This window comes from Capricornis sumatraensis, chromosome 2 (assembly GCF_032405125.1).
Source record: "Capricornis sumatraensis isolate serow.1 chromosome 2, serow.2, whole genome shotgun sequence".
Classification (NCBI taxonomy): Eukaryota; Metazoa; Chordata; class Mammalia; order Artiodactyla; family Bovidae; genus Capricornis; species Capricornis sumatraensis.
Genome location: NC_091070.1, coordinates 68457361 through 68569627, shown reverse-complemented (window position 1 = coordinate 68569627; position 112267 = coordinate 68457361). Strand labels below are relative to the sequence as shown.

The following is a 112267-nucleotide window of genomic DNA, read 5'->3' as shown; positions in this document are numbered from 1 at the left end:
AGTCCTGGGTGTTCTTTGGAGAGACTGATGTTGAAGCTGAAACTCCTAAGGCTTGACTTAGGCTACCTGATGTGAAGAATTGACTCATTTGAAAAGACCCTGATGCTGGGAGATTGAAGGCCTGAGGAAAAGGGGATGAGAGAGGATGAGATGGTTGGATGGCATCACTAACTCAATGGACATGAGTATAAGTAAGCTCTGGGAGTTGGTGATGGACAGGGAAGCCTGGCATGCTGCAGTCCATGGGGTCGCAAGAGTTGGACACGACTGAGGGACTCAACTAAACTGAACTGATTGAATGCATTCCACTATGGAGTTTGAGTGACTAGAGTCCATCCCCCTGTTCCCCTTCTTTGGTCTAGTTAAACAAAAGTTGCCTGGGGATTAAGGAAAATTCATGGCTATCTTTAATTACTCTAAATGATCACTAATCATGAGCACAAATGAATTGCTCTGGGTGATCTGTACACTAGATTGAACAATCCTTTACCAGTTCCATCCACAGTTTCAAAGTTTCTCTTTTCTTGCTAGTTTTCTTAGAATTGTGGATTTAAAGATGAAAGCCATAGAGAAATGACCACCTCAGACTTGTCTCCTTCATGTTAAGTATTTATAGACTTAATATTTGGGGATCATATTTGGAGATCACTGTCATAATGGAATAAGGTGGGAAATGATTGAATATTTCTATATGTTACTAGTTCATGTTACATATTTAGAAAAATGTATACTGAGTAATTAGTTGCTTTGCTTTTCCTTTCAGGATGCCTGGTTTGGTTAATAGAATTAGGGAGTGGTCTCAGCTGTTGATTATAGTAAAAATTCAGATGAAGCATCTACATGTTTATGAACTAGAAGAAACACAGGACATCTTTGTTGTAGGGAGTCTACTGTCTTTTATCATATAAATATTACACAAAACTTATATTAGGTATCAAAAAAAAACCACCTTTACAATCTGTACATTTGGTTTTTTTCCTTGCAGTTCTTTTACATTATACATCTTTAAACGGAAATTCACAAGTGCCCAGTAAAACAGCAAATCAATTACCAAAGAAAAGAAGTGACACTGTTGTTAATGAAACAAGATTTGTCCCTGTTTTGACGGATAAATATATGCCCAAAGTTATTTCAAGTTGATACAAGATACACAAATTTGTACTGTAGGCTTGACAAAAAATTTGTTCCAGATTATTTCTGTAGATTCCACTAATCCCACACTGCTCAGAGCAAATAATACTGATTTATACACTATACTTCTTTGGCCCTTGCTGGACTGTAAAGACTTGTGGAGAAACTACTGCTTCCTGTTCATTTCAGTGATAAATTCTGGAAGGCCTGAGACCTTCTAGCCATGTTAATTAGACTGCCATGTTAATTAGACTAAGGAGACGGTGACCTTTTGAATTCCTCTAGATTACAAATTATTTACATACACTAACCTGGGCTCTGTATTTTGGATGGGATATAAGAGTGAAAAAAATTCAATGGTGTTTTATAACTCCGCATAAAGAAATTGAGCTATACTGTCTTTGGTTTGTATTAGAGGAAATGAATAAGTAAAGTATTTTAAGGATGACTGTAAACTCATTTGTTCGATATAAGGTAAGTAGCAAAAAGTACTTTATACACGATTATATACCAAGTAGTGGACCTAAACAGCCCTGCCATGGGGATTTCTGAGTTTGGATGTAGAAAAAGGTAAATTTGTGTGTACAGTGCTTTTTTAAAACACTAAACACTAAGTGAAAGCTAGTCATTTGCTTTTTCACTAAAGCTCAGTACAAGGGGGTATGCAAATGGGAACTGGTCTTTCATGAAAGAAACTTCTTAAATGGTCTGAATCCTCCCAGGAAACTATACTGCATATATAGTTTATTTCTGACTAAGACTTGGTGTTGCCAGTTTGGAACTTTTGGTTGTTGAGATTATATTCTTGGCAGTTGGTCAGCTTGTGTATGAATTTTAAGTTAGCTCGGCATCAGGCATCCAGGCATGGAAGGTAAGTTCATGGGCAAAAGAAAAGGATCATATGAATTTTTTTAGAGAGAAATAGAGGCTGACAGAGAAGTTTGTGAACAGTTGCCCAGATAATTAATTGAGCCCATTTATCATTAACCTTCATTAATAGAAAACTCACAGGACTCTTGTGATTTTGCCAAACAATATAATTTACATTATAAGTAATTTCTTATATTGTAACAAACTGAACTTTGTGAATTTGTGTACATGACCAAAAGTCTAAATCACTTCCACATCTGAAGGAGAAAACAGAATTCCAAGCCACATGCATGTCTGATGTTGTATATATACAATATGTACATATGTACATGCTGTCAGCTATTATTGAAACCTCTCATCCAGTTAGCTTATTCTAAATAGTATTAATAGTGAAGACAGTACAAGCACAAATTCAGTTCAGAAAAGTTACTTCAAAAGAAATGGCACATGTAAGTTAAACAGACTTTTTTTAAAAGTATAAATTCTTAATTATATCCATTGTAGATTATGTAAGGGGCAAATGTTTGTGTTATATTTATTTTAGCCAATTAGCCAGCCATGTATGAGGTGGTAATAGCCACGTTTCCAGGTACTTAATTTGGCTATTTTATCATGATTGTGAGACTAAAATTGAGTTGACTTGTAATTGGATGATGTCATGTTGTTTAATAGCTCCTTCCTGCCCCCCACCCCCAAATTTATGGCTACATCTCTAGAAGTTTTCTTCTAGATAGATATCCTTCTTTGTGTAAGAATATAGTGAGGAAGGAAGGGAAAAGGCAAATTGATTAGATCTGAGGTAGTGAAGTGGGAACCAGATTCGTAAAGAATGCTGAAATACAGAGGAAGTGATTTTCCTTTTGGAATGTGGGTATTTTTCCATCATAAGCAAGTTTTGGATGGAACAATGCCTCAGAAAAAGCCAGGGAAGGAAACATTCATTTTCCAGGGATTTTAGTTCTAAGGAAGAAGCAGCTGGACAGGTCATGTAGAAGAAGCTACCTTGTCAGAAAACTATAGTCATGTTTTTACCATGCTTTTGATATTAGTCCCAAGGGGAGAAAAAGTTTGTGGAATGAATGGCAAATATTTTGCATTCTTCAGCTTTCCTCACTTTGATTCAACTGACTGGAAGAGAAAACCTTACTGCACAGTAAGAATCTTTTAAGTAAAAAAGTAGCTCCTTTTCTTTAAAGTACCCTTTTTTAAAGCCAGTCAGTCTAAGGTTCTCCGGGTCTTTGTGTTGAGGTTTAGGAAATGAGATCTCTGATATACTCTACAGTTTGTGTTTCTTGAGTTTCTGAGCTAAGAACAGTCACCCTGCTCCATCTGAGCCAATACATGATTGTTTCTTGCAAGTTGGAGGGTTTCTATCTTCTTTTGTGCATATTTCAGTTGGATCTTTAGAGCATTATTATTTGCTTTCAGGGTATTTATTTCCTAAAAGAAAAGGAGAATGAGGTATGTTAATAAAGCAGCAATAAATGGCAGATTAGTTACATCAGGAGTACTACACTTGACTGGCATCTTTTCACTGTAGCTGCGAAACTGTTTTCAAGGTAGTTATTTTGCCCTGAATAAAAGCTCAGTTAAATACTTATCAAATGATCATGTGTATCAGTTTTATTATATCACATCTTTGTTATATCAAAGATGTGAGTGGCTAACAGGCAGAATAAACCATTCATGGGCAATAGATGGATAATAAGAAAATCTTTGAATATTGTGTAGCAGACCGAAATGTGGCAGAAAAAGCCTTGGTCAGGTTTGAGATATGAAAGCAATGACTTTGGAATATACTCTGTGCTACTACAGTTCACATAGGAGATTACATACATTATCACGTACTATATATTTTCTTCTCCAAATCATTGAAAACTAACAGACTTGATAAAGGTGAGAATTTTATCCCATCCCCTTAAACTGGGATTTAATTATCTAATTTGCAGTGATTTGGTTATAGAGGCAGCCATTGATTCCAATGTTACAAATAGAAATTCAATTTTTATATGGCTGAGTAATATTTCATTGTGCGTGCATATGTATTGATATATGTATATGCATTTACACACACATCTTTATCAGTTCATCTGTTGATGGACACACAGGTTGCTTCCATATCTTGACTATTTAATATTGCAGACACTGGGGTGCATGTATCTCTTTGAATTAGTGTTTTCATTTTCTTTGGATATATACCCAGGAGTGGAATTACTAATCAAATGGTAGTTCTTTTTTCAGTCTTTTGAGAAATCGCCATAGTGTTTTCCGTAGTGGCTATACCAATTTTCATTCCTACCAACTGTGTACAAGGATTCCTTATTTCTGCACATCTTCACCAGCACTTGTTATTTTCTTGATCACAGTCATTCTAACAGGTATGAGATTATATCTCATTGTGGTTTTGATTTTCGCTTCTCTGATTAGTGACATGGAACATCTTTTCATGTTCCTATCAGCCATTTGTATGTTTTGGGGAAAAAACCTATTTAGTTCTGGTGTTTAGATTTTGTTGTTGGTATTGAGTTGTATGAGTTATTTACATATTTTAAAGAACCCCTTATTGGATATATCATTTGCAAATATCTTCTCCCATGCAGTAGGTTACCTTTTCATTTTATTGATGGTTTCCTTACTATGCAAAAGCTTAGTTAATGTAGTCCCATTTGTTGATGTTTGGTTTTGTGTCATGTCCAAAAATTCACTGCCAAAGACCAATGAGAAAGAGCTGCTTCCCTACTTTTTTTTCACCTAGGAGTTTCATAGTATCAGGCCTCATGTTTGTCTGATCCATTCTGAGTTAATTTTTATGAGAGGTGTAAGATGGGGGTCGAATTTCATTGCTCTGCATGTGCTGATCCAGTTTTCCCAACACTATTTGTGAAGAGACTATCCTTTTTGCCTTGGGTGGTGCTCTGGGCTCTCTTGTCAAGTATTAGTTCACTGTATCAGTTCAGTTCAGTCGCTCAGTCGTGTCTGACTCTTTGCAACCCCATGAATCACAGCACGCCAGGCCTCCCTGTCCATCACCAACTCCCGGAGTTCACTCAGATTCACGTCCATCGATCGAGTCAGTGATGCCATCCAGCCATCTCATCCTCTGTCGTCCCCTTCTCCTGCCCCCAATCCCTCCCAGCATCAGAGTCTTTTCCAATGAGTCAACTCTTTGCATGAGGTGGCCAAAGTATTGGAGTTTCAGCTTTAGCATCATTCCTTCCAAAGAACACCCAGGGCTGATCTCCTTCAGAATGGACTGGTTGGATCTCCTTGCAGTCCAAGGGACTCTCAAGAGTCTTCTCCAACACCACAGTTCAAAAGCATCAATTCTTCGGTGCTCAGCCTTCTTCACAGTCCAACTCTCACATCCATACATGACCACTGGAAAAACCATAGCCTTGACTAGACGGACCTTAGTCGGCAAAGTAATGTCTCTGCTTTTGAATATGCTATCTAGGTTGCTCATAACTTTTCGTCCAAGGACTAAGCGTCTTTTAATTTCATGGCTACAGTCACCATCTGCAGTGATTTACACAGGTTTTAATTCTGGGCTGTTGTCAGTTCCACTGGTCTATGTGTCTGTTTTTGTGCCAGTACCATAGTGTTTTTACTACTGTAGCTTTGTAGTATATAACTTGAAATTAGGAAGTGTGGTACCTCCAGCTTCTTTCATCAGGATTACTTAGGTTATTCATAGTCTTCTGTTGTTCCATACAAATGTTAGGACTTTTTTTCTCTTTCTGTGAAGAATTCCATTGGTATTCTGATTCAATCTGTAGATTGCTTTGAGTAGTATGGGCATTTTAACAGTCCTTTTAAAAAATTGACTTTATTTACAATGTCATGTTAGTTTCTGCTATAAGCAAAGTGATTCGGTTATACACATATATATTCTTTTTTATATTCTTTTCCATTATGGTTTGTCACTGGATATTGACTATAATGCTCTGTGCTACACAGTAGGACCTTGTTGTTTAATCTATATGTAATAGTTTACACCTGTTAATAATTCCAAACTTCCATCCCATCCTTCCCCCACCCTCTCCCTTGGCAACCACAGGTCTGTTCTCTTACGTTTATAGGTCTTTTCTGTTTCATGGATAAATTCATTTAGGTCATATTTTAGACACCACTGCTGCTGCTAAGTCGCTTCAGTCGTGTCCAACTCTGCAACCCCATAGATGGCAGCCCACCAGGCTCCCCCGTCCCTGGAATTCTCTAGGCAAGAACACTGGAGTGGGTTGCCATTTCCTTCTCCAGTGCATGAAAGTGAAGTTGCTCAGTCGTGTCTGACTCTTCATGACCCCATGGACTGCAGCTTACCAGGCTCCTCGGCCCATGGGATTTTCCAGGCAAGAGTACTGGAGTGGGTTGCCATTGCCTTCTCCATTAGATGCCACATATAAGTGAAATTTTTTTTTGTTTTTCTGACTGACTTCATTTAGCTCTGATAATCTTTAGGTCCATCCAAATAGCATTACACACACACCCACACCCACCCACCCACGCCCACACACACACCCATCTTTATCCATTTATCTGTCAATGGATACTTAGGTTGCTTCCATGTCTAGTATAAGTAGTGCTGCTGTAAGGTGGTACTTCATTGCAGTTTTGATTTTCATGTCTCTAATAATTGTCTCATGATGATGAGCATCTTTTCATTTGCCTGTTGGGCATCTGTATGTCTTCCTTGAAAGAATTTAGGTCCTCTGCCAGACATTTCAACAGTCTTAATTCTTCTATCCATGAACACAGCATGTCTTTCCATTTGTGTCTTGGGTTTCTTTCTTCAAAGTCTTTTGTTTTCCTTGTATAAATCTTTCATTTCCTTGGTTAAACTTATTCCTAAATATTTTGTTTCTGATGCTATTGGAAACAGGGAAGTTCTTTTTCAGATGTTTCATCCTTAGTGTGTAGAAACACAACTGATTTCTGTAAGCTGGTTTTGTATCCTGCAGTTTAACTGAAAATGTTAGCTGCAACAGTTTTGTTTGTTGATGTTTAATCTTTGGGGTTTTTCTATATATGGACTCATCAACTGCAAGTAGTGACACTTTTGCTGTTACTTTTCTGATTTGGATGCTTTTTATTTTCTTGTCTTGCCTAATTGCTTTAGCTAAGACTTTCAGTACTTGAAAAAGTGAGAGTGGGCATCTTCGTCTTGTTCTTAATCTTGGTAGAAAAGCTTTGAAATTTTTTCCACTGAGTATAATGTTAGCTGTCAGTTATATATGGCCCTTATTATGTTGAGGTATATTCCTTTTATCCAGTCTGAGCAGGGTTTTTATCATGAAAGAATGTTGTATTCTGTCAAATGTTTTTTGCATCTGTTGAGATGACCACATGATTTTTCTTTCATTTTACTAATGTGATACAGTACATATATTGATTTGCATATGTTGAACTGTCTTTGCATCCTAAGAAATAAATCCCATTTTTCATACTGTATAGCATCTTTTTGATGTGTTCTTAAAAAAATCAGGTTGCTAATATTTTGTTGAGAATTTTTGCATGTATACTTGCAGTAACATAGGTCTATAGTTTGTGTTTCTTAGTGTTCTTATCTGACTTTCGTATTAGGGTAAAACTACCCTGATGGTTTGAAAGTATTCTATTTTTTAGGCAGCTTTTAAGAAGGACCAGTGTTAATTCTTTGAGTGTTGGGTAGAATTTGCCAGTGAAGCCGTCTGATCCTGGGTTCTCTGTGTTGGGAGGATTTTGACTACTGAGTCAATGCCTTTGCTTGTTATTGGTCTGTTTAGATTTTCTGTTTTTTTCTGGATTCAGTCTTGGTCATTTCTGGAAATTTATACATTTGTTCTAGAGTATCTAATATGTTGGCATATTCATAAGTTTCTTATGGGTCTGTGGATTTGTGCAGTAACAGCTGTAATGTTGCCTTTTGTTTTTTTAATTTTACATATTGAAGCTTCTCTCATTTTTTCTTAGTGTGAATAAAGGTTTGGCAGTTTCACCCTTGGTTAGTGGGCCTGAAGTTTTGGTTCATGATGGTGCAACTTTTTTTTTTAAGGCAAACAGTCTTGCTTAAATGATTATTCACAACTGTCAGTCAATTTTGTTCACCTTTTTTTTTTCTGGTCTCTTTTTCTTCCTGATAGCAGTGAATCAGCATGGAGTAGGCTAACCAACTCCCTTGGCTTCACAGCCCTCTCTGAGGTCCTGTGTAGTACTTTGTGAAGGCCAGGTGGGTAGAAGTCTACTGGGTGTTGTGGTATAAGATGCACAGTCACTTTTGTTTATGAATGACCAATATGGTTGTAAATAAAAGGGGAGATTTAAAAAGGAGTGACAAAAAATAATAAAAAATAAATAAATAAAAAGGAGTGACACACACTACCATGATGCCAGCGTCCCTGGGTTTTGAGACTTTGATTCTTGTGTTCTTACCTTGCTTATACTGTACTGATTACCCCCCAAAATATGGGGGTGATCTGAGATACATGAGTTACTTCTCAACGTAAATTACCTAGATAGCTGTCTGTTAGCTGCTACATAGTACTGAGTATTTGCTATGTGCAGGGTAACTGTGTTGTTTAGTCATGTCAGACTCTTTTGCAACCCCATGGGACTTCAGCCTGCCAGATTCTTCTTGCCTGAGAAAGCCCATTGACAGAGGAGTGGGGTGGACTGCAATTTCCTTCTCGAAGGGATCGTTCTGACCCACAGATCAAACCTTCATCTCCTGCATTGGCAGGCGGATTTTCACTGAGCCACCGGGGAAGCCCCAGGTACTGTGTTACATGATGATAGAGGTGGGTATAGTATCAGACTGGTGATTTGAATCTAAGAGGCATTGTATTTTCTGTTGTCCTCAGCTGGTTTAGAGGTACAAACATACTTATTGGCAGTCCACTCCAGTATTCTTGCCTAGGGAATCCTGTGGACAGAGGAGCCTGGTGGGCTGCTGTCCATAGGGTCGCATAGAGTCAGACACGACTGAAGCAACTTAGCAGCAGCAACAGCAGCATACTTACAATATTAATATGTATTGTACATTTTAATATTACATATTATTTTAAATACTCTAAGACAAGGATAAAAATAGAGTTTACATGCTCTGGTATTACTGGGTGGGAATTAGTTCTGGACCTAACTCACTTATCTGAAATCTTTCTACCACTCACTCCTTGCAGCAAGAAGTCATTGTTGCTACCTACATTACTCCTTTTCATGGGCATGTAAAATGTCAGGATCTGAAGCAAGCTGTAGAGAGCATGGACAGCTTCTGGCTCTCTGTATTTTAGAGAGGACCAAACAGGTCACAGAGTGTAATAGCAGCAGTAAGAAATAGTTTGGATTAGGAGCCCAGATGTTTGTCACCAAGACTGAGATTCTTTCTTTCTACTCTATCAAGTTCACTTTTCAAAGTTTCTTTCATTGTTCTTAAAAGTTGATTCTGGCCATTTTACCCCTAGGGAGAGCTCAGGGTAGCCCACATTGTGCCACCTTCTGTTTCTTAACGCATGTCCTAAATATTCTGAGTGAGAGTACTTTTCATCTGGAAAATCAAGTGCGTGCCTCCTAATATTATGTTCTTTGTTCTACGTACCAAACCAAGAGTTTCACAGACATCATCTAACTTGTTTCTTTGATTCAGTTCTTGGGGGTCTAACAGGGAAGGTGCAACACTGAGGACCAGGTAGGGGAGTCCTGAAACCCTAATGTTGGTTTTGTGTTTGTACTGATAGGCCTCCAAAAACACATTGCTGACCTTGATGTTCTGGGCGTAAAAAGCAGACAGGCCTTCTCCCCTTTAATAAGGTGAATGATAATGTTGGAGCTAATGTATCCTTGCAATCTCTAAAATGACTAAGTTACCTATCTTTGATAAGAAACTACCATCCCATTACAAGAGGTCTAACCAGCTCTCACTCTGAGCTTTGTATTCTACACAAAAAGAAGTACATTAGTGATGACCCTACAGAATTATTTGGACAATGACCTGCTGTCTCCAGTTGTCCTAGCTCCTACTTTCCTTTCCTTTCTTTTTTAACCTTATTGTGTCTTTTCCCATGCCTCTGTTACGTACATTATAATTAGGACATTATGAGCCTAATAGGAAAAAGAAAACTCTTGGCACCACAGCTGTTACCAGTTAATAGATTATATTGCTATATGTAATAATTAACTGTGCCTTTCCAGCTACTGTTGATTTAGCTATTCTAATGTATAAATATATAAATAGTACATCTCCTTAAGTTTTAGAGGAAAGCTCCCTCATTTTACATTAAGGAGAAGGCTTTCTGTGCAGTGAGCTAAATAGTCTTTTGATAGCATGATGTTCACCTCCCTTGTTTTAAGAAGATGCCCAGGTAACCTTCATGAAGTACTCCCCTCCACAAACATAACTCTGAATAATGTAACAAAGACTTCTAGGGAGGGAAGATTTAGGCAACTTGCTTTCAAGTCTAGAGAAAGGGTGTGGTGTTACCACAGTAAAGCTGATCAGTAGAAACTGGTTTTCCTCAAGGAGCCTGCTGTGAACAGAGCTTTGGACCTTGGTACCAGCACTTTGAGACTGTACCTTTATGGCAGCAGGGAGCCCTGTCTATCCTGTCCTAGATATGTAATGCAAACCAGGGCCCTCACTGGTTTCTTTGAGACAAAGCAGAATCCTTGTCTTACCTTTTTTCCTTTTCTTCCCCCTTATCTTTCTAATAATCAACCTGGTCAGAATCTTCAGTTTACATGTTCTTCCCTTGTTAGCCCCACTTTCTCAGAGTCTGAAAAAGAGAAAAAGGAAGGTACCTGTTCCAGCTCTTGGTATGTTGGGAGCTTGAGGTGACGGAGCTCCTCCTTTGATTTCATGAAGGATTCTTTGTTCTCCCACTTGACGAAAGCCCGCTTTCTGACCAAGACTGGGCTGGGGCACGGAGACGTAGGGCTGGGCAGCACATACAGAGTATCCTGGGCTGTCCTCCTTGGGGACGACAGTACAAAGTGACTGGAAGGGCCCTCACTGCCAGGCCAAGACAGTGCTTCAGTCTGGGTGGCCTTATGGGTGACAGTCCTCTTCAGCCGAACAGAAATCTTCTGTGAGGATACCCCCATGAGCATGATGGTCCGATCCTTACTCTCCTCACTGTGTTCTGCAGCCTCCCCGTTAGGGAATGTGAAAGGTCCTTCCTCAGGTGCTGTAGGAAGAAGACATGTTGGTACTTTAGCTTAGAAAAGCAGGCACTCGAAATTTACACATTAGTATCAATTGAGGCTTTTGCTACAGGAGTCCACGGGCCCAAAGTGGACTTACTTTCAGGCAGCCAGTTTAGGGAGTGAGGCAGCTGAAATCCAGAGGCCTTGCTGGCCAAGCTATGGCTGTTGGTGTCAGGCTTCATCCACCATGAGAAAAGGCCATCCTTAAAGGCTCCTTTCCTGTTGGTTGCTTTCTTTTGCTCCCCAAAAGGCAGAGTGCCTAAGATTCCATCCCAAGCTTTTTGTATGTCTAGGAATTTGATCTAAATCACAGAAGGGTTTACTGGGCATCACTGTTACCTACTAACTGGTGGTCAGTTTTTTCATTACAAGCAGACCTTGCCTTAGAGCACTTCTACATCAGTGTTCATTTGTTGCCCATAGTACACCCATGTTTAACTTACCCATTCTTCTTCCCGGAAGTTCTAGGAAAGTCTCAGAAGTCCTAGCATCACTACTGGACAAAGCTTTGGGGACAGGTGGCCTGCGGGTGCAGCCCCTTCCCAGGCTTCAGTCTGAGGCCTCAGACCTTCATGCTGTTCTCTGCCACCTTTCTCCTAACAACGTCTGCATTGTGTGTGACAGAACTGTTGCGCCCACAGGTGACAAAGAACACTTAATAACACAAGGTGCATAATATAGTTTCCATTACGAGTAGGAAGGATAGAGAGAATCTTTCCTTCCCAAAAACTATATTCTTCTGACTTCGTTTTCCAAGATAAATGTTCCCAGTGCCTGCTTACCATGGAGCAGATCTTTGGCTCCCAAGGAGCAAAGGTTGGACGTTGGCCCCACAGAGGTGCTGATCTCTGTGGGAGCTGTTGAGTTCTTGGCTCGCTTCTTGCACTCAAACACAACCAGGTCTTTGCACTGTTTGTGGCAGTTCATCCCACAGTCTGTGGACAAGACAGCCTGGTAAGGAAGTCCTTCACTTTCTCCTCCAGCATCTCAAAGCCACACCCAGGCACTGTTCCTGTCACATATGCCTTTCCTAAGTTCTGGAGCTTGGGCACCTAACATTTCTAATGAACTTAGCATTCTCCTTACTGGGTCACCCCTTGATCTCGGTCTTGTCACAGCACTTATGAGTCTGAGAATCAGAAGTGGCACCCGGTTATCTTGGGCAGAAGAAGGGTGTCTTTTTTGGTCATCCTGCACGTACTGCCCACTCTAAGGAGACCTCTAGAGACCTCTTTCTTCCTTTCAGTTAAATGTCTTTGCTCCTTTACTCTTGAACTTTTCTAGTCACAAGGACAACTATGGTAAAAGGAAAGCTGACAAGGGCCTTTGGTAATCACTTATCTTCTGTTTCAAAAGTGATTCTGTGCCTGTCTTTGGAGACCCATGACTACATGAGAACATAATCTAGCAGTCACCCCAATTTCCAGGGCAAGGCAGGCAAAGAGAGGATCTTGTAACAGAGGCTGCATAACTAGTCACCTAAGGGATTCCTCTCTTTATGGTGGCAGTCACTCTCAGGGGTGCTCTAGGGAAGCCAGTTAGGGGATGAGGCTGTGAGTCAAACATGCCTTACAGGAGAGCCCCTAGGACTAGGGAGGACAACATGCTGGACAGAGCTGCGCCTTACCTTTACACCGATACCCTTGTTTGATCACTCCCCAGAGCTGCGAGACAAAGAGGAGATGGTTAGAACATGCTGCGTGTCCATCATCCTGCCTGGTATGAACCTAGACACTGAGATCCATTCTTTTATTTCTCTGCATTCTTCTCTGCCTCAAGTGGGAGGGAAACCTCCTTTATCCCTCCTGGTCTTAACTCTGATTGGCACAAACTTTTCCTGTTTTCAGTTTAAGTGTTTAAGAAGCTTATTACTACAGTGGATTTATGACGCAGGTCTGAAGTGGATAGATCACAGGACAAATAGGATTCTTGAGACTCCAAACTAAAGGGCAAGAATATAGAATCCTTGGGTCAGGGAATAAGTTTAGGAGGAAACTGTCGGTCAGGGATGGGGCAGCCACCCAGGTGACTTCTTTTGAAGGGGGAAGGATGTCTCATATTTCTATTTTCTAACATCTAAAACAGCATATGGATATAATACTTAAAAACTATAGCCTCAGTTCAGCATTTCCTTACCATTTTATTTGAGGCCCCACCTACCAGAGGGAAAAATAAGTCAGGAAGAAATGGGAAAAGATGAGTGAAAAGTAAAACCCACGCATTTAAGGACAAGGTTACCGTAGGTGTTTCCTTAGACTCTAGGCTGGGACAAGTTGATAAAATGTGTGTGAGGTCTGTGCCTGGTTAATCTCTTAAACTATCTCATACTCCTCCCCAAGTTCAACCCCGAAGCACTCTTAAGAACAACTCACAAATCCAGCACAGTTGTCACAGAAAGTGGGCTTCAGGTAGGTGGTCTCTTGGAAGTTGTGAGGAAAACCCAGGCCCAACTTGGAGTAGATGGAGCTGGCCCTCATGAAGTAGGCCGTGATCTCGTCTCTGCTGATGAGGCCTTCCCTGCCAGCAAATGAGAGATGAGGTGTGAGTGGGGTTGGGTCACAAGGCTCCTTCTAGGCTTAGAAACTTACTTTCTCTGTATCCTTGAGGGGTAGTACACTATATATTACCTGATAGTTACTTCCAGCAGCCCTTAAGAAGGATGCGTAGGTTGCATGTAATAATTAGGTAAGATGACACTACTTATCTCCACAGTTACTCTTTGGCTAAACCAAAGAGCAGGTTTGGTTCTAATTTAACCACTATCCATTAAGACTTTAAAAAGAAGTGATGGAAATGTGAGTATAGGGAGACAAATACCTTATGCTGTAGTTTCTGGCTTTAGACAGTACATCTACACATAACGAACCCACCAATCAAACATTTGGTTTCACACAGAGAACCACCAACATAGAACTTATGTAATCTTGGGACAAGTAAATATGCAAAATATTAATAAATATTAGTTTTTCATGATCTGTAAGGAAAGCAAGAAGGGATTTAAACTTTTTAACTTTTTTTTTTCTTTGAGTTGACGGTTCCTAAACCGGCAGTTATGGAATCTTCAACTCAGCATTTTAAAAAAGCATGCATTTTCTCATGCTCCATTGTGGTCCAAACTGAAGCCAGACAGGCATTTGCTTGATGATGGCTCTCTTAGTTCCAAAATTCATTCAGTGACCACAGTAGCATATGTAAACCTATCTGAGTTTATAGATTCTTCTGGCAGAACATTCATGAGGCATTCTCATCACCAGGCTCATAGCCACGTATTCCCATGCACAAACTCTCACCTGTCTTTGTCCATCACACAGAAGGAAAATGGAAAACTTGCAGCAATCTTTTCAAATTCTTCCTGGGAAATGTATCCATCCTGGTCATGATCATAGTTCTTGAAGACAGACTGTGAAAAAAGGTGTTTCTTTGGTGATTACGAAGAGAGAAATCAATCATAGCCAAATGACGAAGGGGCTGGAACACCTGAAAAAGGCCTCTCCTCAGTCCTGAGTGACAGGAACAAGGAAACCTGCTCCTTAAGGTGCTGCAGAGACTTGGTGGGTAACATCCCAGGTCTTTGGCAGGCACCAGCATCTATAGGGTGGCTAGGTGCTTTCAATCCCATTAGCATGGCAATAGGCTGCTCCCCCAGGGCCCAACCCCCACCCCCCCACCCCACCCCCCTCACTGTGCCCTTAGTGCACCACACCGAGGGACGTTCCCCCCTCCACTCTGCCCTTCCTTCACTGCACAGCTCAGGCTGCAGTGTAGCTTCTACTAGCAGCCTAAAGTGCTCCCATTACTTGCTGGCTTGTACTTTTCTTGTTACACTGGAGTAGTCCACAGGATAAAGAGAGAAATATGAAGGCATGTAGCACAGTGAATTGAACCAAGCAGTGCCAAACTTTTTAGATTCTCCTTATCACCTTTAACTTAAAGCTTTTCTAACCCCTCTCTGCCTGCAAATCAACTGACAGCCTTTAAATGTATGCTCTCTTGCTAGGCTTTTAAGAGGTACACTTCCCTCCATGAGGCCCAAGTGTGTTGGCAAAATGTAACTTCTGAACTGTTCTGCAGCCACAATATGAGAAGTGGTTCCCTGTGCTCACATAGGAAAGTTCCAACTTTCTTACCCTTTTTGTTTCTACCACTGTACTCCCCAACCACCCCCCAACTCCAACCCCCAGAATTAAACCAGGCAGTACCTTGCTTTTTGCCTGCATGGAAACATGGCTGTACTTACATCTACCATCCTTTGGACGTGTTTGCTTATGGTCTTTGGATCAGGTTTGGGAGATACTCCAGAGGCCCAGTCCACTACTACTGGTGGCTTTGAAGGTGTTAGTGGCTAAAATGAAAATATTTAGAGAAATCCCAGTAACTATAATGCAGTCTTATAACCTACAGCTCGCTCTTTTCCCATTACCTGGTAGTTGCATCTGTGGATACCCCTCAACTATGCAGTGGCAGGGAGCAGAGGGCCCACATATAATCGAAATCTAGAATAGTTCTTTCTCCATTAAACTTTTTGTTGAAGCTATTAACAGAGTAAAGTAGTAGTTAATTTAGGTTTCCTCCCTGCAAAGCAACTAGAGAAAGAATGAAAAAATAAAATTGATAAACCTCTAACCTTTAGCCAGACTCATCAAGGAAAAAAGAGGAGAGGGCTCAAATCAATAAAGTTAGAAATGAAAAAGGAGAAGTTAAACTGACACCATAGAAATACAAAGGATCATAAGAGACTACTACTACAACAACTATATGTCAATAAAATGGACAGCCTAAAAGAAATGTACAAATTCTTTGATACAATCTTCCAAGACTGAACTAGGAAGAGATAGGAAATATGAGCAGACCAGTCACAAGTAGTAAAATTGAAATGGTGATTTAAAAAAACTTCCAACAGACAAAAGTACAGGACCAGATGTCTTCACAGGTGAATTCTATCAAACATTTAGAAAAGAGGTAACGCCTCTCCTGAGGCTCTTCCAAAAAACTGTAGAGGAAGGAAGACTCCCAGGCTCAATCTATGAGGCCACCATCACCCTGATACCAAAACCAGACAAAGATACCACACACACATATTACAGGTTCATATCAAATATAGATGCAAAAATCCTAGATGAAATACTGAGTTGGCCAAAAAGTTCATTCCCATAACATTTTATGGAAAAATACAAACTTTTTGGCCAATCCAAAACTAGCAAACCAAATCCAACAATATATTAAAAGGATCATACAGTAAGTAGGATTTACAGCAGCAATACAAGGATTCTTAAGTATCCACAAATCAATGTGATATATCACGTTAACAAACTGAAGAATAAAAACCATATGATCATCTCAATAGATGGAGAAAAGACTTTCAACAAAATTCAGCAGCCATTTCTCATAAACTCTCCAGAAAGTGGGCATAGGAACTTACCTCAACATAATAAAGGTCATATATGACAAATGCACAGCTAACATCACTTTCACTCACTGGTGAAAAGCTGAAAGCATTCCCTCTAAGATCAGGAACAAGACAAGGATGTTCACTGTCACCACATTTACTCAACATGGTTACGGAAGTCCTTGCCATGGCAATCAGAGAAGAAAAAGAGAAAAAAATCCAAATTGGAAAATCAGTGAAACTATCACTGCAGAGGACGATACCATACATAGAACATCCTAAAGATTCTACCAGAAAGCTAGAGGTTGTTAATGAATTTGGTAAAGTTTCAGACTACAAAAATCTCTTACATTCCTATACACTAATAATGAAAGATCAGAAAGAGAAATTAGGGAAACAATACCATTTACCATTGCATCAAAAAGAGGAAAATACCTAAGCATAGACCTACCTAAGGAGACAAAAGACCTGTATGCCAAAAAATGTAAGATGCTGATGAAAGAAACTGAAGATGAAACAAACAGATGGGAAGATATGCCATATTCTTAGATTGGAAGAATCAGTATTCTTCAATGACTACCCAAGGCAACCTACAGATTCAACACAATCCCTACCAAGTTACCCATGGCATTTTTCACAGAACTAGAACAAACAGCTTTAAAATTTTTATGAAAATACAAAAGATCCCAAATAGCCAAAGTGATCCTGAGAAAGAAAGAATGAACTGCAGGAATTGGACTCCTTGACTTTAGGGTATACCACAAAGCAACAGTAATCAAAACAGTATGGTACTGGTGCACAAACAGAAGTATAGATCAATGAAACAGAATAGAAAGCCCAGGAATAAACCCACACAATTATGGTCAATTAATCTATGACAAAGGAGGCAAGAATATACAATGGAGAAAAGAGTCTTTTCAGTAGGTAGTGCTGGGAAAACTGGATAGCTACATGTAAGAGAATGAAATTAGAACATTCTCTAACACCATACACAAAAATAAACTTAAAATGGATCAAAAACCTACATGTAAGTTTGTATAGAACTCCTAGAGGGAAGCACAGGCAGAATACTCAACATAAATCACAGCAATATCTTTTTTGATCCACCTCCAGCAGTAATGAAAATAAAAACAAATGAGACCTAATTAAACTTAAAAACTTCACAGCAAGAAAACCACAAACCCACCAAAGACAACTGAGAAAATGGAGGAAATATTTGCAAACAAAGTGACAAGGGATTAACCTCCAAATATACAAACAACTCATGCAGCTCTCCTTAACAAACCCTATATATATATATTATATAAAAGGCAGAAGATCTAAATAGATCTCCAAAGAAGACACAGAGATAGCCAAAAAGCACATGAAAAGATATTCAGCATCACTTATCAGAGAAGTTCGAATCAAAAGTACTTTGAGGTATCACCTCACCCTGGTCAGAATGGCCATCATCAAAAAGTCTACCAATGGTAAATGTTGAAGAAGGTGGGGGGAAAAGGGCACCCTCCTCCACTGCTGGTGGGAATGTAAATTGGTACAGCCATTATAGACAATAGTATAGATACTCCTTAAAAACTGTAAAGAGAACCACTATATGATCCAGCAATCCCACTCCTAGGCATATATCTGGAGAAAACCATACTTTGAAATGATGTATGCACCCCAGTGTTGATTGCAGCATTATTTACAAGACATGGAGGCAACCTAAATATCCACGAACAGATGAATGGATACAGAGAAACAACTGACGTGAGGATGCTTTATAATCAACAAGAGGGCAAGGTCACTCCAGCCCACCATGCTATATCCCTTCTCTAACTAGTAAACTACTGTCAGATTCTCCCACTTCTGACACTCATGGTATGTTGTTATTTACTGTTCACATATGAGTCTTAACCCCTTGAGTACTGTGCAGGCTCTTCAAGTTTTCCTTATTCATAGCACAATGTTAGGCACATAATAGAAACAATATGCTTCTTAAACTGAACTAAAGTCTGTTCCAAGATTAATGACCTTGATGAGCAACTTGTAAAGCACCTGTTACATATGGGAGGCTTAATATGAAAAACTCACTGGGGCTTTGTGATTCCTGGGTTCCCGGGCATAGGAAAGTTCATAGATTTCATCTTCAGTGTAGTAGAGATCTAGGGATAACTGCGAAGCAAAGCAGAACAGAGTTAATTGCTAGGATGCTGTTTGCCAGTGCTGCTTTTCTGGTGTTCCCTCTTCCAGGCTGTAAATTACTTGTTAAAAATTAACAAAGTTTTGGGGATATAACATCTACTGGAGTAGGGCAAGCATTAGTTCTTCAAAATGTTTTTAAATTTGGAGAAGTTTCTTTTAAACTATAGTTAAATAGCTAAGCTTCTATGTAGAGCTTAAACCAAAGGCCCTATCTGGTCAGATGGTCCACACCTCAGGTGTTCTCTCCCAAAGCAGACTGAAAGGACAGTTTTCATGGCCAGATACTATTAAAATTTGATTCCAGCAACAGAATTCCATCTAGGAGACATTATCAAATGATATTAAGAGTTTTATATATCTTAGAACTTTAAAATTTTAGAGGACAGCAGTCTTAGAAATAATCTTGTTCTTAACTTAATTCTATGGATGGACTTCAGGGGGTTAAGAACTCAAAAACATGAACATGTTTTTTGAGTGCGGTTTATGTATGTTTGGGGTAGAAGAATGTTCACTGCTTTCCTCACAAAATTTGTGATCCAAGAAAATTAAGATTGTGCCTGTTTTCTCAGATGTTACTGTCTTAAGGATGAGACCAGCCACAGTCACCTGGCCAATTAGTAAAAAGGCTGGGATTAGATACTAGCTGAATGCAAAGCCTGAGGAACTATCAGAATAGTCCCCTGAGGTAGGAAGAGGCTACAGTGACTATTCCATGCTGCAAAGAAAAAGGAAAAAGAAAAAGCACAGATTAAAAATTGTACAATTTTAGTACTGAAAGAGAAATGAGAAGTCATCACAGAGATGAACCCCTCTGATTTCACAGAGAAGGAAACAGAGTTCTGTGCCCACAGTCACACAGCTGGTGAACTACAAAACCACAGTCTGGAAGGGAGTTCATCTGCTTGCACGCCGCACCCAAAGGGCACATCCTGGCCTCCCGCACCATGACAGGCGCTCACCTGCCCTGGGCTTGAATGTCTCTGGAATCTAAGCCAGTGATGGCAGGACCCAAACAATGAACCTGTTTTTTTTTTAACTCACTGACATGTCCCCCCAACGCCCACCATTTTTTTTTTTTTTTTAATGAAAACCCACTGTCTCCATCTCTTACCAAGTCTTGTATCCTGATTTGCTATCAGCTCCTCCCAGACAGCTTAGGACTGGCTTTTCTGTGAGGAAGGAAATTCTCCTAGAAGTTAAAGGAGCACAGCCCTGGAGCCCCACCACCTGGGTCTAAGAGCAGGCTCTGCTGCTTAATAACGTGCAGCCTCTGCCAAGTTATGTATTTTTGCCTCAGAATCCCCATCTGTAAAATGGATGTAACGATAGTATCCACTTCACAGTTTTGTGAGGCTTCCCTGAGCTGATATGTGATAAGGAAGTGCTAGTAATCTGTCTCCCACGGAGCCTCACCGTCAGCAGGTGCACCAGGTCCTTGTTGGCCTCCAGGGGCGGGGCTACCTCCTGTAGTTGGACTAACTCATTGATGTGGTTGTACAGGGCCAGCAGCTTATGGACGTTCACCTTCCCCTCCTCCAGGTAGTCAGGCATGGCTTCGTACAGGGAGATGAGGTCCTTGAGGTGCACCCCCAGGATGGGGATCTTGAAGTGGGTGCACTCCCCATAAGCACGCCGGTAGTTGTCATAGTTTCTGCAGGAGGACAGCAGCTCAGTCATCTCACCTAGAACCTACAAAACAGAAAAGGAGAGCTGGTTACAGGTACCCTCCAGGCGGGCTCTGCTGTCTGCAGCAGCCACCTGTTTACTCTCAGCCCCTACCACGATCACACCTGGTCCCTGATGAGTCAGGCATGGGGCGATCCATCTCAAGGTGCAGGTTCTGACTCTCCAGTGACAACGCCAACTTAACGTTAAATGTCACGGAGCAGACTTACCAAGCGCAAGGTGTACTCTACTTCATAGCTGGAAAATTCTAAGTAAGGTTTTAATATTTTTATGTTAAAGTTGTTCTTTTAAAAAATAAGTGATACAAGCACATGATACATTTTTTTTAAGGTACAAGATTATACAGTGCATGGCAAGTGTCCCTCTGAACTCTGTCTGCAGTCCCCTTCCCTTGTGTCTTCCAGAGACAAGTGAAGTGTGCTGCCCACAGCTGGCATACATTAGTGTCTGTGATTCTCTCCCTGTGTCACCTCTGTGATTTGGAACAATATGTGCCTCTTCAGTTGTTCTGCCTGGTCTCAGCCAGCACGATCAAAAAGCTATAAGGTGATCAGACCACTGGAAGGTGTGGGTGGAGCGGCATCCTCCAACCCCAGTGTTGTGAGAGCAGGGATGGGTAATAAGAGACTTCCTGAAAGAAGGGTGAACACCTGGGAAAAACAGATGGGGCAATGAAGCTAAGATATCTCTTCCCTAAGAAGAGAGTCTCCTTCTGTATCAGCTCGGAGGTGGGGGCTGGGGTTTGAGTTTAGTAAGAAAGGCCAGATGAGATGAAATACTCAGAGCAGTCATCATCAAACCTATATGATATATAGCTGCATTTATATCTGCACTGTATCATAATGGTTTATATGTGTAATAATAGTCCTGTATCATAAAGGATTAAAGTCTCTATAAAATCTAATGTAGGAAAGTACATAGGACACTTAATAAATACCAATAAAATACCACCTATTACAAAATTGTACCTGAAAAGCGTATTTCCAACTATCTGGGAAAGTTCAACTTTCCAGAACTAGAAAGTTCAACTTTCTGGCTAGTTAGATTTCTAACGTGTCGCTATATAACCTCACTTGACGTGCAAACTGAACTATGGTCACTGAACCACCACTGTTCCTTGCTCAAGCAAGGGAGTCAGTACTAAAGATGGTGGCTCTGGACACTCAGTGGCCAATAAGCACGGAGAAGAGGCACATGCTGTTCCAAATTGCCAGCGGGAAGGGGGCGGTAACACTGTGGCCAGACTGACTCAGTCACCCGCAAATCTGTGACGTCCCCACCCTGTGGGTTTTCTTAAGGGCTTCTCTTCCTGGGTATTCTGCCTGGTTAAAAAAGGGATGGTGTGGCTTGGAAATGGTCTCTGGGTTGCCCCTTAAGGAGGAAACGCTGACACTGGTCCTAGGAATGCTGCTGAAGGGCCCTTGAGGAGACAGGAGCACTGACCTTATTGATTTCATGCGGGACATGTGAACTTGTCTCCTTGAGCCTGGAAATAGAGCTGTGACATAACCCTCCGATCACGGCCATCAACGTATTGAAGTTCTGCAGCTGATGGAGCTTCTGTGACACAGAAAACATGCTAGCAGAGTCACTGTACATGTCAGTTATGTGGGAGCTTGAGGGTGTCTCTTGTCTCTATGCTGTGAGTATTCCTAATTCTGGCCAAAGGCTAGGGATCAGGTATTTCAGTTTTCCAGACATTTCTTTTCTCAGGCTTAGTTCCAGACCAGCAGATCCCAAGTCTAGCAAAGTATCCCATCTTCTTCCTTTCATTTCAGCTGGTCTGCAGACCACTCTCTACATCAGTGGTTTCTAAGAAACACAGATTCTGGACCCAAGTCCTGATGTTTAGATTCCCTGGATTTGGGGCTGAGCTTTAGGGATCTATGATTTTAACATACCTTCAGTTAATATCAGAGCAAGTGGTCCATGTACCACACTTTAAGAAACACTGGTTTAAGAACATCTAAAGCTAGAAAAATAGATCATTCAGTGTAATCTTTTATATCCTTTACCCCAAGGTAACCAGACTGCTTTATTTTTGAGGGCAACACCATGGCTTAAAAAGGACTGTAACTAACTGGGATAGAGTGCTAGAATCTCTGTGAAATTTCAGATATGTATTCACAGTCTCTGCTTTTCTCTCATCAAATGCTTAAAACCTTCTCCTTAAACACTAAACCCAGCCATTCAACATAACTTGGGCTCACAGACCTAAATCAAGCTGGCCCAGCTATACTGAAATCTGAATTACCCTTTCCTTTGCTAAGTGGACCACGTTAGGTAAAACAAAGTTGGCTGGTAATCATCTTCTGAAACGTGTTAAAGATTTAAACAGAACTGAAGCTGAACCCTGACTCTGAAGATGGCCTACATGGCCCTCTCCATACTGATCTCATATGGGATGTAGAACAGTCCTCACATCAAGACCTGAGGACGGGTGAAAGTGCACAAACCCCACCAGGAGATTCGTGAGGGGAAGCAGCTCTCAGGGACAGGCCAGGCTGAGGGGGAGGGAGTAATTTACCCGGTAGCCCAGGCCTCAAGTCTTCATCCGGTCACTCACCTGAGCTACCTGGATGAACTTGATGAAGACTTCAGCTCGGAGCTGGGGGGTGGGGCGGCTGAGAACCATCAGCTGCACCCACTGGGAGATGCCGTTGCACAGAGCAATGGACCGCTCCATGGTGGGGTTCTCCTTCACGCAGCTGTTCACGAGGTAATTCTGATAATCAGAGAACTGGGGACAAAGAAACTCATCAGCATTGTGCTCCAGCATTCCTGGAGACCCGAGGGGCGTGCTACCTCTGCTGAGCTGATGACCAGAATCTGCTAAGGGACAGAGGAGCTCTTGGGCCTCCTCTCCTTTCCTGCTGACAAGGATGGCAGGAAGGACACCTTTCTTATTGCACCCACAGCATGCCCCTCTACATCAGAAGTCATTAGGCATACATGGATGTGTACACATACTGAAAGTGAAAGTGAAGTCGCTCAGTCGTGTCCGACTCTTTGCGACCCGTGGACTCTAGCCCACCAAGCTCCTCTGTCCATGGGATTCTCCAGGCAAGAATACTGGAGTGGGACATACTAGTTAACCCAAATATTACGCTGAGCAGATATGGATAGGATCTTGTTTAAACTCTAAAGAGTACAGTATAAAAGAAAAATCTCAGCACTAGTTCCAGCTCTGCTGCTGAAGGGGAAGAACAAAGACAGTCTCACAAAATCTATTATGTCACTCTCTGTCTCTCCAGCGAAGTTCTGTTGGCTTCAGCGGAAGCGAGTTCTCTTGCAGGGAGCTAGTGTTCTTTGGTATCACATATAGCGTTTCAAGGAGCAAGGCCTCGATCAGCAGAGTTTATGTCTAGGATCAGGGGTGACTGTGGGGCCATGTCAGCAGCCCTTCAAGAGTTTAGGTAAATTCTGAACTAGACCAGTAGCATCTGATTTATTTTGAAATTTCCCCCAGCCATCCAAAGCCTATTCTAGAATGAATTCAAACTCTTACAGGACTTATCCTCATTTTGGGGGAGGAAAATTTTAAAGAAAATTTCAGAAAGACTAGTGATTATCAGGGGAAGAGTGTGTGTGTGTGTGTGTGTGTGTGTGTGTGTGTGTGTGTACACATATGTTTTGTGTGTACACTCATGTGCACAGGGTATTGTGTGTGCATAGTACTACCACCTGAACAAGGCGTGGGGAGGCGGAGGTGGACTTGGAGGGTGAAGCGGGGAGCAGAGCAGGAGGAACACAGCCCAGCAGCGTGCCCTGACTTGCCCAACTACACACAGCCTGATGGGAAAGCCCACCAGCCCGGACAGGACTTCAGGGGGAGGAGGTGGGCGGCCTGTTGAATTCCTCTGCTTACTCTCAGAGCTGTCGCAGGGCAGCTTTTCTCCAGCCCTGTGGTTACATACCGATATCCTCCGGAAGGACTTGAACTCCAGGTAAGTGAGGTGCTCAGACAGTTCTTCTGGCTCCAGATGGTCAAAGAGCAGGGAGACTTTCCGCTTCTTGCTAGTATTCGATTTTATCCTTTGGGTCAGTTTTCTGGACCAGTCACGGGCATTGCTTTTGTAAGTAAAAGTGAAAAGGGAGAAGACGGGGGAAAATAATAAATCAAATTGCTTTTCTAATGCAAGTAAATCCGTGAACGTTTCTCACAAGAAGATGCAAAGCACCGTTAGCTAACTTTCCGGGGCCAAAACAATGCATTAACAGTGTCCTTTAATCAGCTTTTCCTGTGGTGACAGCTAGGGAGCCTTGATGGTTCCTATGAGCCTCCTGAATGTGCTGTGGGAACTGGGTAAAATGTGCTGATCTTAAGGAAGTGGGAACGACGCAGCCCTGGTCACGGTGCCCTGGCCTTCAAGTCCTGGCCCTGTCACATATGTTCTCTCCATGTCCACTGGGTGTTCCTTCATCTCATGAGGGTGATGGGGATTCTTATCTGGTTGGAAATCCCACAGATTGGGGGCAGTTTCCATGCCAGAAGAGCACAGAGAGAAGATGCCATGCTGGGGAATCATGTGTAGGAACACACGGTCCCTCTGGGCAGACTTGTGACATTTTCCTCAAATGTCCCCAGGAACTGAAATGACCAAGGAAGCCTCGCTAACTCTAGAGTTGGCCCCACACACATTTTCTTGTAATCGACCCACGTATTTCTTATTCAGTTTCCTTCACTAAGGAAGCAAAGAGAAAGGTAGCAGGTTGCAGACTGTGTTTCCCAAACGGGGATTGCTGAGAACCTTGTCTCCTGACAAAAGGGTTCTATGGTCAGACAAGTTTGGGAAATGCTACAAATTCTGCAGCCCTTTTAGCCAAAGAGACTATTGAGATGCATTGAGACTCTTGAGATGCATTGCAAAAGGAAGTTCAGTTCACTATTTCTCAAGTATATCTGGTCAGGCAACATCCCACTGACTAATTCTAATTCCTAAAGAACATACTGTGGAAAATATTGGTAGAGAAAAGTCAGCTAGGGGTGTACTGGGACAAGGAAGTCAGGGTTTCAAAACTGTCCCAGGCCCTGTGTGCTGCATTTTAAAAATGAAGATGTTGCTATTGCAAAACCTTTTATCTTTCACGTTGTTATAGTTCTAAGGAAAGAAGTTCAGAGAGTCCAACCTGCGAGGGAGATTTAAGTGGGACTCTGGTACGTGATTTGGAAATCATTTCTATGTGGCTGTGGCACAAGGCACTAGGGGCTCTCATAGTGCAGCTTCTGCTGTCATTAACTCAACTAGCTCTGTATCCCCAGACGAGCCAGTCTTGCTGAGCCTCACTTTCCCAAGATAAAAGCATCTTTAAAATATATTTCAGCACTAGAATTCTATATCCGAGGGATCTGTATTATTCTAAAATAAAGCAACCACATTATGAAAACCTTAGCAGAAAATGAGTGTACTCTCCTCCCCCCAGATTAGGACAGGCATTCATTTTTTTCAGTCTGAGACATCTCATAGATAAGAAATCCCTAGGAACAATATGATATATTCCTGAGTACTTTTCCACCTCTGCACAGATTGGCGTGTCTCTTGCAGATGTACCATGTATGTTATAAACCCTCTGTGGGATCCATTTTCTAGCAGTATCTTATGTATTTGTAAGTTCAGGCTGCCTCCAGGCATTGGCTGCTGAAGAAGCACCAATTTAGTCACTGCACTTTCAGTTTCTTTGGATTTGTATAAATTTTAATCAGCGTCTTGCTACCTGATTTCTTTTTCACTGAGACTTTTTTTTTCCTGCTCTGAAGATATAAGCCACATACAGCATTATCACCAAGGACTTCTCTGCTTTCCTGGTACATGGCAAGCTTTTTTCTTTGGTAAAGCCACTGAACCTGCCTGAAGGCTTCTTGGGTCACAGCAGGACACAGAGCCTTGCTGAGCAGCCTGGGTTATATTACAGGAGGGAGGTGGTTTTGAAAGATAGGATACTCACATTTGTGTTGTGTCAATCAGGCGGCAGTGGAGCTCCTCGCCATTTGCTTTCACCAGTTCCTGAAACTCCTCCATGGTGCTTGCCAAGCTGGTATCCATCTTAAACATGATCCAGAATTCTGTTATCCAGTACCTACATGGTGGGAGTCACAAAATAAGCCAAAACTGAAGCCAAGGACTCACATTTTGGTAGGTTCTTCCCACAAGGACTCAGAAAAAGACAGGGGCTGATTTGTCCTGTATTCCTGGAAATAAAGACTATATATTTCTCTCTACAGAATATAAGGAGCTGGAGCGGGGGTAGGGGGAAGAGAAGAAAACCACCCACTGACAATCAGCTGTGGGTCCCTGCACGTGCCCATATCAAATGCTGTGCTATGCTAAAGTGAATCATAACCTGGGAAGCCATGATAAAAGGTTTAGGCCCAACAGCATGTGGTTCTTTTGTTTCACCCCACCCCACAAAGTCCCAAATGTATGCAGAAATGTTACCTTACAAAATAGCAGATCTTCAGGCAAAGCCCTGGTGAATTCTTTGCCAAGGCATCCTTATAGGTAGGGCTGTGGTTAAGGGAAATGGAAGCCTCTGTTACAGAAACCAAGCAACTTCTTATCTTTGGAAGATTTGCTAAAACTGCCCTCCCCCAGCCCTCCTAAAATTTTCTTTTAATTATAATGTTTTCTTAGGTCTCTGAACCTAGGATAAAACCAACTTGATGTGTGTAGCTGTATGCTTATTATCACCTAGAAGGGTGAAAGTTGTGACTTTATCTAGCCCATGCTAAAGTGGCTTATGGAAGAATGCCACAGCATCTCCTCTACAGAAGGAGGAAGTCACCAGCACAGCAAGGCACGAACAAAAAGATCTGTCAGAAGTGAAGAGGGGCCTCTGCCCACAGCCAAGACTAGGAGTCTAGTCTGCCAGAGAAAACAAACTAAAAAGAAGAGCCCCTTCTTTCCTTTCCAGCAACTGATTTAAAACAAAAAACACCTTATTCAGTGAATTAGAAGAAAAAGAAGGAATAAATATTCAGATATATTATAATGAAAATTCAAGCAATAATAGGAAAATGATATGCATAGAGGGTGTCAGTAGACTGATCTTACAGGTTGTAATGGCAAGTCAGAAAAAGTCATGTGAATGACCCAAATACAGTTGGAGAGCATGTGAAGGATCAATATCATTGGGAATATTCCATGAGAATGATGCCATCCTAAGAACACAAAAGAACAGCAAAGGTCCACCAAGTTCACATGTCTCTAGCGATACAAGGAAAGAATATACATTTATTGCAAAGGTCAAAGAAATGCAAAATCCAATCCAGTGGTGAAGCTGTGTGGTTGTACTCTGTTCTATCAACATACTGAGGAATACTATGCAGGCTGTGTGCTATACAAGCCACTGCCCTCTTTCTCCTCTTAAGAACCACCAGAACTCTGTGAATTCCAGCAGGTCCCTGAGAGGACTCCACTGAGCAGCCAGCAGATGTCTCAGTTAAGCAGGGCTGAGCAGTCTTCATTCACTGGGTCTGCATGTTTTAACCCTTAGAAAACACAGATGTAGATATAGTAAAGTAAAAGACAGTCTAAAGCTTATTACTTTTTTTTAATTAGGAAGGAGTCTGTGTATTTTGAAATCGTACATACCTGTAGTATTTAAGAGCATATTAGAATGATAGCTGTGAAACTTCAATTTGGAATATATAATTTAGGCTTTAAATTTTAAATTCAAACCTTACTAAGTTTATGCATAGCTTTGAAACACCTAAGATGTCAGCTTTACTGTTTATAATTTTAATCTACTGAAGTTAAAAGCCTATTTAGAATTCAAAAAGGTCCTTGAAATAGTTTAAAAATCTAAAATATAAAATTCATAATTATATAAGTATATACCTATCAATAATTACTTTAAATGTAAATGGAATAAATGTTTCAAACAAAAGACACAGAGTGGCTGAATGAATACAAAAGCAAGATCCACATACATGCTGCCTACAAGAGATGCACTTCAGAATCAGACTGAAAGTGACGGGATGAAAAAAGGTATTCCATGCAAATGGAAATTAAAAGAAAGCCATGGCAGTGATACTTATATCAGACTTTAAAACAAAGACTGTAACAAGAGACAGGAGGACATTACAGAGTAACCAAGGGGTCAATCCAAGAAGAGGATATAATAATTGTAAACATATATGCACCAAACATAAAAGCACCTAAACATACACAGGAAATGTCAACAGACATAAAGCAAGAAATTGACAATAAAACAATAGTAACAGGGGATTTTAACCCCTTTATATCAGTGAACATCATCCAACAAAAAAATCAGTAGGGAAACACTGGCCTTAAATGAAACATTGGCCTAGGTGTGTTAATATATACAGAGAACATTCCATCCAAAAGCAGCAGGATACATACATTTTTCAAGTGCAAACAGAACATTCTCCAGGACAGATCACAAGCTAGGCCACAGAATGAACCTCAGTAAATTTAAGAAAATTGAAATCATACTCACCATTTTTTCTTACCACAATGCTGTAAGATTAGAAATAAGCTATAGAAAAAAAAAATCACAAATATGTGGAGACTAAATAATATGCTACTATACAACCAACAGATCACTGAAGAAATCAAGGAACAAATTAAAAAATACCTGGAGACAAATGGAAACAAACCCACAAAATCTATGGGGTGCAGCAAAAGCAGGTCTCAGAAGGAAGTTTACAGTGACACAAGCTCATCTTAGGAAACAAACAAAAATTTCAAATAAATTACCTAGCCTTAAACCTAAAGGAACAAGAGAAAAACAAACACAACCCAGTTAGTAGCAGGAAAGAAGTTATAAAGATCAGCAGAAATAAATGAAACAGAGGCTAAAAACAATAGGAAAGATCAATGAAACTAGGAGCTGTTTTTTTTTCAAAGATAAAACTGGTAAACCTTTCTAGACTCTTAAAAAAAATGGAGAGGGCCCAAATCCATAAAATCAGAGATGACAAAGTTAAAACGAGTACCAGAGAAATGCAAAAGATCATAAGGGATTACTACTATATGATGATAAATTTGACAACTTAGAAGAAATGTATAAATTCCTAGAAATGTACAATTTCCCAGGACAGAATCAAGAAGAAATAGAAAATATGAGCAGACTAATTACCCATAACAAAACTCAAATCAGTTAATTTAAAACAATACAATGAACAAAAGTTCAGAACCAGATGGTTTTACAGGTGAATTCTACCAAATATTTAGAAAAGAGTGAACACCTATCCTTCTCAAATATTCTAAAAAAATTCCAGAGGCAGGAATACTTCCTAACTCATTCTATGAGGCCAGCACCACCCTGATATCAAAATCAGACAAAAAGTTCACATAAAAAGAAAATTACAGGCCAACATCACTGATAAAAATATGATGAACACAGATGAAAAAATCCTCAACAAACATTAGAAAATCAAATTCAACAGTATATTAAAAGAATTATATATGACAATTAATTTGAATTTATCCAATGGGTGCAAGGAAAATTCAGTCTCCACAAATGAGTCAGTGGGATATACCCTACTGACAAATTGAAGAATAAAAATCATATGATCATCTCAATAGATGCAGAAAAAATATCTGAGAAAATGCCACATCCTTTTATGATAAAAACTCTCCACAGTATGAGTAATGAAGGAACATACCTCAACATATATGCCATATATGACAAGTCCATAGCTAACATCATACTCGATGGCTGAGGAGCTTAAAGCTTTTCCTCTAAGACCAGGAACAAGACAAAAGATGCTCACTCTTGCCACTTTTATTCAACATGGTATTAGAATCCAGCCACAGCAATCAGACAGTAAGAAGAAAGGAAGAATTTAAAACTGTCACTGTTTGAAGATGACATAATACTATACATAGGAAAGCCTAAAGATGCCACCAAAAACTACTAAAGCTCATCAATAAATTCGGTAAAGGTGCAGGGTACAAAATTAATGTATTGAAATCTGTTGAATTTCTATATACTAACAAGGAACTATCAGAAAGAGAAATTGAGAAAACAGCATCATTTACAATCACATCAAATAGAGGTAAAAGACTCATACTCAGAAAACTTTAAGACATGGATGAAAAAAATTGAAGATGACAGAACAGATGGAAAGGGATACTTATGTTCATGGATTAGAAGAATGTTGTTATGACGACCATAGTACCCAAGTCAGATTCAATATAATCCTTATCAAAATACAAATGGCATTTTTCACAGAATTAAATAATTTTAAAATTTCTATGGAAACACAAAAGACCCTGAACAGCCCAAACAATCTTGAGAAAGAATAACACAGGTGGAGTTATCATGCTCCCTGACTTCAGACAAACTACAAAGCTACAGTCATCAAAACGGTATAGGATCGGTTTAAAAACAAACGTATAGATCAATGGAACAGAAGAGAGGACCCAGAAAATAACTTTGAAACTTACAGTCAATTAATCTAAAACAAAGAAGGCAGGAATATACCATGGAGAAAAGACAGTCTCTTCAATAGATGTTACTGGGGAAACTGGACAGCTCCATGCAAAAGAATCAAAATGCACTATGCAGTCACACCATACACAAAAAAAAATTCAAAACTGATTAAGAACCTAAAGGCCCCAAACCATCAAACCTATAGAGGAAAACATAGGAAGTATGCTCTTTGGATATGTCTCCTCAGGCAAGGAAAACAAAAGCAAAAGTAAGTGGGATTATATCAAACTAAAAAGCTTTTGCAAAATGAAGGAAATGATCAACAAAAAAGAAAAGGCCACCTACTAAATGATGGAAATATTTGCAAACAATATGTCCAATACAGGGTTAATATCCAAACTATACAAATAACTCATACAACATTAAAAAAAAAACAAAACAGGATCTGAATAGACATTTTTCTAAGAAGACATACAAATGGCCAACAGGCACATGAAAAGATGCTCAACATCATTAATCATCAGGAAAATGCAAATCAAAACCACAAAGAGATCAACTCATACCTGTTAGAATGGCTATTATAAAAAAGACAACAAATGACAAGTGTTGGTCAAGATGTGGAGACACTGCTAGTAAGAATATAAACTGGTGCAGCCACTATGGAAAACAGTAAATAAGTTCCTTAAAAAATTAAAAATAGAACTCCTGGGTATTTATCTGAAGAGAACAGAAACATTAATGAGAAGAGATATATGGAGCCCTATGTTCAATGAAGCATTATTTACAATAGCGAAGGTATGGAAGTAAACTAAGTGTTCATCAAGAGATGAATGGATAAAGAATACTTGGTGTACACGAACACACAATGGAATATTACCCAGCCATAAAAAAGAACAGAGTTTTGCCATTTGCAACAACATGGATGGACCCAGAGGGTACACACTAAGTGAAAACAGTCAGAGAAAGAAAAATACTGTACTTCATTTATACATGGAATCTAAAAACACTAAACAAATGAATATAATGAAAACAGAGTTATGTGTACAGAGGACAAACAGGTGTTTGCCAGAGGGGAGGAAAGAAACAAGTGAAGGAGATTAAGAGTTACAAACTTTCATTTGTAAGAATAAATGAGTCATGGATATGAAACACATTGTATGGGGAATACAGTCAATAATTATGTAGTATCTTTGTATGATGACATGTCATAACGAGACTTATTGTGATCATTTTGAAATGTATGTGTGTGTTAGTTGCATTGTATCCGACTCTTTTAGACTCCAGGGACTATAGCCTGCAAGGCTCCTCCGTCCATGGAATTCTCAAGGCAAGAATACTGGAGTAGGTTGCCATTCTCTTCTCCAGGGGATCTTTCTGACCCAGGAATCGAACTCACATCTCCTGCATTGCAGGTGGGTGCTTTACTATCTGAGCCATATCAAATCACTGTTATGTGACACGAACTAACATAACGTCATAGGTCAGTGATACTTCAAAAACAAATAAAGAAAAAGAAATCAGATTTGTGGTTACCAGAGGTAGGCGGTGGGAAAAGGGGGGAATGTAGGAAGGCACTCAAAAGGTACAAACTTCCAATTATAAGACAAATAAGTACTAGAGATGTAATGTAAAACATGATAAATATAATTAACAATGCTCTATAGTATATGTGAAAGTTGCTAAGAGGATAAACTCTTAAGTAATCATCACAATAAAACTTTCATCTATTTTCAATTTTGTATCTATATGAGATGATAGATATTCACTACGAATCATGCTTTAAACCTTAAACTTTTATAGTGCTTTAAGTCAACTTTATCTCAAAAAAAGAAACCTGGAATAAAAAATAAAATCCAAGTTGCAGTTTAAAACCATTGTAAGTATTTAATTAATTGGCATTATTTTAATTAACCAAACATTTTTAAAGGTCCCTTACAAGTGCTTAGAGGGACACTCTAGCCCTATGGAAAGAACAAGATTAGCAAGATAAACTTGAACCCCTAAAGAAAAACTATGACTGTGAAATTTGTACTTTTCATAAAAGGAGTTTAACTTAAAAAACCTAACTTTTGATAGACTTACTGTTTATAAAATCGATCCTTAAGGGCATGAAAACCAAACAGAAACACAAAACATAAAACCACACACACATACACACATCAATAAAGATAATCAGTATAAAAAATAAGCCCAGGTAAATGTCCTGAAGTGAACGGTTCCGATCCTTGCCTTTCTTTGGGCACAAAAGGGAGGAAAGAGAATGAGATGATTTTATATTTCTTTATGACACGTGTTACTCATCCCTTCAGTGCAAAGAGAGTCAAGCATAAGGCATATTCAAGAGAAAAGTGTTCCAGAGTCTGTATTTTTATTATCTGATCTAGTAGTTGAAATTTTTAACTTCTTCCTTATGAATGAGGAAGGCACACAAAAAGAGCCACTTAACAATTGGGTGGACACATGAATCGACATGGTGCCTCTTACTGTGGAGTCTGTCTTCTTCCTGGTCGCTCCCCATCCCTCTCTTGACATGCCTGTTCCCCTGTGCACAGTGCCAGCTACACTGTGCGCAGCAGGGTCTGTGGACCCCGTTGGTCTTCGTCTGCAGGCCAAGCCTGTGGGCACCCAGAACGTCACTCAGGAGGGCAGAGCCCCCCAGGGTCACAAAGAGCGTGCCACAGTGGGGCCACCTGAGCGAGGCAGGCGCTGCTTCTCACTCGAGGAGATGAAGCAAGCAGCAGCACGTGCAGGCCACGACTGAGGCTCAGGCGTCTGCGGGGGCAACCATCATTGTTCGCTGGGAGCTTCAGGCGCCACATCTTCATAGGCAGTGCTGTGGCAACAAAGTACCAGGATAGTTCCAACTGTACCTTACAGGCATCCAAACTATGCAAAGCACATTGTTAAATTTTTCTCCCTCAACCATGGAAAAACAGGAAACAACAGGAAACGATCCAAGCTTTTTTAATGATCAATAAAAAGGACCCACTCCAGTCTGGTGTATTGAGAAGTCTGGCATGGAGGAGAGAGGGTTTCTGAGAGAGCTGAGGACGGAGCAGGCAGGGCACACAGGGTAAGCTGAGGGTCTACCATCCCCCTCTATCTGCAGAGGCTCTGAAGCAAGGTCTCATTTGCTTCTTAGGAAAGTAACTGCAGGGCTGGATAATAAAGGAGGAGGTGGCTGTGCAGATGAGCAGCCCCGCATGGGACAGAGGCCGAGGAGAGAGACTTGGGGCCCAAAGGAAGGCGGAGGCATGGGAATTGAGAGGAGAAAAGAGCTCAGAGTCATTTCTGAAGCAGGAACCCTGGGATTGGGTGACTGGCTCCGTGGGAAGTGAAAGGCAGAGAGGATCGTAAGGGCTTTGATGTTGCTGCTTCAGGCCATCAGAGGGGCAACGACATCATGGGCTGAAATTGAAAATGAAAATACAGGTGTCAAAGCAGAACTAATGGGGTAGTAGTAGTGGAGGTGGCAAGTTAAGTTTTGAGTATATTAAGACTGAAGTGTCTATAGGACAAAAGGGTCCCAACATTTTTTTTTTAAATGGTTTGAGTTAGAGAAATATGGACTTGAATGTCATCAGAGGAATGGTGGTGGAAATCTTGGTGATAAATCACCCAGGGAAAGTATAGGGCGAAGAAAACCAGAATGCTATCTCATTTTGAAGAGGTTCTCAAAGAAAAGGCTGGATGGAGAGCTGGAGGCGGGTGTCCCAGGAGAAGGGAGACCCAGGAAGGTGCAGTCCAGAGCCCTGGAAGGAGTTTGGAGAGGTGGGGTGCTCTCAACAATGTCTCTACCGGGAGGTCGCTATAAACAAGGATGGAAAGTAAACTACTGGGCTTGACAACCGGGAGGTCACTGGTGACATCAGAGGAAAGTCTGAGTACAGGGGTGGAGGCCACAGTTGGGTGAAGGAGTAAGTGGGAGTTGAGAGATGGGAGATAGTGAGCGTGGACTATTTTAAGAAGTTTGTGCATCACATTTCTAACCCTAACAATGGAATGAAGGGGAGGCAGGGTTGAGAGTTTATTTTTAGGTTAGGGAGATGTGAACGAGTTTTAGACTGAGGGGCAGGTGCCACTGAAGATGCAGGATTTAAAAGGACAGGAAAGAGGGGAGATAAACTATAGAGAAAGATTCTGCAAAAGTGGAAGGGAGGATAGCAGGGAGGAGGACTCTGGGTCCACAGTGAGGGCCACAAATTAATCCTTGGAGAACAGTTTTTTCTTTGAGTATTTAATTACTGACACTATTGAGAACTGCTGCTACATGGAGTTCTAGTATGGTTTTAGAACGCTCTGTAGATTAGACATCCATTTATTACCTGTACCTCTCATTACGTGGACTCCTCCAAAGGCCACTGAAATGCCACTGAAAACGGCTTCTCTGAGAGGTTTATAAGCAGGCTTAGGGAATGGATTCAGTCCTGATGGCTTTTATGCTATTGCTGAGTGCCATGAGATGAAAAGGGAGGGCTGGGGAGAGCGGTAAAGAATTAGAAGAGCTCTACAGCATGACTCAGTGCCCAGGACCTGGGCTTCAAGGTGCTAAACAGTCTCACCCCACCTATAGCCCACAGTGTCATCAGGCATCAGAAAGAGAGAAAGCAGTCGTTTTGCCCACCCCACTCAATTTACAGCCCAAAGAAGGTCAGAATCCAGCAGGGTTTGCTTGGCACAGCCAGTGCCTCAGTCTAAAGCAGAAAGGCACCAGCTGCCCTGGTGTCAGGAAACTCTCTTCAAAACCTGGGAAGGTTGAAGAATTAGACAGGAAAGCCAGAATGCAGCACCCGTGTCAATTTGCATGCGATGAATATGAATTTGGATTAATCTTTGGGAAAAGTATTTTTCACTAGCAAGAGCAAACGAAGAAGACCATGTCTGCATGTTAATCTCTTTGACCTCTTCCCAGAAAAATCAGCATCAGTAACACTGCCTTGTCCAACAGAAGACACATATGCACACACAACACATATCCCCAGACACGCATGCCATTCCCTAAAAGGACACACGAACCATTCACCACTCAGGGTCATGCCAAACCAACCAAAATGAAGGCATCATTCAAATTTCAAGATGCTTCTGAATCAATCCTATTTGCGGATTGCTGCCAGGCACTGAGCTAAAGGATATAGAGTGATAACTTTTTGGAGCAGTTCAGCAGAGGAAATGAGAATTCGGTGCATGGTCAGCATGACTTGCAGCAGGTGGTTACTTCGACACAGGTTTCCGTCTGCATCTGAAAACACAAAGAGCAGCATCTGAGGAATTAGTTACCCGACGGGACACCTGCCAACTCTCATCACTCGTGGGGGAGAGCAGAGAGCAGGCTCTGCAGGCACAGTGCCTCCTCCGTGGCCTTTGGCACGGCATATCCCTTGCTTCTTTGCTTTTCTTATCCTCCTGCTGCATACTCCCCTTCCCCAAATGCCTGTTTTGATGCTCATTAATCACCCCGCCAGAAGGTGGCAGGATCGTGGGGAAGTGGTACCATTTGCACAGGTACACGAGAGTCTGCTGAAAGCAGAAGCAGATCCAGGTTTGTGGCTCCCAAAGGGCATGTGGTAGGGGGAGGGAGAAGTTCCTTCTAGGATCCCAGTGAAACGAGTTATAGTCTTAATAGACCACAGTTAACATGCCTTGCTTTTGTAAACTGCACAAAAACATATGACCATATGAATGCATTTCTAGGGCTGGCCCATGATCTTGGAAGGGCTCGTGCTAGTGAGGGGACCTAAATTGCAAGTCTCCCTAGTTTCACGGGCAACACGTCTCTGGAAGGGCTTAAAGGAGGAAGACTATGGGCAAATGTGACTTTGGGAGATTATGGGTGGGCTTACAAGTACCTATGATGATCTGTATCAAAGAGCATGGGTAGCTTCTTAATTGGGCTTCCAAACCCCACTGGTATCAGACAATAAGATTTTTTCCATACACTGGCACTGGGTATAAAGATTCCCCCTAGAGTGGTTTTCAAAATCTTTTAACACTTGTGGGAGGAAGTGTTAGGGGCTGGTTGTTCACAGACATCTATTCTCTGTCCTCCACCATGGATTGCATCGCCAGTTCCCTTGCCAGTTAATCTATAGTTGGGTTCAGCCATTGGGAAGCATCAGCAAGAGATGGGAGGAGAGGGAAGTCAGGATATTTCTCTCCTTCCTTCTCTGCTTTGGTACCACTTTTCTGACAGCTGCTACAGGTCTCTTCGATAAATGATAAATACTGTTTGGCCCCTCTTTCAGGGCTCCAGCTCTCACTGGGATCTAAAACTATTCCTCTCCCTTGACTTTAGTCCTAAGGACCCTTTGGCTGTCAACAGTCTCTGGGTATCTGGGTCCAGTATCTCCACTCCACTCTCTGTAAGTAGTGCCCCTTCATTAAAGTGTCTTCACTTAAACCATGTGAATTCTGTTCCCTCTTGGGAACTTTAATGATTCAGTGGAAAATATCAAATAAAAGAATATACATGAATTGTGTTTTTTTTAAATCATTTTTTGCTCTTTAAAGCACATTATACAAAAGGGGTTGTCACTTTCATTCTTTCTAAGTGCACCAAATTGTAAATGAAGGACACAGTCCATCTGGGCTCAGAATTCAGACGTCTTGGCTCATCTTCAAATGATGATCTAAAGTCATAGTTCATTGACTACAATGACTACATAGTTCATTAACTACTTGTGAAAACATAAGGAACCCTGACGAGATCACTCCCCTTCTCCTCACCACACCCACCAGTTCACCTGCATTCTGTTACTCTTACTTCTCGCCTTCCTCTGTTACCATGGAAAGCACTTCAGAAGCCAATGCCTCCACTGAGCTTTTTCTTAAGGACAATGACACCATCTTTGTCCACTTTCTCTCTCCAATATCAACTTTTCTCTCTCCTGGTTTACTTCCATTGGCATTTAAATATGCACCAGAACCTCCTATTTGAAACAAAATGAAATAAAGCAAAACCTGAAACCCTTGTCCACTCTAGCCATCTCTCCATTTTGCTCCCCCTTTCAGTAAAACTTCACTGTCATCTATTTCTCATCTCCCACCCCCTTTCAACCATTCCATTTTTGACTTCTACTTCCATTATCCCACTAAATCTTTTATTTTCAGGGTCACTGATCAGGTCCATATTGCTATACCTAAGAGTTCATTCCTCTGTTCTCATCTTACTCCATGACTCAAGTTGCATTCAATCCAACCCAAGCCAAGCTGACAGCTCTGTCCTCCTTCCTGAACACTCTCTCCTCTTGGCTTCCTCAGCATCACACTCTCTCAGCTTCTCTCTGTGCCTCTTGTTCTGTCTCCTGTTCCTTTGCTGAGCTCTTAAATGTCACCATGCTGTGGCTTACTCCTCCCACTTCTTTTCCTTTTCTAACAATTTTTAAAAATTAAAACTTAAGTTTTAAATTTAAAAAATTAATTTAGTTCTTCTAGGCAGGGAAATTCATCTATAGTTCTTTGGGATAAAATACCACTGATATGCTTGTGACTGCCCAACAGACATCTTCAGCCTTACTTGGTGAATCCATATAGATGTCTAATTTCAGACTCAACTCATCCAAGCAAAATTCTTGACCTCTCCCTTCCCCAGTTCACTTCTCCTCCATTCTTCCTCATCTCAAGAAATGGCAGCACAACCATCCTTTCACTTATCCAAACAGAAAACCTAGGGGTCACCCTTTATTTCTCATTTTCCCTCATATCCAATCCATTAGTGAGCCTTGATTCTACTTTCAAAACAGGTCTCAAACCTCTCCGTGTTCCCGCATGCTTGCCACCATTCTAGTTGTGATCATCACCATGGAGACCTACTTGACCTCCCTGTTTTCACTGTTATCCACCTACCCACCATCTGTTTTCCACAAAGCAGCCAGGAGTGAGCTCCTAAAACCCACAAATCAGGTCATGTACTTAGTATGCTTCAATGGAGCCCATTACCCTTGCAATAAAGCACCGACTCCCGACTGCAGGCCACAGAGCTCTCCCCATTCTGGTTCCTTTCAGTCTTCCGTTTCATTTCATACCATATTACTCTTCTCCATACTCCTGTCTATACCTCAAACGCGCCAAGCTTATTCCTCCTTTGCATGTGTTCTTTCCTTCAATGTGGCCTTTCTTCCCTTGGACCATTCACGTCATTCACGTCTCAGTTTCAACGTCACATCCTCAGAATGGTGACCCTTAATCTACCTCTGTGCCCGTGACCCTGCCCGAGTTTCTTCAATGTCACATCCTCAGAATGGTGATCCTTAAACTACCTCTGTAGCCATGACCCTGCCCGAGTTTCTTCATAGCACTTACCAATGATCTGAAGTTGTCTTTTTTATGTGTTTAATTTTCATTTTCTGAGTCTCCACTAGAATACAAGCTTCATGAGATCTGACCTTGTCTGTTTTTTTCATAACCATATCTCTAGGGCCCAGAACAGTGCACATACATGCAGTTACTTACAGAGTAAATGAGTGAACTATACCAAATAGGAGACCCCTTAACTTTTCATGTTGCTTTGGATATTGTGTTTGCTTTTTTCATTAGCTATTTCATTAATGATATTTAATTGTTGTTGTTATTCAGTTGCTAAGTTGTGTTCAGCTCTTTTGCAACCCCAAGGACTGTAGTCCGCCAGGCTCCTCTGTCCATGGGATTTCCCAGGCAAGAATACTGGAGTGGGTTGCTATTTCCCTCTCCAGGGAATACACCCAACCCAGAGATCTAACCTGCTTCTCCTGCTTAGCAGGCAGAATTCTTTACCACTGAGCCACCTGGGAATGCCCAATGATATATAATATACACACTTATTTTCTTCTTGGCCACAGCTTATAAAGTTACAATTAACAAAGTTATAATTTGATAAATCATTTTTAAGAAGTATTTATCTAGTCTGTTACAGTTTTGTAAATCTTTCATTACTGGTTCTAAACTTACCCTCTGGTGAGAGAGGGTTAGTACGGCTAACTCTCTGTTTTCTGGCCCACATAATTTCCGTAATATATATCTCCTGCCACAAAAATTCTGTAAAACAAAACATCCCAAAATTCAGTGACAGAAAACAATGATCTTTTATTTTCTCAAGTGTCTGTAAGTTGGCTGGAGGCTGGCTGATATTGGCTGGGCTTTGCTGGGGCTCCTCCCCTACATGCCCCCAGCTTCCCTGGACCAGTGGGCTAGCCATGGTGTGTTTTCATGGTGATGGCAGGGTGCTGTAGGGTAACTGGAACTGTCCAAGGCCTCTATCCTAGCCTTGGAGCGGGCATGCTGTCACTTCCCCTTTATTCTGCTGGTCAAAGAAAGTCACTGCTGAACCTCCAGGCAAAGGGCAGGAACCTCAAAGTCACATGGACAAGATCACTGACATGGAGAAGGCAAAAAACTGGAGGAGGGGACAACAATCCACTCTGCCACAATTATGGGATGTAAGTGTTCAATTCGGCATCTGACAACATAGCTGTTATAATGCACCTCTCCTCACAGAAGCAGGAGTGCTCCTATCCCCATACATCGTGGCACAAAGCGGGAAGGTCTGAAACGTATTTGTAGGGCGTGCATCAGAATGTTCACAGGAGTCATGGACACAATCGCAGACGCACTCAGTATGGACAGAATCTAAAACCAGTTCTCTCAACTGTTCTTTGTGGTTGGCAAGCATCTTTCCAAGGACTCTCACGTCTTAGGAAAAGGGGCTTAGACGTGTCCTGAGTCAGATCAAAACATATAGAAAGATATAGAAAGATTCAGGGACCCAAATAGGTTTATTATGGAGAAGACTCAGGAGCGATATTAACGTTATCTTCAAATATTTGTAATGCTATGTGTAGGTGGTTTAGACTTCTTCTGTAGGGCCACAAACTGTGGAACCAGAGAGGATGAATAGGAAAAAGTGACAGGAAAGAGAACTGGGCATAACACAGGGTAGAAAAGTTCTAACCCTGAAGCCTGCCCAACAGTGGAGCCATTCCCCTCACAGATGCACTCAAGAGGAGGTGGGCCAGGACGTTTAACCACATCACTGTATCTGGCTTAGCAGCTGCTATTTACTGAAATGAAAGCAAAAGTGTTAGTCACTCACTTGTGTCCGACTCTCTGCGACACCATGGACTGGATGCACTGTAGCCGCCAGGCTTCTCTGTTCCTGGGATTCTCCAGGCAAGAATGCTGGAGTGAGTTGCTATTTCCTTCTCCAGGGGATCTTCCTGACCCAGAGATCGATCCTGGGTCTCCTGCATTACAGGCAGACGCTTTACTGTCTGAGCCCTGAAGTCCTACTCAATACCAGGGACTCTGCTAAGTACTTCAACAATTTTACTTCTAATTCACACAACACGTCTAATGGTGTCGGTCCTGCTTATAATTTATAGCTGAGAAAATCAACACACAGAGAGATGAGTTCCTTTGCTCTGTCTGGGTCAAAGGGACAACGGGTGGAGGAGCTAGGATCTGGCTGCTGGTTGGTTTGATTCCAGATCCCCAGCTCTCCATGACACTGCACAGCCATTTGTCAGAACAGGGAGTTCAAGTATGAAAAAGCGGAAACGGCTAAAGTAGATAAGCTCTATGATCTCTTCCAGTCCTGAGGGCTACAAGACTAAGAGATGCCGCTGGCATATTGGATTGGAACCAATTAATGCACATTTGAAAGGACAGCTTTTTGCATCTGACGATTTCTGAAAAACTCTCCTATATGCCTTGGTGGATGGACTCTGATCATTCAAGTTGCCTTTAAAATAAGAAGGGTGCTGTGCCTAAGACTCACAGTCATAGTCACTCTCCACTTTTACCTTGCACTCTCCTCTTCCCCAGGGTTCTGTGATGCGCCCGCCCCCCACACTTCGGGCATGTTAATCCTCACATGTTCTGTGGGAGGGCGGGCTGGCAAATGGTAAGGCCGGGAGGGAGTGACTCATCCAGCAAAGGGAGGCAGAGACGGAGGAGGGAAGGTGCGTCTCGGCATCTCAGCCGACACCCCGCTCCTCTGTGCCCCCTTCTCCACAGGAGAACGTCCTGGTGTGTGCATTTGCCCTCGTTCCCACCACTGCCTCTCCCTGATGCGACCCTCAACATCTGTATGACTGCATCAAGGAGGCACTCGCCTGCTGTCCTCATCTCAGAGAGCAGCGCTTCTTCCTTCTTGAGGGGAAGAGCCTCCCTCTGAAAGGCAGATCTCAAAGTGGGTGATCCAGGGGATCACCTCCCAGTCTTCTGGATTTTATTTTGATAGTTTGGTATAACTGCTGTAAGCTGATTTAAATATTTCAGTGAATAATTTAATTTTGTTTGCAGCCTTAGGCTTTTGAAAAACACAGGGTGTCATACTAAAAATTCTAATAAGTGAAATGTGCAATGCATAATAAAATGTGCATATTTTCTCATTTCCATCTGCTTCTCCTTCTACTTCAGAAGAAGCCTGCTCTAAAAGGTTAACCTCAGTGGGACATAAAATGTCAACCTTACGTACTCCATCACGCGACCTGAGGAGCAATGTGCGCTGCTAGTCAAAGACCCACCCGACCTGTGGTCCATCTGCTCCACAGAACAAACAGGAAAGCCATGTGGCTTCTAGAGACATCTCTCTGTGAGCCAAAAACAGGGTTTCCATCCTTCGATTCAGTGCTGGCAGCAGCCATGCTTCATGGGACCCAAGCCTCTCAGGGTGGAAATGACTCTAGCTACCTTCCACCTCAACCTTCTAACTGATGCACGACCCCGTCCCCTAAAGGCATCATAGGCAACAGGCCCTACCTGTACCCTTCCAATGACAGGACACAACTCTCTAACTACTCTACAGAGCAACTTTTCACTCTATTTCAATTAAAAACATTTTATCATTAACTGACTCGGTGCAAGGTATGGTCCTAGGTACCAAAGGAGGTATGAGGAGCCACAAGAAAACCCTTGTCCCCGAGGAGCCCAAAATCTATTGGGGAAATAAGACACACACTCAAGATACTTGAACATCATCTCAGGCGGTCTATGCTAGAGGTGAAACCCATGAGACCATGCTGAATTGGTGGTAAAGTTCTGGGGAAGAAGAAACCCTATCCATTCGTGGTAACTCGGGAAGCATCTGTCGATATCTGAAGTGAGGTGACCCAACATTTCAAGAGGCCATCTGGTCCAGCCCTCTGCCTCTCGGTTGGCCTGTGGACACTGTTCTTCCTTTCTGTGGTTTAATCTTAAATAAGCTGTTTGCCTCCCAGGGTGACTATCTTCTCCCTGGTGAGGAGACTCCTGTGAGAACAAAAAGCCTGCAAAGGGCTGCATTCTAGGCCCCACTTCTTGCTGACAAGGGGTGGGGGCGACTTTCCTACATGACGGCTTATCTGGGGGGTGAGGTGGGAATGACTCATTGCAAGACGGACATAGAACATCTCCACACCACAGAAACTCCAGAGCAGAGTCTCTTTTCCCCCTCTGTTTTGGTTACCATGGAAATCTCTTGAGTGTGAAAGGGTTTGGTAGCTCAGTTGGTAAAAAATCTGCCTGCAATGCAGGAAACCCTGGTTTGATTCCTGGGTGGAGAAGATCCCATGGAGAAGAGATAGGCTACCCACTCCAATATTCTTGGGCTTCCCTGGTGGCTCAGATGGTAAGAATCCGCCTGCAATGCAGGAGACCTGGGTTTCATCCCTGGGTTGGGAAGATCCCCTGGAGACAAGAACGGCTACCCATTCCAGTATTCTGGCCTGGAGAATTCCATCAACTGAGGAACTTGGCAGGCTACAGTTCAAGGGGTTGCAAAGAGTTGGACACGACTGAGCGACGTTCACTTTCAAAGGCAGAAAGTCAGAAATTGGTATCCTGAGGGTAAGAAAGCTGTCAACACTGGGTGGGGGCGGGGCACTGGGCTTAGTCCCTCAGTCATATCTGACTCTTTGCGACCCCATGGACTATATCCCACCAGTCTCCTCTGTCCATGGAGATTCTTCAGGCAAGAATATTGGAGTGGGCTGCCATGCCCTCCTCCAGGGCATCTTGCCAATCCAGGGATCGAACCCAGGTATCCCGCATTGCAGAAGGATTCTTTACCAGCTGAGCTACCAGGGAAGCCAACACCAAGTGTGCTGAAACCAGAGGCCAGAAGATGGTAACGGGAAAGTTTGCATCAGAAAGCTCGGGGGCAGGGTTAGATCTAGAGCCTAGAGCAGGACTGCCTCTGCTCATGCAGATCAGTAAGTCCAGAAACAGAAGAGGCTGCTCCACATGGAACCTGCCAGGCACACCCAGAGTTCTGAAGGGACTACAAGGCGATACATGTTCCAAAGAAATGAACCCTACTTGACAGCAAGACTGTTATACTCATCAAATCCTGTCTGGAGAGTGCAGAGAAACTGGCAAGCTGAGAGCAAGTTTACTGGTGTGTTGTTTGCTTGGTGGGTTGATGTAGAGCCTAGAGCTGCAGCTGGGGCAGGAAGTGCACGTGAAGAATGTGGTGGCACGCACATATGCTGAATTCTCAGAGCTCCTGCTACCTGAGCAGCTTACGACATGTGTCAGTGCCACCTTAATCTTTCTTTCTGGTCCTCAGCCCCTCCAGATTTGTGGGAAGACTACAATTAAGAGAAAGTAAGTGATTTGCTAAGAACGGAGTCTCACTTCACAGGGCAGGTGTGCTAACCAGCGTGGCTGCTGCTGGGGATGCGCTGTTTAAACAGCAGCTCTCCTTGGAGAGTGAGGGGGACTGCAGTGTTTGCAGATTTCTGTGGTGTTAATGCTCCCTCTATGGCCAACGCCAAGCCACCAGTATGAAGTCAGGGTGGGGAGCTGGGAGGAGAGGCTGGCAGTTGGCTCTCAGGCCGGGTGCAGCTGCTCCCAGATGCCATGGCTGCCACTCGCACCCATGGACCTGGGGTCAGCTTCCTTCCTACCTGGGCATCTCGTTCCCAGTGCTCCCAAATTCACTTTCCTCCTCAATCCTGATCTCGTGCCCTCTGGGCTTGCCTAGGATTAACTGACCAGTTAATCTCTATCACTGCAGGCCCTGGGAGGAGAGGAAGACATACGGGAGCACCCTTTTAGATGTCTTCATTGTAACAGTGACTTCTTGGAGTGCTTACAGCTCTCACCCAAGGATGAGCATTTCAATGTAGAGTGGGAATTTGGGACAAGGGAAGTGCCCAGCTGCCCATGCCTTGTTCTGGGTCCCTCTGGGGTAACTTGGTACATCATACCCAAACCTATAGTGAGTACCCAGACCACATGACTGAGAAAATGTAGGTCTAGTTGGAATATTTTCCATTCCTTGGCCCAATACACTGTCCAGGAGCTCTGAAGACCTTGGTTACAAGTAGGTTTTAATTTCTTATTTGCACTGACTGGAAGACACCATGATGCAGGACAATACAAGACCTCCATTTAACCATGACCTGCAATTTCACACTTTTGCAACAACCCTTCAAGCAGCATCCCACCCAAGTGGGAAAGGGCCGGCTGGGCTCATGTCTTCTCAGTGGGGCTGCTGACAGTCAAAGTCAGGGATACAGAGGACAGGAAAACCTGGCTCATTGATCCTTAATTTCATCTAATCAGGCTTCTCTCAACTACTGTCCCAGATAGGCCGACCTGGAGGCACGTTGTAAAGTAAAGGGACTGTATTTGCTTCCCATGAGTTTTTGGATTTATTCACTGTCAGGGCTGGGGAGCAGGAGGTGGAGAGGGCGTTCAAGTTGCCTAGCATCTAGCTATACACACCCATCCGTGTACATGCACAATACACGTACATGCATAACACGTGCACACACAGCTGCCCCTGACACCCCCAGAAGCTGGAGAACCCTTAAACCCGCCGCTTGTCCTGACAACACGAGGGCTATTATGGGCACCATTTGGCTAGGATGACCAGACCCTGGAGAGCCTGTGGCCAGTGGCTGCACAGGTGAAAATGCCCAGTCCCCTGAGAGTTCACAGCCCCCATGTGGCCCACCCCTCTCTCCTCTTGCAACAGACTCTCCACTCCCTCAGCCAAACCAGTCAGCCCCAGGGACGGTCCTCCCTGGGCATGGCTCTTCTTCGAAGCATGAAGCTCTATGTAAAGGATGACCTAGATTTCTTGGATGAGCGACTGCAATCTATAAATGTCTAACCATGCGCACAAAATCGCCTGAAGTGGAAAAGAGCTTTTAGCTCTATTGCCTTGACTGAGCCAGCCAATGGCCTTCCTTGGGGACTGCAGCCTCCATCCAGACCGTCAGGTCTCAAGAATGAGGGGTCTGAGAAAAGTGAGGGAAGCTGCCCTCTTTGCTTCTGCAAACTGGAGACAGTCTTGGGTGTGGGCGTGGGGAGGCTGCACCGGCACTAACAGGCAAGCGGTGGAAAGCTGCGTGACCGGCGCTGGGCGGGCCCATGTTGGGACTCTTGGACGAAGCTGTGACCGCACATTCTAAAAGCCGCTTTGGAAGACAGCGCCAACTGAATACCCTGGGTGGGTGGCTGTTCCTCCAGGGAACATCCAAGTCCCTGGGGAAAATCGGATTATCTGGCTAGGTAGAGACACTGGGATTTGAGTCCTTGGTGATCTGCTGTCAACGCAGCCTACTTGGCTCATGGCGTGACTGTCCCCCGACAGGAATGTGCCTGGTGGGGAGTGGACGGCAGTAGGGCCCCAGCTCAGTTTCCCAAGGAGGATACAGAGAGCTGCCCACAGAGAGGGGATGGACCCAAGACAAAGACACGACACAGAGGAATCTGGGGCAGGGCGCACTGTGCGCTCCTCTTGCTCACTGGAGCGTGCTCGTATTGCTGCAGTCTTGTCTGCTAAACCCTGGGCCTTTTGGGGGACATGTTTGTTGACAGGCTGAATAGGTATTAAGAAGCAACTTGGAATGTTCCAAACATTGACTCAGTGAAATAACACAAGGCCTGAGACTTAATGGATAGCCATGAACTCAGCCTTCTTCAGAAAGTTTTTCTCAATATTGACTTGATCCTAACAGCCACCTAGATAACCTCATTCCAGTGTACCACAACGGGGCTGACAACACAGTCTCACTGCAAACTCTGCTTTCACCATAGAAACTGTCCTTGGCTCATAATTCTCCGCAGTGAACAGTCCTGGACAAAAACCATCATCGCACCACCATGTAATCAAGAGAACTGAGCAAAGCCTTCTGTAATCAGATAGAAGTTATTCTGAAAGCCTCCTCACCCCTTCGTTGGTTGTAGTTAGGATTAAATTACCTTTGATTAAATATAGTAAAATGCTTAGTAATCCATTAACCACTGTAACGGTGGTGACTATCCTTACTTCTTTTGCTGGATTTGGAACAATATTTTGTTTTTCTCTTTGCTCTTGCTAGGCTTTGGTTATTCCAGAGTGGGACAATGATTTTTCATGAAATACTTCTTTATAACCAAAACTGAAAGAGGGATCCACAGCGGTTGGTCACACTGTCCGTGCCCATGAGATGGGGCATGGTTTCCTCTAAGCATGGTCCCCATCCATGGCTGAGGGAGCAGGGGCGTCCGAGTTTCTTTCCAGTTCTAGGTTCTAAATGCAACCTGTCCCTCAGGCCCTCAAGGTCTCAGAAGGGTTTCTCAGGGTTTACTGAGGTACTGGAGGGAAATCTGCGTGAGGACCCATGACTCTGAAACAGAGGACTTCACAGGTGGGTAAGGAACCTCTTACTACAAATGAAGCAAAGGAAAACAACAAACTGCCCTTCAGTCAGGTGCCAAGAGCCAAATAAGAAAACATTTCATACATCCCCCGTCAAGAAGTAGGGCTGTGCCACCGACTTACAGACAGCAAAAACGCAACACTGAAACTCTCAGGGCTGGTGTTAATTGGAACACGCAAGAGCCAGGAGTGGTGTTTGGTACTGCTGGAGGAAAAACATCTAATGGGAACAGATGAACTACATTCCAAGTCTCACCTGACTCTCTCTCCCTCGCTCACTGTCTCTCTGTTTCTCTTGTTGTTAAACACCCATGGAGTGTTTCCTGGGTACCAGCCACTGTCCCGAGAGTCTTCACATGTGTCAACTCTACGAGATAGGTGGTACTGTCATCTGATAGATGAAGAAACCGGGGTAAGGTAACTTGCTGGAGTTCAGCTCCTAAGCAGCAGTCCTGGGATCTGCACCCAGCTCCCGGCCCTGGGAGAGCTCTGTCATCTCCGAGCCTCCACGTGCTCACTTGCAGAGGAAGCGCTTGATAGCATCTTGCTTCCATCCCTCTCAGCAGAGAGATAATCAGGAGATCCGTCAAGATAAGGAAAGCGCTTTGATATCTTTTGGGGAAAAACAAGGTCCTGAACTAAGTCCAAACCACTGTGATATCTGGGTGACTGGAAGGTCACAAATGCCTACGCTGCCTGACAGTCGTCACGTAGTGCCCAAGCCTTCACCGCACTGTTGACGTCCTAACAGCGTACATTTATGAGCGCTTTCTCTCCTCACAGGTTAGCCCATCTCACACCAACTCTGCGGGATGAGTATTATCCTTATTATTTGATAGATAAAGAAACAGAGAAAGGTGAGGTGAGCTGCTTAAAGGCACACAGTGACTTACAAGTGGCGAAGGTCTTCGACTCAGCCCCACCCTTGCCGCTGTATCCTCCTGTCAGTCACTCTGGGTCGTGAAGATTAAAGGCACCTCCTTTCTGTCTCAGCTCTGGAGGGTTTCTGGTGCCAGTCTACCTGGGAAAGTAGCTGAGCATCCCCTACGCCTGTGGGTGGGCTAGGCTATTGCAGTGTAAGCTCTGATCGTTGGTTTTTTTTCCTTTTCTGTAGTACAAGTGCCTGACCTAAGCTTTGATTGCCGAGGCGTCCATTTCAAAGAGGCAACCTTGGAAGATGGCTATCTCGCAAATAAATGCACTGCCAGCCACAAGACTAGATAAAAAGCCAGGCTGCCGACTGGCTCTCCACCCCAGGCTCCTTGGTTTTAGAGACTGAGGTTGATTTCAATAACTGACCATTGAGCTACTTGTTTTTCCCTTTCATCATGCTTTAAACTCCAGCCCTATGTTTAAAGTTCAGCAACCAAGTGAGAGACCTGCCCCCACCCTCAATCCCAATAAATGCAGAACCCCTGGCCTCTTGCTCCTCTTTTTCTTTCCTTCCTTCCCTCTCTCTTCCCCTCCTCTCTCCCTCCCCCCCACCTTGCTGTGTGGACTGCCTCTGGCATGCTGTGTAATTTCCAGGTCTTGTAAGCAATAAACTTTTATTTTTTCAAAGTTTCCTGATGGCTATTACTGCACGGTATCTTGTACTCATAATAAGAACCACACACGCTGGTCCAGCCACAACACTGGTAGCTGACAGCCTGAGACACGCACAGAACAGCCGTGACATAAGCGTTCTAGTTTTCGCCACACTCACGCTGCTCCATTTCACGCGAAGAAACGGACTCGAGGGTGGCAAAAATGATCCATTGGTGGTCTCACAGTTAGGAAGGGGCAGGAAGGGGCGACAAATGATTGTTCTGGTTACTTTCTCCAGGAATACAATAGTACTATTATATTTATAACATAAAATATAACATTATATCAATATAAATATAGGACTCAGCCCTATGTTCTGAGTCCGGGGCCGTAGTCTCTGGCAGACCTGCACTGCCTTCTAAATGAGGATCCTCTGAGGATAAGGACAAGGGTTTCTTGACTTCCTGTCAGTTCCCTGGAGTCTCCAGTCTCCTGCTGTGCCTAGAACTGGGCCATTTCTTTCACCCAAATCACACGGCAGTAGTCTTATCTACATCCACGGTAGACATGTTCCAACACCCCAGTGGATGCCTGCAAGCAAAGATAGTACAAAACCCTAAATATACCACATGTGCTTTTTCCTATTCCAACAACCGGGTAGAGTCTACAGTGTGGATCTGCCGGATGATTCATGTCCTGGGCAGGACAAAGCAGGACCAAGTGTGAGATTTCATGACCATACTCGGAATGGCATGCAATTAAAGAACTAAAAATAGAGTTACATATGATCCTGCAATCCCACTCGTGGGCATATATCTGGAGAAAGCTCTAATTTGAAAAGATACATGCACCTCAGTGTTCAAAGCACTATTTACAACACCCAGCACATGCAAGCAACCTAGACGCTCACTGATGGATGAATGGATAAAGAAGATGTAGTGTGTACACACACACACACACACACACACACACACACACACACACACTGGAATATTGCTTGGCCATAAAAAGAATGAAATAACATCATCTACAACAACATAAATAAACCTTGAGATTATCATACTAAATGAAAGTTAAGTCAGAGAAAGACAAATATCCTATGATATCACTTATATATGAAATCTAAAAAATAGATACAAAATGAACTTACTTTTAAAACAGAAATAGTCTCACAGATAGGAAACAAATTTATGGTTACCAAAGGTGAAACAGGAGGAGGGATAAATTAGGAATTTGGGATTAAGATACATGCAGCTCAGATACACGCCACTGTATATAAATTAGGAATTTGGGATTAAGATACATGCAGCTCAGATACACGCCACTGTATATAAAATACATAAACACAAGAATTCACTGTGCAGCACAGGGAACTGTACTCAGTCTTTTGTAAGAACCTATAAGGGAAAGGAATGTGACAGAGAACATGCATATACTGGGTAACTGAAACTTCAAAAAGCAAAGTCTTGGATAAGGGGGGACTGCTCTGTGTAAGAACAGATGTTGACTAGTAGCCAATGATAAACAGGAACAGTAGCTGTGAACTTATCAGTTCAGTTCAGTTCAGTGGCTCAGTCGTGTCCGACTCTTTGCGACCCCATGAATCGCAGCACGCCAGGCCTCCCTGTCCATCACCATCTCCTGGAGTTCACGCAGACTCATGTCCATCGAGTCGGTGATGCCATCCAGCCATCTCATCCTTGGTCGTCCCCTTCTCCTCCTGCCCTCAATCCCTCCCAGCATCAGAATCTTTTCCAATGAGTCAACTCTTCGCGTGAGGTGGCCAAAGTACTGGAGTTTCTGCTTTAGCATCATTCCTTCCAAAGAAATCCCAGGGCTGACCTCCTTTAGAATGGACTGGTTGGATCTCCTTGTGTACTTATAGGAAGAGTTAAATGTCTTTGGAAGAAAGATGTAGTGAGGGTTTGTGTTTTGGAGATGTGAGAGAATGCAAGGAGGTGATGGTAAGGGAATGACCACAGGTTTTAGAAGAAAGTGTCAAAAGAAATCACGGAACTATAAGGACCAAGCAGGACCTAAGATTCAGGCTCTTTGTTCAACCTGTGTTAATGCCACTGGCACTTAACTCCATTTACAGATCTAAACACAGCAACCCCTAGACTTGGTGACAGTCAAGAGATTCCCAGGTATCTTTACGGGTTCTGAACTTTAAAGTCACTGTACAACAGAACAAGCCTCCTCAAGTGAGAAAAGCTTAGACTACAGTTTAAAAAGGCTTCCTGGGCTTGCAATCTTGAAAAGAATTCCCAAATCATCCACTGAGAAACTGACATTTTCAAGACTGAAATGGCAAAGGAAGATGCCTGAAGAAGCTGATATCCTAAGTGTTTGTGAGATCTAACAGGCTGATGCCAAGGTTTCGTTGGCTTGTGTCTGATCAGCAGCTTGTGGTCAGCTCTGAAGTCTGCTCTGAGCAGAACAGAGCAGGAGGGAATGCCAAGGGCAGGGTCACCAACCCCACATGGCACTGAAAACGCCATCAAACAGCCAAACACACACACACCTGAACTGAGCACTTTCCATCACACAATTCTTCCACATGCTCGGGGACATCTGACCATCACACCCACTGAGGTGGGCAGGGACACAGCCACTTGGCAGATGAGAAAGGCACAAGGACAGGGCTGATCCTCAGTCTGTCTAAGTGGTATCTGCGCAGACAGACGGGCCTGTGCTGTACCAGTTAGTAAGCATTTTGAATGTCACCCTGGATGAACAACTGGCCCGTGGATAACATCACCAGCAGTGACAGGGCTGGTGCTCCAAGCTCAGATGCTCTCATCACAAGTCCAGGATCTTTGTCCTAAGAGAGCTGTGCCTGGTACTGAGCGGGGAGCAGACAACCAAGGTCCTATTCTAGCAACTGTCCAGAAGCTTCCAGCTTTGACATGGTATGGAACACAAGGGCCTGGAGGAAGGTCGAACAAAACACCAAGGCAGTGTCGGGGAAGGGGAAGGCTCGATCTGACTAGGAGAAACGACTTAACTTTCATGGAGGGGTGGCATGTCAGGCAGGTCTTGAAGGAGGGGGTCAAACCTTGACAAACTAAGATGGAGGTAAAGACATTCTGGGTGAGGGAAGACATGGTTTCTACTCTTGGAGATGAGAGAGTTCAAAGTATATCCAGGAAAGGACTGTGAAGCCAGCTGGGTTGAATCAGAAAGCACCTGTAGATAGGAGGTATGGAAACATGGGTCAGGGTCAAAGTGTTGGGGACCTAATATACCAAAGTGGGGAGGGGCCCTTACTCTGATCTTTAAAATTCTGCAAAAGCAGATGGTCTATCCACACAAAGAAGAAGGCAGCAACCTCTCACCCAGTAATCTTTTAAAACTGCAGGTGGTCGTGTCTTACGACCTGAGCCCTAAAGGCTCGTTTCAAGGTGGATCATTTCTAAAGAGCCTAGAACTTTAATTTCTTTTTGCACCTTTTCCCTAATTGCATTGCTACCAAGGGAATGCTGGAGAATGTGTGAGTGGGTGTGTGAATGTGTACGTGGGCATGTATGCATGCTTGCTGCTACAGTGAGGTCATATCAGAGCACGAAATAAAGGCTGGTTTTGCCCAATTTTGCTGTAATTCAGGAAGCTCAGTTACTTGAAGTTAATTTTCCTGCCACACTTTGCCAGCATGAGCATCTTAACTCTCAATTTCCTTCCTCGTCATCAACCTTCCCAGACTACTTTAGAAGCCAAGGAACCATACGGAAGGCCATCTGATCACAAGAAAGCCATGACTCTAGGGCTTCCCAGATCCGTCACAGGGATGCTCGCTCATCCACTTTCAAACAAATTCAGACCCCCAAATGTACAAGACATCAGCAAAGACGGGACTGAACGTTGGCAAGGTTTGGCTTCAGATGCTTGATTAAGAGTTTGGTCACAGCAGGGTCAATATCATTATTTCATCTTTGTCCCCTCCTAGGCACCAGCTGGCAACTGTGACCCTGATTCATGCTCGTGAGTCACGTAAAATTACGATCCCATAGCCATTCTGGATAAGTCTAGAGCAGACGGAAAAGCAGGAAGCACTTCAAGGCTTTCCTCACTTAGTGTTCCCCTTTACCTCCCACCTTCCCACACACCTGGTCACCTGTGGAAACTATAGGAAAGATCTATCTGTGTTAAGGTAGTGAAGACTTCAATTTCCCTTCACTCGTATTTGCATAATAATGTGTCATTCTGAGAGAAGATAACATAATGAAAAAAATCCACACCAGGTCAAACTTTCAGCTTTAGTGGGTGACTTTGTTTTGTTTTTCTAGTGAGGTGGCCTTAATGGTAATGGAGAGTTTCAGGGCAAAAAAAAAACAAAAAAAAAAACACAAAGGTTTTCTATCCTAGGATGAGTATGTTCAGACTTATCCAGAAGCAAGTGAATATATTAAATCTGACTCACATTTCAAGTGAAAATAGCTTAAAAATAAGACAAAACAAAAAAATAAACCAAATGACCTCCCTCAAAATAAATCCCAAGGTCTTATCTCTTATCTATTCCATCAAAATATTCAGGGATGGACATACAATTTATATTTTTAAAAATCTCTCCAAAAGTATGATGGTCGCTCCAGTTTGCTTAGATTGCTTTAGATCACTTAGTTTATTCCTTGCTAAGGAAGGGGCAGGTCTGCAAGCTACTAAATAACCTTTGAAGACATTTCTAATTTCAGCAGTCAATGATGAGGTCTTCCAGTTGTCATCAGGACTCATGAGGAAGTGAAGTGAAAGTGAAGTCGCTCAGTTGTGCCCGACTGTTTGCGACCCCATGAGCAGTAGCCTGCACCAAGCTCCTCCATCCATGGGATTTTCCAGGCAAGAGTACTGGAGTGGGTTGCCATTGTCTTCTCCAGGGAATCTTCCCGACCCAGGGATCGAACCCAGGTCTCCCACATTGTAGACAGACGCTTTACCATCTGAGCCACCAGGGAAGTGCTTAACAAATAGGTGATCTGGTGCCAACATTTACAGACTCCTCAGTGAGGACTGGTTAGTTCTAATTCATAAAGCACAATCAGAACCAGATCAGAAATCAATCTGGGGGACTTCCCTCGTGAATCAGTGGTTAGGACTCTGTGCTGCCAATGCTGGGGACCTGGCTTTGATCCCTAGTGAAGGAACATGCCACATGTGGGATTCCACTAAAGATTCCACATGGTGCAACAAAAGATCAAAGACCCCATGTGACACAACTCAGCCTCGCCACAGCCAAATAAATAAATAAATAGATATATATAAATGAAAGAAATCAATCTGGGATAAACCAGAGGACCATGAACCTGTTCTGACCCAAGGGAGTTCCTACTGTTTAGCAAACCCCTCTCTTCCTCGGGCTTGCACAACCATAGTCTAAGGGGATATTTTATCTCTGAAGCCAGAGATCAGGGCCCTGCACACACTCCAACATAAAGATGCCCATTCTCCCAGGCCCTTCCACAGGCTTTGCTGATTAAGGGTCTTTGCCTATCTGGGACATCTTCTCTCTCCCCTCTGCCTTGGAACCCTGGGAATTGTCCACTCTTCTCGGGCATCAATGTAGGGATGACCCTGCTCTTTGGTGTTGAGTCAGGGGCATTTTATCCACAGTAGGAAAACATGTTTTTTTCTCCCTTTTCCACCATCCAATTCTTGGGCCTTTTACCACTCATAATATTTCTGCCAGAGAGAGGACCCATGAGGAATTGAACACCAGTCATTTTATACTATTTCAGCCACTCCAGTAAAACTGGAACAGATGCAAAATTATGATTAAAATGAAATGTGTGGGTTCTTGGTCAGTTTCAATGAACCTCTCTTCCGCACCAGCGTTGTTTCGCGAATTAACTTTCAAGGAGTTTGCCATTTCACCTCTTTGGTTCTTGTGGTGCTTCATAGAGCATTTCACTAGCACCAGATCACCTGATTAAACAAGGATGTTCTTGGTAGAGTCTTATTGATCTCCCCAACCCTGCCAGTATTTATCGGAAGGAGGGGCTCTGGTTTCTGAGTCACTAGACATTTTGTTCCTCAGATCTTGGCCCTCACTTATTTGATCAACACACAATCACAGAGGAACCCAAAGAATTAAACCAGAGGTGAAAGAGAAGTTAGTCATTGCTACCTGGTAGGCACTGAAAAGTCTTGGCTTTGCCTTCTAGCAAGCTCTACCACACGGGACTGTATGTGAAAAGATTTCCTCTCACTTCAAGTCCATACAGAAGGAACTTTTTATGCTAGCCAGTTTGCATGTTTTTTTTTTTAAATAACTTTTTCTATTTTATTGAGGTACAGTGAAAGGCATATGTTTTAACATATAGTTTGATGTCTTCTGACAAATACTTACATCCTGATAACCCAAACCCCTCTCAAGATTTAGCATATTTCTATGACCCAGTAAGTTCCCTTATCTTCTTGGTCAGTTCCTCCTACTCACCCAACCATAAAACCATTTTTCTTTTTTTCTTTAAATCACAAGTTAGTTTTACCTATTTTAGAACTTCATATATTGGAATCATACAGTATTTATTTTTGTGTGCAATGCTTCTTTCACAAAGCAAAACATTTTTGCAATTAACCAATGCTGACTCTTTCAGTGGCTCAATCCTTCTTATTGATGAGTAGGTATTCTGTTGTATACATGGCATATTGTTCATTCTTTATGATGTTGTGTGATATCTGGGTTGTTTCCAATTTTGGATTTTCATGGCAAAAGCAATTAATATAATGATTTAAAATTCACAGTCTGAAACCGTAACTACTTTTCCATCAACCTAATATTATCGACATTCTTGTATAAGTCATATCATATCTTGTATAAGTCATAAGTCCATGATATGACTCATACTTTTCCTTTCTCTTGCATGAATGCCTAGGGGTGGAATTGAAGGGTCAAAGGGTAGGTGTATATTTATTAGAAATGGCTAAACGGTTTTCCAAGCTGATTATATCATTTCCTAATCTCATTCATAATGTTCAAGGGTTCTAGATGCTCCACATCCTCACCAACAGTTGATGCCGTCAGTCTTCTGATTTTATTGTTTCCATTAATCTATTGAGTTACTCTTCTGTTTTCCTTACTTCAAATCCTTCAACACATTTATAACAGCTATTTTAAATTTGCTACTTATTAATTTCAACATTTGCATCATTTCTGAGTCTAGTTTTATTAATCTTTTTTTCTCTTTTGGTTATGGTTCACATTTTCCTGCTTTTTAAAATTTCCTGTAATTTTACATTATATGCTAGGCACTGTGGATACAATGTGGAGAATCTGTATCATGTTAATTTATAGCCACATTTAATCTACGGGGGCTTTAAAACTGACCCTGTCAAAGCTTGGATTTAGGCTTTGTTAGGGTGGCTCAAGAGCAGCACCTATCCCAGGGCTCTAGGACTCCTCCTCTGGTGGTGTGATCTTTTGGATGTCTCAACTGAATGCCTCAGGTGTTATCTCCTACATTCTGGCTGGTTCCAAACTGCAATATTTCACAGACTATAAGACCTCCTTTGACTTACAGAACCCCAGTAACTATTTGGTACTATGGAGTCTTACCACATTTGTACACAATTTAACACCTTGCAAAAGTCTAAAGGAGAGCCCTTTTTTTCCAGTACCCTATTCCAGAAATTCCAACCACCCCAGAAGCCCTGAACACAAACTCGACTTCCTCTGCCAGGCAAGATGCTGAGTTCCAGTCTTCTGTGTAATAATTTTTAAAGTGCTTCCAGGAGAATGTCAAGATGAGTTCTGAGGTTTCTGCATATCTTTCCATTTTATCCATAATCACAAGTCGGTCCTGTTTTCTAATACCTAAAAATAGTTGTTTCATATGTTATATCCAGTTTTATAGTTGTTCACAGCAGAAAAATACTTCTAATACTCAATAAACCTTTAGAGCCAGAACTGTTTTGATATTTAATACTTCTATAAATCGGAAGCCTCAGTTCTTTGGTGAAATTTTAGTTCATTGACTCTGTATCTGTTCTCCTGGAGGTAAACAACTCATACTATCTCTTCTATGCATAACATTATCAAGACAAACACATGCTTAACACTGTTAAGATTAAGAACTGAACTGAAAAAAACAGTAATTTGTTTTCTTTTCAGCTGCTGTCATCTTATATCCCCATATAATTTATTTCTATATCATTCATTAACTGTTTATATTCTCTGTACTCTTTCTAGCCTTCCATTCTTATCTTAAAACCCAGAGACTAAACCTAAATTTAATAATACCCTACACTCTATATTGTTTGGCCAGATCTTGCTGTAATAGACAGATACTGTTTTAATGTGCCCAGAACATCAGCAAACATGTAGCAAAATTTTTTTCCCCAAATTCAATCATGTTCTACTCTTAAATTACTCCACCCCTGTGGCCATAATTGATTGGTTTAGGTAGTAGCCATCTACCCCAATTTGAACTAATCAAAGTTCTTCACTGACAGTTTTCACTAACTTGAGGAAAAAAATATTAAATCTCTAATGGTTAAAGACACAGGATTTGAAGCTGTTAAGTGCCACATTCCCTGACTTGGGAGGACACAAATCTTCAGTGAAAGAAAATGATAAGCTGATAAGCAGAGAAGCAAGTCGGAGAAAGAAGAAAGAGACAGAAAATACCTTCTGGTATCTCATGATAGTGTTCTAGTCCCTAATTCTAGAGGTTTCCAAGGCCTACAGGTATCTTCTACTCCTGTTCTTCAGTTATATCAAATACCTGTATTCCTTCAATAAATTCCATAAGAGTCCATACTGGATTTATCACTCCCCTAATATTTGGAAAACAATGAGAAAATCACCTTTGGGGTCTTATTGACTAAATACCTATTAATATAGCTCATATCCATGTACAATGTAAACTTCTAGTACTACCTGCTAGGTCATGCTCACATGTTCATACTTGCATGTGTCCATTATGACAACATCTGGTCATTTTTTTGACCCAGCCATTCTGACCAGATAGCTCCATCTTGTATCTCCATGATGCAATTCTGGATCCTTTGATAGTCTGCATTATTAATCTCGGAAGATGATACACTAACATTCAAGTCTATAAACTAACCCTAAACCCTAACCCCAACATTTTGCTTATCTACTATTCTTGATTACCTACTATACCAACAGTGTTAACTGCTCAGTCATGTTTGACTCTTGACAACTCCGTGGGCTGTAGACCACCAGGCTCCACTGTCCATGGACTTCTCCAGGCAAGAGTACTGAAGGTTCCCTTCCCCAGGCGATCTTCCCAACCCAGGGATCGAACCCAGGTCTCCTGCATTGTGGGCACATTCTTTCCCGTCTGAGCCACCAGGGAAGCCCCGTCTACTATAATAGTTTCTGATAATATTTTACATAAATGATTTCTTTCTACTTAAGATACGCACTTCACAACAAAACAGAGGTTATGTATTAAATTTCATGTTGATAGAAACTGAGTCTCAGAAATGTTAAGAAACTTGCTAAGGGCAAAAATGTTCTTATGTGTGAGCATTAGGACTAGAACTCATAATTCAATCAAGGTATTAGTCCCTTAACCGGAAAAGTCTATTTCTATTAATGCAATTTCAGATTATGTTAACTTTTTGAGAAGTCACATGGCACTAATGGCTCATACTGAAGTAATAATCTACTAAAATCCTTTGATATTTTTCATAAGATGACAATCTATTTTTTTTCCATCCAGAATATATACAAAGCAACATTACTAAACGTAAGTGCGAGACATTTATTCTTATCGAAGTGTCATCCAAGTTCTTTGTTCTTCCTTAGTGATCTTCCCGAACTTTGATTTTTATCTAATCCATAAATCCATCTAATCCATAGTATTTCCATCAGTGTGTCTAACAAAAGCGCAGATTGTGTTTAAATTTGATGAAATGTCCAGAGCCACTCATAAGTGTTTACATCTGCAGAATGACATCCATCCATGCCCATGTTTGTATGTACACACTTTGATTTTAATTACTAACCAGTGCTGAATCTATCCAGATCTATCTGCAGCCTGTATCTGCCCATCCAACATTTACTGAGCACTTACTTTTGACTGCAGTAGAACCATCAGTGCCTCACCCATATACTCTTAGGCCTTCCCATTATAGTATATGCCCACCCAACTTCCACCTGCCTGAGGGCTTCCTTGGGAGGCTCCTTCCATCCTCACCTGTGTGCAAGGCAGCCCAGACATGGTGGAGAATTAACATTCCTTAGAAGCAGTCCTTAACCATGTAAGTACCCCAGTTCCTTTGCCTTAAGTATTAGTTCTGAAACCTCCTACCCTGACTCCAGAGTAATAACCCACTTGACAATGCACCCTTCATAAACTGCCTTCCCAGTTTTTTCCTAGAATTATCTTTGAAGTAAACTATTTGTATTCAAACTCTTGTCTCAGGATCTGCTTCTGAGAAAACCAAGCTAAGACATTTGATTTTCACCTAAACAAAAATGACCTTTAAAAGCCTTCACCGTTATTATCTGTTTTGCAGATGAGAAAACTGCAGTAAAGTAAGTTGCCTAAGGCCCGCAATTGGTCAACAGAAGAGTCAGGAATGGATTCCAAAGACCACGACGCAGAGTGGCTTCACGTGGCCTCTACTGTAATCCGTCCACTGCCTTCTAGGATCAAGTTCTACCATGACCACGGCATTCCCGTGATTAAGGCTGGTGTGTGTGTGTGTGTGGGGGTGTGTGTGTGTGTGGGTGTGTGTGGGTGTGTGGGTGTGTGTGTGGGGGGGTGTGTGGGGGTGTGGGTGTGGGTGTGGGAGTGTGTGTGTGTCTGTGTGTGTCTGTGTGTGGTGGGGGTGTTGTGGCATGGGGAGGAGTATGATACATTCTCTCAGTCACTCAACTTCAAGTCCTTCCTCTGCCTCTGACAGTAGGACTGAAGATTAAAGTTTGCAGTTCTGTTTTTGGTCTTTCTGGATACTAGGAAATCAGCATCTCAGTGTTGAACAGGGAATGGGCTGACTGTGGAATATCACATGCAGGACATGAATAAGTATTGGAAAATTGGAAATTTAGAATATGGAAAATTATAGGCATATATCACAGTAGGCAAAAATAACGTAAGGGACCTCTATGGACCTACCCATCTTCAACAATGATCAGTATATGGCTAATCCATCTATACCCCCACTCACGTCTCCCTCTCATGTTTTTCAAAAGCAATTCCCAAACATGATATGTCATTAGCAACTATTTCAGTATGTATTTTTAAAAAGAACTTCTAAGAAAAAAATGCATCATTAATCTGCCTAAAATAAAATCAATAGTAATTACTTAATATCATCAAAGATCTAGTCACTAGCATATAAATTTCCAAGTACATATAATTATAAAATAATTACGAATATATGTGTGTATATATTTAGAAAAATGGTTCACAGATTATGACTGGTTGACATATCCTTAAGTCTCATTTAGTCTAGAGAATCCTCCTCTGTCTTTCTTACAAGTTTCAGGGTACACTTTCTCAGTTAACTGAAGCGAGTCTATCTCAGGCAGACTTGGTGCTTGCTGGCCAGGAAACAGGACTCTGAGCCATGGGGACAGACAGGCTGGGGGAGTCATGGGCACAGTAGTTGCAGGGAGGGGGTCCTTCCAGGTTGATTTAAAGCAGTACCAGTCAGGTGATCCCCAGTCACCAAGCGCTCGGCTCATCCTTGGCAACAGCAGAGGACAAAGTCCAGCAGCCAGGACTGTGGGAACTACAGCTCTCTTCTGGGAGGCAACAGTCAGAAGCTAGAGTGACTCACGGTGGCCTCAACCACCCAGGAGTGAGGGTCAATGAGGAACCCACCAAAGCAGATTTGGATGGAGTAAATCTGGAGCCCAGGATGCTAGTGAGCTAGGGAGAATGAGGGAAGGGAGCATGAAAACATCCCTATGCGTCTGGCACTAAATAAGTGAATGCAGAATTAACCAAAATAATTAACTGCCCATCAGATTTAAGGATGCTCTGCAGGCTGTAACTACAATCTAACAAGTCAGTTCAGTCGCTCAGTCGTGTCCAACTCTGCGACCCTATGAATCGCAGCACGCCAGGCCTCCCTGTCCATCACCAACTCCCGGAGTTCACTCAGATTCATGTCCATCGAGTCAGTGATGCCATCCAGCCATCTCATCCTCTGTCATCCCCTTCTCCTCCTGCCCCCAATCCCTCCCAGCACCAGAGTCTTTTCCAATGAGTCAGTTCTTCACATGAGGTGGCCAATGTACTGGAGTTTCAGCTTTAGCATCATTCCTTCCAAAGAAATCCCAGGGCTGATCTCCTTCAGAATGGACTGGTTGGATCTCCTTGCAGTCCAAGGGACTCTCAAGAGTCTTCTCCAACACCACAGTTTAAAAGCATCAATTCTTCGGCGCTCAGCCTTCTTCACAGTCCAACTCTCACATCCATACATAACCACTGGAAAAACCATAGCCTTGACTAGACGGACCTTTGCTGGCAAAGTAATGTCTCTGCTTTTGAATATGCTATCTAGGTTGGTCATAACTTTTCTTCCAAGGAGTAAGCGTCTTTTAATTTCATGGCTGCAGTCACCATCTGCAGTGATTTTGGAGCCCCAAAAAATAAAGTCTGATGCTGTTTCCACTGTTTCCCCATCTATTTCCCATGAAGTGATGGGACCAGATGCCATGATCTTCATTTTCTGAATGTTGAGCTTTAAGCCAACTTTTTCACTCTCCTCTTTCACTTTCATCAAGAGGCTTTTGAGTTCCTCTTCACTTTCTGCCATAAGGGTGGTGTCATCTGCATATCTGAGGTGATTGATATTTCTCCCAGCAATCTTGATTCCAGCTTGTGTTTCTTCCAGTCCAGCATTTCTCATGATGTACTCTGCATATAAGTTAAATAAGCAGGGTGACAATATACAGCCTTGACGTACTCCTTTTCCTATTTGGAACCAGTCTGTTGTTCCATGTCCAGTTCTAACTGTTGCTTCCTGACCTGCATACAGATTTCTCAAGAGGCAGGTCAGGTGGTCTGGTATTCCCATCTAACAAGACAGACTCATAAATCATAATGCTGGGACATTTCCTGGCTTCTTAAATGTCGTGGCCCCACTTAAAATGGGGTTGTTCACAAGATTACAAAAACAAGTCCTAGAGGACAGAGGTTAAGAGACATCAGTGCAGGGAAGCCAGACATAGTGACCTTTGCTCCTTCACCCAAGAAATTCCCAAATGATTTCACCCCTGGCTGCCTTACTGCTCTGGTTATTCCACTCTCACCTTCATGCTAGAACTGCCAATCTCTGCTTCCTCTTCCTCCTGAAGAACAGTGCTTCTGGTCCCCATTCTCTGTTCATGTCAATTAACCACTGTCATCTCTACAATGGAAGCTCCATCCTGGCAGCATCTTCTGCCTGAAGACTTTGGTAAGAACCTCAGCAGTCTCCCTAGGGCCCTGCACCACTCTCTGGAAAAACCAAAGCAGACAACACGGCCTCCCCCACAACCACTGCCAACCATCTCTTCTAGTCTGCAGAAGATTCACAGATGTACCAAATTGTAGCATCTTTGAGTTTCTACTACGTATCTTTCCCAGTTGTTACTTCTTAAGAGTCAGCAAGTTAACAAGGCCCTAAGATTTTTCCTGGTTTCTGAAAGGAAAGCTTCCCTTTAGCAAAAGCAATCTGACTTTTCCTATTCATTACGGGGGAAAAAAAAAAGCTCACCTCAAGACTTTTAAGTTAATGGGAGCATTTGTTTCCTTCGTTTATTATAACTATAATCAGTCATAGTTATCATAACTTAATTAGCATTTAGCACTGAAAAGAAATGAGTAACTACTCTTCTTTTCTTGTAATGTCTTTAATTCCTCATTAGAATCATTTTAGTTGCCAAGCAACCTTCACTTTTATGTCTCATACATGAAGAGATTATGCCAGAATTATTTTTTAAGATCGATTTTAGGATGGAGTAGCAACTCTGTATGCTAGTACACCTCTTTATAAATATTGATTTCAAGATCATAATTGTTTACAATGTGAATTATGAAAGGCAAAGAGTTAATTATAGTCAACCTACCAGAAAAAGTTAATATGATTGCAGAACATAAATATGCATAGAATAGAATCTAGGAAGACACACCCAACTGTGTCAATAACGTTTATCTTGCTTTTGGTGGTAGAATGGATGAATGCAATTTTCTTCTTTTTGCAAGTCTGTGTTTTGTAAACTTTCTATAGTGAATATAATTTTAAAACCTATTAAAATTTTAAAAGTAAGACATAAGAACTGAGTTACAATTAGATCTTTGTAAATACAAGAAAATGGATGTTAGCTAGACTTACTGTGGTAATCATTTCACAGTATATATCAATCAAGCCATCATGCTGTACACCTTCACCTTACACAGTGATGTACGTCTATTTCTCGAAAAAGCTAGAAAAATGTAAGTATGTGAGTTAGTCAGATCTTTGTAAATACAAGAACTTATAAAGTGACAAATTTTATGTTACGTACACTTTACCACAATAAAAGCGCCTATGCAAGTACAACATAGATTCAGTCTAATAATTTAGGGGAAAATGGATTTAAATTTGGTTGGCCTTCTAATTTCTCACCCCAAGATACTGACTCTTCTAATAATCAAAAGTACTTTCTTTAAAAATATACAAGTTCCCAAAGGACTTTCAAGTTCACATTCAACACCATAATTGAAGCCTGATTATGGCATTTTCAGTCTCAGAAATCATTTCAGGAATATGACAACAGGGGAAACTGAGGCTCAGAGTTATAAAATGATAAGTCTAAGTGCTCTGGATTTAAGCCAATGCCAACCTCAAAAACAAAACTGAAAGTTTCTTATTTTTTCACTGAAAACCACCAATAAACTTTTACCAAACATCCACAACAGTGGAATATGAAATTACATCATAAAAAGTGAAGTGAAGTTGCTCAGTCGTGTCTGACTCTTTGTGACCCCATGGACTGTAGCCTACCAGGCTCCTCCATCCCTGGGATTCTCCAGACAAGAATACTAGAGTGGGTGGCCATTTCCTTCTCCAGGGGATCTTCCCGACCCAGGGATTGAACCTGGGTCTCCCGCATTGCAGACAGACGTTTTACCCTCTGACCCACCAGAAAGCCCTCATCATACAGCGGATTTAAGAAAACTTTGATTAAAATGACAATGGAGGGACTTCCCTGGTGGTCCAGTGGTTAGGAATCTGCTTGCAATGCAGGGGACAGGGTTTCAACCCCAGTAGGGGAACTAAGGTCCCACATGATGTGGAGCAGCTAAGCCCGTGCGCCACAACCACTTAGCCCTTGTGCCACACCTAGAGGGACCGCGCGTCTCGCCGCAGCAACAGGAAGATCCCACATGCTGCAACCAAGGCCACAGCAGCCAAATAAATGGACGAATAACAAAAACGACAATGGAACAATCACCAAAGCTTTGGAACAGGGACTTTTTGTTTTTTCAAGTTTAGAGTTAATACAGGAAAAGATAACAGATAAAAGAAAACATCAACAATTTAACTACATAAAAATGTAAAATTTCACTTCATTAATAACCCAAAAAAAACATAAAAATGGAAAGGAGTGAGGGAAAAAATGCCAGTAACAAATACCCATCAAGCAGTTAACAGGCTTAAAAAATAAAATAAAATAAAGCTTTTGCAAACCTCTAATAAGAAAATCATTAAGCAAATGATAACTAGGCAAAGGATATAAACAGTTCACAAAATTAGAAATATAGTAAGCAGTAAACTTATGAAAACACATTCAACAAAAGCTTGCTTTTATGTATCAATAGTACCTGTGACCACATGGAGAGATACGAAGGCAAATGATTAAGCAGATGGAATCAGAAACAAAGAGTGACAGCATATAACATATAAACACATGAAGAACAGATCCACAAAACTGAGGTTTAGTTGACCAGAAATAAGGGAAAATTTAATCACGGAGAATTTTTAGAGGAGGTAAATTAAGAGAACAAAAACACAGAGTGATAACTTTGACTCTAGAATGAGACTCTCTCAGTATTAAAGTTCCACTGTGACACCTTTTTAATGTTATATAGGTTTCAGGTATACAGCACTGTAATTCAGTGTTTGTATACACTACACAGTGACCACCTCCAAAAGTCTATCTACCACCTGTTACCATAACGTCCATCTAGTCAAGGCTATGGTTTTTCCAGTGGTCATGTATGGATGTGAGAGTTGGACTGTGAAGAAAGCTGAATGCTGAAGAATTGATGCTTTTGAACTGTGGTGTTGGAGAAGACTCTTGAGAGTCCCTTGGACTGCAAGGAGATCCAACCAGTCCATCCTAAAGGAGATCAGTCCTGGGTATTCTTTGGAAGGACTGATGCTAAAGCTGAAACTCCAATACTTTGGCCACCTCATGCGAAGAGTTGACTCATTGGAAAAGACTCTGGTGCTGGGAGGGATTGGGGGTGGGAGGAGAAGGGGACAACCGAGGATGAGATGGCTGGATGGCATCACCGACTCGATGGACATGAGTCTGAGTGAACTCCGGGAGTTGGTGATGGACAGGGAGGCCTGGCGTGCTGCGATTCATGGGGTCACAAAGAGTCGGACACGACTGAGCGACTGAACTGAACTGAACCATACAACTGACCCCCTCACCTCCTTCCTCCAACCCCCACTCCCCTTCTTCTCTCGTGACCACAGAACTGTCGCTTCTTTAAGAAAATATCTCAACTTCACTGATACATAACTCTATCTCTAAGGTATACTGTTCCTTTTCTTTGAAGAACACATGGAGAGTTGTTCTATAAGATACTTAGATGAAAGAAAGAAGTAAAACAAAGGCAAACAATAGTTCTCCTAACCAGGTAACACAAAGTAAGAGTTCCAGTTTTCAGCTTCCTACCTTGGCCCTTTGCCATGTAAGCATCCTCTGTAGCTGGGGAAAGTGCTAGTAAATGTTTAACAATGTCCTCTTCAGGGGTGGGTTGAGAAGAAGCCCTGATTAGTAGTGTTGGCCCATTTCCTTGGTGTAAATACTCCCAAAGCAGGCAACATCAAGCTCCTGGCATTTCTTCATGACCATGGAGCTGGGAAGAGATGCAGGTGTGTCTACCCACTATAAGTATTCATACATGTATGACATGTATGTGCTATGCATGAATACCATAGCGCTACAAAGCATTCCTGGGCTTCCCTGGTGGCTCAGACAGTAAAGAATCTGCCTGCAATGCCAGAGGCCTGGGTTTGATCCTTGGGTTGGGAAGATCCCCTGGAGAAGGGAACGGCTACCTACGCCAGTATTCCTGCTTGGCGGACTCCATGAACTGAGGAGCCTGGCAGGCTACGGTATGTGAGTCGCAAAGAGTCAGACGTGACTGATTAACTGAGCACAGCACACACACAGCATACAGCATTCGTCCCATACAGACACAATGAACATCATCTCAAGATAATGGATGACAGTAAAATGTGATGACATATTAGGAAATGATGAGTTTTGAGGGTTTATTTTTGATATAATTGTGTTTATATGATTTAATCTTTATTGATGGTTGCGTTTAGCAACTGGCTGGCCAAACTCCTGAAGATGTAACAGTAAGAGTAAGGCTTTCAAGATTGTGATAGCATCCACTCGAGTGTGGTGCCCTGCGTATCTGCAGAGGCTGTGTGAAGCTCACCTGCTTCCACTCTCGCTCTTTCCCCGCTGTCTTCCTCCTAACCACTTTAGGACAACCACATCCAGCTGGCAGCTCAAACTATCTGCAGACCAAGGCACTAAGTCCAGCAGCCGTAACCACTCCAGGAAGAAACAGGCGGGTCCTGCCCTCAGGAGCTGGGCCAGAGGTGGGGCCCGCACTTCAGATGATCTTCCTTGGTGGTCTCACCACCCATCACTGCTGGTTCAGCCAACAACTGAACATAACATATTGCTCTTTTTGGGGGGGCCATATTGTGTGACATGTAGCATCTTAGTTCCCTGACCCCGAATCCAAACCCGAGCCCCCTACATTGGAAGCACAGTCTTAACCACTGGACTATAAGCGAAGTCCCCTGAACATACTGCTTTTGCTTTCACAGTACTTCCTAATGTGTTTCCATCATGAATTTAATAACCTTCATGTCAACAGAGGGCCTTAAAAAGTCTGCTGGAAAAGCAGCATTCCTGGAGCAGTGCTCAGAGGCGGCACTGCTCCAGTTCCCCCAGCTAAGCCTCTACTTCCGAGTCTTGACCTGTGGGAAACTGGCACACTCTAAGAAGCCAGGCCCCCCAGCACCACAGTGAACTGGGCTGAGTGTGGCTGACAGGTGGAAATGCAGGTTGGGAATGCTGCCTTTGCGGGCCAGGAACCAAACTACAGTAATGGCAGACACCCACTTTCTGTTTATTCCATGGCAGAAAGACTGACAGGCGGGAGTTTTCAAGAGAGTTCCTACAGCTGAGAAGGGACAGACATGCAGGTAAATCTGAAGAAAGTGGGCACAGTGTTACAAACTCAGGGGCAGGGGCCTTTCTCTTGTTAGATCTGGACGGACTGCTTCAGACATCACCAGGAGGCTGGCTTCCACCTCACGACTGTCCGGTTCACAGAGCTGAAAAGCTATTTGCTCTATCGTTTTTCAGAGGATTTGTGTTCTTCAAGCTTTCCATGTTTCCTTAGAAAGCCTGAGAGAATGCTCTGGTATGTCCAAGAAGCAGGTATGTGTGCTGTAGGATGGTATTTCTCAAAATCAGTTTGTGGGTCACCTCCTCGAAGCCACAGTGACGGCAGGCTTAATGAAAAATCCTGGAGTTGACCCCCAGGAATCGGAACGCTGAGCACACCCCACAACGGTGACTGTTCCTGTTAAAGTTGGAGAACCTCCAGTAGAGTGGAGAGAACAGGAATCTGAGACCAGAGTCTAGCCCTCAGCAGCTCTCCCACTCATGAGGGAGGCCACTTTCCACAGGTTAATAATGTTCCTGAGCTTCAAATGCCCATTAATTTAATTAACCCTCACAGGGTTGTTGTGAACGTGGATGAGACCAGTTCGGGATGTGAACGTGGATGAGACCAGTCCGGGTGAAGGCCCAGCGCCCTGCTGAACAGGCACCAAATAAGTGTCCAGCCACCGTCAGTCTCCTGTCTACCTGTCTCTTTTCTCTCAGTAATCTCACTTCTCTGGCTGGAGTTTCTGAACTAAAATGCTCAGCCCTCCTGAACACTGTCAACCTTACGCATGTACACTGTGAGGACCACCTCTCTTCTCTGTTGCAGATGGAGGTCTGCTCTAAACACCATCACATAACACAGCACAGATGCGAGTGGAGGGGACTTCCCATCTCCTCCTTTCTCAGGCCTGGCAGTCACTGTGTCTCACACCCAGGAGAGGGCAGACACGCCAGCCTGGAAAAATCCAGCAAAGAGGCTCCTTGGAGTACACAGCATCCCCATCACACGAGTTCACTCCAGGGGGCTAAGAATGGTCATACCTGGGAGCTGCTCTAATGCCCAGAAGCTTCAGGACGTGGGTGCCTTAAGGACCATCCTCTACAGTGAAATCTTGTAGCTATGACTCCCAGAGATGGGACTTCCACTGAGAAGGCTATTGGTACCTCTGTGGTCTTCACAAAGGGCCTGTGCTCACGACGGCCAGTCTTCCTGACCGTACACTTGGTTTTGTTCCTTGGAGTTGCTGGTTCTTGGGTCTGAGTGCCCTTCAGTGTCATGGCCCTTGGCTTCTGGCATTGTGCCTCTGTTGCCTCTGGACACCTGGCTTTGGTGCAGACTAAAGCTGCAGACTGTGGAGGAACCCTGAACCTTGCCTCTGCCATGGCGGGAACTGTAGTCCCAACAGGAGTGTGTGTGCTTTTTTGGTTCTAGCTTTAAAAACAGATGTAGTGTTTTATCTTTAATTAGCTGAGGTCTATACAATGCTTTTAACAACCGATGTCTATACAAAGCTTTTAACGACCAACTGCAGGAAATATACCTGTTAGTGGTATGGGAAATAAATCTACCAGTCTCGGGGTTTTCTTCTTTGGGAGACACAATGCATACACTAATTTTAATTAACTCAGAATTTGTTTGAGAGAGAATTTCAGGCAGATACCTGGTATATAGATAGGGCTCAATAACTATTTCCTGCATTGAATGGAATTTAATTTCTAATCCGGGGGACACTAAGCCTGCAGATCGTGGGCACAGAGAGCAGATGTGTTCTGTGTGGCCTGAAGGGCTCCCCTGAGTGAGGGGAGCCCTGCCCTAGGAGAAGAACCCAAGCATGGCCCAGCTCAGGTTTCAAGAGGCTTCTGGGAGGGGAGACATGAAGGAAGTTTTTTTAATTCTCATAGGTTTTATTTTCTTGTTTGTCCATGGAGATAGTAATACCAGACCTATTTCACAGTTGCTTTTAGTTTAAAAGAAAATCAATACATATAGCCTTCAAACACACACATACACAATAAATAAGATACCACTGTGTTTCCTCTCTCATTGATATGTAAGACAAAGACGCTGAGGTTCTTCCCACACCCCACCTGGGAGCAGGAAGACTGCCTGCTGAGGGTCCCTTACTGGGACATGCCTGCAGTTTTCTTTCTGATGCTGTCACAGTTGTCTTACGTTCAGAAGGGGGCAGAATTGGGATATCTGAAACCTTCCATTTGGCTCTCAAAGCTGGCAGCCCTCTTACAAAGTGAAAACATTATAAAGAGCTCAGATGATCTCATAGGTCTTTCCTACCTCTGAAACAGATGGTGTGATTCACATACATTTGACATAAACGTACCAGGTTGTGATGATCTGCCTCATTATGCTCACTGGAAGAGTGGATTCACCAGCAATAATACGGTGAGGATATAAAAGCATGACCTCTGTTTAAAACAGAAGGTGGGAGTGGGTTGTTTCATGGTGAAAGCAACACACGATGACTCAAGGCTCTGAATTTCTAATCACAGATCTGTAACCTTGTGTGTGACACTGGGAGGCTTACTAGTAACTTCAAGAGTACCCTTAATTTGCACGTGCTGGTCATCCACCCTTAAAAGCCTTGTAATAAGTCCTTCCTCTGAGAACAGTGTGGGAGGTAATTAATGGTTAATAATTCTAAAGGAGAGGCCATCTGTGTAGACTGCCAAATGCCCAGGATGCTTTAGAGTCTAGTAGCTGGAGCTGCTAGAAGAATGTAAATCCTACACTGCTTTTCCCCTTTGAGTCAACCGTCCACCCAGGCTGGCAACATTGAACAGACTTTCTGCAAAGAAGGGAATATTTTCTATTTACTCTGTCCAGCAGCAGGTACCACTCATGACTCTTGAGCATTTGAAATATGGCTGCTGAGGCTCAGGAACTGAATTTTACATTTGATTTAATTTTAATTAAAATGTCTACATAAATAGTCACATGTGGGTAGCGGCTACCATATTGGATTGCAAAGCTATAGCCAATTCAAAGTATCTACACCAAGCTGAAGTTGAGAAAGTAGTAAAAAATAAATTAACTAATAAATTAACTAATCAGTCTTTATGTTCAGAAGAGTTTTTTTCCCTCTACCTTTTTTTCCAAGTTGGTGGGAGGAGTGGCTGAAACCTGAGTCTAAAGGGAGAGATTACCCGCCCCAAGAAAAACTTCCCCCACATTTCAGCAGTGCTATTTCCCTCATTTCATGGGTATTCAAATAAGAAGACTTCTAAACTCACGAAGAAAAACTAAGCCAGACTGTTTTATTCTAAAGCAAAACTCTTCTGTACTAATCAGAGAAAATAACCAGTAAGATGTCTCAAAAAAATTTAAAAAAATTAACCTCGCTCATTACTATTCTCTGATCATCTCCGAGGAGACCTACAAAGGCAGAAGTGACACGGCTGGCTGCCTGTCGCTGTCCTGCTTGAATCCCCAGCTCCACCCCCCTCCAGCTCCACACCCCTCCTCCACTGGACAACTCAACTGAAAACCAAAGTCAAAATCACAGACGAAAGTGCGGGCTCCCATTCCCTCCAGACATAGGGTGTCTTTTCTTTTCTGCCTCTTTCATGTAAATTCTGTGGCAGGAAGCCCTTCAGGACATCACATGCAAAGCCTTGCCTTGAGATGGCTCCTTCCTGCCTCCCGCAGCATTCTCACAGTCCTGATCAGAGATTTGAACAGAGAGTGGCTGCTCTCCCCAATATGTGTCCTCATCCCTAGAGTGAACTTACTCCAAGTCTTCATGGTTTATCGAGTTTATTCTTCCTACGTGCCTTAGCTTATCACTGCCCTGTCTTTTGCATATTCCCCACCCCCCCCTCCTTAATAGTGCATTTCTCAGGAATTCTAAGCTTGAATAATGGAAAAGGGGTTCGGTCACTGTAATTCCTCTCATGCAACAGCCAGTCAGGTGCAATTAGGGGCTTAATTAGGGACTATCTATGCTTCATGATAATGGTCAAAAGACCATTAGACTCAACGGGGTTTTTATACCTTTGGGATTTTAAGGTACTTTTCAGTTCAATATAACCCAGGAAACAAAGTATCTTTAGCCCTCTTAGGGTTCATTCATTGAGGGGATGGGTTAGGCTTGCTTATTCTGCAGGGGTTCAGAATCCCTCCTGTATTTTTCAGGTTGACGGCTGGACAATTTGAAGGTTAGAAAAACAGCCCTGAACCCAGAGGGCAACTGCATGACTGGCACAGGAGGAAGAAAGACGGCAGGATTGTTGGGTCCTATTTCCTCAACAGTGAAATGCAAAGAGGATAAAAATGCTTATTCATGAAATAGTCAGTGCCCTGCCAAAGACCGATAAATAAGACGACCATGACTGTGTGAGCAGCTTTGCAGCTTATGAGCTGGGAACCAGGTGAAAGTCAAGTGCCTGATGAACAATGGCTCATCACCGCCATGCTTCCCCCCACCCCGCTGGCTTCTAGTTTATGTCCTTGTATGGCTATTTTCCAAAGAGGTTAAATAGAAAACCATTTATTTTGCTCCTGAATTCATCTTTAGCTGAAAGACTAAAGTATAAATAAATAACAATTCAATTAAAATTTAATGCTGAATTAGTAAAAAAAAAAAAAAAATGCTCATTCTTTTCCAAGTTAAAAAGTCTAAAACAAAAAAGCAGTGATTCTCGAAGTGAGGTTCTTGGATCAACTGCAGCAGCATCACCTGGGAAACTGATAGAACAGCAAGTTCTTGGGCCCCACCTTGGACCTTTGCGAACAGCCAGTCTGGGGGTGGGGCCCAGCAATCTGGGTTACCACAAAAACCACCGCATGATTTCACAGGAATATTTGAGAACCGCTACTTTAAATCAATGTTGGAATCATGGAGACTATTCAATTAAAGGAGAATCCCCAAAACGCCCAGTTTTCCTAAGTCTACAAATAAGGTCTGACCGAGCACTACACAGATCCAGTGAAAGTCGCGGAGTCGTGCCTGACTCTTTGTGACCCCATGGACTATACAGTCCGTGGAATTCTCCAGGCCAGAATACTGGAGTGGGTAGCCTTTTCCTCCTCTAGGGGATCTTCCCAACCCAGGGATCGAACCCAGGTGTCCCACATTGCAGGTGGATTCTTTACCAGCTGAGCCACAAGGGAACACAGATCCAGCCAATGAATAAATCCTTCATTCTAACAATCCCGTAGTCATGCTACCTGGGATTCTATCAAGCGCCTGGAATCTGATCAAGTCTTCCAGAACACCTGGAAGGTGCCAGGGTGGGGTGGTCTGGGGCTTCTGAGCTGAGCCACACAAGCTCATCGGCTTCCCAGTGAGAGACAGGTCCCAAAGGAGCAGAGTGGGTACCAGTGATAATGGAACTCTATGAATTTTCCATCATTCCTTTATCAGGGAGGGGAACAAATGTTTAGTGCTTTTCCATCACTATTTCACATATACAATCAAAAGAGCGTGCCTACAATTTTTTTTTTTCAAATAGGGCATCTTTGCCGATAACCCTTGTCAGCTGCGCTAAGCTGCTCACCCCTCACGGTGTGTCGGGTGACGACAGAGGGCGGCATCCAGATAACTCCCTGCTAACACGTCTGACAGCTCCTTTCACAGATCCCCAGTCTTCGATCGCACTGCTCATTTGCCAGTAGCTTCCAGGCACAGTTTGGCCTTACTCAGTCCTTTCCTACTCCGCCACAACCACCCTTCGAGACTGTGAGGGGAATTATTCAGACTTTGCCATCCAATGATCCAAACTGCTGTCTGGTAACAGCGTTTGCTAGTCTTTGTGTGCCCCCAAGAACAGAAAAGTGCCAGATGCACCACTGCATTTTATGATATTTTTCATCACGAGAAAAACCTCCATCCTGAGAAGACTGGAAACACAAACTCTCCTCACTAACTTTTCTCGCTTTAAATCGCACCTCTCATCACGACCTATTACACCCACACAGTCATGTGCCACAGGCACTGTCTCCAACATTTCAGAGGCTCGAAAGCTATTTTTAAACCCCAAATGCAATGTAGGTTGCTATTCTATAAAACACTTTTTAAGGAAGAACAAAGTAAAAGAGCCCCATTTATGCATGTGGGCAGTTTGCCAACTCACCAAAAGATTGAACACAGCTGTCGATGAGATCGTCCAGGCTGGCTCCTTTGGCGAAATGTCCCAGAGGCACCATCATTCGGAACTGGGTGATCTGGGCCAGGCCGGGATGGGAGGGAAGGGGGCTGCTGGCGGGTTTCGCCTCTAGTCTCCCTTTAGGGGCTGCTCTGCAGCCATGAGATGGTTTCCTAGGGAAAGAGAAGAGGCAAGGAATGAGGGCAGAGCAGCCAGGGGACAGACCACACTGACAGCTCCGCACTCTGTAGGCAGACAGAGCAGAAAAGGAGATAAAACAATTAATCCCGGGAGTTGGGCTGATAAGACATACCCCTCCCACTTGGTAAAGGCACCAAGTGGACTGGTTGGCTGTTAAAGGGATATCTCCCAAGTAAATAGCAAGGTGAGATTTCAGGGCTGCAAGCAGGGCTCTTCAGCCTGAGACTGGGGTTGCGTTGGCCTGCTTTCTCCAGTTCTTGAAGGGGAGAGGCAGATGCAAGACAGTCCTGGCAGGTTTTAGCTCCGAGCAATAAATTTTCATTTTAGCCCAGAGACCACTGACTTGGGTCTTCAGAATTGTTTCAGTTTGGTCCCATCTTCAGCTAAATTCATCCATCTTGAGCAATACCAGTTATTGTCGAAAGTCAGGTGGCCTCAAAAACATGTTTAAGGATGTGGGGAGGAGAAGACAAAGACTGAGGACCTGTGTGCAGGGGGTGAGGGTTATGGAGGTGGTGTTTAGATAATAAGCTAAATCTTGGTGGGTTCTAAGATTCTGTTTTTCATTATTGATAGTCATTGAGTCATTTTTATCATTAAACATCATTCTATCAGTCCTTACTGATTATAAGAGCTTTATTCCAGATGTGAATGCAAAAGGACAAGTCTGAATCTGGAAACGGCTTAGTAGCCCAATAGGTCAGCTTCATCCACTTTCACTTAGCTTCATCTTTGGTCATGAGTTAAAGTCAAGTTGTTGCAAAATATCAATAGGTTAACTGAGCATTTATTTTTTCTTCCATTAAAAAATAAACATAACATACACAGAGACATATCTATCATCTCTAAAGGTTTACTAACGATAGGTATTGTTGCTCCTTTGAGCATATTCTCCCCTTCCTACTGTGCCTCTGGCTATCATGTTTATTACCAGAGAAATATACCTTAGATCCATAACTTCAATTACACATATTTGATAAACATATGATGGCATCAATTAATCAATAAGTACTTATTCTATGAGTAACACACATGTGACAGACCAGAGAGGACCCGTGAGACAGTCTGTGAAGGTACTCTGCAAACTATAAAACACACTCATTATATGTTAGTTGTTGTTGTAGTATGAAGGTCATCTGCAAGTTCCTTAATACAAAAATCTAGCTGGAGAATGAGAACCAGACCAAGAAAAGATAGCTCTACAAATCTTAAATAACTGGCCCGTGAATGTCAAGGGCAAGAAGTGTGATGTTCTCAGAGGAGGGAAACCAGTTCCAGGTGGAATGTTGGGGAAAGCTGTAACTGACAAGATGTAATGTCACCCAGAAGGGGCTGAAGAAGTACTTGGCTCAAAATAAAATATGGACATACACGTGGATTTGGTGAAGCCACCCTGTTAAAAGACAATGGGACCACTTACTGCACAGCCAGACTGTGGAGGGAACACCAGCCCCTTCGAGTTCCTTTTCAAAGTAGCTCCGGAACACTGGTCTGGCATTGGCTGCTGCCACCTGATATGACCTAGGATGGGCTCAGTGAAGTCCAGTCAGAAACTGGCTCTTAGGATCTGCTAGCCCAAGGCAGTGATTGCTGAAAGATCAAGTTGGTATTATAGGACTTGATCAAGTTTCTGGCCACTGCTGATTTTCACCCAGGCCCTGTGATGGCCCCAAGATCAGATCAGTATCTGAAAATGAAAGGAAACAGTAATGGCCACCGGAACGAGTACCTCTGATAGCAGCAGGCTCTGTGAGGGAGATTTACATAGTCTTCAAAGCTTACAGCCAAGATGTTATCTCCATTTCATGATTTGAAACTGAGTCTAAAAGAGGCTAAGTGACACAGACAAGGCTGTATAACTCATATGTACTAGATCTGGGACTTGTACTTGGCACCTCTCTGATTCTGTTTAATAAATATTTACTGTGCCTGGAACTGTGCATCTTTCACTATTTCAGAATTAGCAAAAAGCTGGATAGCCCCTCCGAGGTCATTCTCCCAGCCCTTCAACCATGCCTGTGGAAGTCCAGGCTTGGAAGGACAATGGGATGGGGCACCAGTGCCGAGCCAGGTAGAAGCTAGGCCTCCTCTGCCCATGTCATGCTCTCTTCCTACCGCAGAAGCAGTGATGATCGTAAACTTGGCACTGGTTATCCACTGTTGGGATGAGTCAGCTTTTAGCCTTAGCTGCTGTCTGTTCACCTTTAAGACCTCCTCCCAAGGCAGAGTTGGGAAAGATGAAAAGAAAGTCCTTCTGGTTAGAAGTCGTTTTTTTTTTTTTTAATCTCATACGCCTTCCACATTCTCTTAAGCTCAGAGAGATGAGGCCACGGCAATGAGGCTGTCTCCATATGCAGCTCTTCGCACTAGGACTGGGAGGTGGCTGTCCACCTCTGTCTCTCGACTGGCCAATCCAGGGAAAATTCCATTTTCTCCCTCAGTTGATAGCATCAACCATTCAGGACTCTGAAGACTGCCCTGACTCTAATCTGAGTAATGTTTCCCAGTGTCACCTGAAGGGGAAACCACTTTGGTCCAGGAGGTGATTCTCAAAGGTAGATGCTTTTACCAGAACTAGGAGGGGCTGGTAACATTTACCCAAAACGAAGGGAGTATTTAGGGAGGAGGAAGGAAAAAGGAAGGTGAGAGATGCAGATGGCAGAGAGGCTGCCGAGACTCAGAGGGCTTGGGCAGGAGAAACCAGGGAGAAGAGAAACTGCTAAAACCCAGGCAGCATTCAGAGAGGCCGGGAAGATGAGAAGTATGTGCACCATAAATTAGGAAACTGGGCAGTTTTGTTGTGCTGTCTCTTGACTGGCTGCTTTGTGACAGACCTTCAAATTGTTCTGTCTTTTCTCGTGAAATGGCTATACATAAGAATTTATAAACCACTTTCTTTTAGGCAGGTCTAAGGGTGTTTTTCCAATTCATAGAACCAACAGCCTCTAGTCTGTAAACGCTCATGTATTTTTAAAGGATGGTAGGCAAATGTTTCCTCACCAGCTTAACAACAAAAGGCCGGAGAGAAACAACTTGTAAGTGTTCCCTAAGGCTACAGCTGGTTAAGGCCCTATCTAGCTTGCGGAAGGGGATTTTCAAAACTCTGAACTGATTCAGGTGCAATCCTCTCCAGCCTCAGGTACCTCAGTGGAGGTCACAATTTAGGGCTGAACTTTTTATGAAATTCAGCCCAGAAGAGTGAGAGAAGAAACAGACACAGAGAACGAAGGGAAACTCCCACAGTTTTCTTTAGTGAAAGATGGCTTTTATTGGCTTCTAGTGAGGATGTCTTCCCGTCCTGTCCCCTCCCTCCTCCCATAATACAGGCTGAAGTTAATTGACCGGAGCCCCCTCCTCTCAATCCCAGGCAGAAACAGCGCTGGCCCTTCACGGGCAGGGCGGGGGAGGGCATAAGGGGCCGAGAGGTCCCCCTTTTAGTTCCAGGAGGTCCAGCAGGGCAACGCTTCCTGCTGGACGGGGCATGTCAGGTGCAACAGGGTCTGCGTGGATGGCGGTGGGAAGAGCCCAGCTCGCCCGGCCCTATGCTGAGCTCAGGCAGCCGTCCGGTTCTGGCCCTTTGGGGAACAAACTCAAAGTTGCCCGGCCCTTCCGGGCCTCTTTACCCTGCCAACAGATTTTGACTCACGGTCACTTTTCCGTCATTTTCTGTCACCCCAAGTCCCTCCTGAAACATGTCCCTAGGATCACGGTGGGTGAGGGGAGTGTAGGTTTCCCCCCAAACGGTTGCGTGCCTCGCCGACCCCTGCGCGCTGACGGCAAACGCAGTTGTCTTTCCAGACATCCGCGGAGCCGGACGGACCGCCAGGTGGCGCTGCCGGGGCCGCGGCAGGTGCGCGGGGCGCGGAAAGTCCGCGAGTGGGAGTCGCATGGGCGCAGCGCCGAGGGGCCCCGGATCCAGTCGCTTACCGCGATTCCAGGTCTCGCCGGATCAACTCAGGGCGCGCGTCCGCACAACCGGGCACCCTCCCCAGCCCGTCGGGCGAGATGCGCTGGGCCACCCGGGCGCGTCCGTCCCTCGAGCCCGTCGGCCCTGGACTAACCCGAGACCCCGGGAGGCCGCCGCCCTCCGCACCTCGGGCCCGCAGCTTCCTATAGGAGATGGCGCCGTGCCAGCCATCCGGCGAGGTCCCGGGGTCGTGCGCGCCGTGTCCCCCGCCCCAAGAAAGGAAACAGGCGCGCCTACTCACCGTGGAGCTTCTCTCGCTTTGCCCAGGGTGCCCATGGCCGCAGCCGCGCTCCCCGAGCCACCTCACCCAGCGCGGCCGGACTGGCTCGGCGGGGCGCGGCGCATCGCCGCAGTCACCGCCGCCGCCGCCGCCTGCCAAGCTCCTCCGCCCCGGGTCTTCTCGTCTGGGCCGCCCACCCGCCGCTCTCCCAGCTGGGCGAGCCCGACCGCGGCGCACCGCAGCACAAACTTTGTGTGAGCGCGCCCCCTCGCCCTCCTCCCTGCGCGCGCGCACACTCTGCCGCACCACCACCTGACAAGCGCTGATGGTTATCGCCGAGGAAATGCGTGGCGCTCTTCAGCTCTTCCCCGAAACCTGCCCTCACTACTCCGTAGTCCCCGGAGGCCTGCGCCTCCCTCCACTCTCGCCTTTTGCTCCCCGTGCCTGCATGGGCCCGGGGCTGAAGTCGGAAGCGGAGCTGGAGGGGCGAGGAGGCTCAGGTGCCCTGGCTCCCACCCGGCCCGCGCCAGGAGTTCGGGTGGGAGCCGGAGGAAATTGGCCTCGCGCGGTGGCTCTCAGGGCAATCCCCACCTCCTTCGCCTTCCCGAATTTCAGTCCAGGCTCCCGAAGACCCCGTATCCCCTTGCCAGCCTCTCTTGTATACATCGGAGCGCAGAGTCGAGGGTGGGGTAAGAAACGAAAACAAAGTTGTGGGTCCGCCTTAGCCTGTGCTTTTGAGTATCATCTTGTTAGTAATTAGCAACTGGGCTGGAGATACTTGTTCTGCACCCCGAGGTACACTCCAGATGCGATCCATATCAGGGGAGACTCAGCTGCGCGGCCTCTGTTGGGTATGGGACTGAAGGGCGCAGAGCTGCGGAGGAGTGGGAGAACTTTCTGACGGCAAATCTGATCACGAATGGTGAAAAGATAGTGATGACAACAGCAAATGTTGACTGAGTACCTTGTGCTTAACTGCTTTCATTTACACCGTGTCCCCCAAATACCCAGAGGTCACTGTTTTAAAGATGAAAAATATTAATATGCTTCCCATCATACAACTAGTACACACCAGAGAGAACCACGACCTGTATTGAGATCTGGCTGACTCCCTGTAGTGGCTGCGGGACTGTCCTAATAACATACCCATTATCACGGTCACATGCCTTAACTCCAGCCTCTTTAGTAAGTTCCTTCCCAGCCATGATGTTCTGGACCTTAAAGCCTCATATGTATATGCCACCTTATCCTAAAAAGGAAATTCAAGATAGCTTACAAAGTTGCGTAATTCACCAAAAGAAGTGTATGAAATGACATGAAATGTGAAATTAAAGTACATAAAATAGAGACAGAAATGAAAGGTTGCTGATCTTTTGTTTTTTAAAATGCAACTCATAGAACAAGTGGGACCAAAGACTTTTCTCCTGGATTTTGAGTAGTCATGCTCAAAAAGGAGGCCTTGTCTAAAGTTCAATTTCTGTCAAAAAACTGACAGAAATGCAAGACAAAAACAAAACAAAAACAACTGCTCATGAGACCAACTCTTCTGATGCTGAGACCAAAAAGAAGTTTGAGAATGCTCATGAACATTGGGTAACAGACCGAAGTTCTCAGTCACAGCTGTATACACAACTGAAGAATATTTGGATGCTTAATATTAAACTATGACACTCTTCCAGACTTACACTGAATATGCATATGTATATACACTAAGATGATAAACACACACCTTTATATGAATGCATAATTATATGAAAATATGTTTAAATAGACAGACTACTGGGTGTATGCACATAATACTGAGCACAATTTCAGGCAGTTGCATACAGCTACATGCCCGCAGTTCATTATGTAATAAGTACAGAAATGATTAGCTATTAGTTCACTCAAGAAACGAGTCTTGCTGAGTTTTCTAAAGAAAGAGGCCTGCATCTGCCTAGGAAGTTGCTTTTTCTCAGGCTTCCTAAGAGCTGTGCATTCTGCCTGCACCTGACTAGGTTTCTGGGCCCAGCTGAACTCTTTGAAGGGGCTTTCTGGTTGTTCCTACTTGAGCAATTTGTCTTTTCCAAACACCTTAAAAATCGGATGTTAGCTCTATCTCTTTATTCATCTTCAGCCATGTGGTTAGTCTCCCTGGTCCTGTCTGAGGTGCCTCTGACCTCAGGAACAAAGCACTCCTTCTTTACTTATGTTCTCTTATCCTTTTTTCTGCTTCTCTAAACAACCCTCTGATGGGCAGTAGTCAATGTCTCTGTAACAGCTGAGAAAGTTTGGGGCCCACTGTCATCTTCTGCTTACCCTTTGGGTAAGGTCATTGCTTGGGATCCTTTCTCTGATATTCTTTCTTCTCCCAACCAGAGGCTCTTCAATGATATCCCTGGACCTTTTGCTCAGCTTTTTGTATCTGAGAAGCCTCTGCCACTAAAAATGCCTGCTCTCGTCAGATTTTCTAAATGACCCACTACTCAAATTAGATTTTTTTTTTTTCCAAATTAGGTGTTTTCAATTTCTTCTGACTTCAGCAGGACCCAAATGACTCCTGAGTCTGGATATCTAACCTTGATATCTAACATCCCAAAACATGTTTCCAACTGGTCGCCTCCTTGAATCGTCCCTCAAGGTTTCCTCTCCATCTCCACCCCCACATGTCTTGGTCCCAGTTATCTCTAAACCTGAACATGTGTCCTAGCTTCATAAATGGCCTTCCTAGGCCATGGCACCGCACTCCAGTACTCTTGCCTGGAAAACCCCATGGACGGAGCAGCCTGGTGGGGTCGCGAAGAGTCGGACACGACTGAGCGAATTCACGTTCACTTTTCCCTTTCATGCACTGGAGAAGGAAATGGCAACCCACTCCAGTGTTCTTGTCTGGAGAATCCCAGGGACGGGAGAGCCTGGTGGGCTGCCGTCTCTGGGGTTGCAGAGAGTCGGACATGACTGAAGTGACTTAGCAGCAGTTCTCTAATCCTTTTTTCCTGTTTTCAGAACTACCTGATCATGTCATTTCTTTGTTTCCAAACTGCTGAGGAATTCTCCGGTTGCCTACAGAATAAAAGACAAAGTTCTTAACGTTGCTCACCTTCACAACTAACCAAACCTGTTCTGCCTGGCAGGTACCTGACCTCTTAGGTCATGACCTGGTCACTGCCGTCCTTGCAAGCCTCAGTGCTTTTGCTCCTGTTACTTGCTCCCACCTGTCATCTCTTTTCATCTAGATGCACAAAGGCACAGTTATACCAAACTCATATCAAACTGGCAATTCGACCTATAGAACACACACAGGGCTGCTTCCCAGGGGCAGAGGGATTAAAAACCCACCTTGCAGAATCTGCCTGATGACTGGTTAGGCTTGGAGAAGCTATTGTCTGCCAGAGCTTCCACTATGTGGTCTAACATTTTTTCCATCCGTTTGAGATACGTTCACTGGTTCCCTACTGAAGTGTCAATGCTTGGCATTGAGAATCTGAAGGAGACCAGGACAGACAAGACCCTTGTTCACATGATCTTACACGTCTAATAAATAGACAGTATCCAAGTCCAAGTATGCCATGATGTTACATCCTGATTTCCAGAAGCTGCCCCTGCAGTCGGGTTACCCCTGCCCTCATGGGACACCATGGGCAATTGAGGTGCCCACATGCATCAGTGAAGACAGAGCCGCCATTTACAGGTGGCTCAGACGGTAAAGCGTCTGTCTGCAATGCTGGAGACCCGGGTTCAATCCCTGGGTCGGGAAGATCCGCTGGAGAAGGAAATGGCACCCCACTCCAGTACTATTGCCTGGAAAATCCCATGGACAGAGGAGCCTGGTAGGCTACAGTCCATGGGGTTGCAAAGAGTCGGACACGACTGAGCGACTTTAGTCAAATCCATCAAGCACTACAGGAGAGTGAAGAGAGATGGAGACGGAAAAGGAGGGAGGGGATGTGGCACCACCATTTCCTCCTTTGCTGGGTTGCGCTTCTGTTTCTGAGTTGGGAAAATTGGCCTCAGTATTTTATTATTGCGACTGGCTGCCCTGCAGGGAACACTGCATTCCTGTCGCTGCTCACCTTGACTAAAGCTAGAGAAACTGTCCATGTGAGAAGGAGCTTCATGTGCTACGGGCCTGTAGTTTGGCGCCTTGCGGTTGGACTCCCGCATGATTCTTTGTCCTCAGCATCTTCTTGTGGGTGCAGCCCATGGTTTTCTGAAAGTCTCTCCATCCACGGGCCAGCTCTTCTGGAGAGCATTCTATCTTCCTCAGGTACCCCCAGGATTCTCCGTAGGGAGTTTGATGAATGTCATGTAAATGATATTTTCAGATAAATCACCCCATACCTAGACTCTGCGCATATCCACTTTTGTTTTCAGCTGAAGGATGCTGCTTGTCTTTGTTGAAGTCCCTTCCCAGAGGCCCAAGCTCCCTTACAAGTCATATTTCTTTACATCATGGAGCCCATATTTTTCATTTGATTTTGGAATTGTTTCAGGATATTAACAAACAAATAGAGATATATGTTGTCTCATGGATTTTGCTCTTAGGGGGATGGGGGTCCCTGGAAAACTTTGAACAGAGGAGGGAAGGGATCCAAATTGTGCTTTACTGGGTCTGGCTGCTGAATTCCAAAGTGACTCATGGGAAGTAAGGGCAGGAGGTTCTCTGTGGAAGGGACCTTCATAATTTTCAGCTTCTGGGTCTGCCCAGTTGGTGGCTGTCAAACAGTTTTTAGTATTACTCCGTGGTGAGAAGTGTAATATCACATTTTACACTCTGTGACTCAGATGTACATTTGTGCTATGCGTCAAACTGAAACACAAGTTGTGTGAAACACGATGCTTTCAAAAATTTTTTAAATGGTATTAAAAAACAAATGCAGATCAGGACCCCTAACATTGATCCATCAGTCGGATGGGATCATATTATACAAAATGCAGTTCCAAGGCTTCCTCTCATGATAATAATACATCTCAATAGTTATCTCTGGGAAAGGGGAACTAGGTGACTCTGAGTAGGGGGACTGTTGCTTTCCATTGTTTCCCCTTCTGTAACTTTTATTTTTGTATTGTGTGCAAGCATCTAATCCATCAATAAATCCTATTTTGAATCATTCTGGCATAGAATTTCTTGCTTTCTGATGCTGGCCCAAATGGCTAAAAAAAAAAAAAAAAAAAAATGCAGAGGCTGAGACCAGGAAAGGTAACTTGTCAGTGAAACTGATTTGTTCAAGTTAATATATATATATATCAAAGAGTATGTTTTCCACAAATACTTGGGAGGCAGAATAGCACAGCAGTTCAAAGTGTGAGCTCTGGAGTTAGACTGGTTTTGAATTTCAGTCCTCATGCTTCCTTTGCAAGTTAACTTTTCTAGCCTCAGTTTCCATACCTGTAAAAATGGGTACAAACAAGCCCTGCCTATGCAATTTTGCTAATGATTACATGACACGGTTCATGCCTGGCAAGGACTGACCACTGTGGACACATTGATGTTTTTAGTGCCTGGTTACAGGGACATGAGGTGAATGTTTCAGTAACCTAGTGTTTTGCCACATTGAAGGGATACCTGCCCTCGTCTCGGTTGATGGGGAGCCGACTTCTCAAAGGAAGTGAGGTGTGGGTTAAGATATAAAGGATGAGATGAATAGTGAACCAAAGAGAAGTGAGGAGCGAGAAGAGGTGAGGCGAGGCTGGTGTTTCAGAGACAAGGAAGATGCAGAGGTTAGGAAGAAGCAGAGCCTAGGGCTTTGCTCTAACTAAACACAGGAACTTACTCTGATTCTCTCCCACTCCCTGCCGATACATAAATAAGGCTCTCAAGTCTGACAATCTCACTGCCTTTGCAGAAATTGAGAGGTTTCTCATCTTGAAGAATCCCCTGTGAGCTCCTTGAATCCCTCGCTCCACTTTCGATGTGATTCAATTAAGGCTACTTCCCAAGTTTGCCTTTGGTTGCTTGAGCTGAGCACCACTGCAGAGGGCTGAGTTAATTACCATTCAACACTGAGCTTCTTTTCAAATGGCTGCCCTGCAATCAGAACAGCAACAGTTGAAAAGCTAAAACTAGTTTAGTAATGCAACTGCTATTTTTAAAATCCCTATTGTGCACCCAGCACCACCCTAGCACTAATACTACTTAATCACTTAACACCTACAAAGACACAGGTAAAAGCTTGAAAAAAAAAAAAAAGTTAATAGAAAGATTCGAATGGCCTGGACCAACCAAAGGATGTGGTTTTCTGAATACAAAAACTGTTTAATATGCATTCAAAAAAGTGCTGTGATAAGCATAGTATTGAAATGAAAACTCCTGAGTATTAATAAAGACACTTTGCATGTGAGCAATGGAGAAAATAATTGTAAATTAATATAGGTGGGTGCTTCTCATTCTCACACTGGGATCATCAGCAGACACGTGCTTAGTCCTTAAGGGTCTAGAAGACTTTTTTCCCTTTAAAAGGGGTCATATTTAAGAAATAGTAAAGTAGGCTGCTTCACACACCACTTACATTTTTACCAATTGATCTGACAGTGTTGGTTACCCCAGCACACTCCTCTATGCCAAAGCCTAGTTTTCCATCCCACATGGGGTGTTGTGTCTTTTTATTCAGTTGGAATCTTTGTTGTGGGAATAGAGAGTGAAACTCTCATAGGCAGATAACACGTCTAGGAAAGTATAAATTGGGATGGAATAGTCTGGCTTGCCTGACTCTGACATTACCTCTGGATGTAGAGTTATGAAGTGAGCCCAGCTAAAGAAGAGTGTGACTTCATCTTGTAGGCAGACTTAACCCCTGTATCCCCTGGCTAAAGAGATGGTGTTTCACAAATAATCAAGTCACACCCAAGAGAGCAACATAAAATTAGAAGTGCATTGGTTAAAAAACAAAGGTGAAGGCTTACATTTCCTCCAAGTATTGATCAAGATTGATCTGCCACCGTGTCTAATTGGCAACAGACTCAAACACTTTAGTTGAAGTAATTTCTTGGCATTCGTTCAACTGAAAGCCAAAATTTACTGTAAAAGGAAACTATCTTTTTATTTTGTGTTGTTTTGTTTCTGCACCTTACATCAAACTGAGAAAACTTCCCTCTGAACTGTGTGTGCAGCTGGGGGAGTCAGCCTGGTGGCTTCATAAGTATAAATAGAGACCTAACTGTCAACCAAGGCAGTCAACCAAGTGTTCAGCTTAATTGATTTCTAAACTAAATCAATCAGTGAAAAAGATTGCCATATGTTGTGATAAATCCAATCAGTGCCCATTTATGTGTGATTTTCAAGTCCCCAGAAATGAGGTTTTGCTTCCTGAGGAAGGTTACCTCATGCTGGCTCTCAATTTGGCTCATGCAGGTGTGTTCCCAAGGCAGTGTTATTGCTCTGACATTGCCTGTCTTTGGATGGAAGTGTGAAGAAGTCTGGGTTAGACTTGTTATGGAAATAGACAAGTTCTATATTATCAATTGTTTAAAAATTATAAAATATATGCAATTGTTTAAAAATTCCTCTTTTCTAAAAAACTGAAGTAAATTGATTTACAATGTTGTGTTAGTTTCAGATGTACAGCACAGCGATTCAGTTACACCCATACATATATATATATATATATATGTATCTGGTTTTCAGATTCTTTTCCCTTATAGGTTATTACAAAATACTGAGGATAGTTCCTTGTGCTATATAATAAAACCCTATTAAAAATCTAAATTGCTGTGAGTTTTGTTCTGTACCAGCCAGAGGAAGCACATGGGTCATGTAGGAGGTGGGGTCCAGGTGCATGAGTTTGCCCCAGGTTCTCCCCACCTTGGACCACTCTAAACTAAATAGGAGTGGCAGGGCCACCGTGTGATATCTGGGGGCTCCTTCCTCAATACAAATATATTTTAAAATAAATTCTATGATTGCATTGGCATAAAGATGAATAGAATCCAGATCAGATTCGTTATTATACATACATTCTTTGGTTTTTTAAAACTAATGAAAACCTTTCTGTGGGCGCCTCTAAGTATTGCAAGCTCTCAGCCCCATACCTCCTGGATGAGTTGGCCCTGGGAGTAAGCCTGGTTCCCTCCTGAAAGATAGAGTGCTCTTTCCTGGCTCTGAGAGAGTAGTGGTTTTTGGCTTTGGGGAGATGTTGGTATAAAATAAGGGGAAAAGCGAATTTCAAGGAGGGACTCCCTCTGTCCCATTTGAACATACAATAGGCAGGCATATGAAAGGTGACCTGTAGGGCAGTGAGGTGAGCAATGGCATGGAAAGTGGAGGTTTGCCTGGGGATGAGAAATAAAACTAGGGGCTTTGCAGGGTCATTCAAGGCCACAGGGCCTAGCTTGGAGGAACCAAAAACATAGTATTTACTGACCAAGTGGCTGCTGGTGTAGGGAAAAACAAATACTAGTTCTGTGCCAGAGAGTAAGTACCTACTGCTTCCATGTTAGACCTGGACTTGGTACTACAGTACTCAGAGACCCAGCCAGAAAGGATCTGGCAGTCCTTGGTCTATTGCAGAAAGCAGGTTAGACCACTGGGAACAATGGGTCAGCAGTGAAAACTACCAACAAACTAAACCGAAAGGGGTCAACTTACATCTTAAGCTACGCGGAGCTGGATTCTACGATCAAACAGAACGTTTTTTATTTTTTTCCATTTATCCTAGATTCCTCACGCTGATTCTATGAGCTGACATATTGAGCACTTCCTACATGTCAAGTACTGAGCCAAGAAATAAGTACACATTATTTCGCATCATCCTTGCAAAAAGACTTTATGATGATTTACCATAGTTGTTCTCACTTTATATAGATGGTGGGGTCGCGGGAGGTTTAAGGCTGAAAAAGGTTAAGTGACTCACCCAAAAACACACAACTAGTAAAATGTGAGGCTGGGTTTCAATTCAGTGTGATTTTGGAGCCCAAGCTTATCACCATTTAGTTACACCTCCCACTCATGATATATTAGATTTTACACTCCAAACAGTTGAATTCGTTGGCTATAACCTATTAGAAAATTCTGGGTGAGGTAAAGAGGATCAGTAACCAGAACTAACCATATTGTTCATGGCCTCAATGAAGTGTTGAGCTTTCAGCTGTCTTATCAACCACAAGTTATAAAACAGAGCATCAAAGGATCAAAATTTTGGTCGAGTGACACTGCTCCTTTAGAGCTCAAACTAGAACTGCCTCTAAAAAGATTTGGCCATTGGTTAGGGGAGGGAAAGCCAATGAATTAAGACTTCTTCAGGCTCATGTTTTCACTTTGAGCCATATGAAAAGTGAAAGCATAACTATTGTCAATGTGCTATTAACGCATTGGTCAGGGGCTTGTTACCTTATGTCACTTCTCAGATAACATGTACTACATCTCTTGTGTATGTGTGTCTCTGCATCTGTGAATGTTTCCTTAGCAGACTGGGCTAAAAATGCAGTTCCTACTATGATTTCTTCCCCATGATTCTTTGTCTAGAGATTTTGGTCTTCCCTTGGAAAAAAAAAAAAAAAAAAAACAACAACCAAGGAATTGTTGTATCAAGTGATTCAAGCATTATTCCTTCAGGCTTTCTTACTACAACCCGAGAGCTCTGATTTGTTTGCTTGTTTGTTCATTTGTGAAAATAGAGTTTTAGCTCATCATTATACTTCAAATAAAGATCTCATAACTGAGTTACTATTGGAACTGTACTCCAGTCTTAAAATTTACCCTCAACAGGTGTGGATATCTTTCTGAGGTGCTAATATGAGTTTAGTCATTTGGTCTAACCTGTCAAATTGGGAGTGAAGACTGATTCTGACTTCTGGTGTTTAGATTATTTTGTCTAGTTCCTCAGTTTCCCATCCTTTCCTGGAACATCCCAGAAAGCCAAGGTTCCCCGGATCCCCCCTCCTTGTTGTCCCACGTAGTATGCCTACAGCTTCTGATGCAGATTTGGACACGGAAGAAGAAGGGACTCTTGCCTACCTTGATCTCAACATAGAGCAATTGCATGCTGGGAAGTTCCTGACTCAGCGGCGCTGCTGCTTCTCCTGTTTCTCAGCCTCTCTGGGAGACTCACAGGTGACACATCAATTTCCCTTCCTTGCTATTTCCATCAGTGTCTCACCTTTCCTTTTACTCTTCCAAGACATCTGAGGACCACTTCTTATTTTACTCTTCTGTCCAATGTGATGTCTAGGATCTCTGCCAGCCCCAAGTGCACGTGTGCATGTTAAGTCGCTTCAGTCGTGTCTGACTCTGTGTGACCCTATGGACTGTGGCCTACCAGGCTCCTCTCCATGGAATTCTCCAAGCAAGAATACTGGAGTAGGTTGCCATGCCCTTCTCCAGGGAATCTTCCTGATCCAGAAACTGAACCCTGGTCTCCTGCTTTGCAGGTGGATTCTTTACCATCTGAGCCACCAGGGAAGACCACCAGCCCCAAGAGTCCATGCCAAATCCTGCCCTTACAAACACTGGAACCCACGCAGGAAGGGTTAGATGGCCAACCATCCAAGATGCCTGTAAAATGGGGGCTGGAGATAAGGAAGTATGAGGAGACACATCAAGTAGGAAGCCTTGCCTACTTTCCAGCTTCTGTTACAAAGAAGCATGACGGGTTCAGTCTCCTGAAAGCTTAGCTATGCCCCATCCTATTTCATCCTCCCGGGAAAGAGTTTTTCCTCTTGTGTTTTTTCTCTTGTCACTTGGAGGCAGGGGGTTGAGCTGCCTGAAGTTGACAGCAGTCTTAATATTTGTTACACCATGACTTTACTAAGGCTGGTAGGCATCTGAGAGTCAGGGCTTGGCTTTTGATTCAGACTCTCAAGACCCAGTGTTTTTAGCAGATGGAGCTCTTTCTGAACAGCAAGTCATTGTTGAGTGACATGGATAGGACCAGGGCTAAAGGAAATTAGGGTTTCAAAAGACTGTCTAAAACAAAAGACCTTTCTGTCCTTGGTATTCAGGATTTCATCCCTCTCTGAACCAAGGTTGCCCATTTTGCTGGGAGAAAGTACATGAAACTCTGCTGTCTGGAATCCAAGCACACTCTGATTTGCAGGTCAGCCACCATAGGAGAGGTGCCAAAAAGTTGCTTGCCATAAAGTTCATCAGGAAAAGGAAGAAATCAATAACCCTTTCGAGTCTTATCTGCACTTACTCTCACCTTGTATTTCATGAAGGGCATGGCTGTCACTACAGGTGCAAATCAAACAAAAAATAACATCATTCCAGTATCTTTGATGAATACAGATGCAAAAATTCTCAACAAAATATTAGCAAAGAGAATTCAACAACACATTAGAAAAATCACACACCACACCGGAGTTGGATTCATCCCAAGGACACAAGCATGGTTCAACATATGCAAATCAATTAGTGTGATATTCTACATCAATAAAAGATGAAAACCATGTGATCAACTCAACAGATGCAAGAAAAGCATTCAATAAAGTTCCAATACATTCATTATAAAAACTCTTACCAAAATGAGCACAGGGAAAACATATCTCAACATAATAAAAGCTGTTTATGGCAGTCTCACAGCCAATATAATACTCAATGATGAAAAGCTAAAAGCCTTCTGGCTAAAATCTGGAATGAGACAAGGATGTTCACTTCTCTTTAATATAGTGTTGGAAGTCCTAGTCACAGCAATCAGATAAGAAAAAGAAATAAAAGGTATTCGAATTGGTAGAAAAGCGGTAAAGTCATCATTTCATGCAGAGGACATGACACTATATATAAAAAACATGAAAATTACTAGAACTGATAAACTAATTCATCAAGGAAGCAAGATGCAAGATTAACATACAGAATTAGTTGCATTTCTTTACATTAACAATAAAATAACAGAAAGGGGATGTAAAAAAAATAATTCCTTTTAAAATCACATCAAAAAATACTTAACAAATAAACCTCATCAAGGAGGTGAATGACTTTTATGCCGAGAACTACAAAGTATTAGTAAAGAAAATTGAAGATGACTCAAAGAAATGGAAAGATATCCCATGTTCTTGCACTTCAAGAATTAACTAGAGCCTTTTCGTGTTTTTTTGGTTGCACCTCATGGCATGCGGGATCCTAGTTCCCCAATCAGAGATAGAATCCGTGTCCCCAGCAATTGAAGCACAGAGTCTTAACCGTGGACCATCAGGGAAGTTAGGATTGGAAGAATTAATATTGTTAATATTACCATGTAATTCAAAGCAGTCTACAAATTTAATGTGATCTCTACCAAATTATCCATGACATTTTTCACAGAACTAGAACTAATAATCCTAAAATTTTTACACATGGCCACAAAAGATCCAGAACTGCAGATGTAATCCTTAGAAAAAAGAAGAAAGCAGGAGGCATAACCCTCCAAGACTTCAGACAATACTACAAAGCTATAATAATCAAAGTACAATGATATTTGTAAAATATATGTATAAATCAATGGGACATAATAGAGAGCCCAGAAATAAACCCACATGTTTATGGTCAATTAATCTTTGACAAAGGAGGCAAGAATATACAATGGGGAAAAGACAGTCTCTTCAGCAAGTGGTGTTGAAAAAGTTGGACAGCTAACTTTAAATCAATGAAGTTAGCACACACCCTCACACCATACACAAAAATAAACTCAAAATGACTTAAAGACTTAAATAAAAGACATGTCACCATAAAAATCCTAGAAGAGAATATAGGCAAAACATTCTATAACATAAATTGTACCAATGTTTTCTTAGGTCTGTCTCCCAAGGGACTAGAAATAAAATAAAAATAAACAAATGGGATTTATTCAAACTTACAAGCTTTTGTACAGCAAAGGAAACCATAAACAAAAGGACAGCCTATGGACTGGAAGAAAATATTTGCCAATGATGTGACCAACAAGGGCTTAATTTCCAAAATATACAAATAGCTCATGTGACTCAATATCAAAAAAACAGAAAACTCAGTCAAAAATGGGCAGAAGACTCAAGTAGATATTTCTTCAAAGAAGACATACAGGTGGCCAATAGGTACAAGAAAAGATGCTCATCACCATTAATTCTTAGAGAACCACACATCAAAAATACAGTGAGGTACCACCTCTCACTGATCATAATGGCCATCCTTAAAAAGTCTACAAGTAGTAAATGTTGAAGAGGGTATGGCAAACCCCTCTTACCCTGTTTTTGGGAACGTAAACTGGTGCAGCCATGATGGAAAACAGTATGGCGGTTCCTCAAAAAACTGAAAACGGAGTTGCCCTATGATCCAGCAATCCTACTCCTGGAAATATACCCAGAGAAAACTATACTTCAAAAAGATCCACACGCCCTTATGTTTAGAGCAGCACTGTTTACAATAGCCAAGACATGGAAACAACCTAAACATTCGCCAACATATAAGGGATAAAGAAGGTGTGGTAAAAAAAAAAAAAAGAAAAATACCCATGAGATTAACTTGAAAGTACCTAGGAAAATACAGTTTAATATTTATCTTTTAAAATTTTCCCAATGTATTATTTTCATAATATGACTATTATAATTGAAAAAAATCTTATATAAATGTATAATGTTCTTATTTGTAACATGTCATGGCTAAAATTTCTTTGCATGAAGGTAAACAAAACTAAGAGGTAAAATGTTCTTCAATTTTTCCAAATTTCATACACACAAAAATGTTCCATAATTCTTTTGAGTTATTTAGTGATTCATTTTGATTTAAGATGCATGCTAATCCCCAAATAATTGTTTAAACAGTAGTTGCAACAAATACAGCTATATCCTAAGTATTTATTTGCCAAATATTTACTTGGTAAAGGCAGAATATGAGTTAATGATTCTTGATCTTGGCAAATAACCTTGGAAATGTCTTAAGGAAATCAGCAGCCATTCTCATATTTATTGTTTGAAAATAAATAGTAAGGAATATTTGATCACATTATGGCAAAAAAAGTGGGAGCTGAAAGGAGTAGGGTAAAGAGACATCATTCCTCCAAAGAGAGTGGTTTGTTTAACAAGCAAAATCATAATTTACAACCTAAGGGGTAGTTTGGGATTATGAGAAAAATGTGTGCTTATGAATGGAATAAACTGCTAACATTTTTCAGTTTTTCTGGAAACTTCAAAAAAAAAAAAAGATATATATATAATGGGATATTAAGTGTAAGTTGCTCAGTCGTGTCCAACTCTGTGATCCCATGGACTGTAGCCCATTAGGCTCTTCTGCCCATGAAATTCTCCAGGCAAGAACACTGAAATGGGTAGCCATTCCCTTCTCCATGGGATCTTCCTGACCCAGGGATCAAACCCAGGTCTCCTACATTGCAGGCAGATTCTTTACCACTGAGCCACTAGGGAAGGGGATATTACTCAGCCATAAAAAAGAATGAAATAATGCCATTTGCACCAACATGAATGCAACTAAAGATTATCATACCAAGCAAAGTAAATCAGAAAGACAAATACCATATGATATTACTTATATGTGGGATCTAAAATATGACACAAATGAATTTATCTACAAAACAGAAACAGTCTCATAGATGCAGAGAACAGACTTGTGGTTGCCAAGTGGGAGGAGGTGGGGAAAGGAAAGGATTGGGAGTTCAGGATTAGTAAATGTGAATTACTATACCCAGAATGGGTAAAAAACAAGGTCCTATTGCAGGGCACAAGGAATTATATTCAATATCTTGTGGTAAACCATACTGTAAAAGAATAGGAATAAAGAATATATACGGATAACTGAGTCACCCTGCTGTACAGCGGAAATTAACACAACATTGTAAATCAACTATCAGTTCAGTTCAGTTCAGTTCAGTCGCTCAATTGTGTCCGACTCTTTGCTACCCCATGAATTGTAGCACGCCAGCCCTCCCTGTCCATCACCAACTTCTGGAGTTCATTCAAACTCACGTTCCTCGAGTTGGTGATGCCATCCAGCCATCTCATTCTCTGTCGTCCCCTTCCCCTCCTGCCCCCAATTCCTCCCAGCATCAGAGTCTTTTCCAATGAGTCAACTCTTCGCATGAGGTGGCCAAAGTACTGGAGTTTCGGCTTTAGCATCAGTCCTTCCAATGAACATCCAGGATTGATCTCCTTTAGAATGGACTGGTTGGATCTCTTTGCAGTCCAAGGGACTCTCAAGAGTCTTCTCCAACACCACAGTTCAAAAGCATCAATTCTTCGGCGTTCAGCTTTCTTCACAGTCCAACTCTCACAGCCATACATGACCACTGGAAAAACCATAGCCTTGACTAGACGGACCTTTGTTGGTAAAGTAATGTCTCTGCTTTTGAATATGCTATCGAGGTAGGTCATAACTTTCCTTCCAAATCAACTAAACTTTAATAATATTTTGAAAATTTTCCTTGAGGAAAAAAAAGAATGAAAACAAAATAAATGAATTTTTAAATTTAAAAAAAAAAAAAAAGGCTGAAAGGAGCTCCAAAGGAGCCCTATGGAGCTAAAATCAAGATGCTGATATAAATACTTTCCTTATGGAGGCTCCAGGGGAAGATCAGGTTTTCTTTCCTTTCCAGCTTCTAGAAGCTGCCAGAACTCCTTGGCTGTGGTCCCTTCCTCCACCTTCAAAGTTCAGCACTCCAGTCTCTACTTCCACCATTATATCCACTTCCTCTGACTTTGTCCCTCTTGTCTGCTCTTAAAAAAACCCTTGTGATTACACTGGGCCAACCAAGATAATCTCCCCATCTCAAGACCCTTCATCTCCATCTGCAAAGTCCCTTTTGCCATATAAAGTAGCAGATTCACAGATTCCAGCAGTCACATTTTAAGGGGGGCAATATTCTGTCTGTCACACATTCCCAATCCCTAAACATTCCACTACCTGTTTTCCTTGATTTTGTTGTTCAGTCACTCAGTCATGTCTGACTCTTTGGGACCCCCATGGACTGCAGCATGCCAGGCTTCCTTGTCCTTCACTATCTCTTGGAGCTTGCTCAGACCCATATCCACTGAATCAGTGATGCCATCCAACCACCTCAGCCTCTGTAGTCCCCTTCTCCTCCTGCCTTCAATCTTTCCCAGCATTAGGGTCTTTTCTAATGAGTCAGCTCTTCACATCAGTATTGGAGCTTCAGCTTCAACATCAGTTCTTCCAAGGAATTTTCAGGGTTAATTTTCTTTAGGATTGACTGGTTTGATCTCCCTGCAGTCCAAGGGACTCTCAAGAGTCTTCTCTAACACCACAGTTCAAAAGTATCAGTGCTCAGCCTTCTTTATGGTCCAAGTCTCACATCCATATATGACTGCTGGAGAAACCATAGCTTTGACTGGATGGACCTTTGTCAGCAAAGTAATGTCTCTGCATTTTAATATGCTGTCTAGGTTGGTCATATCTTTTCTTCCAAGGAGCAAGCGTCTTTTAATTTCATGGGTGCAGTCACCATCTGCAGTAATTTTGTAGCCCAGGAAAATAAAGTCTGTCACTGTTTCCATAGTTTCCCCATCTATTTGCCATGAAGTGATGGGACCAGATGCCATTATCTTAGTTTTTTTTAATGTTGAGTTTTAAGCCAGCTTTTTCACTCTCCTCTTTCACCTTCAGTAAGAGGCTCTTTAGTTACTTTTCACTTTCTGCCATTAGGGTGGTGTCATCTGCATATCTAAGGTTATTGATATTCCTCATGGTAATCTTGATTCCAGCTTGTGCTTCATCCAGCTGGCATTTTGCATGATGTACTCTGCATATAAGTTAAATAAGCAGGGTGACAATATACAGACTTGACGTACTGCTTTCCCAATTTCCTTGATTTCTGTACATGCAAATACTTACTGTTATAAATTGAGAGATAGGAGCTCAGTTTTTCTTTTTTCTTCTTTTAATGAGAGGCAGAATAAGTAAAAGCAGAAAGAGAAAATGGAAGGTTCTGGGGTATCTATTCTAGTTCTGGCTGAAGAACTGAACTTGAGACCTGCTGGATAGACAGTGATGGTCAGAAAGGGATGGAATCATTTAAGAAAGACTATGTAGCTCTGGACACACAGAGGGCTGCTTTAGGATCAGGGGGAAATGTGACTTAGAGTTACCTGTTTTAGCCAAGGACACAGCAGACTGCCTATGTACAACAAATGGCAGTGTACAGTGAGAAGAGACAGGTGAACGTGTACATCAGCTGTACTCCATCACAAGCAAAACAAGGCCCCATTTAGAGGCTTCCAGAAAGTCTTCCTGTGACATGGGGGCAGAAGCAGAACAAACGTGTGTGTGTGTGCACGCGCGCACTCAACTTATCAATATATTATGAGCACATTTTCCATATAAGTAATTTCCTTCTATGATATATGGGATATCCCAATATTATATGTTTGAAGATGTACCAGTATTTGTCCAACTACCGCTCTCTTGCTATGGCTTCTAATTTTTCCCCCTATTTTAAACCGTAGTCGGATGAACATTCTTGAAACTCAGAAATTCACAATTGCTTTCTTAGGATAACTTCCCTGAAAGTGGAAGATCTGGATATGAAGGGGATGGGACTCATTCTGAGGTTTTTGAAATATGAATTATAGTTCCTTATCTATATAATGAAAGGGTGAGATGAAATTGATGACTTTCAAGAATTTCTTTCCTTTTTCGCCACTAGATTCTTCTTCCAGAAGAAACATCTGCTGAAAATTGGGAAGTGAATGAATCAGAGGTGAACCCACTCTGGTTTGAAAGGCCCATTTGTTACTGTCTCCCTGTCCTCTCAGCTGCCAGGGGCACTGAGGAACTTCCAGGTCTCTGAGGTACACAGTTTGCAAACCACGGGGTGAGGTGACTTCACATTCCTTTCCCCTGACATCTTGCTATCAGGTGCCTTGCTGTCAATGTCTAGACGGGTTTGAGATCACCATTGCTGGGGCCTGCCATGCCCTCTCCCTAATTGGGCAGTAGGTACTTGTTAGTCTTTGATAAAAGCCAGTTCACAACTGATATGAGGCAGCAAGGATCCTGCAGGCCAAGTTGAAAGGTAAGAAACTGGGGCACACCCACTTGGGGAAGATGAGTCTGGAACCGAAATGAAACAGATGAATTAGGAGAATTCCTGTGACTCTGCACTTGGGGAATGCAGATTAATATATAATAAAAATATCATCTCAAAAAATATCATCTTCAACCTTCTCTTTTTGTAGATGAGAAACTGGAACCAGAGTAGGTAAACATCTCACCCCAGGGCATATCCAGCAACCTGGTGGTATAATCAGGTATCCTGAAAACGACATACAGGCTTTTTTGCTTTTACTCTTTTGATCATTCCTCCCACCCCCTATAAAGGGAAAAGAACAGAGGGGAAGAAAAAACTAACATTTACAATACCAATTATAGCCAGACAATGATCTAGACACCTTCCTTATACTTTGCTCATAATCAGGATAAGGTATTGTGCTAATGTGCATGTGTGGTCTTTGCCTCAGAAGCTCATTCTGTGCTCCATAGGCACCCAGGGGCAAATGAACCTGTTGCAATTTGAACTCAACTCTCATTCCAAAGACCATTCTGTCCCAACTTGAATCTTTTTTATTAAGCTAGAAAGGTACCTGTTGCCTATATATCAGATTACAGAGGAATTTGGGAAGTATTTGAAGACAAAATAAGGTAAAAGGCAATAACTAAGAAACTGATAATCAAAGCTATGGCTTCTCCTGTAGTCATATACAGATGTGAAAGCTGGACCATAAAGAAGGCTGAGTGCCAAAGAATTGATGTTTTTGAACTGTGGTACTGGAGAAGACTCTTGAGAGTCCCTTGGACTGTAAGGAGATCAAACCAGTCAGTCCTAGAGGAAATCAACCCTGAATATTCCTTGGAAGGACTGATGCTGAAGCTGAAGCTCCAATACTTTGGCCACCTGACACGAAGAGCTAACTTGTTGGAAAAGACCCTGATGCTGGGAAAGATTAAGGGCAGGAGGGGAAGGGGGCAAGAGGGAATGAGATGGTTGGATGAAATCATTGACTCAATGGACATGAGTTTAAGCAAACTCCAGAAGTTGATGAAGGACAGGGAAGCCTGGCGTGCTGTAGTCCATGGGGTCACGAAGAGTTAGACACAACTTAGTGACTGAACAATTAGCAACAAGACTCTAAGCAGGATGTAGACACAGTGATTTGATTCAAAAGCATCTATTTAGGAGTTTTGTGACCAGACACCCTGCCCAGAACATGATCTTAGGAGGTCCTTCTTGGCATGAAAGTTGGTGCTGCAGGAAGTGGTGTAAGAAATAGAGAGAAATCCTCTCCCTCAAGTCAGATTCCTCTTGGAAATTCTGTGCAGAGGATGGCATTCCATCAACATACTAATGTCCTCTCTGCTCAGGAACCTACGGTACACTTCATAAGAACGTGAGGTTTAGGTATAAGTCTCCAGTCATTCAGAAGGCTTGGGTACCCAAAGTGCAGGTACAGGGATGTAATTCTTGGGGAGAGGGGGATTGTGGAGGCCAAGATAGGTACACTGCTACCTTGAGCTTGAACTCTAGCACCATCTTTGGTGCAGCCCAAATCTACAGCAGATACTGTGGCCAGAGCCCTGCTCTGCTTCTCCATTCCTCCACAGAGTGGATTCACTCTGGATTCCACTGTCCTTTGCTTAGGTCACTAATACTTACTTACTCAGCCTTTTATTCCTGAAAGCTCCAAGCTGCTACATCAGTCTGGAATGCTCTCCATTGCCTCCCAAACTCACACCTCCATAGAGGCCTGTCTTCTGCTACCTTCCTGGCAGCATCACCCTCTGCCGTTTTCTCTGTGTGCATCAGTTACATCCTTCCTCTCTTAAACCTCAGAGATTGTCACTAGCTGCTATATTATATTGCTCTCTAATTTTTTCATGTGTGTGAATCCCACTGAACTCATAGTGTACACATATCTTGAGATTAAGGCAGAGGTGTGGTGATGAATTTGGCTTTCATTTCAGTGCAGTAAATCTTAGAGAATGGAGAGCAGGACTTTAAGTCAGAGTGCCCAGGTTTCAATGCAGATTCTGTCTGCCTTGATCAAGTTACTTAACTCATCTGGGCTCCAGTCTCCATATCTGTAAAATGGGCACAATAGCGGCTCCTACCTCACAGGGCATGGATTAAATCAGAGAATTCATATAAAGTGCCTGGCATATTTTAAGTCTTCAGAAATGTCAGCTGCTATTATTTCCATGTGCCAAGCACCGAGTAGGCCATTTTCATCCATCATCTCATCTGTTTATCCCAAGAACTTTGTGGGGTGATGTAATAAACACCACTGGTTGCCACACCAGCCAGCTACTGCTTCTTCCTCATCCATATAAACCTTTAGGTTTTTGTCCTCCTATCACCCTATCTTTGGGGAGGGTGAGTCTGACCTCACCCCAGGGGTAACTGCTGAATATTTTAAACCATTCATGACCTCTGTCACCAGTGCCTGGGTCATAGATAGTCATGTGATCACATTCAAGGGAGTGAGAGGTTTGGGAAGACTTCCTCAATGAAAAAGACTTCCTTCATGAAAAAGAGATTTTGTGACAAAGGTTTGATCCCTGGGTTGGAAAGATCCCCTGGAGAAGGAAATGCCAACCCACTCCAGTATTCTTGCCTGGGAAATCCCATGGAACGAGAAGCCTGGTGGGCTACAGTCCATAGGGTCACACAGAGTTGGACACAATTGAAGTGACTTAGCATGCATGCACGGGAAGAGATATTCCTTCTCCCTGCTGTGGTGTCTGGATGTTTGCCTGGTACTTCTATGTAAAGGAAACTGACACAGATGGAGGAGGCCAGAACCAAGTGAAGCAGAGACAGACCCCAGGTCATGGCGTACCTGTGAACTTGGTGACAGGTGAGACGATTGTTAAAGGGCTTGAGTCATGCTTTTTCTGTAACTTGTGCCACCAGAAATAATACACTAGTACATGTCAGTATTTTGCTCTCAGGACTTCCCTGGTGGCCCAGTGGTTAAGAATTTGTGTGCAAATGCAGGGTACTCAGGTTCAATTTTTGGTCCAGGAACCGAGATCCCATATGCTGTAGAACAGCTAAGCCTGTGTGTTATGACTACTGAGCCTGAGTGCTCTACAGCCCATGCTCCTCAACGGGAGAAGCCCCTGCAATGAGAAGCCCGCACACTGCAACTAGAGAGCAGTTCTGCTTGCCACAGCTGGAGAAAGCCCATGCACAGCAGTGCAGATCCAGTGTAGCAATAAACAAGTGAACAAATTAACTAATTAATAAAAAAGTATTTTAGTTGCTATGTCCCAGACAAGGAAACAGAAGTTCAAAGGGATTTGCATTATTTACTCCAAGTCAGACAGATAGCAAGTGGCCCTGCAGAGCAATGTCCTACATCCCTTGTGGCCTCTAGGGCCTAGGACATCACAGGACCAATAACTGTTGTTTAACGAGTAGGCAGCATCTCAAAGTCTCCTGATGCTTGCCAGTCTGCCTTACCTGCAGGTGGTCCAAGACTTCTGTGGCCAGGAGCAGGGAATGTGACATTCTTGGGAGGTTTTAATGACATTTCACCACAGTGTGCATGGCGAGTCTCATGAGTTCTCTAAAAAGCAAGAAGAGTGATTATCTAAAGTGATTTTTGTTTCCAAGGCATACTTCAACACACTCAGCTTTGTCATAAGTAATGATTGCTCTTTACTTAAATGATAGACTTTGGTTTGGTAGTTAGCACTTCTTAATGTCATCTTCTTTTAAAAAGATGAGATTCATACTACAAAGGCTTTATGAAGTCTAGGTCTCCTTTTCTGCTGTAAATTGATCTTGATGTTTATCTCCACTCTAGAGTCCTCCACCTGTGGGTCTAGTAGGAAAGCTTGGGGTGGGGTAATAGAAAAACAATATCCAACTGCAATGGGAAGTGGATGTCTCAGATTTTTCTTATCTGAGGAGTCTGTGCCATGTCTTAATAGATGCCACTCTGATTTTCGTCAGGAGATAAAATACCAAAATATACCTTTAATTCTTTTTTTTTTTTTTGTGGTGTTGGATAAGATTCTTTTTTTTTAAAATTTTTATTTTTACTTTATTCTACTTTACTGTATTGGTTTTGCCATACATTGACATGAATCCACCACGGGTGTATATGCGTTCCCAAACATAAACCCCCCTCCCACCTCCCTCCTCATAACATCTCTCTGGGTCATCACCGTGCACCAGCCCCAAGCATGCTGTATCCTGCGTCGGACATAGACTGGCGATTCAATTCTTACATGATAGTATACATGTTACAATGCCATTCTCCCAAATCATCCCACCCTCTCCCTCTCCCTCTGAGTCCAAAAGTCCGTTATACACATCTGTGTCTTTTTTGCTGTCTTGCATACAAGGTCGTCATTGCCATCTTTCTAAATTCCATATATATGTGTTAGTATATTGTATTGGTGTTTTTCTTTCTGGCTTACTTCACTCTGTATAATCGGCTCCAGTTTCATCCATCTCATCAGAACTGATTCAAATGTATTCTTTTTAACACCTTTAATTCTTTTGGAAGCTCACCAAGGGAAAGTAACTACCAATGACGTACTACACAGTCTCAGAGGCATGACTGGGATCCGCTTTGTGCCAAGCTCTAACCAAGCTCAGTCCCCACTGAACATGCACCTGGGTAGAACTTCAAGGACAGTAACCTTGACTGATAGGGCCAAATGAGGAAGTTAGGGGCCAGTGGGCTAAGGTTGTAGCTGGGGAAATGCCTCAGTATTATTCCCATGACTGCCAAATCCATTGTTAAACTCTCCTCCTATGTTAAGAAATAATCATAGGCAAGAAGCCAGTAATAATAAGGGTGACAGATAATACTTCCTGAGCACATAACACACATCAAGCTCTGTTTTAAACTCTATACATGTATTGTTTTTTTTTAAACAACAGAAATTTGTTGTCTTACAGTTCTGGAGGTCAGAAGTCCAAGATCAACATGGCAGCAGTTTCAATGACGTTCTCTTCCTGGCTTGTAGATGGGCACCTTCTCCTTGGGTCCTCACATGGCCTTTTCCCTGCTTGTGCTGTGGGGGTAGTCATATATATATATATAAATTGTAATTTTAAAAATATTTATTTTATACTGCTGCATAGTGGGTTAACAATATTCTGTTAGTTTCAGCAAATATATTGTTATGCATATGTGTGTACATCTATATATATCTATAGTTTTTCAAATTATTTCCCATTTAGATTATTATAGAATACTGAGCAGTGTTCCCTGTGCTATATAGTAGGTCCTTGTTGATTACCTATTTTAAATATAGCAGTGTGTACATGTCAATTCCAAAGTCCCAATTTATCCCTTTTCCGCAGTCTTCCTCACTGGTTATCATAAGTTCACTCTCTAAGTCTGTGGGTCTATTTTGTAAGTAAGTTCATCAGTATTTTTTTTTTTTTTAGATTCTGCATATATAAGTGATATATGATATTTGTCTTTCTATGTCTGGCTTGCTTCATTTAGTAATCTTCAGGTCCACCTAAGTCACTGCAAATGGCATTATTTCATTCTTTTTAGTGGTTGAGTAATATTTCATTGGCTATACCACATCCTGTTTTATCCATTTCTCTGCTTATGGACATTTAGGGTGCTTCCACATGTTGGCTATTTGTAAGCAGGGCTGCAGTGAACATTGGGGTGCAGGTATCCTTCCGAACCATACTTTTCTCTGGAGGCACAGCCAAGAGTGGGATTGTGGGATCATATGGTAGCTCTGCTTTTAGTTTTCTAAGGAATCTCCGTATTGTTTTTCACAATGGCTGCACCAATTTACACCGCCACCGACAGTGTAGGAGAGTTCCCTTTTCTCCACACCCTATCCGACATTTGTTGTTCGTAGATTTTTTGATGATGGCCATTCTGACTGGTGTGAGGGTATCTCTCATTGTAGTTTTGATTGGCATTTCTCTGGTAATTAGTGATATTGTGCATCTTGTCATGTGCCTCTTGGTCATCCGTGTGTTTTCTCTGGAGAAATATCTATTTAGGTCTTCTGCCCACTTTTTGATTGTTATTTTTTTTGGTATTGAGCCACACGAGCTGTTTATAAACTGTGGAGACTAATCCCTTGTCAGTCACACCTTTTGCGAACATTTTCTCCCATTCTGAGGGTTGTCTTTTCATTTTTCTTATGTTTTCTCTTGCTGTACAGAAGCTTTAGAGTTTAATTAGGTCCCATTTGTTTATTTTTATTTTCATTTCCATTACCGTAGGAGATGGCTAGGAAAAGACATTGCTGTGATTTATTCAGAGTGTTCTGCCTATGTTTCCCTCAGAGTTTTGTACTATCAGATCTTACATTTAGGTATTCAATCCATTTTGAGTTTATTTTTGTGTATGGTGTTAAAGAAGGTTCTAATGTCAGTTTTTTTACCTGCAGCTGTTCACACCATTTGTTGAAATGACCGTCTTTCCTCCACTGTATAGCCTTGCCTTCTTTGTCATAGATTAATTGACCATAGCTGCATAGGTTTGTTTCTGGGCTTTCTGTCCTGTTCCACTGATCTGGAAGTCTGTCTCTGTGCCAGTACCATACTGTTTTGATGACTGTAGCTTTGTAGTATAGTCTGAAGTCAGGGAACCTGATTTTGCCAGCTCCATTTTTCTTTATCAAGATTGCGTTGGTTATTTGGAGTTTTGTTTTTTTTTTTTTATGTCTCCATCCACATTTTCAGACTTTTTTGGTTCTAGTTCTGTGAAAAATGCCACTGGTAATTTGATGGGGATTGTATCAGATTTATAGAATGCTTTGGGTAGTATAATTGTTTTGACAATGTTGATTCTTTCAGTGTAAGAACACGGCATATCATTCCATCTGTTCTTGTCATCTTCAATTTCTTTCATTAGTGTCTTACAGTTTTTGGAGTACAGGTCTTTTGTAGCCTTATGAAGGTTTATTCCTAGTTATTTTATACTTTTTGATGTGATGGTAAGTAGGACTATTTCTCTAGTTTCTCTTTCTGATCTTTCGTTGTTAGTATGTAGAAATGCAACACATTTCTGTGTATGAATTTTGTATCCTGCGACTTTACCAAAATCATTGATGAACTCTCTGTGTATTGTAATTTGAATTCACACAAGCTGCGTTAGTTAAACTGTCACAGTTTGTATTAATTAGAATATCTCTCACAAGAATAATAGTAGATACCATTATTACACATGAGAAAACTGAGGTACTGAGATACAAAGCAACTTACCCAGGGTTTCAAAGCTAGGAAGTTTCAAAGCTATTTCAGAATTTAAATCCTGGTTGAGAATCCAGCTCTACTCACCACTCTCTAGTGCCTTAATAGCCAAGATTGTTCGTGAGGAAGAACAGATGGTTTGAAAATGGTAAGCAGATGGTGAAGAGCAAACACTTTGATCAAGCTCATTTCATTTCTCCGTCTTAACTGTGCCCGAGAGGCAGTGGGGCAGTGGGGAGGGCCTACATGTCGAGATACCTGGAGCCCAGTTTGGATCTGTCCTGATTTGTGTTTAAGACCCATAAAGGATAAGCACCATCCTCCCCTCTTTTTGCTATTTGGGCTGAAATGTAATGACTTAACAAACTTTGAAGTACATTTGAATCACCACTGGTTCACAACCTTTAGGAGAAAATGAATCTACATTTCTAATAAGTTCTCCAGGTGACTCAGATGCAAGTGGACTTTAGACTGGCCGGTTGATCCCTGGGGTTCCTTTCAGCCACTTATTTAGGGACAGCAGATCAGTTACCCTGGTGGTTGTATTTCTGGTCAGCTTTTGTCTGTAGAAAAGATCAGGGGCAGTGGGAAAAGCAAGGCTGAGAGTCAGCAGCTTGTGACTCTAGCCACTGTTCACTGCCTCCAATCTTTTTTCTCTTGTGAAGTAGGATAACAGAGAAGGCAATGGCAAGCCACTCCAGTACTCTTGCCTAGAAAATCCCACAGATGGAGGAGCCTGGTGGGCTGCCGTCTATGGGGTCACACAGAGTTGGACACGACTGAAGCAACTTAGCAGCAGCAGCAGGATAAAGGAGACCAAAAATCAAAGGCATGAAATGAAACAGCTGCTCGGTAATGTCAGCAGCCACCCCCTCATCATTACAGCCACGTTCTGGTCTATGTTGCCATGCTTGAATTAAGAACAGAGAAAAGTTGGAATCTAAAGAGTCCCTAATTCTTTTTCTTTTAAAGTTTGTTACTTTTATTGATTGTGGTAAGAACATTTAACATGAGATCTATCCTCTTATCAAAAATTTGTAAGTGTACAATACTGTATTGCTGACACAATGGTATACAGCAGATCTCTAGTAACTGAAACTTTACACCCACTGTATGGTAATGATATCTTCCCGTCCCCTTAGCCTCTAGCAACCATTTTATCCCCATTTCTATGATGATTTTAGATACTTCATGTAAGTGAAATCATGCTGTATTTGCCCTGCTGTGACTGACTTATTTCACTTAGTATAACGTCCTCTAGGTTTATCCATGTTGTCACCATATGGCAGGATTTCCTTCTTCAAAAAAACTGAATGACATTCTATGGATCTTGACAATGATTTCTGGTATATGACACCAAAAGTGCAAGCAAAAAAAAGAATAGGTAAATGGGACTATAAAAGTACACTAAAAAGAATCTCAGTTCTTAAGTATCTTAATAGAATTTAGAACTCTCCCCATATTAGTTTTCTCCACCCCTCTTAAAAAGATTTTGTCCAAACTCTACTAGTGTGGATTTAGCGTACACATGGTGTACTTGCAGACATACCTTTCATATCCTTTCTTTGACTGCTAATTGATACTTTCCTGTTGGTTCAGGTACCTCTTAATGCTCCAGGAAGTCTCTACCAATGAATTAAAGGTGCTTTGTAAGTCCTAGTCCCAGGGTTAGGGAGGGATGAACTGGGAGTCTGGGGTTAGTAGATGCAAACGATTACATTTAGAATGGATAAACAACAAGGTCCTACTGTATAGCGCAGGGAACTATATTCAATATTCTGAGATAAACCATAATGGAAAAGAATATAAACAGGAATATGGCAACATTGACTCAATGGACCTGAGTCTGAGTAAACTCCGGAAGATAGTTAAGGACAGGAAAAAAAAAAAGATAATTAAGGACAGGGAAGCCTGGTGTGCTGCAGTCCATGGGGTTGCAAAAAGTCAGACACGCCCGAGTACTGAACAGCAACAATAACATGTATAACTGAGCCACTTTGCTATACAGCCGAAATACACACAACATTATAAATCAACTGCACTTCAGTAAAATAAATATGGAAATAAATAAACAAATCCCTAGTCCCCTTGCAAGGAATCTTTTAAGACTTTATTTACTTTTAAAGCTTGCTCTTTTCGAGAGTCAGCATGATCTGGCATCTGGTCTAATCTTAATATTATACTCTAGAACAGAAGAGTAAGAAAGGATTTTTATTATTAGCTATCTATTGTCAGAGAATGATTTTTTAAAAAGGTAAAACTATGACTCTCACACAAACTGAATACACATCAAACACTTTATTCATGAATATTGAGAGAACTAGTAAGATATCGGACTTCCCTGGCAGCTCAGTGGTAAAGAACCTGCCTGTCAAGCAGGAGATGTGGGTTTGATCCCTGAGTCGGGAAGATCCCCTGGAGAAGGAAATGGTAAACTTCTCCAGTATTCTTGCCTGGGAAATCCCATGGACAGTGGAGCCTGGTGGGCTACAGTCCATGGAGTCAGAAAAGAGTTGGACATGACTTGGTGATTAAACAATAACAACAACAAATAAGATATCACAACTAGTCCAAAGGCAAAGCCAAAGTCCAGTTATGCATATAGCTAATCAGAAATGCTGATTTAAATTTCCTGCTGCTGCTAAGTCGCTTCAGGTGTGTCCGACTCTGTGAGACCTCATAGACAGCAGCCCACCAGGCTTCTCAACAGCCTTTTCCACAGGGTGAAAATCAGTGCCCCCCCACCCCGCCCCCTGCCTGACACACAGAAGAAAAAATTCGTTTGATTTTTCATGGACAGGAATTATTTGCATTGCTCTCAGCTTTCCATGAGTGAAAGTCTGTCTCTGCAGAGTTGTAAAATCTTTGAAGACCAAGAAAGGACAGGCCTCTAATGAATCAGACAACCCTAGGAGGGTCTTCAAGACAGTATCTTGCATTTCACTGAGCGAATACTCAATAATCTTGCATATTCAGAGTTTTTCCATTTTTCTTGACCCTGCTATATGCTTCGATCTATAGGGATGCTGAACATTCTTTGAAATCATGGCAGGAAATCCTTGGTGGCACTGATTTCCTTTCTGCCACATTGTTATGCAGTTGAAAACAAGTTAAAATGAACATTAAGTTATCCTTGAAGCTGGTACTTGCCCTGCATTTCCTGCTTCTTGTCTACCTGTCCCGGCCACTGAGACCTAGTGCTAATGACCAGGCCCCAGGAGATGGTTCTGTCTCGCTTTCCCTGACCCGCAAGCACCTTCTCAGGGGGTCCACAGCAAAGAGGTCAAGGATGAAAAGGGAGAACAAGGGGCAACGTGAGTCTAGATTAGAACTCAAGTCTTCTGATCACTAATTTGCCTCAATTTTTTAGAAAAGAACTAATTCTAGAGGGAATGCAGGGAGGCAAAGTTGCTGTGTGTGTGTGTTGACCAAGATTCTCTCTTCAACCAAACTTTGGCCTGGCATCTCTCTCTCCAAGCCCTTTCTCTAGGAAGTCCTGTCTGGGGCCTATTTGGTGTGGTTTTAGCAAGAATTCTGATGAGTCAGTTGAGCAGGAACCCCCGACACCCTTGCTATCTGGTGTGCCTAGCCCCCCATCTTTGATATCTAAGTGACTGGCCTGCAAGTTTAGCAAGAATACCCCTACCTTTGATGTCTCCTCTTAGTAATTTTCCATCCAATGGACCCTCCTGGATTCAGTCCCCACCTGTCCTGAGCACAACAGACCCAGCAGCCCATCTCGCCCTACAGAGAGTGAATGCAGGGGGAGGAGATAGGGTACCCTCCTCCCAGGTTTATGTTCCATTTCCAGGTGACATGTAACTTCTTAGCTCTAGGCTCTTTCTTTCCTCTCAGTGAAGGGGACACCAAAACAGAGAGTCTGAGACAAAAAAAAAGTAATGCTAGCTCTGCCACTCACTATGCTAGCTGAATAGGAAATTTACCTTTCTTTCCCTCAGTTTTCTAGACTGCAAAATGGACATAATGAGTACCTATCTCATAGCATTGTTATGTGAGTTTATTAACATTATATTTTTGAAATATAAACATTAGTATTTATAAAGTATTTATGTACATTTCACGTATATGTTTGGTTTTGTTATTAAATAACTATTTAATAGTTAAAAGTATTTTCTTACTCTTTTTGAGTACTATTATGAATATTTTTAACCTAGGTAAAGTGATATAAATGGTACAAAGGACATCACAAGCAGTGAAGAATGGGAGTAATTTGAGGAGAGGTGCTTTTCTCTGCTCTGAGTGGTTAAATCCTCAAGAAAGCATCCTTCACTCTGTAATGTCTGCTGCTTAGTCGCTTCAGTCGTGTCCGACTCTGTGTGACCCCATAGACGGCAGCCCATCAGGATCCCCCGTCCCTGGGATTCTCCAGGCAAGAACACTGGAGTGGGTTGCCATTTCCTTCTCCAATGCATGAAAGTGAAAAGTGAAAGTGAAGTTGCTCAGTCGTGTCTGACTCTTCACAACCCCATGGACTGCAGCCTACCAGGCTCCTACACCCATGGGATTTTCCAGGCAAGAGGACTGGAGTGGGGTGCCATTGCCTTCTCCCCTGTAATGTCTAGCAAGTTAATTTTACTCTTCCTCTGAGCAAAAAAGAGAGGTAAAAGAGATGGTAGCCGACTGGACTTCCCAGAAAGGTGACTCAGAAGTGCTCAGGGTTAACCGCAGAGTGCCAGCCAAACGATGGAGTGGGGAGTCGTCAGGCAGCCAGTGTCCCCGGAGAGAGTGGAGGTGGGAAAGGCAGAAGAGGTGGGAGAGGGGGAGTCCCTTTCCCATCTCTCAGCGGGCACTCCGGAGGATACTAACCAGTCTCACTCTTGAGAAGCCCTCCTAGAAGAAACATATTCCTTGTTTGTGGAGGACAGTCTGGACCACTGAGGAAGTGATATCTGCAGCTTGCAGGTGAGAGAAGGGGCTGCCCTCTGCCCTCAATGTGTTAAACACTGAGACTGTTCCCTGGAAGAACCACTCCAAGAGTACAGAAGAAACCTTAGAGATGAGAACCTGATGGGGAGAAAAGCTCTGGGAGGCCCAGGCCATTCTGGATCTTGTGAGAAGGAAAATACATTACAGAAAGCAGCCAGTCTCCTACCCCGTCTCTCCAACCAGGATGAGGACAGAGAGGAGAAAAATCACCTTAAAATATGACTGCCTCTGGGAATGACCACAGGCAAGGAAGCTCAACTGTTTCCCCACGTGGGAAATGTGTGCAGTAAATTGGATCAATGAGTTTTATCTGGATGTAAAATGGGTCGGGCCAAGAGGTGTCAAAATTAATTCTTCTGAGGAAAGTTGTTTAGCTTGATAACTGGGGAGCTCCTGCCACTGATAAGTGTCATGCTACTTGTCACACTACTTGTGACAAAGTAGTGTGATCAAGAAGGCCTCTCTCTGCTTGTGCTGTGGATTTCAGTTGGTTGGTGAATTAACAGTCCCCTTTTCCTTAATGCCACCATCATTGTTTCTGGCAAACACAGGGTGGCCATTCCATCTTATGTAGAAGATGTTGATCTCCTGAAAGCCAGTTCTCCCCGGGGATTAGAGAAAGGTCTCTTTGGGGCAGGGGGAACCACAAGATGAAGAAAGGAAGGAGAATCATCTCATTGCTCACACCACTGACATCAACCTAGATAAATGAAAACATGTAGGCGGAGGGGAAAACTGAAGACAGAGGCTACCTGGACTTTCCACCAGAAGCTGGAGATAGAAATTCTATTTCTGTACTAATCTGCCCTCTTAATGCCTGCTTCAGATCTTTCAAGTTTTACCTACCCCCTTTATAGGCTTCCTAATAGCATGCTGCCTGTCCAGAAATCTTTCTGAGAATTAGTATTACTTCTAGAAATTAGTTTGGGCTTCCCAAGTGGCTTAGATGGTGAAGAAACTGCTTGCAATGCAGGAGACCTGGGTTTCATCCCTGGCTCGGGAAGATTCCCTGGAGAAGGGAATGGATACCCACTTCAGTATTCTTGCCTGGGAAATCCCGTGGACAGAGGAGCCTGGCAGGCTACAGCCTATGGGGTCACAAAGAATCTGATATAACTGAGTGATTAACACTAAGAGAGGATGAAGCAAAATAGAATGAAGCATAATTTTTTTCACTAACTTACATATGTCACTGAACGATTGTTTTTTAACATGGTCTAAAACATTTTCCAAAGAATATCCCACTGTAAGATATTAATAAATAACATACCCCAGAATATGGTCAAATTTTGAGGAATACAGGGTTAATATGAATTATATAGGTTTCTTTGTGGTAAGACTGCTCAGGTGAAAGTGAAAGAGAAGTCGCTCAGTTGTGTCCGGCTCTTTGTGACCCCTTGGACTGTAGCCTATCAGGCTTTCCGTCCATGGGATTTTCCAGGCAAGAGTACTGGAGTGGGGTGCCATTTCCTTCTCCAGAGGATCTTCCCGACCCAGGGATTGAACCCGGGTCTCCCGCATTGTAGGCAGGTTGCTCAGGGCCTTTAATAAAGTGATGGGTATTATATAAATCAAGATGATCTATCTAATGAACAGTAATTCCCAAGCTTACTCTTGGAGTTTCATGACACAAAAGTGATAGAAGGAACATGTTTTAAGATAGACCAGTTATTTCTCAGCTGGTAGATTTCGTTATTTGGAAGGTTACTTCTATATTCATAGTTTTCACCAGAAGCACACCACAGGGAGACATCATGGGGCAGTGAATTGACTCATGAGTCAGGAGATGTGGCTTCTAGTCCTTCTAGTTCTTCTTACCAGCAGGGGCAAGAGTACTAATTTGCTAGGCTTCAATTTTATCATCTGTAAAATTGGAGAGTAGAGGCTTTACTTTCTTTGCAGGGCAATGGTTGGGATTGGGAATCAAATGAAAAATCTGAAATAACACAAACATAAATTGGTGGCAGTTGTGATGCCTGGGCTGAGAAATCACTTATCTTGTTTGTCTGGATGATGCCTTGGGGCAACCCTGCCTATTTCTGTTCTTAATCTATTCTGTATTATCAACAAAAGTCAGAATACCTATTTGGCATAAAGCACTGTTTGCATTGAACCTAGAAGAGCTATGCAGTCTTCTGGAAATGCTTAAATTCCCTAGCTGGGTGTGGTGTCATCAATTAGGGGTATTATGCAAATACATAACTCACTCTTCATGTCTGGACAAGTTCAGTCTGCTGGTTTTTTCCACCTGTTGTTTATCGTCATTAATGGAAGATTTCCTTGTTAAATGGACCAGTGGAGCAAAACCTGTGCCTTCGGGAGCAGAATTTGATATCAGGCATATCTGCCTATCGCTTCTGTGAACTCCACTTTCTTCCTTCAAGATCTGGTTTTGACTACTTTCCCAAAGATAGCATTGGTTTGGGTCACTTGAGGATGGCCCTGGACATTTTCAGACTGGGAGTCATCCACCTCTGTTGTCTAAGACACTAGTACTAAGTCACTTCAGTCGTGTCTGACTCTGCGCAACCCTATGGACCATAGCCCTCTAGGCTCCTCTGTCCATGGGATTTTCCAGGCAAGAGTACTGAATTGGGTTGCCATTTCCTTCTCCAGGGGATCTTCCTGATGCAGGGATTGAACCTGTGTCTCATGTCTCCTGAATTGGCAGGCAGGTTCTTTACCACTAGCGGGACCTGGGAAGCCCTGTTGTCTAAGGGTATCATCAAACCTGCACCAGAAAAGGATGTGTTTCCAGAGACATTTGAGTTTGGCAATTGTTGAAGCATGTGTTCTTGAAAGAGGTGAGTCAGGTAAACAAAGTTGGGAGTCAAGGGCATAGCATCCCAGAAAACTGGAGCAAATACGGTTGTAGAACAACTTGAAAAATGATACTATTCATGGCAATTACTTTGTATCAGGCACTGTCCTATGCATCCCATAGTTTAAGCCCTTTAAATCTCAGCATAGCACCATGGGGTGTGCCTTTATTAGCCTGATTCTAGACATGAGGGAAGCAGCAAGTTTCCTATGCCCTCTCCAGGGCTCTATTTCCAAGGATAATAAGTGATGTCCCAAAATGATGGATGTATCTGGCAATTGACCTATGCTACCCATAGTTCTGGGGTGACTCTCCTGGCTATGGTCAGTTGATTTCTGCATAGATGCCTGATGCAAACACAGCCAACTCATTGGCAAGTCATAGACACTCAAGAATTTGGATTGGGAGTCATAGAGATAGGGGTACCCACCAAAGCTCTGGGGACCCGGCAGCCAGTAGATGAGAAAGTAGAAGGAGCTCTTCCACTGAGCAAGGCAAAGAAGGAAAGAGCCACATGAACCTAAGAAATGACAAGACTGCATAAACACTCCAATTCTGGGGTCTCACAGGCCAGGGGTCTACTCTGGACTCAGTTATCTGTGAACATGGACAAATTGCCTAGCTTCTCTAGGACTCAATTTCCTCCTGTTATAGGAGTGATGGTATTGCATCAGGCAAATTGCTCAGCACAGTGCCTGACACAGGATATGCACTCGAAAGAATAGCTATTATCATTATTGTTACTATTTATGATGGATTTTCAGTTCTCCTAAGGCTTGACTTAATTTCTTTTCCAAGATTCCATCATCTTGTTTACTTATCATAAACCTCTTTTTACTAGAGTGAGACGATAGAAATGCATGAGTTGTCAAGTAACACAGCAATAACCTTCTCTCTCATTTTTCAAAAATAAACTTAATTTTTACAGCAAGACTGATCAGATGGCACAGAGATTTCCCATATATTTCTACCCCCACACATGCATAACCTTCCCCATTAACAACCTCCTCTAAAGTGGCACATTTGTTATAACTGAAGAACCTATGTTAACACATCATCACCCCTCAAAGTCCATAGTTTACATTAGGGGTCACTCTTGGTGTTTTATATTCTATAGGTTTGAACAAATTAATAATGATATGTATCCATTCTATTATAGTGTCATACAGAGTAATTTCCCTGGTCTAAAAATCATCTGTGCTCCATCTATTCATCCCTTCCTCCCTACATCCTCTGATCTTTTTACTGACTTCATAGTTTTGCTTTCTCCAGAATGTCAAAAAGTTGGAATCATACAGAGTGAAGCCCTTTCAGACTGGTTTCTTTCACTTGGTGATACGTGTTTGAGCTTCCTCCATGTCTTTTCATGGCTTAATAGCTTATTCCTTCTTTGGCACTGAGTAATATTCCACTGTGAAGATGTAACATGGTTTATTTATCCATTCACCTACTGAAGGACATCTTGGTTGCTTCCAAGATTTGGTAATTATGAATAATTCAGTTCAGTTCAGTCACTCATTCATGTCCAACTCTTTGTGACCCAGTGGACTGCAGCATGCCAGGCCTCCCTGTCTAATCATCTCCCG

The 112267-nt window shown here is 42.7% G+C and overlaps 1 protein-coding gene across 3 annotated transcripts; it reads right to left on the bottom strand.

Annotated features, from left to right (window-relative positions):
- Positions 1 to 3306: 3306 nt before the first annotated feature.
- RASGRP1 (RAS guanyl releasing protein 1) lies at positions 3307 to 77890 on the bottom strand. Of its 3 annotated transcripts, XM_068964659.1 has the most exons (17): positions 77856 to 77890; positions 73435 to 73619; positions 35966 to 36071; positions 26869 to 26931; positions 26378 to 26509; positions 24349 to 24502; positions 22998 to 23171; positions 21875 to 21991; positions 20159 to 20434; positions 18635 to 18715; positions 15413 to 15517; positions 14466 to 14575; positions 13548 to 13692; positions 12803 to 12839; positions 11958 to 12110; positions 10771 to 11156; positions 3307 to 3441 (listed from the first exon to the last, which is right to left on the bottom strand). In XM_068964659.1, exons 1-17 carry the CDS (start codon positions 77888 to 77890, stop codon positions 3307 to 3309), a joined length of 2394 nt encoding a protein of 797 aa, XP_068820760.1. The 3 variants fall into 3 exon arrangements, with proteins under 3 accessions (XP_068820760.1, XP_068820761.1, XP_068820762.1); XM_068964660.1 differs by lacking the exon at positions 15413 to 15517; XM_068964661.1 differs by lacking the exons at positions 10771 to 11156; positions 15413 to 15517 and having other exon boundaries at positions 3416 to 3441.
- Between the last annotated feature and the right edge of the window lie 34377 nt (positions 77891 to 112267).

What these genes read in the sequence shown, in the direction of transcription:
- RASGRP1 (XM_068964659.1), bottom strand. Translation starts at nt 77,890, where the DNA reads ATGGGCACCCTGGGCAAAGCGAGAGAAGCTCCACG. An exon ending in CTGATTGACACAACACAAAT is followed by an intron (nt 24,503 to 26,377) that starts GTGAGTATCCTA and finishes TACTTACAAAAG; the next exon opens with CAATGCCCGTGACTGGTCCA. An exon ending in ACAAGGGTATCGGTGTAAAG is followed by an intron (nt 12,111 to 12,802) that starts GTAAGGCGCAGC and finishes TCTTGTCCACAG; the next exon opens with ACTGTGGGATGAACTGCCAC.